General features: G+C 54.0%; 1 protein-coding gene, 1 long non-coding RNA gene and 1 pseudogene across 9 annotated transcripts; 2 read left to right on the forward strand and 1 right to left on the reverse strand.

The window, feature by feature from the left end:
• Positions 1–22,428: 22,428 nt before the first annotated feature.
• Positions 22,429–27,795, forward strand: LOC123803325 (sec1 family domain-containing protein 1-like; annotated as a pseudogene).
• A 10,283-nt stretch (positions 27,796–38,078) lies between these two features.
• LOC148107458 (uncharacterized) lies at positions 38,079–100,637 on the forward strand. 3 transcript variants are annotated; one of them, XM_087857443.1, is made up of 5 exons: positions 56,668–56,886; positions 82,760–82,879; positions 83,114–83,173; positions 94,194–94,288; positions 100,507–100,637. In XM_087857443.1, the coding sequence occupies exons 1-5, from the start codon at positions 56,733–56,735 to the stop codon at positions 100,519–100,521; spliced, it is 444 nt and encodes a 147-aa protein (XP_087713569.1). In that variant the 5' UTR covers positions 56,668–56,732; the 3' UTR covers positions 100,522–100,637. The 3 variants fall into 3 exon arrangements, 1 of the variants encoding a protein (XP_087713569.1); XR_015722344.1 differs by lacking the exons at positions 56,668–56,886; positions 94,194–94,288; positions 100,507–100,637 and adding exons at positions 38,079–38,218; positions 85,751–88,024; XR_015722343.1 differs by lacking the exons at positions 56,668–56,886; positions 94,194–94,288; positions 100,507–100,637 and adding an exon at positions 38,079–38,218 and having other exon boundaries at positions 83,114–88,024.
• Positions 88,771–101,991, reverse strand: LOC123803318 (uncharacterized). Of its 6 annotated transcripts, none has more exons than XR_015722348.1 (5): positions 101,907–101,991; positions 100,878–100,985; positions 100,484–100,575; positions 93,465–100,271; positions 88,771–93,004 (listed from the first exon to the last, which is right to left on the reverse strand). It is a non-coding gene; the product is annotated as an uncharacterized LOC123803318 (long non-coding RNA). The 6 variants fall into 6 exon arrangements; XR_006782843.2 differs by having other exon boundaries at positions 93,465–93,537; positions 99,418–100,575; XR_015722346.1 differs by having other exon boundaries at positions 88,771–91,280; positions 92,850–93,004; positions 93,465–100,575.
• Between the last annotated feature and the right edge of the window lie 39,921 nt (positions 101,992–141,912).

Here is a 141,912-nt window from a genome sequence, read left to right on the forward strand (position 1 = left end):
AGTGGCTGAATATACCCCCTCCAGAATGGGCAGTTCACCTGCTTTACAAAAAAGGAGCCCACGGCTCTGGCAGTGAGGACACCTCCAGGACCACACAGCTCTTGTGTCACCGCCAGTCTTGGGACCCCACCTGTCTGGCTGGGCTCTGACCCCTTGCCACACTGTCCCGGGGCATGCGTCAGGGCCTGAGCCCCACATCAGCTTGGGAGCAGCTTAGGGCACGAGGGACGCTCCCCAGGGCCCTCCCCATTCTGTTCTTTACCCAGAGCCAGACAAGGAGCCCAGTGCATCCAGAGGCCAGCAAGCAATGCTGTGAATTGATTCCCAGTCGCTAACCTTAAAAACAGAGCCATAAGGTCTTCAGGAAACTCATACCATATGTAACTAAAATGATGTTCTTCCCCAATCTCAAGGATGAGACACATAGTGAACAGTGAGGACTAATCCCCTTTTACAACAAGCTTCAATTGACTATTAAAAATTACCCCTTACCCCCCTCCCCCGTATAGGGTCGGGTCTTTCAGAGGCAGCTGCGTCACTTTCTGTGGCTGTAAGTACCAGCTAGTCCTGGCGTAAACCTCAGAGGAGGCCAGACGCCCACCTCGAAGCCTTGAGGCTGCTGGCACGGACACAGCGCATCGCTGGGCTCCTGTCCCACCACACACCTGGCTCAGAGTGGGTGTCCAGTCGTGCAGGCGGAAGTGGGGTCGGTGTGGACCCCTCCAGGTACCTCCGTCTCCTGACCCACCTTCCCGGGGTGGACGGATCCACAAGATTGTAGCACAAGGACAGAAGCTCCGCTGGACACACCGTTCTGTCTCTACTCAGTTCTTGAGAGATGACCTGATTGGCCTTGCTCCATTCTGACAGGCCCGCGCCCCCTTGAACACTGCCCCATACCAGCCACGTCATTAGCAGGGAAACCCGCCCCCGTCACCTCTCTGCACTCCATTCCCTCCTGGTTATTAGTTTCTGGTCAAGGATTCTGCACCCTTAAGTACGCTGTCTACCTGACTGTTTGGAGAAAAGTGAAGGAAGGATTGGGGAATCTGTGGAGGGTGGGTGAGGTCTGTGTTCATTTTAAATCCCAAAGTCTCCCTTAATTGACAGATTCTTCAGGGCCATCTGCATAAAGCACTCTCTCCTGGAAATGAATCTCCGGGCCTCCCCCAAGGCCTATTCTTTATTTTAAGTAAGGGCCATATCACTGCTACTGGAACATTCCTTCTGCTTTCAGCATCCAGCAAGAGAAGGCTGTCTGGTTCTGGAACCTACTATTGTTAAGATGGCAACAATCCCCAAAGCCATCTACAAATTCAATGCAATGCCTATCAAGCTTCCAGCTGCCTTCCTGCAGAAATAGATAAGCTGATTCTGACATTCATATGGAAATCCACATGGGTGAGTTGGGACGTTGGGATGGGGACTTCCTGGGGAGTCAGGTTCTGGTACCAGAGCAGATAGAGAAGAGCTCTGGGGTCACAGTGGGCCTGAGCCTGAGCAGGGGCTGTGGACAGGGCAGAGACATGCAGGTTGCTGGGCAGCACCATTGGGAGGAGCAGAAACTGCAGTGAATGAGTCCCGTGACTTGAGGTGGGGCAGGGGTCACCGTGAAAGGAGGCGGGGCCAAATGAGGGGGCGGGGCCACCCAGGAGGGGGCGGGGCCGGGCAAGGGTGGGTGAGGCCTCCCTCTCTGTCCCCGTGGAGAACACCAAGGGCTTCTCTCCTGCTGGCAGGTCCTCTCACGGTGTTCCCTGGCCCCATCACAGTGGCCCTAGCACCACCGGGAGCGGCATGTGGAGTGGCCGGCCACCTGTGCGTGAAATGACAGGTCCTGTACCTTCAGGATGGTCCAGGGGTTTATTTTGGGGAAGGGGAGCAGCAGGCAGAGGTCACCATGAAAGATTTACAGCACTTCCAGGGATGCGGATGTCCCCCAGGTGGTCATGCCCCAAGACAAAAGTGAGCCCACAGCCGCCCTCACCTCCACGTCCCCGCCTCCTTTCAGCTCCGGGTTTGCTCTGCGCTGCACGCGGGGTCCCGTCCGGCCTTCTTGGTGCCTTTTCCACTCAGAACTTCAGGACTCGGGGTCACCTGGGAGGTGGAAGGACGGGGAAGGACGGGGAAACTCGTTTTCAGAGTTGCACGAGCCCCACGTTCCCGCGGCCCCTGGTCCCCAGGGCTCAGTGGGCATCTCTGACCCTGGTCCCGAGTGGCCGTGGCCCGGGCTGACGTCCAGCTGTGCTCACCTGCAGGTGCAGGGAAGAGGCAGGTGGGGGGTTGGGTTGTCACCTGAAGATAAAATCGAGCTCATGTCGGCATCACGTGGGGGTCTACATCGTGTGGTCAGGATGTCCCTCGACAGGACAGACCAGAGTCCAGCTCCGTCCAGCTCAAAGGGGCCTCGTGGGCCTGGAAGGGCCCAGGCAGGAGGGGGTTCCAGCAGCATTTGGCAGGGGCGGCGGGTGGAGGGCCTGGGTCAGGGCCTTGGGGGTGTCCTCGGATGACCTGATTAACATTGAACGAGGGCACCTGTGGTCCCAACGCAGGCGTTGGGGTGAACTGTGAGCACAGCACGTGGGTGTGTCCTCAGTTTCCCCGCGTTGCCCACCTCTCGACCACTCACATACGGCACACACGTGGCTGTGTTCAATCTTGGGGATTTTCTGGGTTTCGTGTTTTAGAGCTGTGATGCTCCATTTAGTGGGTCAGATGTGGGGTTTTCTTGTCCCACCACTTGGGATCCGAGCCCCTGAGTGGGGATGGTCTGCCCAGTGTATGCAGGACTCGAGGGCTGAGACGAGCGTCCAGGCTGTGCTCCCTTCAAGGGCCCATTTATATTGGAAATAGGGACTCGTCCTAGAGGCTGTCCTCCATGGGCACTCCAGCAGGGAAGGAAGGAGGGGGCAGCGAGTGGTGCCGTGGCTTCATTCCTCCCCGGTTGTGCTGGAAGACCGCCTCCTGGTCTCCCTCCTAATGTCCCTGCTGCCCACCCAGCCTGGGAGGCTTCGTGGAGAGGAAAGAGGCTGGATAACGGTCTCCGACTCACACACACTCACACACACACACACACACACACACACACACACACCCCACCCACAGTTTCAGAGGCTAGAGTTGTTTTCAGCCGGCTCCCTGTCTGAGCATGGAGGTGGCCACGGGGAGACCCCGGAGTGCCGCTGGAGGAGTTCATGAGCAAGGACACTTCAAGCACGACCCAGGGTACCACCCTGCCCGGCACTGCAGGGGAGCTCTGCTTTCCCAGGGCCCTTGTGCGCTGTGTGGAGAAAGGCACGCACGGGGTTACACGGAACAGTGTTCGCCTCCCAGTTGCGCTGAGCATCCTGGGGCGTCCACGGCTCCTCCTGTGGTCCATGGCTGCGTCCTCACCAGCTGGTCAGGTCAGGACACAGGATGGAATGGGCCCCTGGTGGGGTGGGGGTCTTGTCCTCTGCTTTTCCAGGGCTCAGCTCTCCCCCCCCCATACACATGTTCTGCCCCCGTGTCCCCGTGAGGAGTCCCTCTGAATGATGTCTTTTCTAGGTTCGAGTGGAGCGGCCGCCCAGGCTCCAAGCAAAACCTCCCATCAGGAACAAATAAACAAATCATAATATGGGCAGAAGATATGAACAGACACTTTTCCAATGAAGACATACAAATGGCTAACAGACACATGAAAACATGTTCAACATCATTAGCCATCAGGGAAATTCAAATCAAAACCACACTGAGATACCACCTTACGCCAATTAGAATGGCAAAAATAGACAAGGCAAGAAACAATTGTTGGAGAGGATGTGGAGAAAGGGGATCCCTCTTACACTGTTGGTGGGAATGCAAGTTGGTACAACCACTCTGGAAAACAGCATGGAGGTCCCTTAAAAAGTTAAAAATTGAGCTACCCTATGACCCAGCCATTGCACTACTGGGTATTTACCCCAAAGATACAGACGTAGTGAAGAGAAGGACCATATGCACCCCAATGTTCATAGCAGCATTGTCCACAATAGCTAAATTGTGGAAGGAGCCGAGATGCCCTTCAACAGATGACTGGATTAAGAAGATGTGGTCCATATATACAATGGAATATTACTCAGCCATCAGAAAGAACGATTTCTCAACATTTGCTGCAACATGGACGGCACTGGAGGAGATAATGCTAAGTGAAATAAGTCAAGCAGAGAAAGAGAATTATCATATGGTTTCACTCATCTATGGAACATAAGAACTAGGAAGATCGGTAGGGGAAGAAAGGGATAAAGAAAGGGGGGGTGATCAGAAGGGGGAATGAAGCATGAGAGACTGTGGACTCTGAGAAACAAACTGAGGGCCTCAGAGGGGAGGGGGTGGGGGAATGGGATAGACCGGTGATGGGTAGTAAGGAGGGCACGTATTGCATGGTGCACTGGGTGTTATATGCAACTAATGAATCATGGAACTTTACATCAACAACCAGGGATGTACTGTATGGTGACTAACATAATATAATAAAAAATATTATTATAAAAAAAAAAGTGTTTTTGAGTCGCTGTGACTGGTGCGACCTCCCAGGCTGTTGGGGGATGGGTGGAACCAGGCCTGGGAGGGCTCAGGCAGGTCCACACAGGGGGCTGCTCTGGTAGTGACCGGACCGAGCCCAGCCCCCGGGGCCTCACTCTAGAAAAAGGCGTGAGGCTCCTCTGTCCTGTCCCTTGTGAGAGGGAAGCATGTAGGATGTGCCAGCCCAGGGTCTGAGTGCAGGTGAGGGCTCAGCACCAACACTGTGTCTGCAGACCGAGTCTCAGCTTAGGCTCCATAGCTGTTACTCTGGAACATTCTTGCTGCCCATCTGGAGTGCTGGGACTGCAGAATGTTCTGGGTCCCTCGTGTCTGCTGTCATTTACCTCCCGAACACACAAGTAGCATGATGTCCTTGTGTGACAGTGACCATGACCCTGGATGGCCTGCAAGCAGAGCTTCCTCCTGTGGCATAGGATGGTCTGCTGGGCAGCAGGCATGTGCAGAGGGGTCAAGGTTCAGCAGGCAGCTCAGTTTGTGGGTGTATGGGAGAGGGAAGAAGGGAGGCAGCTCAGTCCATCGTTTTAAAAAAACGAAGTCACGGAGGTATTTATGATTAAATATATCTTTTCCCCCAAATCTGTCACCACTCGGTGTCGAAGACACCAGATTTAGACAGTCTGTGGGTGTCTTTGTGGGAGCAAATCATATCTATTCGTTGCCAGGAAAGGTTGATTTGGAAATGGTTTGAAGTTACCCAAGCTAAAAACGAACATTTCATGAACAGTAATGTGACTGAGTGACAGCCTGAGCCACATGCCCACCTCTTGGCTTGCGGTGGGGACATGAAGAAAAAAAAGTACCTCGGGCTGTGTCCAGGGAGAACGGTCATTTCTCCCACAGGAAATCCAGGAGGAGGGGGAAGAAAAAGAAAAACAGAGAGGCAGTGTAGGAGCCAGTTATGAAAAATCCTTAAATGGGAAAGTCAGGGAAGATTCTAGAAAGGCTGAACTGCTGGTTGGTGTAGAGTCATTGAGCCGGAAAAGACAGAGCAATATGATGGTGCCTGAAGTCACCTTCAATAAGGGGCTCAGGAGTTAACTTGGAGGTCAAATGAAGGATCATTTCTGCAGCCACACTCCCACCCTCCTGTCCTCACCAGTGGGATTACATATATGGGAAACTCCGTGGGATGGCCTCATTCCTTCTTGAGAATTTCTCAGGACACAATTAGCAGGGAAGACGAGCTATGCCCAACAAGACGGGGTCGGAAGGGCCTGGATTCTGGTAAAATCAGGCTGCCCTGCACTCCTGCCTAATGGGAGTGGTGCTGAGGTGTCATGATTTCCTGGAGGCAGGGGTCTGGGAGCATCTCCCGCAGGGACGGGCCTCCTGGGGAGCTGGCCCAGGAAGCCCCAGTTCTGTGTCTCCTCTGCCTGCCCGTGGCACCATCCCTGTGGGTGCACACCTGTGACATGGACCCAGCGGGGTCCTCGGCCACCACCCGCCTGTCCTGGGGCTGCTGCCGAGGGAGAGAGCCACCCTCTTGGGCTGCAGGGTCCTCCCTCGCAGGTTTAGGGGCGCGGAGGGGCATCTAAAAAGCCCCGCATGTGCTGTGGAGGGACCAGGCATGTGCCAGCCTCCTTCTCCGGATGCGTCAGCCCTCCGGGTTTTCTTAGAACACAGGTTTGGGTTTGTGGCTCTGTGTGGGGCCTGGAATTCCAAATTTCGATCAGGCACTTGGGTGATGCGTATGATGCCTGTACGAGCTCCCCACGACCCCGCCAGAGAAGAGGCCCCTTCACGTGAAGGCCGCGGGAGGGGAAGCAGGTCTGCAGCAGCTCCCATCACCCTGGCGGGGACCCTGGGATCTCACGTGTCTGAAGCTCTGGGACAGGGCGCCGAGCGGTCCTGCTGGAGGGATGCGCCCGTGGGAGGATCCCCACGGCAGACGGAGAGTGACCCTGGAGGCCAGTCTTGTAGCGGCTGGTGGGCGGGTGGCTCCCCCAGGAAGGGGCCGCAGGGCCGCAGGGATGAGCGCTGTGCACATGACACCTGCCTCCAACGCGCACGTGGGGCTGATTAGGGAGCTCCAGCCGCACCTGGGAAACCAGGTGCCGGGGACTCGATGCTGTCCTGAGAATGAGCTGATATCTTGGGGGGGGGGGGGTCAGTGACAGCAGAGCTTGGGGTGCCCGACAGAAATCACGCCATCCCTGGGCTTCTGTCCTTAATTCTTTTATTTTTCCTCCTTTTTCTTAGTTTAATTTTTGAAGGTGGTATTTAAACGTATTATTATTTTTCCTCCGTCCCATCATTCCGCCCCCTTCCCAGCCCCATGTGGACAGGGGCACGGGACTGCCAGACGAGGCAGCCAGACTGGTCGCGAGTCCGGCTTAGGAACCTGCTCACAGCTGCGGGGCCCACGTGTTTGCGAAGCCCCAGGCTCACAGGCGGGCTCCCTGGCGGCTCCGCCCATTCCCCATAGCCCACCCCATTGGGCCAGCCTGCTCACGTGCCCAGCCCGAGCCAATCCTGATGCAGAGGACCCGACCCTTTACACTGATTGGCTGGGCCTGATTCCCGTACTCTTCTGAGCCAATCACTGTGCCGGAGTCACACGCCCCACCCAAACCGCGGGGACTAGAAAGGGAGCCAGGACCCTTCCCCTCTCCCTCCCCTCCCCTGGGAAATGAGGGCACGTGACCAGAGATGCTGGGCCCGCGGGAACCGCCCAGTGCTCGCACCCAGAGAGATGTCCCTTCTATGTCTCTGATCCCAGGTCCCCTGCCGGGTGATGGCCATGCTCCTGCACTACTTCTTCCTGAGAGCCTTTGCTTGGATGCTGGTGGAAGGGTTGCATCTCTACAGCATGGTGATCAAGGTCTTTGGCTCAGAGGACAGCAAGCACCGCTACTACTATGGGATAGGATGGGGTAGGTGGGGAGGGGATGGGCAGGTGAGGTATGAGATTGGGCAGGTGAGGAGGGGATGGGGCAGGTGGGGAGGGGATGGGGCAGGTGGGGGTGGGATGGGGTAGGTGAGGGTAGGGATGGGGCAGATGGGGGTGGGGGGATAGGATGGGGTACATGGGGATGGGATGGGGCAGGTGGGGAGGGGATGGGGCAAGTGGGGAGAGGATGGGACAAGTGAGGGATGAGATCGGGCAGGTGGGATGGGATGGGGCATGTGGGGAGGGGATGGGGCAGGTGGGGAAGGGATGGGGCAGGTGAGGGTAGGAGGGATGGGATGGGGTAGAAGGGGGTAGGTGGCTATGTCTTTATCCTCATCCTCTTGGCACTCTGGGGGAGGGTAGGAAGGGAAGGAGAGTCCCCTTGGACAACAATGGCAAAGACCTCTTGATTTGTTTAATTTTGCTCTTGTCCACACTGAGGAGTCCTGGTGAGTAAATGAGGCCCTATTTCCTGACGGAGGTTTAGGCTGCATAATGGACACCTGGAGTTCTTGGATTTGCCAGGAGGCATCTACCAGACACTAGAAGCTTGCTACTTGTTCCTGGTTTTCTCTAAATAGATTTAATTTTCACGGTTCTCATTGTACATGAAGATAATGTGTTTTGTGTTTAGAGCTGGCAAATTTCTTTGAAGAGGAAGTGGAGGTAAAATATACACCCCCACTTCTGGTTTTCTTGGTGTGCATGGCTTCATTAGTCCCCTGGAGGGTGGCAGAGGGAGACATTGGACTTCAAGGAGCAGCTAGAGAGTGGGGGTCCTGAAGGAGGGGCCACCACAGGGAGGGGCACCTCATGGCAAGAAGGAGGGGAGAGGGATGCTGGTAGACAGACCATCTGCCCCGCCCTGCAGTACGAACTGAACTTTTTATAGCTTTTATTGAAATGGGGAATGAGGTGATGGGGATTAAGAGTGTACTTATCCGGTGGTGCCAGGGTGGCTTGGTTGGTTAAAAGTCTGACTCTTGATTTCAGCTCAGGTCATGATCTCAGGGTGGTGAGATTGAGCCCCAGGTTGGGCTCTGTGCTCAGTGGGAGTCTGCTAGAGATTCTCTCTCCCTCTGCCCCTCTCCCCTGCATGCTCTACAAAAAATAAAATAAATAGAAGTACACTTATTGCGATGCACGCTGAGTAATGTATAGAGCAGTTGAATCATTGTACACCTGAAACTCACAACACTGCATGTTAATTATACTTGAATAAAAAAACAGGGCAAGGGGAAAAGCTGCTCAATTATTTGCAAAGTCAAAAAAATGTGAATCTTCCCTTTTGCAATAGATGTGCTCCTGACAAGGAAGGGACTGCAACAGTTTTTTAGCCGTTGTATGATAAGAGGATGCGGCCTAGTTATGAAAACGAGGGCTCTCTACGTCCCCTACCTGAATGGTTGCTTTACTCAAGGACTTTTAATTGTTGTTGCAAACCCACATGTCCTCCGAGACCAGACAGGACACGTACACCTGTGAAGTGGCTAGGTGTAAAATAGGCTGGGGGGGGGGCAACACGTGACCCACCTGAAAGCATGTGAATTAAAAAAAAGTTCAGACCCTGTTGAGTCCAAGTAAAGCAGTTTTGAGGTCTGGACTCAGCACCCCAGCAGTTTGATGACTGACTCCTGTGTGTATACAATGGCACCATGGTTTCCAAACCCAAACCCCGCAACTTAAATAGACATGCTTGGAGGAGATACTTTTTAAAAAAGATACATTTATTTTTTTTAGAGAGTGCGTGTGAACAAGTGGGGAGAGGGGCAGAGGGAGAGAATCTTCAAGCCGACTTCCTGCCGAGTGCGGAGCCTGAGGTGGGGCTTGATCTTACAACCCATGAGTTCATGACCTGAGTCGAAACCAAGAGCTGGATGCAGAACTGACTAATCCACCCAGGCGCCCCACAGAGAGGAGATATTCTGTTAACCCACACGCTCGCAGGGGGCATGCAGATAACCACCTCCGGCTTATTATGTAAATTCAGATTATTACTTTCTTGGTGAAGACCTCAGAAAACCCCTGTAATTCTGTCCGTCTAACCAAGGTCTGTGGAAAGCACTGGTGTTTATAGCAATGTGCTCACCACCTTTGCGCTTCCTACCGCTCCTTGCCCGTCCCCATCACCACCCTCCGCCCAGCCCATTTACTGCAGCTGCTGGAGTGACTGGAGCTCAGCTGCTGGGGGTGGGGGACGGGGATGGGAAATTGGATGATGCCACGTTGGCGCCACGCTCAGGAGGGAACTGGGGGATCATCAGAACATGCTGGAACTTCCAAGGGCGAGGACTGGAACTGGGAGAAGAGCTTCAATCTGCCCCAGGTGTGGACAGCACCGCGGGATGCAGGAACCTCTCCATCCTCTCTCCTTGCCTTCCCCTCCTCCCATACAGGGGAGCAGGTGCCAGCCATGCCCACTGGACACGACCTGCCAGAGCCCCCCAGGCCACCCCACCCCAGGCCTTCCTGGGGACAAACCAGCTCAAGCATCACTAGCTCCCCCAGCTGCCTCCAGAGGACGCTCTATTGCCCTCAGAGGCCACGGGGCTGGCCTCCAATCTGCCCAGCTGCCATCACCACTGGCTCCTCCCCTCCCTGGAGGCTGCAGCTGAGAAGCCATGCTCTGGAGTCAGGAGTGGGGGACAGGACCTGCTGGGGACACGCAGGACAGCTTTTTCCTCCCCCCCGCAGGCTTCTCCCCTGATTCATCAGGACACAGCCGGCATTCTCACAGTCTAACCTGAGACAGACAGAGTCTGATCCTGGGCCATCCTCCAGCGTCCATGTTGGCCGGAGGTCAGGCCCTTTAAGATGCCATTTACGTGAAGTTCAGCGTTGCACCCTTCCGTGCTGGGTCAAGGAGAGGTGTGAGCCGCTGTGAGGGAAAGACCCGCTGACGGAGCCGCGGGCTCAGTGGTCACACGCCGCCAATCTGTTAACAGACCAGACGGGTTTATCCCCAGGGTCCTTCTGGGAGGAGCCGTCGCCTGTTTGGAAGGTGCCGGGAGCATCGGGGGCGGGGATCTGCTGGGGTCCTGAGGTCTGGGTGAGTGACGACTTGTCCCGTCTCTGATGTTGTGTTGGAAGACGGAGGACAGTGGGCACCCACGTCTGCAGTGTGGTCAGCGCTCAGGGCCTGGCGTGGTGTCCTGGAATGGCAGGGTGGACGTGCCGGCTCAGGACGTGTCAGAGCCTCTCTGAGGGGGTGACGTGGGAGCTAGGCCTGGATGGAGCTGTGCGAGAGAATGTTCCAGAAACCGGGTGGGGCCGGGCCTGGTGTGCCGCGGTGGGGAGGGCACTGGGAGTGGTGGGGGCCGAGGGTGGCCCGCAGGTCCTGTCCCCAAGCTCGGGCTGTGGGAGAAGCCCGCGAGGACGAAGCCCAGCCCGCCTGTGTCCCAGCGGACCCGTCCCACGTGGACACGTCTCGGATGCTGAGTCACCATGAAGGGTGGAAACCACGCGTTGCTTTCCCAGCCTCCCTTGCAGCCAGGAGCCCCCCCCCCCCCCCACGCGACCCCGGCCCACCAATCAGAAGCCTCCCGTGAGCCTCTGCGCAGGAAGGGAACCGGGAGGAAGATGGCGCCGGTACCTTTGAGTGCAGGGCCCTGGAGGCCGCGCTGTCTTCAAGGAGCGGGCATGGACCAGCAGCTCGGGGGCTGGTTGAGTGTTCTTCCAAGGCACTGAGCCCGAGTCTCTGCCCACGACGGCTCCAGAGCGTCCCGACGTCCACACCCGCGGACCAGGGTTGTCGGACTCTCCCGGAGCGTGTTGGAAATGCGCGGCCTGGGACCCGCCCAGACCTGCTGCGTCGGAGTCCGCGTGTCAACCTGGCGCAGGTGCGGTGGGTGTGCGTTCACCTGAGGGGGCACCTGCCCTGTGCTGTGTCCACCCGTCCAGCCCCCCGGGGCCCCCTCAGTGCAGTTAGGACCCGGTTGACGGAGAGGCCGCGGGAAGGACTTTTGGGGGGGGCGGGGGTCCGTTGTGTCCTGTGAGGGTCCCTCCTGCCGCTGGACGCAGAGGGGCGGCGGGGAGGCCAGGCGGGCAGGAGCGATCCAGGGAAAACCCGTCAGGAGGTACGCCAGCACGCACACCCCTGCACGCTGGACCCCCGTGCACACACAGGACTCACATGTGCAAATCCAGAAACATTCATTCATACATGCACGCACACACACTCACACACACAATTACAAAGACACAGACCTGGGTGACTTGGCCCCCAAACTTCCCTCGCACTGCACAAATGAACCAAGCCTGCTGCACGAACCTGTTAACTGAACTGAACACACTCAAGCCCGTGGGGGCCGGGTTTGGGAGAAGGATGCAGTAATGAGCGGTCACAGCCCGGGCCAGATGGAATGCCCGACTCTCTGTCTGGGAGGGTCACTGGGCTCAGCGACTGGTGCTGCACAGCAGTAAGGATCAAGTGCTAGTGGGTTTATGGCTGGGGCTGGTGGTGACCAGCGTTGACCCCTGGGCACTGTGTACTAGCAGTGGGCACATTTGTCCTCAGGGCAGAGTGGGCTGCCATGTGCTGTGACCCTAGGTTTGTGATATGGCTGTGTTATTTGTGCACCAGCAGGGGGTTCTGACATAGAGCTAGTGGGGGCATTAGCTTTTGTCCATAATCAGCTGTAAATACTATTTATACCCAGGCAAATTTATCCCATGAATCAATTACAAGGGAAGGAAATCAGATTTGAGAGATAGTCGTTGTATAGTATATTGCACTTCAAATTGTAATTCTATGAAATCTCATTATTTATTTCTAGACTAAAAGAAATTGAATTTTGGTTATTGAACTACATTTCCTGCTGTTCTTAGGGGGAATATTGTTTTTATAAAGGCGTTCTCTCTTACTTATTGAGAGTGGTTTTGTTTTCTCATGTTGGAAGTGAGCAGTGCCGTCACGGCCTTCTAGGCTTCTCTGGGAGTCTTGGCTCTTGTTCCGGAGGGCGATTCTGGAAGGACATGACGTCTGTCGTGGACTGTTTGTTTTCATCATTGTTGTTGTCATATTGCTCTCATCGTCAGCATCACAGTCCCCACCGTTACTCTTATCATCGTCAGCATCACAGTCCCCGTCATTACTCTTACCACCGTCTGCATCATCTGTGTCGGCATCATCACCAGCACCGTCACAGCCGTCACTGAATTGGTGTTTGTTGTGGCCCAGGCACCGCTCTAAGTGCTTTCAGTGTATTTTTCCTTTGTCATCATCACTGGTCCATGAGGTAGTGTCATTGGCATCCCCATTCGAATGAAGAAGCTGAGGCACAGAGAGGTTCAGAGACACCCCTCATGATGTGCAGGTAGTGAGCTACAGAACCTGGACTCATGCCCAGGAGCTTGGCCCTAAGTCCTCATGCTCTGCCCTTCTCTGTAATGCACAGCACAGCCCTGCTCTCCATGGATAGCCCTGGTCCTCATCACTAGGGTTCTGTCCTCACCTGGCTATCCCCAGAATGCCACCTCCCACCCCCAGGCCTTTTTCAACCCACCCATCCTTCAGGCTCCCTTCTGGCTCACCTCCTCATAGCATCTCTCCCCAGCAGCTCACAGCACTTCTGTGGTCCCCTCCTAACACCAGCCACCTGAGGCACAGACCTGACAATCCCGGAGGCAGTCCTCCAGCTGGGTAGACTTTCCCAGCCGAGTGCCGTGAGTATTTCTCTAGGACATCTGGGAACAGCCTGTTTTTGGTCCTTCAGTGGCCCTGATGGTGGGCTTTAAGGGTCAGGAGGTGTTTATCACCTGAAATGCCTGGTCTCTCAGTGTCCACGTCATAGCCCACAGAAACCACATGGCTGTGGCGTCATTCTGGTTTGACACGCATCTGCCGCTCCTAGTATGGAGCCCCCAGGTCTGGATAGGGGTATATGATGTCTGGGCAACTGAGAGATACTGACTTTGAATGAATGGGATCAAAGCAGAGAGAGCCTGTCTTCCCCCACAAGGTGGCTGTGCTGACATCTCTTAACAGGGAACAGAGGGAGCTTTCCATCTGATCTCCTTGCTAAAGACACCTTTACCTTCTAGAGAATCCATCCTCTCTCCAAACCTACAGTTTTCCTGCTGTAGCAAGATCAGGATAAGGAATGAGAACCGTGTGTGTAATAGGCCTAGGCTGGGTTTCCCACTGACAGCTATAGGAGCAAAGCCAGCCTCCTTGGGAAGGAGCCTCCTAGGCAGCCTGGGAAGAAGTGACCTCTGCCATACCCCTTTTGAGACCCCAGTCCCTCGAAAAGGATCCCTGAGCGTCCCTGGCCAAGGTGTAGATAGGAAGAACTGGCATTAACAATGCTAACTCTGGGCTGGCCATGCTTGTGGATGCTTTAACTACAAGACTGGCTCCCTCGATCCTCATTCGAAGAGGTGGGGATTGTTTATTCTCAGTTTGCAGATGAGGAAACTGAGGCACAGCTCATTCACTTGTGCAGGGTCACACTAGTGAGCGATGGGACTAGGGCCATCCTCGCCATTATTGCAGCATAGCCATCATCATCGTCGTCATGGTCACCCCTCCTTCCCTTTTCACTTAAACAGTGTCTTTCTTATATGTCATTGGTTTCTTTGAGATGGTGGAATCCTTATTTTTCCTTGTGGTTTGGCTCGTTTATAAGACAACTTTTTATGTGTGCATTGTTTAGATCCTTAGAAAGTAACTATTCAGATATTGTGAAGTTGAAGCTGGTGGAATCAGACAATGTGTAATTCATGTTTAGTAGTATTTAGATGGTTCTCCCTTGTGTGTGTGTTTTTTTAGAAGATTTTATTTATTTATTTGACAGAGACAGCCAGCGAGAGAGGGAACACAGCAGGGGGAGTGGGAGAGGAAGAAGCAGGCTCCTAGCGGAGGAGCCTGATGTGGGACTCGATCCCGGAACGCCGGGATCACACCCTGAGCCGAAGGCAGACGCTTAACGACTGCGCTACCCAGGCGCCCCTCTCCCTTGTTTTTTCTGCAAAGGTATGTAAAACATTTTTTTTTGGCAAATGTAGGATAATACGGTACATGGTGTTTCATAACCAGCTTCTTCCACTGAATGATGCCATGCCAGTTCATGCTATGACCTTTCCATCTGTGCTTTGTGACACGGAGCTCTCACACCTGACCCCAGCCAGCCTTTCTACCTGTCCTCATCACTGCTTAGAGGGACAAGACCCTGCCCCGCCTCCCTCTTCCCATTTGAATCCTGCTATTTCTTGGTCATCATCTCCCGATCTGCCTCTTCTAGGAGACCTGCTCACAAGTTGTCTGAGGTCCCCCTCCTCAACCTGGGTCACAGCTCATAGGTGATCTGTGCACTCCCTTGTCATACCATTTCCTTAAAAACCACTCACTCTGGACCCTGCCCTGGGTATTAGGGACGCAGAGACAAGCCAAGCTGACCTTTCCTGAGAACACACAGGCACCAGCCATTTACCAGTCTGATCTCCTTAGTCCTGTAGCAGCCCTGTGAGGTCTGTTCTATTATAGTTCTGATTTAGACCGAGAACATGAGGTGGAGGTTGGGACGTGAGCAAGTGTGGAAGCCAGGTTTCACCCCAGGCCAGCTGGATCCAGGGCTGAGCCCCTAACCCTCATGCTGGTCCTCGGTCCTTGCCTGTGAGGAGGTCACCCTGAATCAGAGGATCCTTCACCTGCCTGTCCTGTGTCCTGAGACAGGCCAGGCAGAGCTCTGAGTGTTGGGTGCGGCCAGAACTCATTTGATTGCAAGTGACAGGAAACCCAACTCTGGTTGGCTTTACACAAAATAGAGGATTTCAAGATTCAAGCTACTCCACAGTCTAGGACTAGAATGGCCTCTCTGAGGCTGGATTCAGACCCAGTAGCGCTCTCGGGCCTGACCTCTCTCTCCGTGTCACTGTCTCGTTTCCTCTTTGGGGTCAGCTCCATTTGTCAGACAGACTCCCCTCAGGGCTGCAGAGCGGCTGCAGCACCTCCAGACCTCGCAGTCTGTCGGCTTCAGGCCCACAGGAGGTCTCCTGCCTCTGTCCTGGATGCGCACCGGTGAATGGTGAGTGTCCCCCGGAACAGAGGCTGCAGGAGCCAGTATGTCATTCGCCGCATTCTCCTGCGCAGCGAGCAGCAGTGTTGCAAGTAGACACGCCTCGCTAGCCTGGGCTGTGGAGTGGCGGTGGTGTGGGCCAGATCGACAGCCAAGAAGAGATGGACATGAAGCATGAGGAAGAAGCCTCTGTTTCTGTAAGCTGCTGAGCCCTGGGGGTTGTTTGTTACTGCTTTATTATAAACTAGCACTTACGGACTCTCCACCAGCCCAACCAACGCAACGTGCATCTGCCGAGGCTGTCGATCTGGGCGTCTCTCTGTTTTTCCCACAGAGCCGGGTCCACAGGGGCCCCACTAAATACGTGTTGACTGATGGGTGCCCGTCAGCTCTTCACGCCACTCCTGTTGGTCTCTCTCGGGCCTGGCTGCTTTCTCTATCATGTCCCTCCAGCTGCTTGTCTCTGGCTCCAGCCTGACGTGCCCGTGAGGCCCCAGCACATACCAGGGTCTCAGGAAGCTCCAGCTCATCCCACTGAAGGGTGGGGAGGAGTCGGGCTCCCATCCGCTCCCCTCGGGGCCTCTGAGCTTGGCGTGTGGTGAGAGGCGCCCTGGAGAACGTCACGGGGAGCTGGCCTCACATGGACGCAGCAAGGAAGCAGATGCCCCTCAGCAGTTTGCAGATTCTGTCTGCCTCTGCAATTCCGGAAGAAATCGGGCGCTGGCTGCTGGACGTTCCCGGCAGTCAGAAGGGGCCGGGGCCACAGTTTAGCCTCCGCTCAGCTGTGGACCCACCTGGAGTTCCATCGGGCAGGAGGCACATCCCTCAAGACCTGTGTCTCCTCCTCCTGTGGGATGCCGGCCTGAAGGAGGCCGGTGCCATCAGTGGGGGCACCGGGCGACCCACGCGGTCCCATTTCCGTCCACTCTCCGTTGCCGGGCCTTCGTTTCTGGGGACCAGGTCAATACATACATTTACACCTGCGCGGTATCTAGGTTTGGGTCTTTCTCGGGGGGGGGGGACCTGCGTGTCTCCAGGTCCAGCAGGGGTGGGGCCGATGGAGTGAGGCCTGGGAGGTGGGGGCGTCTTGGGGAAGCGCTTGCGGAGAAGGCTGCTCCTGCCCCGGAGCCTTCGTGTGGGAGGCGGAGGTGCCTGCACTGCCCTGTGGCTCTGAGTCTGTTTACTGAGAGTTAACGACCATAAACCACGCCTGCCACATCCCATACTCGCTGGGTTCGCTGGATTTGCGGCTGATTTCTGTGCTAGAAATTGCCGGGCCTCGGGAGAAGCCTGATAAGCAAAGTTCCTTAAGCGAGACAACTTCACACAAGCGACTGGAGTCCGTTCTGGGGCCAGCGTAGGTGTCTGTGATCTTACGAAGGCGATTTTGCCCTTTCAGGGCCCACAGGTGGAGGAAGGCATTGGCTCTCGGGGACAGAAGGAGGCAGCTCAGGGGGAAGGAGGGTGCGGTCTGGCCCAAACGTGGCACCGGGATGACTGTTGTCCCTGGCAAGGCCCCCTGCGCCTTCACAGGTGTGACCCTGAGGTCCAGCTCTCCCCCGCTCCTCCAGCCCCAGGATGAACGTGCTCCTTCCCACTCGGACTAGGCAGTGACAAAGCTCTGCCCGCCTCGTTCCCACGAGCACCTGGGCAGGGTCTTCCTAAACCTCATCTCGGTTGTCTGCACCCCCTTCAAGGTATTGACACTAGACCTCGTCTTCTTGAGTCCAGGATGGAGGTCAGTGTTTATCACCTGGAACGGAATGGACATTCACATGAGCAGCCTTGGACTCAGCTGGGCACAGCCTCTGACCAGACTCCACCTGAGCCCCAGTGTCTTCCTACCCTGGCCGGCACATCTGGCAGGTGTGGGGGGGCTTCCTGGTCACACCATTGTCGCCAACCTGATTTTAAGGAAGAACCAAGTGCAGGAGAAGGCAGAGCTGGGAAGAGGCTGCTCCCAGCTGGAGTCTGGGAGTCCGACTGTGTTGGAGATGCAGCCTGGGGCAACTGCCACGGGAGGAAATCGGGATGGTCCTCCCAGAAGTTCCGGGCTGCTGGGCATTGATGGAGGGTCACACTGCTGTGGGACACAGCCTGGGCAGAAGGGGCAGGGAACCCCCCACCCCCCACATCCCAGAAGGAAATCTGGGTCGGGGGACCTGGGCACCCTGTGCATATCATGTACGCCCACCTCTCACCTGTTGGCTCATCCCTGGTCGAAAAGCTGGCCTGGGTCTGTGATTCACTTCCACTGAGGGCTGTGAGACAGTGACGTCCAGTCGCCCCCCCCCCCCATCAGTGGCTTCCTTCTGCCACGTGGAGCCCTTGGGAGGGCAGGTGCAGGCTGAGTCCTGTCCCTTGAATCAGCACTGTTCACAGTTGCGGTGGTCCTGGCTGGACCCAGGTTATAACACCAACACAGAGAACATTTTGAGGCCGTTCTGGAAAATTAGAATGCAATCTGGATCAGGACGTTAAACGTTTTTTTAGGTGTGAGCATGTAATTTTGTCTGTAGGAGAAAATGTTGGTCTCTTTTTCTATATGCAGCCAAATAAAAACAAAAAAGCTTTCCTTCCCGCCGATGACCGCTGAGTGTCATTCGTCCATCAGAAGTAGAATGAAAGTACAGTTGGTTCAAACACAGGCTAACCGCGGGCATTTTACGTGCGCGCGCGCCACGCTGGCTCACAGACCGGGGTGAGCGGCACAGCTCGGAATGGCGTGGGATTTTCGTGTCCGTGGCGAACCTCCTGTGCTTCTGTCCTGTCCTTCCTGTGGCTGGGATTCCAGCTCATCTGGGGAGAAGATCGGAGGTATCGGGTCCGGCGCATGGTGGCTTGTGTGCTCTCCTCGTCTTGCTCCTGTGTCCTCACCTGCGCCCGGACTTCGGGTTGGAACAGCTGTGGCGCTTGGGCCGGTACACGGAGTCTGAAGGGATGCGGCCAGTTCCAGCTTCGGACTGAAGAGCCGCCAGTGTGGACCCCGTACACGCCTGCTCTTGTCTCGCGGAGGACATGCCCGGGCTCCCTCGCCCGCCCTGGGGGATACGAGACTCGAGGCACAGAGACTCCGGAGCAGTTCAGCCCAGACCAGGCCAGACAGCCCACCGCGGACCTGAGAGTGGGTGCCCCCAGACCCGGGGAGGCACCAGGGAGGACCCCACGGAGTAGCTGACCCTCAGCTGACCGGCAGACCCGTGAGGACACATGGCTGCGGTTTTAGGCCACTGTTTGAGGGTGATTCCTTGCACAACATTCTGTGGCAAGAGCTGACAGACACTGGGCACCCAGGAATACATGGGCGTCCCTGACCCACAAGTGCCGGGGTCCCTCATCCCACTGAAACAGCAACTCTGGAAAGCTGGGGAACCTCTTATCTGTTGCATTCACGAAGACATCAGGCATGCATGGACCCTGCTCTTCAGACACTTAACAGGAAGTTTAGAACTGGTGTACTAAACGCATCATTATCGCTTATGAAGGCTTTACGACTGCATTGCGGGAAAGATCTATTTCTGCTCAGGAATTAGCAGGAAAAGAAGTGCTATCCCCAACCAAGCCTCCTGTATAGTGACGTGTGATGTGTGTACTCACAGCGAGGGACCGGATTGTCATGAGCTTTCATGTTCAGACGCAGGGCGCGCTTGGAACCGTCCTCAGTGGGATGCACTGATCAAGCTGGTAACACATCAGACGTGTGAGAAGTCCTCCTGCACCCCGTGAAGAGGCTTGTAATCCTCACCACCAGGTCTGAGCTAATCTGGGGTCCCCGAGGCAGCAGAGCCTGTGGCAGGTTGTAAGGAACTGGCGAAAATGCTCTCTGCTTTTCGGATCGTCACAGGAGGGAAGCAACACAACTACCAAGTAGATCGGGAGTCATCACGTCCCGCGATGGGGCGGTGGGAGCCGGGACCTCCGGCCAGCAGAGGACACAGGCAGGTGCCTGGTGGCCCCAGGCCCACGCGTGCTGTTCTGGAGGAGGTGAGAGGACTTTTGGAGGTATTCAGAAGTATTCTGTCCCTACTGCCACCGGCGTGGGCAGAGTCGCGCCCTGCCGCCCCTGGTGTTGGGCAGAGCCACGTGATGTGTCTGGGCCCACTGCAGAAGGCCGTCACCGCGATGAGCCGTGAGAGGAGCCTGCCGGCCGGCCCACTAGTCCAGGAGGTCAGGAGACACACGGAGCCGACCCCAGGCCTGCAGGCCGAGGGGAGCTGCCCTGCTCCCCAGGAGCCTCACCTGGCTTAGCTGCTTTGGTCCCTCCTCACCTGGGCCAGCCCCACTGAGCTCCCCGAGAGCGCCAGCCTGGACCTTCCGGCTGTGTCTTCCCTGCGGCCACTGCCAGGGGCCACGGGCTCTCAGCTCAGAGCTGCTGCCTGCAGACTGGTGAGTTGTCAGAGCTGAGCCAGAAGCGGCCTGCTTTGGACGCCCGGACCAGCTGCCCCTGCCAAGGTGAGAGCCCTGCGTGACGGCTCTCCAGCATGAGACACACGAAGCCTCCCACAGAAAACGAGTCTCCTTCCACGGGCTTTTCTCCTGAGGGCGGCCACTTAGCAAAGTGTACGGTTTTCAGAATCGGTTTGTGAGCCGTGGGTCTGCTCATCTGCTTCCAGAAGCTCAGGCATGGCAGCTTCTCCCAGCCGCCCACACTGCGGAGCTGTGCTCCCAGCAGCCTCTTCCCAGGCAGAAGGTCCGCTCCCAGGGCAGCGCCCGCGCCCTGTGGCACCACTTGTGGGGGAAGCCGTGGCTCAGGCAGGGCCCTTCCATCCCCAAGGTCTTCCTTAGAGATGGCGGGTCAGAACGCCCAGGCCCACCGTGGGCTCGTTCAGGTCACGCGGGCTGGACGTGCGGGCGCTCGGCTTTTCTGAGAAATGCCCTGAATCTTCCACTTGCTCCCCTTCTCCGTTTTCAACAGCTCTGTTGAGTTACCGTGGACGTAAAACAGGTGCGTGCCGGTCAGTTCGGGCGTGTGTGTGTCCATGTGGAACCATCACCACAGTCACAGTGACGAGTGTATTCGCCACCCAACTCGCCCTGTTCCCTCTTCAACCCGCCTGCTGTTTGGCAACAAGCGCTCTGCGTGCTGTCACGATAACACATTTCCACTCTCTAGAATTTTTTATAAACAGAATCCTGGCATTTGTACTCACTGGGGCTTCTTTTCCTCAAAGTCATGGTTTGACCTCATCCGTGTAGTTGTGTCAGTGGTTCATTCAGCCTTCCTGTGGCTGAGCGGGTCGGCGTGTGGCCGGACCACAGCTTGTCCATCCGTTCAGCTGTGGATGGACGTTCAGTTATTTCCAGTTTGGCTCCTGACACACAAAGCTGCTGTGCACGTGTGTGGATGTGGTTTTATTTAGGCATTCGCTGTCATTTTCCTTGGGTGAGAATCTAGCTGTGAATTGTCTGGGTCACACGTATGTGTGTGACTGTTTGGGCCGCCGCCATATTGTTTTCTGGAATCCTGCCATCTCTCGGGATCAGTAGCAGGGCACAAGGGTTCTGGTCGGCCCACCCCCTGGGCCGCACTCTGTCATAGGTCTGAAATGTTGGCCATTCTAATAGGTGTGCAGTGGTATTTTTAACTTACCCCTTTTGGGTGTTTAAAAATACCACTGCACACCTTACGTACCATGCATTGACTTGTCGAAGCCTACAATTCAGTGATTTTTAGTCCATTCCATCACCACACCATCACCACAATCCAGTTTGGGAACATTGGATCTATATCTGTGGTCTGCTTTTGCTGTATTTTCATGCAAGGTACAAGGCTTCTGGTTGGTGTTTATTTTTTCGTGTGAATGTCCAATCTTTCCAACACCATTAATTATAAAGACTATACTTACTCCATTGACTTACTATTCAGCTTTGTGAAAAGTCAGTTTCCGTAGTATTATGGGTCTGTTTCTGAACTGTATATTTTGTTCCCTTATGTATGTTTCTACTTTTTGTCAACACCACACTCCCTTGATTACTGTAACTTTAACGAATTACTAAAATTGGGTAGAGCATTCCTCCAGCTCCTTTTCTTCCTTAAAATTGTTCTGACTCTTCTACTTGCTTTGCCCTTTTATATGAATTCTAGAATCCGCTTGTCGCTCCCTCCGCCTGGACCCCGCGAGAATTTTTTTGTACTGCGTTACATGAGTAGATTGTTGGGGAAAAGCTGTCGCTACTGCTGCATCCTCAAATCCATGAGTGCGGTATGTCCCCGCGTTTATTTAGACCTTCTTTTTTTTTTTTTTTTAAAGATTTTATTTATTTATTTATTCGACAGAGATAGAGACAGCCAGCGAGAGAGGGAACACAAGCAGGGGGAGTGGGAGAGGAAGAAGCAGGCTCATAGCAGAGGAGCCTGATGTGGGGCTCGATCCCATAACACCGGGATCACGCCCTGAGCCGAAGGCAGACGCTTAACCGCTGTGCCACCCAGGAGCCCCCCTATTTAGACCTTCTTGACTTGTCTCATCAGTGATTTGCAGTGTTCAGAATACAGACCCTGTACATGTTTTATGGCCTATTGTGACTGTATTTTGTGGTTCACGTTTTCACTTCTCATATATGTTGAGGTTCACGGATACCGGGGGGTGGGGGCGGCACAAAAGGAAACTTATTCTGGAATTGTTCATCCTTCAAGTTCTGGTTACCTTCCCCATCCATCCCGTGCTGTGGACCTTCCGGGGTTTTCAGACAGCCGTTCCATGTTTCAGGGTTTTCGGTGCATTTCCTGGGAGATGAGGTGGTGTGTGTTTGCACCATCTAGACTGGAGAGCAGAGTTTTGTAAGGAGCTGTGGCTGACCCCACCAGCTATGCACTGAAGTCCATCCCCCTCCCCTGGACGCACAGTGGGACTACATTTCCCAGCCTCCCTTGTGTTCACGTGTTCATGTGGCCCTGTTGTGTCCAGTGGTGCTGAAGGGATGGGCACCCTGTGCAGGGCTGGACCACAGAGTCCTGCCCACATGCCGAGTGAGGTGGTGATGCCCTTAGAAACCTCAAGCTGGTGCCGGACGTGCGGCCAGATCACAGGGTCCCTGCCGAGTGTGGAGGAGAATCATCCAGTCGAGCTAAACGTCTGTTACGTTGCGGAAGGTCACGGGTCGGTTGTCACTCCGTCCCAGCCCCACCTGGCTAATGCCTGGAGGATGGACGTATGTTTACCCACAGTGAAGAGAGCACTGGGTGCCTGGCCAGAGCGGGAGGGAGATGGGGCGGAGGTGAGAGGGAAGCGGGGATCTGCAGGGGTGAGGACAGGGGTCTGAGGCTGCCTCCCAGCATGCTCTGCAGAACCAACCTCCGAGCCCCTCACGGAGCGGGAAGAGAGCTCCTTTGGGGCTCGTTTGTCAGAGCAGTCTCTGATGTGTACTCCAGTCCCCTGTCCCTTCAAGCTCACACCCCACGTTGCCTGGATGGCTTGTATGAGATCGGGTGTGGCCCGGGACCTCAGCTGAGGCCGGGGCACAGCCAGGTTGGCTCAGTCAGTCAACGGGGTGCAGCCGTGGGGATCCGGCGGGAGGCCCGAGTGAGTCTGTCCCCACATTAACAGGCCTGATGGCTGACACATAAGGCCTCATGCCTCTTGTCCTTGGACGGAATTGTCCTCGTAGGCCCAACCCCACGAACAGGTGCTTCGGGACAAGGTCCTACTCTGGGAGCAGATGCACGGGGGTGTCCACGGGAAGCGTGTCTGGGGAAGGATAAAGGGAAACACGTGTGGCTCAGTTGATGGGAGAGCCACAGTGTGCCAGGCGGCCTGGATCCGTCCACAGACTCGGGTGCGCCCAGATGCACAGTCTCCATTTACCAGCACTGGACTCATCTTTTGTCGGAGCCCGTGTTCTGACCGATGCGAGAAACGTGGGTTAGTAAGGGAGTTCAGACCAGATCCAGGTAACTTGCAGGGGGATGTCATGGGAGCTTCGAGACACAGTCCCAGGCGTGACGTGCATGCAGCCGTGGCCCGGGTCGGGAGTCTGGTGCTCGGGCAGCAGCAGGTGCTGTGCCTCCACTGCTGGAGCCCAAGGAGGGGACAGGGTGCTGCCCAGGCGGGACCTCGTGCTGCCCCTGCTGAGAGGGGCGGAGACGGGGGACGGAGGGGTCTCATCCCTGCCACCTGAGAACCCTTCTTGGGCCCCCAGTCCCGACTCGGTCCTAAACGCAGCCGCTGTGTCAGGACATTCGTGGCAGGGAAGGTGTAGAGGGAACATTCCGGAGCCTCTCAGCCCCATGATGGAAACGGCGCAGCCCGGAGACAAGGTAGTAGGTGTTTGTGTGCAAGTGCACATCCCACTGCCAGGGTCATGCTGGGGGGCGAGCGCGTGCCCTGGGGTCACTCCCTGCGCCTCAGCGCGTGATAGCAAAACCCTGGGGAATCCCGAGGGACCGAAAGCGCACTGTCCCGTGCACTCTGGGTCGGCGCTCGATGGCACGCTCTGCAGAAGCCAGGTGGCCGTGCAGATCTGTGTTATTTCTGCGCAGTGGTCTCTGCTGTGTATGGAGTGATGCGGGGAGGAGGGGACGTGTCATTTGCAATATGGTTCCCTTTAGGCAGAAGGAAGGTCGCATGCATTCGTCGTACGTGTGCTCTTTTCTAGTGAAGCGTCATTCACACACATGTTGTATTAGTGTGACGCGTACGACGTAGCGGTTCGGCAGTTCTGTGCATGACCTCGTGCTCCCACGGTACGTGTCGTCACCCTCTGTCAGCACACAACGTGATTAGACTCTTACTGACCAGAGTCCTGCCTCTGTGCTTTCCATCTCCGTGACCCTTCCCGAATGTGCGTGTGTCATTGTGGAGCCTGGGCCGTGCTGGTCTTCTGGAATGTTCCAGGTTTGGTATCTGTGCTCTTTTCTAAGACCTAGTGGAAGTAAGGGCAAGGTGCAGCGTTAACTGGCAACGGTGATTGGTTTCTGATGGTGGGACTGTGGGCGGTTCTGCTACTTCTTCGACTCCCTGTATTTTCTGGGCTCCTCTCCCGCGCCATTAGTATGCATTGTTCATGCAGCTAAACTAACGGGAAGCTTTTAAAAATTGGCTTTGCCTGCTGGCTCCTTCCTCGCCGTGCACGCGTCTTGGTGAGAATGGCCCCTGCGTGTCCCCACCTTTGGGAAATGCATGTGCAGTATCTCCCTCCGGCACTGCAGACCCACGAAGATAATCCGAATAGTGGTCAGACTGGACAACAGACGTCCGAACAGGAGGTGAGCTGCAGAATGGGCCACTGGTCTTCTCTGTGAGGGGGCGGGGCTAGGCAGGAGGGGCGGGGCCGAAGGGGAGGGTGGGTGCAGGGTCAGGAAGCCTGGCCAGGCTGATGGTGGGGAGAGAGGGGGCAGGGTAGGACAGAGTGGTGGTGTAGACAGGAGGGTGCTGCCAGACAGGCAGGGGGGTTTGGAAGGTGAAAGGGGCCAAGCCAGGGGGTTTGGAGCAGAGGGGCCAGGGTAGACGACGCTGGGGCAAGAGGAGATGGGCGGGGCCGACCATTGGGTGTTGTTAGAGCCCTGGGGTCGGGCCAGATGTGGGTGGGGTAGATAGAAAGGCGGAGTTGGGTCATGGTCAAGGCCTGGGTGGAGGGGTTGTCCTGGGAAATGGGCGGGGCTGCAGCAGAGGGGCGGGGCCACAGGTGGGTGGGGTAGAGGTTAGGGCGGAGCTGGGTGGAAGGGGAGACAAGGCAGTTGGGCGGCCTGGCCAGAGAGGCGGAGGCCACAGTCCCTTCCTGGGGAGGCATAGGGGAAGTGAGGAGAACCTCCGAGGGTCTGGAGGGTCTCCTGACTTGCCTCCTGGCGTCAGCTTCCCTGGACCTCAAGGGTAAGGGGCGCAGGAATCACGCTGCAGCTTCTGCACATGCTCAGTCGCAGCCTGCAGGTGTATTCTATGAGCCTCCCTGTTTATTCCACTCACCCTTTTTGGAAACCATGATGCTGCATTTAATAGTATCTTTTTAATTTCTTTTGAACTTTTATCTTATTTGAGTGTGTTTGAGACTCTAAGATTTCCTTCCTAGGAAGTGCTTTGTGTTTAATGACTCTGTTCTTACCTGAAAGTGCTCTTGCGGAACGTCCGTTGCTGTTCGGTGGGCATTTATTTTCAATCCACATCGTCGGCCCTGTGTTCCATCTTTCATCCTGTTTATGAGACTTTCAGTTTTACGAGTGATTATGTTTGACACCCTTGCTCCCCTCGCTAAGTGTACAAGACCCCTGTCGTTCCAGCCCGCATCGTCCTTCAAGGCTCGTCCTCCCCACACTCCCTGTCCACTGTCCCAGGAGGCCGCTGACTCCCGGCCACCACAGCACGCTCCGGGAAGCCCCTGGTGCATGTCCCTGTGCGCCCGGGTCCGCATCTCTTTAGGCGCATGCTGAAGAACAGGACAGCGGGCCCCTGGCACCGGTCGCCCTCAGACCCCTTGGTCCCACACACCTGCCAACCAGACGCCCAGGGGGACACGGAGCGGTAGATCTCATTACAGAGACCTCTTCGTTATAGGGGAAACCCCACCCACACAGGTCAGGGTGCAAATTGCACATCCAAACAGGCAGCTGGTACTTCAGAGGAATGTGATAGGGACACACCCATGTCATTCCAGGGGGTTACGCAGAGAATAAAAATGCACGATGCAGTTACGTTTTGATTTCAGAGGAATGACAGATCATTTGTACTCGATGTAGGTCCCGTGCGGTGTGTTCCTAAACACATGGGGACGGTTAGGAGGCGATGGGCATGTGGACGGGGTCCACCACTTGTAGTGCTCCCTGAGCCCCTGAAAGCAGACCACCTGGGGTGGGGTGGGGGGCGACCACAGAGCGACAGGAGCCAGTGGGAGGGAAAAGCACTTAGATGATGCATGAAAACATTCTCCTGTGGCTCCGGTTTGTCTGGAAGATTCTCGGTGAGTGGGAACAGTGTAGCCTGCAGTTCAGGGGTGAGCGGGGCGGAGAAATCTAGTTTTCAGCACGGAAAGGCTAGAGGAGGCAGCAGGAGGAGAACAGGCAAGAGTCCCTGCAGGACAGCAGGGGAGAGGAGGGGAGTGTGAGTGGGTGGTTTTGGGGAGATGAAGAATTCTTCTGAATGGGAGGAAAAAGGTAAAGGTGGGTGGGTGCTTTTGGGTGGGTGAACAGGTGGAGATCTGAGAAGCATGTTGTGCCTGGAGAGGGCAGGGAAATCCGGTCTCTGCCTCCATACCCTGCCCTGTGCGTCTCTCCCAGCTGGCTGTTCCTGAGTTGTAGCCTTTGTAATAAACCAGTAATCTAGATCTTTGAAGTCAATTCTATGAGTCATGCTATTTCAATTTTATTTCTGCTATCTCAGAAGTAAACTGGAAGATATCGTACAAGCAGAAGTAGCAGCTTGTGCTGTAACACGAGTAACGGACATTTTTGATCCATCTCTCAATTTTATTACTTTGGAATGGGATATGCTTGTATTATGTAATCAAAATAAGGAGATGTTTGATGTTGCGGAATGAATAGTCCAGATATCACAGCCACAGACATGGAAACCGTTGTGGGTTTGTATTGCTGACGGCCTCTTCTGTGTTGTCCCACTGGGTCCTGTTCCTACAACCGCAGCATCAGGAGGAACAGCAGCCGAGGAGGTGGCCGTGAATGTCCGTAAGGAACTTCGGGCATGTGTAAGACGTACAAGGAACAGTGTCCTTGTAGACGACACCCCCGAGCTGGCCTCGTTCAGCCTCCAAAGGTCTTACTCGTCCTGTTGACAGAAGGACGGATTTGGCAGCTTCTTTATGCCATCCTTCGATGCGTGATGGACTGGGTTCCCACTTAACAGAGTTAATCTGGAAGAATCTCTTGGATTGGAAAATTTTCCAGCTGGTGCTAGACCAGAGAGAAAAAACAAGAAGTCTTGTGATTTAACTCTAATTGTTGAATTTTGGCAGTAATGCAAAGGAAGTCCATTCCCAAAATTGTGGAATCAGTTCAGCAGAAGTAGGACTCTCGCAGAGCTCAGGAAATGAGGTCAGATGACTTCAACGCCTTGTAGTGCTGGAGGGGACAACGGAGCAGCCATGAGAATGCTGAGAGTATGGCTGAGCTACCAGCAGCTGTTGGTTCTTTGCCAGACTCCTTGGAAAACAGGCTTCCTGATCTGCACACAGATATTGTCACTCTGTCTGAGAACACATAAAGGCAAGAAACCTGGGTGTGTGTTTTGAGTATGCAGAAGAAAATACTGAGCAAAGCTGCTCTGGATGAGTCTCCTGTGGATCCGTCAGACCCTGGCGCGGGAGCTCCCAGGACCAAAGACGCTGTTTCTCACCTATTATGTCAACGCACAGCAAGCAACTTCGGAGGCTGATCCAGAGCAATAGAAACACTTCCGCTGATAGAGCATGGAGACTTAATCCCCTCTGATGAGTCAGGAAGGTTCAGCTCCTGCCCGCGGTGGTAGCACTGCCATCTAGGTGACGGGCCTCTCATCACCAGTCATACAAACAGGTCCACCTGGGGAAGGAGGGGGTGAAAAGCAGCTGGAAGTGAAACAGCAGAATCCAGGGATCACTTGTATTTCACACGCGGATGAAGTCAAACCCTGAAACTAATGACTCGAGATATTTCATCCCCAAATGCCGCGTGGCAAGGGCAGCTCAGTTCCAAGAATGAAAATCCATTCCAAGAGGCTCTTGTTTTTGTGTTGGGAGGAGACCGCTCCATTGAATACCACAATCTTGTTGACTACATAAGGGGGAAACCAGGCAAACACATTCTGTATGACTGCAGTGAACATTCTAATGCTTTCATAAAATTTCACAAAACATCTGTCACAACTCAGACAAGTAAAAGTAGCCTGGAGTTTAACGGGCAGGGAGGGGCTCCCAGGTAGGCTGTGTGCTCCTCCTGGGCCCGGACCCCTCCCCAGCCTCGGCTGATCTGCAGCTCTGCGGAGGCAGCGTGGCCCCGTGCATGCCCCCTTCTAGGAGGTTCTTGCTTGCCCTCCTGGCAGCACCTCCTGATTCCTGTCCCACGTCCGTGAGTCCTCCCTAACAGTGTGCGGCAACATGTTGAAATTAATTTCTCCTCCTGCTCGGATGGTTTCATCTTCGATTCCTCCATATCCCCGGGACGCCTGCAGGCACGTTGGTGTCTTGATTCATCTGTGATTGAACAAAGGGGTCTTCCAGCGCCGGGGGCACCTCTGTGTCACACAGGGAACAGCGCAGGCCGCAGTCTGGCCAGGTAGGGCCAGAAAACTGCTTTCTAAGGAGCGGTCGTTAGGGACACCTAGGGGCAGGTGGTCTGGCAAGTGCGTTCTTCCTCAGGGACCTGTGGTCAAGGCCCGTCCACAGTCACACAGTAGTGGTGCCTTCACTCTGATGGCACATCTGCTGTCTCACTGTCTGTCATTCATTTCCTCTGCCTCCCAAAACCGGAGCCCGGCTTTGCTTTGGGAAAACAGCTCTTCCCTGCGTTAGTTCTCACAACAGCTTTGGAATCTTCTTGACCCAAGCATTTTACCCTCAGATCTTCACATTCTTCTGGAGAACGGGAGGAAGGGGCGATTTGGGGAGAAAAGGTTTCCTAAGTGACAGCATCCCGGGCGGTGATGTACAAGCCGCGTGTCCGTGCTGGGCTCTCGGGACAGGTAAGGCCAAGTATAAATAACTCCCCAAATCCAAACACAGTGCACGTGCCTGGGCTGGGGGAAGGCCACCGTCCCACCTCGGCTGCTCTTCTCTCAGGTGGAAGGCGAGAGGCAGGTGCACTCCGGAATCTCCCAGCTCAGGGCTGCTGGTCACCTGCCGAGGGGCCCCTTTCTCCCCGGGGCCGGGTGCTCTCTGCGGGGCTGCTGAGCAACCTCGTGCCTCAGGAGCCTGTGAGGCCTCACGAAGTGTCCGAGGAAGGTGATGCATATGGGGACGTTCACGGAGTTAAGCGCCCTCCCCCCGGAGGCAGACTTTCTCACGTTCACAGGGGCTCCAGGCTCCTCTCCGGAGAGACCCGTGTCGACAGCCCGAGTGGACCGGGGCACCGGCGGCCCAGTGGTGGGGACTGTGTCAGCAGCCTGACGTGGGAGCACACTGCACCCCCCTGCTCGGCCTCACTCTGCTCTTCCCCACCCCGTACACCTGCGTCTGCCGGGCTCCTGGCTGGGAGCCCCAGGAGGACCCCCCACAGCACTGGCTGAGCTGGCCCTGGCTGCACCCACACAGTCTGTGCTTGCAGGGGAGAGGCTGGGTGTGAGACGCTGCGGGAGCACCCTGGGATGGGGGCGGGGGCTCCCCGAGGCGGTCGGTGGAGGGACTCGAGGCACAGCCTCGTCTGCCGCGGGGTCTGCTGAGCCTCTGCCGGGACAGTCAGTCCACACACGTCTCCGCGTCCAGCTGGCATTCCATGCTGTGGCCTCAGCCCTCGTGGTGAGAGGCTCGTCCATTATCCAGTCAAGTGCTGTAAGTGTTTGACCCCGCACGACGAGCAGCAAGATGCCAGCTGTGGAGACGGTCCCGTGACAGGTCTGATTGTCATGCCTGGTGCACGAACGCTGCCCGTCCCCAGCCCGGCTCAGCTCCGGGCACTCAGCACGCTGTGAGGACATGGGAGATGGATGTGTCCTCAGGGACCACACGCTGGGCGGGAGGCTGCTTTCCTCAGTGAGGGACTCCTGCGGGGCCCGTCAGTGCAGCAGAACGTATGTCAGACACCGGAAAGGGAGTTGGGAAGGCGACGCATTTCAGCTCTACCTCCCTAGTGCGGAGCCGGCTTCCTCGGGGCTCCGAATCCCAGGCCCGTTGTCCACGGGTCGGCCTCCGCGTCGTCGCTGACCGTGAAGTCTACATTCCGAGGGTCAGACTGCGACGGTATTGACACACTGTGCACGTGGAATTCTAGAGCCTGTTGCACCGTCAGCTCCCCGATGCGTGTTTCTTGAGAAATGCCGGAATGCGACCTCTCCTTCCATTTACCTTTTTTTTTTTTTTAAAGATTTTATTTATTTATTCGACAGAGATAGAGACAGCCAGCGAGAGAGGGAACACAAGTAGGGGGAGTGGGAGAGGAAGAAGCAGGCTCCCAGTGGAGGAGCCTGATGTGGGGCTCGATCCCATAATGCCAGGATCACGCCCTGAGCCGAAGGCAGACGCTTAACCGCTGTGCCACCCAGGTGCCCCCTTCCATTTACCTTTTAATCCTTCCTTACTCCGCTTGTTTGTACGGGGTGTTTTTTCTCAGAGGAGGCTGGCAGGCACAGACCGTCACCATTGCGGTGTTCCTTAGCGCTGTTATCATCGGGACGTTTCTTCTGTGTTCTGGGTTTCAGATCGTGGTCCCGAAAGTCTTCACACGTTTCTGCTCGGCCACGTGCTTTGTCTGCATCCGCGTGCACCTTCCTGGGCTCCTCTGAGATACCCTCGTGCTCCCCGGGAGGGTCCGTCGCTCCGTGGACAGCTGTGCAGAGCCAGCCTGGGGGGTGGGGAGCCCCGCACTGCCCGGCCCCGGGTGTGTGGCCCTGGTGATGCCCCGTCTCGTCGTCTGTGAACTTGGAGTTAAGACAGCGCGTGCCACACAGAGGAGATGGGATGAGGTGGGTATTTATGGAGTCAGCACCGGGCCTGGATGATCGGCTGTCACTTTTACAACGATGTAACGTGTTTTTAGAGAGGGAGGGTGGGGAGGGGCAGAGAGAGAGGGAGAGAGCATCCCACGCACGCTCCACACTCAGTGCGGAGCTCGATTCAGGGCTCGATCTCACAACCCAGAGATCGCGACCTGAGCCTAAAGCCAGAGTCGGACACTTCACGGCCTGAGCCACCCAGTGGCTACAATTGTCTGACTTTCTTGCTTTATGTATTTCTTTGTTCCCTCGGGAGACATTGCTCCTCTACGAAATTTCCGCAGTGGCTCCTGGTTATTTGTCAGACTCTAAAATGACTGACATTTAGAATGGACCCAGAGGAAGACAGTCACCATATCTCTGGCAGCTACTATGTGCCAAACACCGTGATCTGTCACTCGATCCTCACAGTATCCCACTGACACATGTACTATGATTATCTCTGTTTCGCGGATGCAGGAAATGAGGGTCAGAAGGTTGAAATCACTTGTCCAAGGCCGATCGCCGGGAAGTGCCAGACCCGGTATTTGCATGGTAAAAGAAAATAGCGGAGACTTTTAACTTTAGTTCAGGGTTTGCTGAACACCAGCCTGGGTCAAAGATATTTCTTAGTTCCTTTTTTCCCTTTTCACTTTAATGTTTCTTGGCCTATTCATAATTACTTATTCTGTTACTGGCTGTGTGTCAAGTTACAGAGGAGTCTAAAAAGCATTCTGCATGTCTGTTACTATGATTAATTTTCTCTTACGTGAGCATTATAATTTCTGTCTCTCTCATCAGTTCATATGTATTCTCCATGTTTTCTGTTGGAGGCTTTAATGTATTAATCTGAGTTGTTTTAAATTCACTGACATATTTCCAGCACCTATGTCATATCTGAGTCTGGTTGTGTTGGTTGTTTTGTCTTCGACAGTGGACTTCCCCCCCTTGTCTTGTCTTGTGTCTTGTACTTCTTAGTTGAAAGCTGGACAAGGAACGGGCAGCAGAAACGGAGACAATAGTATTTATACCTGGACACGTGCTTGCCTCTTGTTTTACGAGGGGTGCTTTGGGGTGGGGTGAGGGAATCGAGCAGGAGTTGAGCCGGATCCGGATGTTGCTCTTTTACCGTCACTGTCCGTGTACCACAGCCTTCAGGTTCTTCCGGTGCTGCCTGGAGCCTGTGCTGGAGGCACAAGTTCCTGGAGGAGTTTTCTCAGTGTCCTTATTCTGCCCTCTAAATGTGAGCCTGAGCCTCGGAGAGGGTCTCTCTGTACACACTTGCCCCTCCCGGGGGTCCTCTGCTGTGACTTGAACTCAGTGCCTGCTAACGTCCTGATGGGGGAGTGGGGCCTCTCCGGCGTCCTCGTAATTGTCGGGATTAGGTAGACTCCATGGTACTAGGTCTCGGGTGAGGCTTTTGTGGCCAGTGCCACCCACACGCTGCCTCGTCATTTCGATGTGTCTTGTGTGGGAGTCTCCTGCCCTCCACCAGCTGAAGGCATCTCTTATGATCTGGGCCTAGGATGTTTTCACAGCTTTCCCCCGGGAGGGTGTTTCTCTGAGCCCTTCCTCTGGCCATGATGGGTCTCCACCTATGACACGAAGGTGGCAGGGTTTGCTGATCTCCCTGAGTTGTTGGAGGTTCTTGCTACACGAGTGAACAGGGACAAGGATCTGGGGAGGGCTTCCTTCCTTTCCCGCGGTGACAGCTGTGCCCCTCTCCCAGGCCAGCACAACAGAGGGTGGCTTTCGCCGTGTCCTGGCCTGCCTGCAGCCTTTCTCTTGAGTATGTAGCAAGATCCGTGGGGCATCCACACCTGGTTACACACTCACCACGTGTCTGTGGCTTCTAGGGTTCTATACGCACAGGCCAGCCCATATTGAGACTTTAGAAACCTCTGAAACACTTAGCAGAAATGCTGTTACTTGCGTTCATGGAAGGCCTGTGTGGCTGCCATTCTGACGCAGGGTATGTTACTTTTCCTCAGAGCCTGTTGGAGAGGAATTAATCATATGGGCCATGCACAGCTGAAGAGGACACTGGGAAATGCAGTTTCATTCTCCACAGCAGTGTGTCCAGATAAAGATCTTATGACCACGTAGGATGTGAAGTCTGGTTACTGACGGCGACTAGCAGGCTCGGCCACACCCTGTGTCTTCTCATTCTCTGTGTTATTTCCCCACTTGGCTAACAGGAATACTTGAGTTCAGGGAAGTGGCATCCTTTGTCCCAGTCACAAAGCCCCAGAGCATCTGTGCTCAGGCATAGACGCTCCATTCTGGGCACAAGCCCAGTCAGTGGGAACGCTGACAAAGACAGACCCAGGTGGAGCCCCACAGCTCCTCACAGGTTCCCCTCAGGGCCCATCATGCCTGTGTCTCCCTTCTGAGCTGCCATCTGGCTGGCATTTCTCCATCAGGCTTTACCGGTATTCAGAGATCTTGTCAACTTTCTGCAAATCCCGAGGTGTCGCAGAGAGCTTGGAATACTTCTGTAAAGTGTGTGGGCACCTTGAGTGGAGCAGCTGGTCTCAGAGAAAGGCCATTTTCCAGAGAAGGACAACTGAACCAGGAAGATGGAACGTACCAGGAGATGGTAGAGAACAGCTTCTAGGGGATGACTGTGGGGCGTGGGCCTGATGAAGGCCTGCGCCTCTCCCCTGCTGTGAGGAGAGTCTCCAGATTCTTCACCAGGACCTACAGAGTTGCACCCGACCTGGCCCACTGCCCTCTCCAACCTGACCTCATGTGGACGTGTCTGCCGCTCACACCATTCCAGCTGCACTCCCGTTCTTCTCCTTTGTTTTCTGTTGCATCTGTCGAACTTTGCAGTTGCCTTCTTTCTGCCTAGAATGTTTGTTCTGATGTTCCATCTTTCCTTTCCATCCTCAGAACAAAAGTCATTTCACAGAGAACTTCTCTGACGCTATGGAAGTGGCCTTCTGAAGTTATTCTTCATTTCTTCACTGTCTCTATTTCTGTTGTGGCAACTCTCACTGTCTAAAATCATCTGTTTTTTTGTTATATTTTGTTGTTTGTTGCGTGTTTCCTAACTTACCTTGTCAGCTCTGGTCACCATTTATCTGCGGTGCCTGGACATTGCCAGGAACACAGTACATGACCTGTAAAACTCTCCTGAGTGATGAAGGAACCGGGGAATTACGAAACGTTTTATAAACCTGTTGGGGAGGTGCTGCTGCTTTTTCCGCCTTCAGTCCCATGCCATCCTCCCCCTGCCAGACTGTACGGAGGCAGCCGCTCCCAAGTCATGGCGCCGAGGAAAGGCTTAGCTCCTCACCTGTGCTTCCCAACCAGCGCTGCTTCTCCAAGCCCAGCTGTCTCCTCCTTCTTGTCTCTCTTCTTCCTCTTTCCTCCGTCTGTCCCTACTTCTCCCACACGCTCCACAGCTCAGCCACTCCCTGACCTTGGGTGAGTAGCCCTGAGGCCCACCCTGAAGTCACTGAACGTCCCCCTGAACCCACCATACAGAGTCCAGATGGTGTCAGACCCAGACCAGCCTCCTCAGTCCTGGGCAGTCCTTACTTCCTGGTTAAGAAAAAATTGGTTTTGTTCCTCCTGGGCCTTAAAGCAAATTTGACATTTGTTAAGCTGAAAGTAACTTGTTTTCCCCAAAGTATGCTCAGAAGTATAGAGGCACAGATTTCCAAGCCATCAACTCAGGTGTGTAGAATAACTTGATTCCATTAAACCATAGTTTCTCTCTAGAGCCTTCACTGGGCCCAATGGCAGAAAAAAATAGATTCAATTCCAGGTGAATGGCATGGATTCAGGGTGGTAAGCTGCTTTTTCTAGACGGTTCAGGACCTTCTCCCTTCCCTCTTAGGTGGCTGGTTCACATGGGGTCAGGGTGGGACCCTCAGCCTTCACCTCCCGTGCTGACATCTGCTGACCGTGCACATCGCCATTCCGGGTGTGGTCCTAATGGTCCGTGTGCCTGTCCTGCTGTCCCATCCCCTGACCCAGCACATTTTCCCGCAGTCCCACTCCTTCCTGCACCATAGGAGTCCTCTGTGGGACCTGGGGTGCACCACACTGCCCCCGCCCTTGTCGGGATGTGAAAACCCAGGGGCTGTCTCCCGGGGCCCCATTGGGTCCCCTGTACCCTGAAGCCCCATCTGCCAGCTCCTCTCTCCCTGCCCTCACTCTGGCTTTTTGGGGTCCCCGTGGGGTTGCTGCTTCCAGGACCCCAGGAAGGAAGCAAACCCAAGTCCTCTGTGTGTTCAGCCCTCTGATTTATCAGGGGTGTCCACCGCTCTCCATTTAGGGAGGAGGGAGGTGGGGGAGGGCCTCCCACAGACCCTTCTCTGTGTCTCCTCTTTCTTTCAGATTTCACCTCCCCCAGGGATGACCTTTACGTGTTGGGGGAGGGAAACCTCAGACTCCCAATACAGGAGTGAGGGTGTCACAGCGAGGCCAGGTGCTCCTCGCCCACAGTGACACGGTGTCAAGTGGCCCCACGCAGCAGTCAGGAACTCACATGGCGACTTCGCGGATCAGGCAGAAGGTGGATTTCTGTCACGGTCCTGGGTGCACACAGAATGGTTGGGAGGACTGGCAATCGGGGCTGGCCATGGACCTCACCGGCCAGACAAGGTACCAGCCACCTTTGCTGCTGCTGTCCAGCACTGAGCCCACCGTGGATGCAGGGGGCAGGGAGGGGGCTTTGTTTTCTGAGTCAGGTCACTATATGCCTGGACATGTGACAGACAGATCCCAGCCCCACATCTCCCCTCCACCAGCCCTGGCCTGACCTCCGTCCTCCTCATGAGCCAAGATGGCGCACTCGGGTCCACTTCCGGCAGGGACATAACTGGAAGCAGATGCGTCACTTCCTCTTTCAGTCCATTGGTCAAGACTGTCATGTGACAAAACCTCGCTGCGAGGTTGGCTGGGAATGTAGTGTTTATTCTGGAAGAAAAGAGTTCAGCTAAACCCGGGGTGCTCTCTCGCTCAGCACATAGGATGGACCAAGGGGTGCTTCCAAGCCTTGAGGGCCTTTTCCATTTATCATGATAGTTCCAATGAAGGAGGCGGGTACTGAGACGGCGGTTTCAGCTGGGCATAGATGAGCACCAACAGTGTTAGGAAGAGGGATCAGACTGGTGGTTTCAAACAAGCTGTAGTTTTGGGTCCATGAAATCCGTGAGTCATCGGATGATACAAATCGAAATTTCAAAACAAAGAGACAACAGTTCCAAGTAGAAGGGAGGTGGAAATTGCTTCTTAAAACATTCGTGCCACGGCAGGCGGACGAGCCCACGGAATGCCGATGACACGTTAAAGTGGCTCCTGTGCTGCTTCCCTCTCTTGATTTTGTGATTTGTCAGTATGACAGCCGGTTAATGCGTTTCCTAGTATGCATGTGTCAACTATCCGCCCTCTGCAATGTACATCCACACACACCGTTCCCTCAGACAGCCCTTCCCTTCCACGGCCTCTGACACCGCCTGGTGCGTCTCCCCGTGGTGCAGGTGGGATGCTCTGTGCACCTGGCCGTGGGGATGCAACCAGACAGGCACCCCTTCTCCGTGTGCACACCAGAGCCCATCATCTGAAGGGGGAGTTGGAATGCATAGCCAGTCTTGCTGAGCCATTTGTGAGTGAGCGTCCCTCATATCTGCACACCCAGAAGTCAGTGCTGACTGGGGGGGAGGACCGAGCTGCTCTCTCTGTTTATGAGCGATTTTCCTGCACAGTAGCCTCTCACTTGCCTTTCACTTCTGGAAACAATTGTCCCCCTGAATGTCAGATAAAGATAGAATTGTCTCAAAGATGAAGTCCAGAAAGGCAGTAATGTGTTTCCAGCACTCAGACATCCACTTCATCTTCCTGAACGAGCATCAGCGTTTGTGTACCCAGACACCTAAGTGGCAGCCCCTGAAATGGTCCAGACACACACACACACCTGGGCCCAAACCTGCAGTGATGACCTAGAAACCAAAGGCCCAGGTCTGTTTCCAATTACACATTTCAGGAATGCTGCCTGCCTACTATATCTCTCTTTGATTTCATGAAGAGCGAAATTGGAGCCAGAGAGTCAGCAATTTCTGGTCTATTCTGGAAGGGTGAGAAGACCTCAGAGAAGCACCATTGTCAAGCTGACCCACAGATTAGCACTGGCAAGTGCTCAGTGATCTCCGAGAAGCATCAAGCCAGTCTTGTGGGGGTGTAGGATGGACCAAGCCAATCAGAATCCTTCCCTGAGATTTTCCAGGTGGAACAGATACAGTGTGTATTTCTCCAATGGCCACGACTCCACGACATGAGGCTCAGGGGCTGAGAATTCCCATGTTTTCCGCCTCCTGGAGAAGCTGGTTCCCCATGGCAGAGACTAAAGTCAGAGCAGGGAGTGACAAGGACACCATGCTGTTCCATCGTCTGCTGTCTGCGGCTCCTGAAGCTCCCACCTGTCTGCCTCCTGCAGTGTGCTGGCCCACCCGACCCAGGTAGGATCCAGGTGGGACCAGACGGCCCACCCAGTGCATGACCAAAGAGTCTAGGCTTGTCCTCAGAGGTGCAGGCCAGTGAGGGGGACCCACAGGAACACAGAAGCACCCCTGGCCTCGCAAGAGTGGGGAGTCTTCATCCCGGGCTTGTCTGAATGACAAGGGAGGAAGCAGGGTTTCTGGGAGCCAGGGAGAGCTGTAGCCTGGGGAGAGCGGCTGTGGGCAGGATCTGTGACCTTGGAGAAATGCAGCCTCCATCAGAGCCACAGGCCAGCCTCCCGCTTCTCCTGCCCTCCAGTCTCCTGCCAACTCCCCCACCGGCTGAAGCCAGCCAGGAGCTGAGGAACTGCTTCCAGGCAGGGTTGGGACCAGCCTCCCTGCACAGAGCAGGGCAGGGAAGAAGGGAGAGCGGGACAGGAGGGCGCAGAGGACAACCAGCTCAGAACCCTTCCTCGTGGTCCTCGACCAGCCAATGCCCCTTGACCTCTGGCATTTGGAATTGTGTTTCTGTCACCTGAAACCGGCAGTTGTGACTCCTCGGTCTATTTCCATGACTCTCTGCTGGACCGCAGTCTGATCCGGGACCGTACTAGCCCGGAGCCAGGTGCACAGTACGTGCGCAGGACCATCTGTGGGATGGCTCTTTGGGTGGACAGTAACATCTCGTGTAGATGCTGCAGGGGACGAGACTGACGGATGATCCCTGCCCGGGCTGATCACCTTCTACCCCGTCCTCAGGTGAGAAAAGCGTGTCTGCCATGTCGTGCTGTCCGAGAGCGAGGGAGAGGTCGGGTGAGCCGTCACAGAGCCTCTCTTTTGCAGAGACTACGGCGCAGCAGGGCGCTGAGCTCTTAGTGGTTAGTCGGTGACTGTCTTACATGACGGAAGAAAAGGGCGCAAGTGACCGCTTCCGTGTCAATTGGAAACCATGCGCGCCTCCTACAGAATGGCCCCTGACGCTAGGACGCCAGAAGGGAGCGTCCTGACACGGTGGCCCCTCATTCCATGATCCCACTCATCATGAACCACACTGGACCTCTAGACATGAGCCAGCCTGAGGCCCTGGTCCCCAGTCACCTGCTCGCACAGCGGACACACCTACGCCTCTGAGCACAGGCTCAGCCTGGCTGGGCTCCTCCTGACGCTACAGCGCTTGGTGCCCGGGTCCTGCTGCAGACGCACTGCTGGGAGCTGGAAAGGGAGAGGCAAGTGGATCTGGTTTCGGATAAGAGCTGGGAGAAACGCTGGGGTCCTGACAGGTGACCCTGAGTCTCTGAAGGGAGTGCTGATTGCTCTGATGGAGTCTGGGGTCTGGAGTGTGCGCTCAAGGTGGCAGAGCCTAGCCCAGTCTTCCCAGGCAGTTCCTGCCGCAGGGCGAGTGTGTTTGCTGTGGAAAGTTCTCCATGCCTGGACAGCGTGTGACCCAGTCTCCCGCCCCCACCCCCACCTCTGTGCAGGGCCAGCAGTGTCGTCGGCCCCTTCCCTCTCCCCTGTGCTCGTTGCATAGGAAGGATGCTTCTGCTGTGGGGAAGCCGCGGGATTCATCCCAGCGCACTTCAGCGGGAACCGGCCTGGCACGCTCTGTCCTTTGTGCATTAGGCAGGAGGGTTTGCGCTTCTCACAGAACTCAGAGCTGAGCTCGGCTCAGGACTGATTCCAAGAGCTGCTGGGGCAGCTCCCTGCGAGGCCATGTGGTCAGCCTGGCCGTGCTCCTGAAGCCACGGATCTTAGGAAGGCTCCCCCCACCGTCCTTTCCTCTGGACTATGGGCTGGCCCAGGCAGGGGGCTGTGGGTAGGACAGGGAGACATAGAGTAGTGCCTGGAGAACTCTGGAGTATTTCATTCCAGCCCCTGCAGGTGCAAGAGACAGAAAACCCAGTGCCACCAGCCTAAATAGGTGGACTGACTCCTCTAGCCGAGCAGAATGAACAAATCAGGAAAAGTTGGACCAGGACTTGAAAACACGATGTCAGATCCTGTCTTCTCCGACCATCTTGAGGCTTCATCTTCTTTGTGTTGGTTAATACGACGCCGGCTTCTCTCCGAAGGTGGCTGCTGTGTTACTAGTTTGACAACCACCCCTGGACTAGTTTACAGACCGACAGTCCTATACTAGTTTACAGAATGACAGTCCTATACTAGTTTACAGAACGACAGTCCTTTACTAGTTTACAGACCCACAGTCCTATACTAGTTTACAGAACGACAGTCCTTTACTAGTTTATGTAACGACGGTCCCTGTACTCGTTTACAGAACGACAGTCCTTTACTAGTTTATGTAACGACAGCCCCGTACTAGTTTATGTAATGACAGTCCCTGTACTAGTTAACATACACTCTGTACTAGGTTATAAAATGACAGCTCCTGTACTAGTTTACACAGACGGACACTGTAATAGGTTACTAACGACAGTCCCTGTACTAGTTTACATAAAGACAGTCCCTGTACTAGTTTATGTAATGACAGCCCCTGTACTAGTTTACAGACAGCCCCTGTACTAGTTTATGTAAGGACAGTCCCTATACTAGTTTATGTAATGACAGCCCCGTACTAGTTTATGTAACGACAGTCCCTGTGCTAGTTTACGTAAGGACAGCCCCTGTACTAGTTTACGTAACAACAGCCCCTGTACTAGTTTACGAAAGGACAGTCCCTGTACTAGTTTATGTAATGACAGCCCCGTACTAGTTTATGTAATGACAGTCCCTGTGCTAGTTTACGTAAGAACAGCCCCTGTACTAGTTTACACAGACAACCCCTGTACTAGTTTATGTAATGACAGCCCCCGTACTAGTTTACAGACAGCCCCTGTACTAGTTTACGTAAGGACAGTCCCTGTACTAGTTTACGTAAGGACAGTCCCTATACTAGTTTATGTAACAACAGCCCCTGTGCTAGTTTACGTAAGGACAGCCCCTGTACTAGTTTATGTAATGACAGCCCCTGTACTAGTTTACACAGATAGCCCCTGTACTAGTTTACGTAAGGACAGCCCTTGTACTAGTTTACAGACAGCCCCTGTACTAGTTTACAGACAGCCCCTGTACTAGTTTACGTAAGGACAGTCCCTATACTAGTTTACGTAATGACAGCCCCGTACTAGTTTACGTAATGACAGTCCCTGTGCTAGTTTACGTAAGGACAGCCCCTGTACTAGTTTACACAGACAGGCCCTGTACTAGTTTACATAACGACAGTCCCTGTGCTAGTTTACAGACAGCCCCTGTACTAGTGTACCTAACGACAGTCCCTGTACTACTTTACACAGTGCCTGTACTAGGTTATATAATGGCAACACCTGTATTACTTTACATAACGGATCACCCCCCCCCCCAGGTGGCAGCCCCATCTCCAGGCCACAGGCCCAGGTTCAGATCCTGCAGGAAAGGGGCTCGTTCTGGGACCATCCACACAGCTCCCAGGACTGTGATTGGTCGGACATGAGTCATGTGCACACTCTCAGCCAGTCACATGAGTCCTGGCACTCGGGGCTCTGATTGGCCAGGCCAGGCAGCAGGTGGGAGCTGGTCCCAGCAGGGACTGTTCATAGAGAGGGCTGGACACCCAGCACTGGGTCTTCCCACGTGCTCTCTCGGCTGTGTGAGCTCCTGTCCTGGGAAACCAGGAGCTCTCGGGGAAGCTGAGACCCCAACTTGCTACCCTCACAAGGAAACAGGGTAGCTTCCGGTTCCCCAGGCTGCGTGGACTCCCAGCGCTTACTATGGGACCAGGAGCCCCCAGGCCCCCGGGCCCCCAGTTGAGACCCCACCTAAGGTGAAGCCTGTGCAGAGGGACTGAGAGGGAATCAGGGCTCAGCCCCGGGGGGAAATGGGGTCTGGGACACCCCTGGTCACGGGCTCACAAGGATTCCCTCGGGTGTGAGCCACAGAACCGACTCGCTGCTGGCCGCTGCACAGGTCAGTGGTGTTCAGCGGCGTGCAGTGTCCCTACCCACCTGCCATCTCTGGGAGCCGCGGGCCGACTGCCTCAGGGGTGGTCAGGTGGCTGCGGCCCGAGACCAGGCCCTGCCAGGATCACTGCCTGCGTTCAGATGGACGCCCAGGACTCAGGAGCGTGAGGGTCTCAGGATGAGATGCCCCCCCCGGGGGGGCTGTGGACCAAGTCCAGGCTGCAGGAGGACCTGCGCCATGTGGGTCTGGGATGGGACGTGTGAACTACCGATCTGACAGACAACGTCCGACCGCTGATACAGGACTGGACGTGCAGAGCGCTTCTGAGGGAGGCTGCAATGAGCATTAGGAGCCCACTGCACAGCTCCACCTGCAACAAGGTGGAAAAGCGCCCCAGGAGCCTCTGAGAAGTGAGCTGCAGAGTGGCAGGCAGGGGCTGTGGATGGAAACCCAGCTCCTGTGACTGTGGCTCGGAATAGGGGCCACAGTAGAAGCTACTAGCCATTTCAAGTGTTGAGAGCAGAGGAGGCTTGAGGAAGAGCTTCAGCCGTGGAGGAGGGGAAAGCATTTGACCACCTGAAGGCAGGTGACGAGTGCGCCCCACCCCGGCCCGTGGAGTCAGAGGACTGAGTGACACAGCCTCTGGGAGTCTGGGACTCAGGGAGGGACACGGGCTCAAGGACGGAATAAGAAGACAACCAAAGATGACGGACACAGTTAGTGGTGCTCGAGAAAGGGGAGGAAGAGAAAAGTAGAACCTTCCAGAAAGCCAGGACACATTAACACAGGAAGGAGAAAGGGCGCAGAGGAAAATGGAATAGCAACAGGGACATGTATTTGAGGAACAGACGGAACAGAAATACCCGTGGGAAGAGTTAGGGAGAAAAGCATTGATGTGGAAGCAAAAGGAGGTGCAAGATGTCTCTAGTTGTGTTCCTCAAGAAAAAAAGGAAAAGAAGTAAAACACCCAGACTTGTAGTTTAAGAGAACTTTTCCGAAATCAAAGAGGCCGAATCCACAAATTGCGAGGATGGTGTGTATTTCGGATAAAATCCATATGGGCTTATCAACCCCAGGATATGTCCTAGTTTTATGAGACTTCACAGAGAAAGAAACATTTCTCCAAGTTTCAGGCAGCAATAACAGCAACAAACATCAAGGCACTTTTAGGGCAAAATTCAGAGTTGCTTTGACTTTCTGGAGCAGAATGAAACATTTGAAATGCAGCCATTGTGACTGGGGGAAGTGAGGGAAGGAGAGGGGGGTGTAGAATGAATTCAAAGGAGAGCAGGGCCCTGGTCATGTTACAGATTTTAAGTTGCAAGAAGAGATTTAGATTTTTTATGTTCAGCCCTTCGATGAGAAGGATTCAGGAGATGCTATTGCTGTGGTCCAGGCAGGAGGTGTTAGTGATGGGGACTAGGGTGACATCAAGGGAGATGGGGAGAAACGGGTGCATTCAGTGCGTATGTTGGAAGTCAATCCAGCTGGACCTGGTGACGTGCTGTGTGGGGGAGCAGGGTGGAGAGAGCACGGGAGTGAGCAGGATTTTGAATGGAGCAACTTGGTTGTGGGGGCACCATCTTGCTGAGAGGCAGGCTGGAAGAGGAACTGTCTTGAGGGCAAAGAGTTTGGTTTTGGGCGTGTTAAATTTGGGAATGTCAGGAGTGAGAGTAAAGTAATTAACAGGTAATACTCTCTAAGGAACCTGCTAATAAGGAGGAGCACTTTTCTGAGCAGGACACGTGTGATTCAGTATATGCGCCAGGGCTGGAGTGTCCTACTGGAAACCACAGTGTGACATTGAGTGGGCACTGTGTTGTGTTGGGGAAACTCAGGACAGAGATTAGCACTGAAACAAATGTGGGGGTCATTGGGATGTGGGTGGTGTTCACTGCCTAAAACTGGATGACATTCCTGGGCGTGTAGAAAGGAAAGTCAAGGATCCTAGGGCCAAGCCCTTGGGGGCACACTGACATTGAGAAATCAAGAAAGGAGAAATAGGAGTGAGCAAAGACTGAGCCCAAGGAGTAAGAAGAGAACTATTGTGAGTTAGTGTGGAAGCTAGGCAAGGGACATGTTCAGGGCAGGGTGGTCAGCTGAGTTGGGCTCTGTTAAGAGCAGTGGGATGGAGACAGAAGGAAACCATTGGTTTGGCAACATAGAGGTCCCAAGTGGCTTTGGCAAGAATAGTTTCAGTAGGAGTGGAAATTAGGCACTTGGCTGAAGAGGATAAAGGAATACAGGAGGTAAGGATGCAAAAACCGTCAGCATAGACACTTTGAGCAGGAAGCTGTAAGAAGTAGGGTGGGAGCCAGATAGGAGACATCAAGAGAAGGTTAAATTTTTAAGATGGCAGGTAAGGAGGCATGTTTGTCCACTGGCAGGACAGATCCAGAGTAGAGGGTGAAGCTGATGCTGGTGCAGTAGAGGGGAGAGTTACCGGAGCAGAACTTGTGAGGCGGTTGGAGGAGGAGTGGTCCAGGGCATGCACAAGGGATTGGATGCTGCGAGGGGAAGGCACACACCAAACATTGCGCCAAGAGAAGGCGGAAGGCATGGGTGCACAGGACGGTGAAACGAAGGTTTGGTGGTGAGAAGCTGGGGAAACAGCTGTCTAATTGTGTCTGTTTTCTCCGTGAACTATGAGCCCAGGTGATCAGCTGAGATTGGAGAAGAGAAGGCACGTGGGAAGCTCGAGGACAGAAGGGAAAGTGAAAGCATTGTTTTTGAGAATGGAAATGAACTTTGTCAGAGAAGTGCAGGGGTGCAATTTGAGATCCAAAGACTTGAATTGACAACGAGACTGGTTAGCACAGAATGTGAGGCAGGTCCAGGTGAAGTGGGGAGCTGGGTTTAAATAAAGTTCTGCTTTGCCTGTGAGCACAGTGGAGAGAGAGGGGGCAGGGCAGCTAATGGTGTCTGGTGAGTGCTGAATCGGAGGTGAGCTGGGCAGTGGGGCACAGGGAGACGTGGACAGTGAGAACTCAGTAGACCTGATGTTGTCACGGGGTCACCGCGGCCAGACCCTGGGCTGCAGGCACTACATCTGTGGAGTGAATGGTCAGAAGTGGAATAGTGGCTAACGAGACGCTGGGGGTGGAGAGGGTAGTCAAGACCGCAGGGTCACGGCAGGTGGCGCGAAGGTAAAGGTCGTTGGGCGGATGTCAAGGAATGAAGACCAACAAATGGAAAGGACTGTCCAAGGGTGGTCCGAGGATCGTCCCTTGTCATGTGTTTAAAACCAAGTGACTTGCACGCACAGTGTTAGCGGTCAGGACCTGGAGGACCTGGGGGAGGGGGGAGGCGTGGGGAGGGGCTGCTGAAGGTCTGTGTCTTGAGCCAATGCCGCTTGCCCAGGTGCGTTTGCTGTGTGAAAATTTCTCGAGCTGTTAACGTTCAACGTGTGCACTTTCCTATTTGTTATAATTCGATACGGAATTAAAAACACAAACAACAGAAAGTAAAGGAATACCAAGACCGGGTCACGCACCTTACGGTGCGGATTACTACCGCTGCTCCTTCCCCCTTCATCTCCTATCTGACTTCTTCGTACCCGCGCACACGTGCAGAGCTGCGGACCGCCTGAATTTTTTCTGAATATTTGTTGTTTCATTTCTTTTAATTAAGTCTTTAATCAGTTTTTCGTTAGTAGCATCCACAGGGGATTACATTTAACATTGAATATTTTTAGCGTCCCAATGTGCACTGGACTCTGTTCTGTTTGCAGGGTTATTTGAGAATTTATTGAATAAATCCATTTATAACCTGGCCAGGTGGCGCGTCCGGTCCAGGCATGCGGGTTTAAGGTCCTTTTCTTTCAGTCCTCTCTGTGTGACGGTCATTAAGTGTGAAACCTTACCTGGACATAATGTCAAGGATGTAAATTGCAGGCCGTTTGTGAAGGGGAGGTGGGCTCCCAGGGGTCCGGCACATGTTCCTCCTTCTGTCCTTGTCCAGGTGGCCCCAGAGTGGGGCCCCTGCTCTTCCCGCTGTGTCCGCGCTCAGGGTAGACACCAGGCCCCTTTGCTTTTCTTGGAGCCGCGGAGGTTGGGCTGGAATGGCTGCTCCGTGCCCAGCCTGGCGGGCACCAGTGCCTCAGGCGGCCCTGCTGATCTACACAAAACCTCACCCCTCCTCGGGACGGGAGATGGTCTGACGGCTGGCCCTGTTCAGAGCCGCAGCCGAGCTCCCTTTTCTGGAATCCAGAGTCTCCCCCAAGTCCCCTGAGAGCTGGAGGCCGTCCGTGCTCCCCAGCAAATGTGTGTGAGATGCACGGTCCCACTCAGTTGTGCAGAATATGATTACCTTCCTCTCTCGAACTGGATCGCGAGTGTCTCTAAAAGCCCCGGTTCCCCCCTTAATCTCATCATCATGATTTCTACCTTCATCAGTTTTCTCCAAGGTAACCCAATCACTTGGGTTTGAAACAGTCATTTTGGAGAAAATTTCCGATCAGTATTAAGGTTTACACTCAAGTTCAAGCTCCAGCTGAGGCTGTTCTCTCCCTGCTTCTCTTGGGGGTCACAGCCTGGGGAGCTACGGAGAGAGAGCAGATCCAGCACCGGACTCCCATTTACATTCTATTTCCAGGCAATTTACTTTTATTAAAAATATGTCCTAACAGTTTCACGTAGGGGGCGCCTGGGTGGCGCAGTCGTTGAGCGTCTGCCTTCGACTCAGGGCGTGATCCCAGCGTTCTGGGATCGAGCCCCACATCAGGCTCCTCCGCTGGGAGCCTGCTTCTTCCTCTCCCACTCCCCTGCTTGTGTTCCCTCTCTCGCTGGCTGTCTCTCTGTCAAATAAAATAAAATCTTTACAAAAAAATTTCACGTAATGTTTTTATACTAACAAATACATGTATTATTTGCCGAAAATGCAAATTTAACACCATATCCTTTATTCGCTGAATCAGGCCACCCTACCTGTCCCTCACCTCTCCCCTTCCTCACTGACATTGCTTCCAAACCTTCTGGCTGTGCGGGGTCGTCTCGGCCCCCTCAAGCGTGGACATCAAAGCCAGAATGATCTGAGCCAGCGTCCTCCCCTAACACAGGGAGCCTGCACCGCTGACCTGCTGGGACGGAGGAACACTCGGAGGGAGGAAGGGAGCAGCAGACATGGGTCAATAGGGCAGGACGTGTATCTCCCCGGCCCCGGGTCTGTTGAAGCCCCTTTGCTGGGCACCCCTGTGATTGCGTCCTCCTCCCCACAGGGGGCCGTGGCCATTGTCAGCTCAGCAGCACGTCTGGGTCTCTCTGCATGTCTGGGTGGTTGGTGTGGGGTTCGGGCGCCTCTCCCAGGAGCTGCAGGACACTGGCCTGGGGTGAGCAGGTCACTTCGAGAGCAGTGGTGGGTCCTGGAGGTCGCAGGGAGTGGCACACCCTCATGTTGACAGCCCTCCTCGAGACCAGTCTTTGGGAAGACTGTGCAGCCACTGCCCTTTGGGTTTCTCAGGAATCCGGTGGGGAGGCCCTCTGAGCCCGGGAGGCGTGTGGGGCACGGGAAGCCAAGTGCAGAACTACGTCGCCCATGGAGAGCAGAGACAAGGCAAGACGAGGGGTGTTGGGTGGAGACATGTCACCGCTGGGGCAGCCCAGGTCAGGACCCCAGGGCATGGCCAGAGGTCAAACCTGGCCGATTTCCCCTGGCCATTGTCAAAGCTTTGCCCCTTGGTGTCCCTTGATGTCTTTACGCTCAAAGCTGCCACCTTGGATGCGGGTGTCAACAGTCGACTGTGGAACTCTGAAGCTGGGGACGTTCACTGGGGATGCTCTCAGTGGGGATGGGTGGGGCTGAAGGAGGTGACCCGGGTCACACAGCACGAGCTTCTCAGGTGTGAGCGGCTCCGGCAGATGTTTGCACACCCATATGCACGGCAGCTTCACTCCCAATAGCTAGAAGTGCAAGCAGCCCAGCAAGCCCCGGCGGAAGAAAGTGGTGCATGCGCAGAGTGGAACACTATTCCGCCCGACGTCGGACGGACAGTCTGACGCCCGCTACAACCAACAAAAACACGGCTACGGTCTGATTGCGCTTGTGTGAGGTGCCGGAGAGTCAAACGCACAGACAGCGTGGGTGGCGGGGACCGGGGGCTGGGGCGTCAGTGCTCCTGTCCCGCAAGGCGACACCGTGTAGGCGGTGAGGTCGCGCAACGACGTGAGTAGGCTTCATGCCGCTGGACTGCGCGCTCAAAAACCGTTGAGGTGGCAGGTTTCATGTAATGGTACTTGGCCACAATCACAAACAACTTCAAGAAGAGCAAACACGTGTTCTCGCAGACCCCGTGGCATCAGCTCGTCTTACACAGATGTGCAGGGCTTTTAACCTCGTCCTGTCTCCACTTCCATCCATTTCCAAACATGGTACGATGACTCGCTGTATAAGCAGATAAAATGTAGGCGACATTGTGGGAGGTCACCTGGGAACGTTCTCTGTGCCTTTGCCTAAAAGGCTGCGTCACGTGCCTGCGAGAGCTGCCTTGGTCCGGAGAGAAGAGCCACGTGACTGCGAAGGTCCCATGGTCGCTCCTTGTGCCGCAGCTCAGGCGCTCCCTGACTGGCGCTGGCAGCCAGCGGGGACGGAAGGTGGGAGCAGGCGGGTGGCGGACCCCAGCTCTCCCCACCCCACCCCCATCTGCTGCAGGTGCAGCCTCCCTCATCCTTTGAAGCGGCGTTGCGCTGAGCTGTCGCTTCTGTCCCCTCCCAGACCCTGCAGGGGAGAGAGGGGCCTGGCTCCACTGTGCTGACCAGGATGGCACTGCTAGGGAGGGCGGTCCTCGAGCACACAGGCTCTCACCTGGTCCACCTGCTGACCAGACCCCGTGAGTGTCCCGCCGCCTCAGGCTGCCCCAGACATGGGCAGTCTGCTATGGGACGAGTGGGTCATCACGGCACCTGTGGGAGTGGCCAGATCCAGCACGCCTCTCGAAATGCAGTTCTCAAAGCCAAGCACCTGCGTAGGCCTCGCCTAAATTTAAATGAATAGTCAAAACCTTTGTCCTTGAGCTACTCTCCATCAACTGAGGGGAAGTGCAGTGACGGGGTTGGGGGGGTGGAATCTTCTTCTTCTTTTTTTTTTAAAGATTTTATTTATTTATTTGACAGAGAGAGAGACAGCCAGCGAGAGAGGGAACACAAGCAGGGGGAGTGGGAGAGGAAGAAGTAGGCTCCCAGCAGAGGAGTCTGATGTGGGGCTCGATCCCAGAACGCCGGGATCACGCCCTGAGCCAAAGGCACTCGCTTAACGACTGCGCCACCCAGGCGCCCCGGGGGGGGGGTGGAATCTTCTTAAGGAACCCCAGGTTTTATGTCCCCTTCCCAGTCCACAACCCACACGCCCTCCTGCACGGCATTTTGAAAATGCACACCTGTAACACACCCTACACCCCCCCCACACACGTGTGCACACACACCACTTTGAAAGAGTGAACATTCCTTCCTGCTAGTTGCTGTGTTTTAGCTAATTCTTTCCTTTTTTCAGTAACTGTACTGGTTTAGTAACTGTACTGGTTCTTTGCCACATGATTCAGTATCCAAACCGTGACAATTCCAAGACCAAAAGGGGCCACTCTTTCTACTTACACCATGTCCACAGATGGCCACCGGGACTGTCCTGGGAGTATGTCCTTCCACCAAGAGGGTCCTTCATGCTGTGGTTCCTTCCCTTTTCTCGACACCTTGTCACCTCCTCTCCTCTTGCATTCCAGCCACACTGGCCTCCTCCTGCTGCCTCAGGGCCTTTGCACATGTCTTCCTGTGAGCTGAGCCACCCTCTCCTGTCTTGGCTCATTTCTAGTCATCCTTTAGGTCTCAGCTGAAATATCACTGCCTGGGAAGTGCATTCACTGCCCCTCTGTGTCCGTCCTTCATTTTCCGCTGCCTTGAGGGCTGGTCGTATTTCTAGCACATACCGCAATTTGTACTGACATTGGTTTTATGTAATTATTTTTCAGTGTAGAACTTCTGTAGATTGTGAGCTCCGTGCAGAACAAATACTCCTTCTTACCCGGTGTCCAGCGCAATGCTGCCACTGGATGGATATGTGCTGAATGTTTGAATGAGCTTGTTCCCACTCCTTTCCTCTATGGGGACAGAAACTGAGGCCCATACAGAAGGGATTCATCAGGTCACATCCTAAGGATCAACAAGTCTCTCTCTTTTGACCCAAAGATCCCTGTGGGTCTTTCCGCCTAAGCCTGGCCCCCTCACAGACTGAGCGAGAATCTGGGCTCCTTCCCTGGAGAGCAGTAAATCGCATTGACTTGAGTAGAGCAGCCCCCATGCATTGCACTCTGCCCTCTGTCTGGTGTGTGTATGGGGGGGGTAGGAAACGTGGTCCCCCCTTGCACAGGACAGGTGGGGGGACAGCAGACCCTCCCCGAGGCCCGGTTCTGGTGATGGAATTGGGGCTCGGTCCCAGCCTGGCGTGCTGGGTGCTGGTGAGAGGCATATCTGAGTCCCTGGAGGGCCGACTGGAACGGCAGCATGGAGCCCCGATTCAGCGCACGCCTCCCCGAGGGCCCCTAAGCCGCAGGACATCCCATCCAATAACCCAGAACGGCAGGGGGTTAATGAGCCTGTGAATGAGAGTTTATCTTGGCAGAACAGGAAGTGCGCTGTGTGGATAAAGACCATTAGCGGGAATGCAGAGAGCAGAAAATCAGTGTCGCCCCTGCCCCCAACCCGCTAGATTGCCTGGAGTCCCCCAATCGCTGGTCCCCCGGGAGGCTGCAGGTGGTCCGGAGGGCACCCGCGAGATTCTCGGTGGGTGGCGGCAGCAGTGACCCACTCTGGATAAGAAGCCTTTTCTCTTCTCATCAACCACACCGAATCTGTCAGTTTGAAGGAGTGAACATTCCTTTCTGCTAGTTGCTGTGTTTTAGCTAATTCTTCCCTTTTTTCAGTAACTGTACTGGTTCAGGCCCATTTCAGCAGCAAGGGACAGAATTCTAACTCAGACTGGCTTAAGTGAAAAATAAAGCCTGCAAACGTGAGAGGAGTTTACTGTAGACCCCGGGAGTGTTGGGGCTTCCTATTCTCTCTCTCATCTCCGCTCTTCTCCTCTGAGTGGGGTTCTCCTGCAGGTGGCAGGAGCCGGGGAAGGGGATGTTTAGTCGCAGCTTTGCCCGTGATGGCAAAGCCCGCCCGCGTCTGCCTGCTGGTCCTGCCTGCATGGGTGTTGGCTGATTCAGGCCTCCAAGGAGCCTGGGACGATTCCGTGCGGGCAAAGCGTCCTGTTTATAAATTCTGCACAATGTCTCCCATGGACCTGGGAGGGGAACACGGCGTCTGTGGTGCCGTTGAGTCCCACATGGACAGAATTCTGCAGAAGCATGAACTGGATCTAATTTCCCAACCCTGGGCTTTCAGTAACCTACTCAAGTGAACACATTTTCCTTGATTTGCAAATTAGTGTGCCGGGACAGGTCAGGGAACGAGCTGTTGGAAATGGGTTGTTAAAAGTGATCTTTCAAAACATGATAACGGCAAACAAGGCTCTCGCTCACTGCACAGAGTTTATTTATAAATGCTGGAGAGCAGTGTCTGTGCCCCAGGACACCCCAGAGACCCCTACTTCCCTCCACGGTCCAGACTTGGCATGCCAGCCTGCACTGTAAAGGAATGAGTGAAGTATTTTCCTGCAAGGGCTCCGGCGGTCATCCACCTATGAAAGCACCACGCTGTGTCCCACGGCCTGCGGCCTGCGGGGCCCTGCACAGCATATCCCTGCCTGCCTCCTTGAGTCAGGGCCCGCCATCCCCTTGCGGATTCTGCTGAAGCCCCTCTGACTTTCCTGCTCGTCCTTGAACACGGCAAGCTCACTTCTGCCTCAGGGCCTTTGCACTTGCTGTTCTGCTTGCCTGAACACTGTTCCCACAAACCCCGTCCTTCCAGTTTCAACTCGTGTCACCTCCTCAGAGAGGCCTTCCCTGACCTCCTGTCTCATGCAGCCTCCACACACCAAGTCACAGTCACATCACTCTCTTTCACTTGCTTCACATATTTGCCACTGAGATTACTTGCCTATTTGTTGAGAGTATAGTTTCTGAGTCCACTAATTCCAGAACAGATGCCTTCTCTGAGTGTCAACATCACCACTTCCCATGTGACCTTGGAAAAGTGACTTGGCCTCACTGTGCCTCAGTTTTTCATTTGTCGGTTGGGGTAACGAGAGCACCTATCTCAGGCGTTAGGGCATCAGTTGGCTGATTTAACCCATGTGAGGTGTTTAGAATAGTGTCTGGTGCATATAAATGCTATGTAGGTGTTTACTTGTATGATAACTCCTCTGCTGCTTCCTCTGCTGCTGCTCCCACTGCCACCACCACCACCATCATCACCACCATTGTCACCACCATTGTCACCACCGCCACCATCACCATCACCACCATCACCATCACCACCATCATCACCATCACCACCGTCACTGTCACCATCGTCACCACCACTATCGTCACCGTCATCATCACCAGCACCGTCACCACCACCACCATCATCACCACCATCGTCACCATCACCACCATCACCACCATCACCACCATCATCACCATCACCACCGTCACTGTCACCATTGTCACCACCACCATCATCACCACCATCGTCACCATCACCACCACCATCATCACCATCACCACCATCACCACCATTATCACCATCACCACCGTCACTGTCACCATCGTCACCACCACCATCACCATCACCAGCACCACTATCGTCACCGTCATCATCACCACCACCGTCTCCTCCACCACCATCATCACCACCATCGTCACCATCACCACCACCATCACCACCATCACCACCATCATCACCATCACCACCGTCACTGTCACCATCGTCACCACCACCATCACCACCACCACTATCGTCATCGTCACCATCACCACCATCGTCACCATCACCATCACCACCACCATCACCATCACCACCACCATCACCATCACCACCATCATTATTTCATCATGAGAACGTAAACTCAGGCAGAGTGCTCTCCCCAGTATCTAGGACGTGCTTGGCACGTGGTAGGCACAGAAGTATTTAGGGAATGAATGTGGAGTTACTGAATGAGTACATGTGCGAATACTTCAGGTGCAGTGGGATCTTGCTGCAGTGCCAACATAAATGGAATAAACTGCTGATTGCTGGAGTCTGGATGGTTTAGGCTAAAAAATAAAAACCACCCTTCTGCCCACTCTGGAAGCTCTTCCAGCCTTGCCTGTGCTCCTGGCATCTCTGAGTCACACGGGGCTCCATGTTGCCTCATTGATTAAGTGTCCAGGCCCATTAAATGATGGATTTTACATCAATACCAGTCTGCCCTGGGAGCAGGCCCGGGCAGGAGAGCTCTCTAAATAAAGACATCTAATGATGGGTGTGTGACCCTGGGCGAAGGAGGTGGGGGAGGGAGCCTCCTTTTCATTAGCAGAGGCCGGAAGAGGCCTTGCAGCAGGAGTGGGGCTGGGGCTCGGAGTCAAAGGAGCCTGGCTCACAAGGCTGCCTGCGGGCTTTGCTGGGCAGCAGGTTTCTGAGTGGATTTGGGGTGAGTAGTCTGAGGCCACTCAGAGCTACAAAGGAGGGTGGGAATCTCAGGCCTTGACTTTCAGCATCTGCCTGGAGGCTGCTTTGGGGCCGCCCTCCCGCCGTTCCCAGCAAAGGGAGGGAATCAGATGGTTTGCTTATAAAATTCAGCACACCATGTTCCAGTAGGAATCTGGGTTCTAGAACATTAGTAATAATATTCTACTGATCCAGAAAAAAGAAAATAAGAGCAGTATCTCTCTTTCATGTTGCCATCAAAATCCATCACTTACGAAATGCTCCTTTTTATCCAGACGCTTACTTGTTAAGTTGCTAATACCCTTGCACATCTATGTGCCACAAACGGGGATGGATCCTTGCTTGGGCAGATCTCCTGTCATGCTGGAAACTGAATGTGCCGTCCAGAATCTCGTGTGTCCCCAGGGAGATGGTTTCCTCTCGCACAAACTCCCCTTCACCATGTAGATCTTCAAGCCGTACGTCCTGTTTCTATTTGCCCATAAAAGCCCAGAGTTGGGACTCAGTCTGAGCCCAGCTTTCCACGAAAGAAAGGAAGGGAGGGCGGAAAGAAGGGGCTTGCCCAAGATCCCGCAGCATGTCCCTGCAGCGACGGGACTCCCTACCCCACATCCTGCTGGTGGATCTTGCTAATTATCAGAAATGGCCCTACTTACACTTGAATGAATGAATGAATTAGAATGAATGAATGAATTAGTTCAAATGAATTAATGCATTAACCCGTATGACACCTCTTTCTCCACCCCACCAACACTGCCTTCCAGGGAGGAGCTGGTACTGTGGAACAGTTGAGTTGCACACAAGCGGGGCTGTGCGATGAGGACGCTGCTCACATCCCTGAGTATCAGTGACCCCAAAGGATCCTGGGCTGGGGGAGGTAGAGAAACACCTACGTGGGCATCCCAGTCAAGGTGGTGCGGCTGAAGCCGTTACCTGCATGGACCAGTGGTCAAGGTGAACCCAGAGCCGTGGGACCTTGATGATTATGAACGCATGGAGCCAGCACCAGCCCCACACCCCGCACCCACCCTCCCCTGTTTGCTTTGCACAATCCCGCAGCTCGAGGATGAAGCCTCGGAGGGACACCACCTGACCGAGCGGGCTGGTCGTCCTGCACGTGCTGGCCATACAGCTGCACTGCTCTCCGGCCTGGTAGCCGGACCCCTGGCACGCACCGTAGCCACCATTGACGGCTGCCTCCACTGGGGTTGGTTGAGGGGCAGCATGGCATCCCTCCAGGACCTCTGCCCTCCCTGGGCTCACCCTTCTCCTCCCTGACCCCTAGGCCTGCAGGCGGAGGGCTTCCTGTCCTTGCTCAGTCCCTGGTGTGTCAACGTTCCTGGCAGGTTCCCTGTACACTCCCCGCAGCCCTGAGACCAACGTCTCTAGTAAATGGTGCCTGAGAACCACCTGTCCTTACTCACTGCCCTCAGGAGCCCCAGAGAAAGTCTGAACCATCGGAGATGAGGCTTCTCACCATGGAGGAGCCGGGGCTCAAGGCAGGGCTCACAGACTCGCAGAGTTCCTTTGTGCACACCGGATATGTGGCCTGGCTTACACACGGCCCAGGTACCGAGCCCTCCTCTCCCTCCAAAACCACCCACTCCTCCCCCTAGAAGTGGCCTCAGAGGCCTCTGGACGTGCAAGCCGACTTCCGGGGGTAAAGCTGGACTGACGGGCACTCGCAGTAAAAACCGGCACGAGTTCTGGGGGGAGGAGCCCAGAGCGTCTGCAGAGACAGAGCAGACGCCAAGCTCCCCCCACCCCCCCTTCCCGTCCCAGAGCTAAGATCCCAGTAATGATGGGCAGAGCGGGAGGTCTTGGGGCTGTTAGGGCAGAGCCATCACCCGTGTGTTAGGAGAGGCGGCGTCCTTGGGTCATATTCATCTATAATGGTAAACATCCCGTGAATTTATAAGTGGCGAGGACGTCTATCATCGCAGGAATTGTCCTCGCGCCATCATATTAGCTCGGAGCGCTGAACAGCCTTGTAAAAGTCATAGCTATTTTTAGGAAGGACAGTGTCCTTGCACAAATGCAAGGATGGTTTAGAGTCAAAGCAAAACATGATCTACTGGTGAAGGCAGCCTGCGCTTCCCCTCTGTCACTAAATTACTTGGCCTGACAGCGTGTCCAAGCTTTGAATTGTTAAATACTGAAATGTTGGCCCCATTTAAGTGCAGTTCCTGTAAGCGCAGTGTTGGGAGGAAAGGTCACAAAGGAAACTCTCCGTAGAAAGATGAAAGGAAACGTAGCGCACAGACCCAAATGTGCGGGCGCTGCGGGAGGAGGGGGCGAGAGGGTCAAGGAGGAGAGAACAGCCCTCCAGGCGAAGGGCCCCGGGGCGGAGCAGAGAATGGCAGCTTGGACCTGGGCGCTCACGAGGAGGTTTGCAGGTGACAGACACCTGCTCCAGAGGGGGCATTCCAAGTGTGCACCAGCCGTAAGACCCCGGGGAGGTACGTGTGCGTGACCCCGGGAGATACATGCTCAGACATCATTGTCTACACTGACCGGGGGTGTCTCTCTCATGTTCGGCTGTGTCTGCACCAACCCGGGGATGTCGTCCTTGCACCCATGGTGTGTCTACACTAACCCCTTCCCTGCCTGCGAATCTGTTTCAGACAAACTCTTAGGTCAACAAGTTAACGAGCTCACACCTGGGCCCTCGGTCAGGTGCCGACCCTCCCGCTCTGAGCTCGCTTGTCTGCTTGTCCGCTGAGCACAAGGCCGCCTGGGACGGAGACGCCCAGCAGAGGCAGCGTTGCTGGGGGAGAAGAGTTCCCCTCCTGGGCCCCGAGGACGAGTCTGCAGCCCCGCCGGAACTGCAGTGCCCGAGGCCCCTGAGCTCCCACGCCGAGCCCGACAGAAGAGAAGTGAGTTGGGGTCAGTGGTCCCAGGAAGAGGCCTGCCCGAGTCCCAGACACCTCTTCCGGCATCTCAGGCCGCAGCCGGGAGACTTCAGGCCCTTCCCACAGTCCAGGCCTCTGAGAACCCCTGCAAGGATCCCCAGGTGAGGCCCTCTAAGTGTGGACCCCTCCTTAGATGTGGACCCCAGGTGAGGTTTCCCCTGAAACCACCAGGTGTGGTTTCCCCTGAGGTGAGGTCCCCCCTACCCGGGTGAGGTCTCCCCAAGTGTGGACTCCCAGGTGAGACCCCCTGTGAGGCTCCCTACAGGTGAGGTCTCCCCAGGTAAGGTTTCCCCAGGTGAGGCCCCTAAGCAAGGACCACACCCCCGTGAGGTCCCCCAGTGAGTTTCCAACCAGGAGAGGCTACCCCCCCCAGGTGAGGACCCAGGAGAGCTGCCCTCAGGGGTCTGAGCCCACGGACGTGATGGGGAGCAGGCCTGGGCCCCGGGGGCCCTGGGAGGGAGGCTGACGGCGTCCCCTGCTCTCACCTGCAGACTGTTTCTCTGCCTGCGGGAACGGGGCTCGCCTGTCTGCAGAGACCGGGGTTTGTAGCAGCTGTTTCTCCAACACGGGACACCTGGGTCCCCAAGCTCGTGTCCTCGTGCCCCCTGCTGAACTCAGGGCTGGCCGTGGGGCAGGAAGCCTGTCCCCGTGCATCGTTCTCACCTGCCTGGGTCCCCAGGTGAGTGGCTTTGCAGTCAATGCCCCGAGCGTGGGGCGGGGCCCTCCCAGGGGCAGCTCAGCCCAAGCATGAAGGGCAGGTGTGTTTGCTCTGTTCCGTGGCCTTAACTGCAGGTCTGAGCAGCAGGAGGAGGGGCTTGAATTAAGCTCCTTTGGAGAGAGAGAGGCTCAGAGGTTTCTGGAAGGCAGAGCATGGCTCCTGCCTCAGAGTCCAGCCTGAGATTGGAACCACAAGGTGACCTGCTTCCTAGCCCTCACCCCGGGGGGCTGCACGTGCGGGGGCAGCAGAGCCCGGACGCCAGGCTGAGGATTCAGTCCTTCCCTTGCATTATGAACATCGGTGCAGGTCAGAGGCAACGAACAGGCAGAAAGCAAGCCCAGCATCTGGCGGGACCCCTCTGGGCCTCGAAGGTTCCCTTCTGAGCTGTCAGATGGAACCCTGCCTGGTGCCTTGTGTGGGCAGTGGGGAGTTTGCTCCTGAGGCTGCAGGGGCGGGAGGGGGGGGTGTCTGTGGGCAGAGGGAGCACAGGACCAGGAGTCCTGGGACGCCTGCCTCTCTGGGGCCTGAGGGGATGTGGGGAGCTGTCTGGGAGCAGGGGTGGCTGGGGCAGGGGCTCAGGTGGAGACCAGACTCAGGAGAGCAGGAAGTGGGGGTGCAGGATGGAGCAGTGTTGTCTGCAGAGCTGGGCCAGCAGGAAGGCGTTTCCCACCATCCCATGGGAGGCTGCTTCACGGGTGGTGAGCTCCCCGTCCCCGGGAGGATCCAAGCAGACATGGGTGATGGATCTGCAGTCAGGGGCTCGGTCCTTGGGCAGCGGTTGGACCTGACCGGGTCCCCATGAGGCTTCCCTGGTGATAAATGTGTGCAGTGGCACTGGGGAAGCTTTAGGTCCTCCCTGCAGAGTCAGCCTCAGGGTCTGGGGTGGGGCCCGAGGACCTCCTGCCTCTGCAGCTGCTCCTGGGTCTGAGAGTGCCAGGCCCTGGACCCCACCCAATGCACCAGGGCTCCAGAGGGCGGAGTCTGTGCCCTGGACCCTCCACCCCATCGCTGGGGCAGGGACAGCACCCAGCTTGGGGCCGACCCTCACTTAGCGTGTGTGGACAGAGTGCACTAACGGGGAGGGAGGTGCCCCTTCCCTCTGCCGGCCCCTGGGCTGACCTCGGAGCCCTGATCGTGGGGCTGGAGTGTCCAGCCTGTGCAGATGAGCCTGGACGGGGACGCCCCAGCACAGGGGCCCCTGGGAGGAGGCAGCCCTCGGAGACGCCGGGCCCCAGCCCACGGTGGGGTCGCTCAGGAGGGTTCTCTTCTGTGACGACTCAGGACGTGCTGATGGAGTCCCCCCTCCCTGAGCAGTCGGCACAGGGTCCGTGTTTTGAGATCAGACTCAGACGGGAGCCTCTGTGGGCCTCAGGTGTGTGTGTGTGATGGACGGATTGTCAGGCACGAAGGCTTGTTTCTGGTTCGGGACCCCAGGACCGCCCCAGTCCCCCAGTCCCTCTGTGACACGTGGGGAAGGGCAGGGAGGAAGCCCAGGGAGCTCTGTCCGTGGGGCCGCCCGCTTGGCCTCACCCGGGTGTCAGGACGGGGACCTGGGGGCTAGGGTCTGGGTGGAGCAGGTGCTGGGGGGGGCAGAGCAGGTGCTTGGGTCGCTGACTCTGCTCGCTGGGGTGGCAGGTGGGCACATGCCAAGATGGCAGGACACAGTTCCGTTCTCAGGAGGTCCCCCGGCCTGCAGGCCCTGCTGGGAGCCACACCTGTTCCCTGCGGGACTGTCCATCTGCCGTTAGCTCTGCCTGGAGACTGTGGCGGGAGGGACCCCCAGGTTCCCCCAGGAAGTTACCCCAGCACCGGCTCCCGGCGGCTCACAGTGAGGCCAGGGCAGCACAGAGGCTGGCACGATGTGGGCTCTGTTGACCAGGCCAGGATATTTCCTGCTTGTAAGAGACCCCGCAGGGGTGGGGAGAGGGGGCCTGGGGAGGGTTCTCAGGTGAGGTTCCCAGAACACCCTTGGGTGCCTGACCTGCAGCCCTCACAGGGCACCTGAGCTTCATGCCCCAGGAACCGACTCTGCTCTTTCCCACCTGCCTCCTGCCCAGTGCTGCCCGCGAGAGCCTCACCCCAGGGGAGGGACCCCGGGGGCTGTACTTGTGGTTTGCAGAGGAGACCTCAGGTGGCCGAGGGTCTTAATGTAAGCAATTCAGCAGGAAGCATAAAAATCACGCTGGACATGTTTCTGCTTAAGGACAAAGCATGTGAAGACTTTGGATTATTTATTCCCTTGATTTCTCCTCAAATGCAACCATAAATCCATATTAGATTTTTAATGAATATTAATTCTCAAATGAAAGTCAGTTTCTGACTTTCTCTGAAAGGCCGAGGGAGGGAAGCAGACTGCGTTTCTCAGGCTCCAGAGACCCCGACTCCGGGGGGCAGGTCCTGGATGCTCCGAGCCCCCAGGCAGCATGAGCCCCCAGGCAGCATCACCAGCCGTGTGCGTCTGGGGGTCTTCGGAGGTGGGAGCGGCATATCCCCCAACCCTGAGAAGGAGAGGGAGGCAGGAGCCAGGCGCGGGGTTGGTGGCAGAGACGCCCCCACTGGTCCCCTTGGTTGCAAGGCTCACTGAAGCAGAGGCTGGAGTTCTGAGCCTTGGGGGCCGGGCTGGGCATCAGGGGTGCGGCAGGCTGGGGGCAGTTCACAGATGCAGGGGTGAGTCCGGCCTGGGGGAGGCCCGAATGCTGAGCGGGAGCACAGCGGGGACAGGGGCTTCGGAGAACACGGTGAGCACCCAGTTCCGTCCTCCGTCAGTCGGGCTCGGAGCTCCCTGGCCCTGGACCATGGGGCTGCTGGGGGCTTCTCCCACAGGCTGGCTGGCTGGCTGGGTAGCCTGGGGAGCGCCAGCGTGTCCTGCAGCCCCGTGATCATCGCGTGCGTAGGGACGAGGTCGAGGCAGTAACCGCGTGCCTGCCTCCCGCGGCGGGGTCTCCTGTCCAGCAGCGTCCTCAGCGGGGCCTGATCGTTCCCCCAGGAGAGGCCGCCCCGCCCTGGGAGTGTTGACTGAGCCCCCCCTTGGCCTGCAGGACACGGGTCTGAGGCTCCAGGCGGTTCCGGTGGGGGCTTTGGGCCCCCCAGAGGGATGAGCAGGTGGTCCCCATGCCCAGGCCTAGGTGCCCTCGCTGGGCAGGCAGCACCGGGTCACCAGCGGAGGCTGCTGAGGGGCAGAGGTCAGGGCCCCGGGCTTGACCCCAAGGCTGCCGCCCCCTGGAGGTGTGATTGGGGCCTGTCCTTGCACCTGTCTGCACCTCAGGGTTCCCGATTGCAAACTGGGGGTGATAACTCGTTCCCGAAGTGAGACCAGGCAGGGGCTGCACCTGGCACAAGGTGTGCTCCTTCAAACACACGGTGAAAGCCAAAATGAGGTCAGGCCCCGTCCCCGATCCGTCTGCTCAGCAGGTAGCTGAGCTCCTGACTGTAATGACCCCTCACCCCGCAGATGGACAGGCCGGCGCCGTCCACCTTGCCGAGGCGCGTGGGGTGGAAGCTTTAGCGCTTCCCTGAGGGCCACCGTCCAGCCTCCCATCGGGACGCGAGGGGTTAGCCAGCAGGGCTCCCAAGAGTTCCTTGGGCGTCTTTCAGACCAGTGCTTCTCCAATCCAGTGCCGTGTGGGGGTCACGGGGGGTGTTTGTTGAAATGGAGACTGAGTCAGGGGGGCGGGGAGGGCGGGACCTCAGATTTACCTTTCTCCAGAGGTCCCCCCACCCCGTCTTCAGTCCCCTGAACTCCTCAGTGGGTTTACTCCCGACCACAGCGCCAGGACTCCTGCCGGGCCTGTTCCCTGTGGAGAGTCCCTGGGCAGCCTGTGGACGGTCACCCCGAATTTGGCAGCCTGGCTCCCAGCTGTGTCATCAGGGGGGCTGTGCCAGCTCAGCCCCAGCCAGGGACGGGGGGCTGGGCCCCTGTGCCCGCAGCCGTCCCTGTGGAGGGAAGAGACTGGAGTTGAGTCTTGATCACGTTTCCTCTGGATTTCCAGGAGGTGACTTGCGGCGGCTCAGGGACGCCCACGTGAGCGGGTTCCCTGCTCACGTCTCCATCAGTCTCCCGATGGAATAGCAGTCTCCGCCGGGGCAGCCTGACCTCCGCCCCTCCTTGACCCCTGCCAGTCTGCCTCCTTCCCAGCCGGACTGGGGCCTGGGGCTCCGAGCCTTCGGCGGCTGCTGTGTTTGGGGAGCTTTTACTAACAGGGCTGCTTGGACCCATTTTCATGTGTTTAAGTAAAAAGTGAGTCATTATTTTAAAATTTTTAAAAAGCAGTTTTAGGTCTATCTACAACAAAACTGAGAGGAAGGTCCAGAGATTTCCCACCTGCTCCCTGCCCCGTGCATGGCCTCCCCATTATCAACACCCCCCAGATGGGGCATTTGTTAGCACTGAACCTACGTGGACAGGCCATCACCCCCCAGAGTCGACGGTGTGCTACTCGCGCGCTCCTGGTGTAGGACGTTCTGTGGGCCGCGGGTGCACAAGCGTGTGACAGAAGTGACCCGCCGGATGGGGTCACACAGAGCGCTCTCCCCGCCCTGGAAATCCTCTGTCCGGTTACGTTCCCTCCCGCCGGCCCGAACCGCGGGCAGCCCCGGTCCTTTCAGTGTCTTCTTAGCTCTGCCTTTTCCACAGTGTCCCGTGGTCGGATTCACGCAGCTGGTGGCCTTTCCCAAGGGGCTGCTCTCGCGCAGTGATGCCGCTTCAGGCTCCTCCTGTCTCTCTTCGTCTCCCGGCTGTTGACTTATAATTGACATTGTGCGAGTCCAAGGTGTTAATTTGCAACACGTACATAACGGAAAAGCTAACACCTGCGTCATAGCTCGTTATTACCATTTCTTTTGTGTGGCGAGAACATCTAAGATCTGTCTTAGCAACTTCCAAGTATATAATGAAGCGTTATTAACTCTAATCCCCGTGCTGAACCGTAGACCCCCAGAACTTAGCCACCGTAAAGCGGGAAGTTTGTGTCCTTTAAGCAGCATCTCCCTGTTTCCCCGACCACCGAGGCGCCAGTGACCACCACCCTACTCTCTGCCTACGAGTCTGGACCTTTTAGATTCTACGTACGTGTCTCTCTCTGTTTGCCTGTTTCCCTGGGCATAATGCCCTTCATCCAAGTTACTGCAAATGGCAGGGTTCCCTTCTGCTCGTGGCTGAATAATATCCCATTGTGTGTGGACCACATTTTCTTTATTCACCTGTGGATGGACGCTCAGGTCGTCTCCGTATCTTGGCGGTTGTGAAGGATGCTGCCGTGGACGTGGGAGTGCAGATGTCTCTAGCCCGTTTCACTTCCTTCGGAAATACGCCCCCAAATGGGGCTGCTGGATCATCGGACGTTTCCATTTTTGGACCCTCCACACTGTTTTCCAGAGCGGCTTCACCAGGTGCATTCCCACCAACAGTGTAGGAAGCTTCCCCTTCCTCCTCACCCTCGCCAACCTCAGTCGTTTCCTGACTTGTTGATTTTAGCCGTTCTGACTGGTGTGAGGTGGGATCTCAGAGGGGTTTTGATCTGTATTTCTCTGATGCCGAGTGACGTGGAGCATTTCTTCACGTGTCTGTTGGCCATTTGTATGTCTGCTCTGGAGACATGTCTGTTCATGTCTTCTGCCCGTTTTTAAGTCCGATTGTCTCTGTGGTGGTTGTTACTGAGTTCGACGCTCTTTATGTACTCTGGATACCAAGCCCTTATCCGAGACAAGTTTGCAGTATTTTCTCCCGTTCTCTAAATTACCTTTTCAGTTTGTGGATGGTTCCTTTTGACGTAGGCCCGCGTGTTTGTTTTTCGTGTCCTATCCGTGAAATCCTCAGCAAGACCACCGTCAAGGAGCTGTTCCCCTGTTTTGCTCTAGGAGTTTTATGGCTTCGGGTCTTCAAGGTAGTTTGGGAGTGGTGTGTGGTAGGGTCCGGTTTCAGGAAGCGGCCGTGTCGGCGCTCAGGACGTTGGCCAGTCTAGTAAGCGTGTGGCGGTATCTCACCTGCCCTGCATCTCCCCGGTGATGCGGGGCCCTTTCACGTGCTTATTTGGCAGCTGTGGCTCTCCCGTGGTGAGGGTCTGTTAAGGTCTTTGGCCCATTTTTAAATCGGGTTGTTCTCTTATTACGGTGTTCTAGGAGTCCTTCTGTTTTGGATGACCGCGCCCTATCGGACGTGGTTTGTCTGCTCAGTCTCTGGACTCAGCCTTTCACAGAACAGAGGTTTCTAAGTTTTATCAGGCCCAGATTATGAATTATTTCCTTCATGGGTTGTGTCTTTGGTGTCAGAGCTGAAAAGCCGTCACCTTGCCCCAGGTCACCTGGGTGTTCTGAGTTATCTTCTAGAAACCCTGGAGTTTTGCATTTCAGGCCTATGAGCCATCTTGAGTGAATTCTGTGTCTGGATTCAGTCTGTTTTTAGGTGAGGATGTCCAGTTGTTCCAGCACCATTTGTTGAAGGACTGTCTCTGCTCCATTGTTTGCTGTTTGTCAGCGATGAGTTGACGGTGTCAGTGTGGGTCTGTTGCTGGGCTCTGCACGTCGATCTAGGTGTCTGCTCTCACCAATGCCACGCTGTGTGCACGGCTTGAAGTCAGACCATCGGTCCTATAATTTTATTCTGTGCCTTTTTATAAAAGTTTTTTTTTTAATTTATTTGAGGGAGAGAGAGCGAGCGTGAGCAGGGGGAGGGGCGGAGCGAGAGAGAGAATCCCTGGCAGATTCCCCGGTGAGCACGGAGCCCAACGCGGGACTCAATCTCACGACCCTGAGATCATGACCTGCACTAAACCAGGAGTCGGACGCTTAACTGACTGAGCCCCCAGGTGCACCTTCCTCTGTTCCTCTGACATCAGGTTGACTCTCCTGGGTTTTTTGCTTCTCTCTATAACCTTTACAATCAGTTTGTTAATAGTCACAAAATAATTCGCTGGGATTTCACTGGGATTGCGTCGAATCCATAGATAGCTTGGGAGGAGCTGACATCTTGACGGTGTTGAGTCTCACTGTTCATGACACGGAATATCTGTCTGTTCTTTGATTTCATTTATCAGAGTTTTATAGTTTTTCTCCTATAGATCTCGTCATATTTTGTTAGATTTATACCTAGATATTCCATTTGGGGGTTGTAATGTAAATGGTATTGTTTCACATTCCGCTTGTTAAAAGTGATTTGTTAGATGAAAAGTGAAAAAAGAAAGTTAGCAAAGGCCGTCATACCGGTGCGGTGTGTGCAGTGGGAGGGTTGACCAGGAGGACGGTGCAGACATGGGGGCCTGCTCATCCCGACCTCCAGCCACTTGTCAAGTGTGGTCTGCACATCCCTACTCAGTTCCTCACCTCACTAACCTGCCCCTGCTTCCGACTCCCTCCCTCCCTCCCTGCCTCCCTGCCTCCCTCCCTCCCTCCCTCCCTCCCAGCTCTTCCTCAGGGCAGGAGCTCCAGGCCCACACTCTGCTGGCTCCAGCTCTGGCTCCCTTCTCCTCCTCCTCTTCCACCTCCTTCCACCTCCTTCCCCTCCTTCTTCTCCCCTTCCCCCTCCTCCTCCCCATTCCTCCTCCCCCTTCTTCTCTGTCTCCCCCTTTCCCCTCCTCCCTCCCCCTGCTCCCTCTTCCCACTACAAATCCTCTTTAACACACCCCAGTGCTGTGGTCTTGCCCCTCCAAGGCCCTTCCCCTCTGTCTCTTGCCCATGAGATGCCCTCCAGTAGCACAGGTAAGACACCACCAACCAAAGGCCTGGCAAGAGCAGGGAGGAAGGCGGGGGGGGGGGGGGGGCGGAGAAGCAGAGACAGAGGGAGGAAGGAGGGAGAGAAAGGGAGTGGGGAGGGCCTCTTAAAGCTTCTGGTCCGAGTGGCGCACAGAACTCCCTCCCACACGTATTTGGCCAAAGCGAGGTCACCGGGCATGTCTGAGCTGGGCAGGGCTGGGATACAGAACCCTGTCCCAGGAGGAGAAGCTGATGAAAACAGTGGGGCCTGTCACAGTCCTTCTCCTGAGTGCCCTCCGTTATCTCAGGGGAAGATCTGGTTTTCCCTTGTATTGAAGTTTAACTTAGGAATCGCAGGGGCACAGCCAGGTAGATTTCACAGGGGGCAGCTGGTAACCTGCGCTCAGGTGGGGAAACGAGGCTGTCAGAGCAGAGGACCCCGCTGCCCTCCCGTGGGGGACAGCTTCTCCCCTGAAATCCGCAGGCGCAGCCGTCCCCGCGGAAACACGCTCCGTGTGTCTGGCAACGGATTGAAAGCAAAGGGTTAGAAATGAGGAAGGGCCGCAGGAACGGGCGGTTCCAGAGAAGGGGGCCCGGATCCGTGCCTGGGGTGGGTCGGCTCCGGGGACAGATGCACCGAACTCTGCTTCCCTTTGCCGTCCTTGCTGGCGATTCTGGCTTTGTTTACGTGGCTTCACATCCCCCTGTTCCCGCGCAGTCAGTCCTCCCTAAAAACCAGTAGACACGAAGGAGATTAAAGGCATTCTCGGTTGCCCTGTGGGCATTTCAGAGGCACCTGGGCCAAGCCGCCCAGAGTCCACTCACATGAGCCCTGGGCAAGTAGGAGACACCCAGCGTCCTGGCCTCGGGGACCTGTGGAAGGACGCAGGCAGAGTGTGGTGCCTCCAAGTTCCCTGTTTCTCCCCCAGCTGTGGGTCCGTCCGCTCTCGTCCCAACACTGCTCCGGGGCGGGTCGTGCCTGGTGGAAGGGGCGTCATTTTAAAGCCCGTGTCCTGCTGGGAAGCAGATGGGCTTCGGGGCCTCCTGCGCTCAGGCTCTGGGGGAGCAGGGCCACGTGTCCCGAGGCTCCTGGGCTGTGTGGCTTCGCATCTTTGCGGTGAACGGAACAGACTTCTCAGTGGCCTGTCTCCGGGGAGTTCAGCGTCTGTGCCGGTTCTCGTCAGCCGGTAAGGCCCTCATTCCAGCGGAGGAGCGGAGCTCAGACAGGTGTGAGCAGGGACCAGGAAAAATGGAAACCACAGGCACCAGCCGAGGGAGCCTGGTTAAGGCCTCTGAACGTACCTCGCGCTCTGCGGGTGTCGGGGACAGGCCGTCTGCAGCGGCTGTAAGATGTGGGGGGACACTGTGGGGCCTGCGGGGCGCGGTCCTGGCCTCCCCAGCTCGTGTGAGTGGCGGAGGTCACCCCGCGGGCGGGAGGTGGCTCCGTACGTGCCTGCGACCATGACAGACTGGGTCCCTCAGCGGGAAGCTGGGGTGACTCCATAGCAACGTGCCCGACACGGAACAGAACCCGCTCTTCGCTGGTCCATCTCGGGCTCTGCGCGTCTCTCGGGGACGGTGCTGTGCTGAGCCTGCTGCGGCACATGGAGATCCACGTCCGTGCTGCCCCGTGGCCCTTCCGTGCCGGCCGCCCCCCGTCAGCTGCGGAAACAGGGACCTGGGCCGTGGCTGCACTGAGACGTGCCCCGTCCTCGCGCTGTGTCAGGAGCTTGGAGACCCGGGGACACAGCCACAGCGGTGTGACAGTTCCCGCCAAGGCACGGCGACGCGGACACGGAGTCAGGAGGAGGCGGGTTCCCGTCTCAGCCCCCCTGTGTTCACAACAACTGCTCTTCTCTGAAATCCTAGACCTTGAACCTGCCGCCTGCAGCTCCAGCCTCAGCGGGGCTGTGACAGGAGGCTCCTCGGGACCCGTCACGCGTCCAGAGGGAGCCGACGGCGTATGCAGGGGGCGAGCCTGAGGAGAGGACCCCTCCCCTCATCAGAGCCCACGGCGGGTGGGTCCCTGATGGCAGAGGGAACGCAAGGAACAAACGTCAGGGTCCCACACCACGTGGACGGCACGAACGGGAAACGCGTGGTCCTCTCGCCTGGGGCAGAGAAGGGGCTTTACAAACGCAGGCTTCTTTCACGATGAAAACTCCTGAACTTGGGGTGAGACCTCCGCACGTAGCGGAGGCCGTGTGTGGACCCCCGGCTGCCGCCCTCGCGGGGAGGGAGCGAGAGCTTCCGTCCAGGGTCAGGAGCTCGGGACCTGCTGCAGCGACGTCTCGTCCCCGTCGTCTCGCGGTTCTGGCCGGAGCAGCTGGACCAGAGGAAGAATAGCAGAGACCCCGGGAAGGAAGCACCAAGGTCCCCGTGTTCACAGCCACACGGGCTTACGTGCAGGAAACTCTAAAGACAGCGATGGAGGAGACAGCCGCTAGCGCTGACTCGGGAGGGTGGCAGGACACAAATCACCTGCGAAAGTCCCTCGTGGCTCGATACGCGGACGACAAGCTTTCCAAAAGGAAATAAAGAGAACACTTCCCTTTCAAATGGCACCAAAAAGAGTAAGGTCTTTGGAAATAAATATGAGCGAAGACCGTGAAGAAAGCATCAGTATGCTGACAGACGTCCTGTGCACACGGGCTGGTGACTTGGCATTGCCACGACGGCACCACGCCCGGAGCGGTCTCAGGTCAATGCCGTCACTACGCGAGTCCTAAAAACCCTGTTTTGTAGAGAGAAAAATACATTATGAATTCCAAATGGAATTTCAAGGGACCCAGAATAGTCAAAATAATTTCGACAAAGTTGGAGGACTCGTACTTTTTGATTTCAAAATTTACTGCAAAAATACGGCAATAGAAATGATGTTGTGGCATAAAACACAAGTATAGACCCATGGAAGGGAAGAGAAAACCCAGGAATTTCAAGCCCACATACACTTGGTCAAACAGCTTCCAACGAGGGTGCTAAGACCATTCGGGGAAAGACAGTTGTGTGCTTTGTAACGAGCGGCGTTGGGAAAACTGGGTTCCCGCAGAGCAGGAAGGGTCCTTACGTGACGCTGCAGACCCAGCTCAGCGGAAACCGGGCCAAACGCCTCCACGTGGGAGCGAAGACTGTGAAACTCTTAGAAGGACACGGGGGAGCAAGCATTCGTGGCGATGCACTTGTCGGGGATTTAGTGGAGAGAACGCCCAAGACACAGGCCCCTAGAACACAGCTATTTGGGCTTCCACAAGATGCGAAAGTGGGGGGCATCGAAGCGCTCCATCAAGGGAGTGAAAAGACCACCCACAGAATGGGAGACGGTAGCTTCATGTCCCGACGAGGGATTAATGCCCAGAACAGACAACTCGTGCAGCTCAGCCACGAAACAGTCCGGGGAAAGACGGGCGAAGGACTGGAACGGCCAGGCCTCCAAGGACGACACACAGCTGGGCAGTTAGCACGTGACAGGCTGTTCCACGGCGAACGCGAGTGCGGAGCGCTGCTGTCAGGAGGCAGGAGGCCGCGGGCGCACAGGATGGCGCGGCCGCCACGGACACAGCGGGGAAGTCACGGAGACTCCAGCGCGGAAATACCGTGTGACCCCGCGTGTCCCGTCCGGGGGTTTGCCCGCAGGCACCGAGAGCAGGGGGTTCGCGAGCTGCTTGTGCTCCGTGTGCAGGGTGGCCGCGAGGTGAAGGGACCCCCCTGTGGCCTCCCCAGCATCAGCTGCCCCGGGGGACACCACGGCCACGTGCGCCTGGGCCTGGGGGGGCGGGGAGCCTGCTCGTGGGGTCAGCTGTGCAGCGGGGTCCCTTCCCTGCCTCGTCTCTCCCTGGGGGGGCCCCCCCGCCCCTGGGAAGCGGCCAAGCCCCGGGTCTGGAGATCTGGACTTTCCACAGTTGAATTCCTCCGCAGACCAGAGGCTTTTCACTCCAACAGCGTCTCATGATTGCTCGTTTTGGGAGCTGAACAAATACTTCCTCCACAAAAGCCTGTGGATGTGATGTTAAGGGGAAAAAATTATTGCATTTCTGGGCTCTTTTTGCCAAAGGCGCTAAACCCATTTCTTATTTTTCTGCGGGCAGGTTTATTTTTCTTTCTCTCTTTATTGCTGGTCTCAGTGGAACCGGGCGGTGTGAGGAGAGAGCGAGATTCTGGTTTCCGGCCGTGTGGCGCGGAGCCTGGACCTGAGAGTCCCGCACTCAGACGGCACAGGGCCGTCGGGGGACACGGAGGAGGCATCCGGGTGGGGCCGTGGGGGCCGTCGCGTGTGTCCCCTCCAAGGGGCCGCTGACCGTGGCCTGGCGGACAGAGTCCGGCACTGCCGAGACTCCGACTGTGAGGAGCACCCGGGTACCCGCATTGCCAGGTGAGACCTCGGGGCGTCTCCAGGTCGCCCTCTGCCGCCCTCCAGATCCAGGCTGCACCGCGACCGCGTTCACCCCAGTCCCTCGCGGAACCAGGACCTGGGGGCGCTGTGGCCCGGCTCCCGGCCTCCTGCCTCATGTTCAGGCCCCAGCAGTGGGCACTCCCAGGAGACGGGGGCGGGTGGAGAGAGGCTGGGGTCCTCCCTGCTGGGGCTGCGCCCGGGGCGGGGGCGGTGATCGCCAGCTCAGGGCCTCAGCGCCTGGGAGCCCCCCTTCTCTCCAGGACCCAGCAGCACCGTCCCCTCCCTGCCCTGCAGGCGGGGGTTGGAAATGGCTCCCCCGGGCTCCTCTCTGGGTCTCCTGACTCCTGTGCTGGGTCCTCCCTAAGGAGACCTTCTTCCACGTGTCTGGTGTGAACCTCCGGGTGTGTTTCCTGCAGGACCCGGATGACAGGCCGTGGGTTAAACAAACAAAAGAAAGTGTCAGGAGCCCCTCCCTCGTCTGACAAGGAATCCACCTCCCCCTGGATTAAAGGAACCATGTGCGCGTCTGTGTCTGACTTTGCCCCTGACCTGGCATTCGGGACGGAGCACAAGGTCAGACCGTGCCCACCTCTCACGGCAGCGTGGCTATGGTGTGGCCCTTGTGGCCTTCCTGCAGGCTGGCCGCGGTCCGCTGAGGCTGGCCGCCTGCAGATGGTGAGGGCGGGGGCGTCTGGCCCAGAATTCCTGGGAGAGGGGGTCCTGGGGACGGGGCAGGAGGTGCACAGGCCTGGAGCTCCCAGCAGGGCTGCGAAGCTGGGGTTGGGCCGCAGCCGCCGTGTGCGGGGACTCCGGCAGGACAGGCCGCCAGGCCAGCAGCTTCTCAGGGCCTCCCGTGTGCGACGTGTCCCCACCAGCCACAGCCCCGGGCAACTCCTGGCTCTGCGGCCGTGTGAGACTCTGGTGGGTGCTCGGCAGGCTGCGGGCCCCTCCCGGGCTTGGTGTCGTCCTGGCGGTTCCAGACCCTCGTGCCGGGCCAGGGGGGCCAGGGCTCGGGCCTGCCGTCCGAAGCGGGAGCAGCTCTCCCTCCCCGACCTGGAACCCATGCAGCTTTGGGGCTCCTCCAAGGGCCAGACCCCCCTCGGGAGAAAAAGCAGAGCAGTGAAGGAGCATCGAGGGAAACAGGAAGGGCGCGTGGAGTCCCGGGCCGCCAGACCCCACCTGCGGGCCTCCTGCTGGTTCTTTCTCTGCGTGTGCAATTTCCCACGTATCGGGCCACACGCAGACTTGGAAACAAAATTGGGCCACGATACACTCAAAGTTCTCATTGTAATTTCACATGAGTCCACGGGCATTGTCCCAGTGACTATGGGTCCCCCGGTGTTTTGTTACAGTTTTCACCATGCAGAAGCCTCCAGGTGTGAAGTCTCGGTTCTCTTCCTGGAGCCTTGATATGTGGGCCGCGTGCTTCCCGCCCGGCGAGCCGTCGCCGCCCACCCCGGCACACGTCCTGGGCCCAGAGCAGGTGGGGAGGGTCGGGAGCCTCAGCGGGAAGTGGGGGGATGGGCAGCGCGGCCGCAGCATTGTGAAGCAAACCGCTTATGTCCGGTCATTTCTTTCTGAACCGTCCGCGTGCACCCCGATGAGCAATCTCACGTCCCCTGACCGCCGCGCTGTCACACTGCATTCAACAAACAGGAATTCCTTCATTTAGCGCCAGTGCACGTGTCAGCATCTGGTCGGGAGCTGCGTCCTGGCTGTCCAGCCCACTCCTTCTGATGCTGCGGCTGGTCGGTGATTTCAGGCGGTGACAATCTGCTCCCATGGTGGGATTCCCACCGCCCGTCTTCCACCTCATGGCGTCAACGTTCGCTGAAACGATCAGAACCGGTGTTTCTTGACAAGGCAAGAAATAACAATTGCTGGAGAAGATGTGGAGAAAGGGGATCCCTCCTACATTGTTGGTGGGAATGCAAGTTGGTACAGCCACTCTGGAAAACAGTGTGGAGGTCCCTTAAAAAGTTAAAAATTGAGCTACCCTATGATCCAGCCATTGCACTACTGGGTATTTACCCCAAAGATACAGACGTAGTGAAGAGAAGGACCATATGCACCCCAATGTTCATAGCAGCATTGTCCACAATAGCTAAATTGTGGAAGGAGCCGAGATGCCCTTCGACAGATGACTGGATTAAGAAGCTGTGGTCCATATATACAATGGAATATTACTCAGCTATCAGAAAGAACGAGTTCTCAACATTTGCTACAACATGGACGGCACTGGAGGAGATAATGCTAAGTGAAATAAGTCAAGCAGAGAAAGACAACTATCATAAGATTTCTCTCATCTATGGAACATAAGAACTAGGATGATCGGTAGGAGAAGAAAGGGATAAAGAAAGGGGGGGTAATCAGAAGGGGGAATGAAGCATGAGAGACTATGGACTATGAGAAACAAACTGAGGGCTTCAGAGGGGAGGGGGGTGGGGAATGGGATAGACCGGTGATGGGTAGTAAGGAGGGCACGTATTGCATGGTGCACTGGGTGTTATACGCAAGTAATGAATCATCGAGCCTTACATCGGAAACCGGGGATGTACTGTATGGTGACTAACATAATATAAAAACAAAAAACAAAACAAAAAAAAAAACGGTGTTTCAATCAGCTGCTGAAACTTCTAATTCTCTCGTTTTCTCGGGAATTGTTTCCTGAGCTCCTCTCTTCGGAACAGCGGCTGCACGTGCGCAAGGACCGTGGATTTACCAGGAGGCGCAGTTCGTGCTGTGAAGGCGGTCGATGCCTCGTTTTCTTCTCCATCAGTTTTCAGAGCGCGGAGCGGGCATCCTAGCAACCTGCGGGGAGCACAGACTTCTGCATGTTTTTCTCTCTCAGCCCTGCCTCCATCGTTTGCTCATGGTTTTTATTTTAATTGAGGTGAAATTCTATAACGTAAAATTAAGCAATTTAAGGTGTACAATTCAGAGGCACTTAGGACATTGACCGGGCTGTGCCCCTCCCTGGCAGTGACGGTCGGCTTTCCATCGCTCTACATTTCTGACTTCTTTCAGGATAACGTGTTCAAGTTTCATCCACGGCGTCGCGTGCCTTAGCGCTCGATTCACCGTCATGGCTGAGCAGTAAATACCCCATCGTGTGGACGGACCCCCTGTGACTCCAGTCATCGGCTGACAAGGTTCGGAGTTGTCTTCGGACTTGGGCTGTGGGGGGCGTGTTGCTGTGAATACTCACGTACAAGTATCAGAGTGGAATTGCTGGGTCGTTTGGCGACTCTGCGTTTATCTTCTTGGGGAACTGCGCGGCGTCTCCCACCGCGGCTGTGCCGTCCTCCGTTCCTGCCGGCAGCATCTGAGGTCCCCACTTGGTTCACACCTTCGCCCACGTGGTTATTTTCTGTTTTCAAGATGACTACCGTGGGCGTGTGCCCGGGCGCGCGCTGGGCCTTCGCTGTGCGTGGTTTGTCCTTCCTGAAGGCTCCGGGTGCCGAGGACCTCTGGCGCTTGTCGGCCATCGTGCAGCTTCTGTGGAGAAATGTCGACTCAAGTCATTTGCCCAGTTTTTAATTGGGTTGTTCATCTTTTGTTGTCGAGATGTAAGAGTTCTTAGTATACTCTGGACACTCGACCCTCACCAGACTTATGACGCGTGCGCACTACCGCCATCGTTCACCATCGTGTGTTTTCACGCGTAAGAGTTTTCAGTTTAGTTTTTTCTTTTGTCGCCTGTGCTTTTTGGTGTCGTATCAAAGAATTCATTTTCAAATCTGAGGTCACAAAGATTTACCCCTAGGTTTTCTCCAGAGGAATAGATGGTTTCGCTCTTAAAATTAGGTCTTTGATCCATTTTGGTTAATTTTTGTATGTCGGATAGCGTTCCAACTTCATTCCTGTTACATATGGCTATCCAGTTGTTCCTGCGCCATTTTTTTTTAAAGATTTTATTTATTTATTTGACAGAGATAGAGACAGCCAGCGAGAGAGGGAACACAAGCAGGGGGAGTGGGAGAGGAAGAAGCAGGCTTTCAGCTGAGGAGCCTGATGTGGGGCTCGATCCCATAACGCCGAGATCACGCCCTGAGCCGAAGGCAGACGCTTAACCGCTGTGCCACCCAGGCGCCCCTCCAGTGCCATTTGTTGAAGACGCTGTTGTTTTCCTGGAGAATGGACCCGGGACCTTTGTCCAAAACCTACTGCCCGCTGATGATACGGGTTCATTCAGGACTCTCAGTCCTGTCTCGTTTGTCCGTCGTTGTGCTAATACCACACTCTTGATTACCGCGGCTTTGTACAGGTTTCGAAAGAGCGAAGTGTGAGTCCTCCAACTTAGTTGTTTTTCAAGATTGTTTTCTGGTGTTTGGGATAACTTGCAATTCCACATGCATTTTAAGATGTGGTTTATTTTTGCCATAAAAGGCCTTTGGGCTTTTAGTAAAGATTGCATTAAATCCATAGATTGCTTTGGATAGTTTTGACTCAACAATGTTAAATCTTCAATGAACACAAGATGTATTTCCATTTATTTAGGTCTTTCAAAATTTCCTTCAGCCATGTTTTGTGTTTTCAGCATACAAATCTTGCACTTCCTCGATGAAATGTATTCCCATGTATTTTATTATTTTGATGGTATTATAAGTGGAATAATGTTCTTAATTTTTAAATAACTGATAACTAGGGTATGAAAATACAGCTGATTTTGGTGTTGGTCTAGCCTCCTGCAAGTGCTGCAGCTTTCATTAACTGACAGTTTGTGTGTGTGTGTTCTGTACGATTTTCTGTCTATAAGATCAGATCATCTGTAAGCAGAAAAAACTTTCCTTCTTCATTTCCAATTTGTATGTTTTTAATTGCTTTTTCTTCACTATTTTTTTTCCTGATTAGCAATTCCAGTAGAGCGTTGGATAGAAGTGGCCCAAACAGGCATCCTTGTCTTGTTCCTGAACTTAGTGGGGAAACTTCTAGTCTTTTTTATTTTTTTTAAAGATTTTATTTATTTATTCTACAGAGATAGAGACAGCCAGCGAGAGAGGGAACACAAGCAGGGGGAGTGGGAGAGGAAGAAGCAGGCTCATAGCAGAAGAGCCTGATGTGGGGCTCGATCCCAGAACGCCGGGATCACGCCCTGAGCCGAAGGCAGACGCTTAACGACTGAGCCACCCAGGCACCCCCAGACTTTTAGTCTTTAACCATTGAGTGTGACATTGAGTAGGATGTTAGCCATAGCATAAAAAAAATTGGTATTTTAAATTATGGTTAAATGCACATACCATAAAATTTACTGTTTTAGTAATTTTTAAAAAGATTTTAATTTATTGGGACACCTGGGTGGCTCAGTCAGTTAAGCATCTGCCTTCAGCTCAGGTCATGATCCTGGAGTCCTGGGATCAAGTCCCACATCGGGCTCCCTGCTTAGAGGGGAGCCTGCTTCTCCCTCTGCTGCTCCCCCTGCTTGTGCTCTCTCTCTCTGACAAATAAATAAAAATAAAATTTGTTCATTTATTTATTTGACAGCAAGAGAGCACAAGCAGGGGAGCAGCAGAGAAAGAGGGAGAAACAGGCTCCCCACTGAGCAGGGAGCCCAATGTGGGACTCGATCCCAGGACCCTGGGATCATGACCTGAGCTGAAGGTAAATGCTTAACCTACTGAGCCACCCAGGCACCCCCATCGTCATAATTTTAAGTATACAATTCAGTGATATTAAGTACATTCATATTGTTATTACCAGCATCCATCTGCAGACCTCTTTTCATCTTGCAAAACTGAATCTCTCTATAAACAACAACTCCCTATGACTCCTTCCCCAGCCCATGGCAGTCATCATTCTATTTTTTGTCTCTATGAGTATTACTACTCTAGTATCTGATATAAATGGAATAGTTGTTTTTTTAATGCCTTTGATCACATTGAGGATGTTTCCTTCCATTCATAGTTTCTTGAATTTTTTAATCATGAAAGGCAGTAGAATATGTCAAATGGGGGCGCCTGGGTGGCTCAGGTGCTTAAGCGCCTGCCTTCAGCTCAGGTCATGATCTCAGGGTCCTGGGATTGAGCCCCACATTGGGCTCCCTGCTTGGCGGGGAGCCTGCTTCTCCCCCTCTCGCTGCCCCTCTCCCACTGTGTGTGGTGCATGCTCTCTAGCTCAAATAAATAAGTAAAATCTTTACAAATAAAATAATATGCCAAATGATTCTCTGCTTTGATGGCTAGGATCATGATTTCTAAATTCCAATGAATATCTGTATTACATTGACTGATTTTTGTATGTTTAACCATCCTTGCATTCCTGTGATAAATACCACTTGGTCGTGGGGTCCTGTTTAGGCTTTATAGTATTTTTTGAGGATTTTTACATCTGTATTTGTAAGGGATTTTGGCCTGTAATCCCCCAGTTTAATTGAGCTTTAACTGACTATAACATTGTGTAAGTTCCAGGTGTACAGTGTGATCATGTGACATGCGTACGTGTCGAGAAAGGTTAGTTGTTTACACATCCTTCGCCTCTTTAGTTTTCCTTTTGCGACTGTTCTTATGGTGAGCACATTAAAGCTCTACCATCATAGCAACTTTCAAGTACACGACACAGCCTTGTTACCGTTAGTCACGTGCTGTACATTGGTTCTCAGGAATTTACTCTTCTTGCAATTGCAAGTTTGTGCCTTCTGGTCAGTGTCTTCCCAGTTCTCTCACTCTCAGACCCTGGCAACCACCGTTCTCCGTATTTGTGTATAGTATGAGTTTGATGTTTAAGATTCTGCAGATAAGTGAGATCACAGAATACTTGACCGACTTCACTGACCGTAATGCCCTCTGGGTCTGTCCATCTTGTCGCAAACGGCAAGATTTCCTTTTTTAGTGAATAATATTCCATTGTATGTTCCTACTACATTTTCTTCGTCCAGTCATCCATCCGTGGGCACTCAGGTTGTTTCCGTGACTTGGCTGTTGTGAGCAAGGCTGCAGTGAACAGGGGTTGCACATATCACTCCAAGATAGTGATTTCATGGTTTTCAAATACATGCCCAGAACTGGCATTGCTGGGACTATTATGTACTTGTATGTTTTAGTTTTTTGAGGAGCCTCTGTACTGTTTTCCATAGCGGTGGTTCCAATTTACATTCCCACCAACAGGACACAAGAAAGAGTTCCCTTTTCTCCCTATCTTTGCCATTTGTTCTCTCTTGTCTTTTTTTTTTTTTTTTTAAGATTTTATTTATTCACTTAACAGAGAGAGAGCACAAGCAGGGGGAGGAGCAGGCAGAGGAAGTGGGAGAGGGAGAGGAGAAGCTGGCTCTTCACTGCCAAGGAGCCCGAAGCCGGGGCTCGATCCCAGGACCCTGAGGTCATGACGTGAGCTGAAGCAGATGCTTAACCAACTGAGCCACCCAGGCACCCCCTCTCTTTTCTTTTTGATAATAGGTGATATTTCATTATAGTTTTGCTTAGTATCATTACTGATAATTCGTGCTATTGAACAACTTTTCATGTCCTTGTTACCTTTTTAGACGTCATCTTTGGAGGAATGTTCAAGTCCTCTGCCCATTTTAAAAATCATATTTATTTATTTTTTAGCTACTGAGATGTATGAGTTCCTTGTACATTTTGATACTAACTTATCAGATACATGGTTCACAATATTTTCTTCCACCCTATAGGTTGCCTTTTATTTTGTAGATGGTTCCGTTTGCTGTGCAGAAGCTTTTCAGTTTGGTGTAGTCCTACTCCTTGATCATTGCTTTTGTTGATTGTGCTGTTAGTATTATTCCAAAAAATCATGGCCAAGACCTGTGTCAAGGAGCTTTTCCCATGTTTTCTCTTAAGCGTTTTATGGTTTTAGATATTATATTTAAGTCCTAAGTCCATTTTAAGTTAATTTTTGTGAGAGTGGTAAGATAGGGGTCCAGTTTCATTCTTTCGTGTGTGGCTATTCTTTTCTAGTTCCTTGAGGTATATATTTATCTAAGATCTTTCTTTTTTCTTAATGCAGGGTTTTATATCTATAAATTCCTTCTTAGCATTGCTTTTGCTGTATCCCATACATTTTGATATGTTGTGTTTCCATTTTTGCTCCAGTATATTTTTTGATCTCCCTTTTGATTTCATTGTTGTTTCATTTCCACATATTTATAAATTTCCTGGTTTTCCTTTTGTTGTTGCTGTGCAGATCCACGTCCTGTGGTCAGGGAAGGTACTTGTTACAATTTCAGTCTTTTAAAACGTACTGAGACTTATTTTGTGACCTGACATATGATCTACCCTGGAGAACGTTCTGTGTATGTTTGAGGAGATGTGCATTCCGCTGTTGTTCTGAAGTATAGTTCAAGTCCAGTGTTTCCTTACTGATTGGCTCTCTGGATAATCTAGCCATTGTTGAAAGTGGTATATGAGCCCCTACTGTTATTATATTGTTTCTATTACTCCCTTCAGATCTGTGAGTACTTATGTAAATAGGCACTCGGGTATTTGGTGCATATATATTTATAATTGTTATATCCCCTTGATGAATTGACTCCTTTATCATTATTTAATGACCTTCTTTGTTTCTTGTTACTGTTTTGGACTTAAAATTTATTTTGTCTCATAAAAGTAGAGCCATCTCTGCTCTCGTTTGGTTTCCATTTGTGTGGACTGTATTTTCTATCCCTTTCATTTGAGCCTGTGTGTGTCCTGGAAGTTGAAGTGAGTCCCTTACAGGCAGCATAGTTGGGTATTTAAAAAAAAAAATCCATATAGTCACTCCGCACATTTTGATGAGAAAATTTAATCCATTTACTTTTTTAAAAAATATTTATTTGAGAGAGAACGAGCGGGGGGAGAGGGGCAGAGGGAGAGGGAGAAGCAGATCCCCGCTGAGCAGGGGGCCCGACTCGGGGCTCGGTCCCAGGACCCTTAGATCATGACCTGAGCCGAAGGCAGATGCTTGATGACTGAGCCCCCCAGGCGCCCGTCCCTTCTCTTTATCTTGTGTGTGGCTGCTCTCACGTGTGTGCGCTTTGTGGCCACCCTGGGGCCTGTGCGATACATCTTACAGATGTAGGTCTATTGTGTGTGGATGACAACATCGGCCGTGTACAAAAACTCTACCTTAGTACCCCTTCCCCTGCATTTTATGTTTCTGATGTCACGCTTTATCTTTTCATGTTGTGTATCTCCTAACACATCATTGTAGCTGTAGCTGTAGCTGTTTTTAATACTTGTGTTCTCGGCCCTCGTGCCAGAATTCGGTGGAAGCACGCAGCGCCACGTTGCTTCACTGGCGTATCCAGGTCTGACTAGCCTTGCCTCTGCCGCTGTGCGGTTCCTCTTTCCTATCTTCCACGTCACTGCTTAGCGTTGTTTTGTTCCGTCCGACAAGCTCCTTTCCGCATTTCTCGTCAGCAGCTTGTGAGGATGGCGCCCCAGAGCTTGTTTGTTGGGCAAGGTCTGTCTTGCCTTCCTTTCCGAAGGACGGCATTGCTGGGTGAGGTAGCCTGTTTCTGAGCTCACGGATGTTTTCTTCTGCTTGGTCCAGATGATTTCGAAGCTCCTTATTCTTCACTTCAGTCATGGTATTCTGCAGCTCCGAGTTTTCTGTTTGGTCCTTTTTATTAATGTTTTTTATTTCTTTGTTGAACTTCTTACTTCGACCTCGTGTTGGTTTCCTGATTTCATCGTATAACGTATCCGTCTTCTCTTGTAGCTCTCTGAGCATCTGCGGAACAATTACTGTGACTTTGTCGGGCAGTTTCTGGGTCTCTGCGTCTTCGGGGCAAGTTGCGTGTTCTCCGTCGGGAGCCGTGTTCCCTGCTCCCCCATCGCCGCCGTGGCCTCCCCGGCATCTCTGTTTCAAGAAGCCGTCAGTGCTCCAGACTTTACGACGGACTTCAGTGAGGGGAGACCGTCACGTGCAGACAGGAGCACGCGGGACGTGCCGTGACCCTGGGTCTCGGGCTGTCAGGCGCCAGTGCGGGAGTGTGGTGGCCCGGACTCCAGAGCGGCGTGTGCGTCACCGGGGTCCACAGCTCGACAGCTGCGCGATTCTCGGAGAGCATTGCTGGGGGGTGTCACCGATGCCATAAGGCCTGTAGGTCCTCAGCACCGCCTCGGGGTGCATCCGCTGGGCCCAGGGCGAAGGCGGTGCTGGCTGGAGCGGTGGTGTGGACGCCGGCCGTGGGCACAGCTGGGCGTGTGTGGTGTTGGGACCAGGTGCAGACGCGAACTACTGGCTGGGGGCCAAGTGTGCAGCAAGTGCCAGGAATTAACCGTGGGTGCGCCGGGAGCTGCGGGCCCCCGCCGTTGGTACGCGCCCCTGTGGCTGCACAGTCTCCCCGGAGGCCGGCGCAGGCCTCGGGTTGGCAGGTGCCCGTGCACGACGCGCAGGCTGCCCCGAGCGCACGCGCAGCCGCGGAGGCCGGGCCGGTTCCTGGGCTTTGGCGGAGGGAGGGGGGAGGCGGGGGTAAGAGACCGGGCGGCTGACGTCGGAAGTGCAGACACCCGTGCAGCAGGCGCCGGGCGCAGCTGCTAGGTCGTCCGTGAGCAGGTCAGCGGGCACCGCAGCCACTTCCTAACATGTCGTGTGTTCACAGGGAAGCCCTGTGGTCCTGAGCCTTTTCCCAGACGTATTCGTCGCGGATTCAGTCTCTTCCCTCGTTGCCGGTCTCGTCAGATTTCCTATTTCCTCTTGAGTCCGTGTGGTTTGCGTGTTCTAGAAAGTTGTCCCCTTCATGCAGGGTGTCTGGTTGTCGGGATGTAGCTGTTCGTGGTGCTGTCTCTCGGTCCTTTTGTCCCTGCAGGGAAGTAGCAAAGCCCACACATTCATTTCTGATTTTTAGGCTAGAATTTTATATGTGCAAAGACTTTTAGTCCATTAAAGTCATTATCCTTTTGATGTTTGAATTAACCCACCCTGTCCAGTGAGAGCCCCATCGCGCCGGTTCCTGTGTCCTGCTGACACGTTTCCCTGACCCTTCGTAGCTGCCCTGCCTTATAAAACCTCAAGATGGATGGAACTGGAGAGGATTGTGCTGAGTGAACTAAGTCAAGCAGAGAAAGACAATTATCCTATGGTTTCACTCATTTATGGAACATAAGAAATAGCAGGGAGATCGGTAGGGGGAGAAAGGGATAAAGAAGGGGGGGTAATCAGAAGGGGGAAGGAAGCATGAGAGACTATGGACTCTGAGAAACAAACTGAGGGCTTCAGAGGGGAGGGGGGTGGGGGAATGGGATGGGCTGGTGATGGGTAGTAAGGAGGGCACATATTGCATGGTGCACTGGGTGTTATACACAACTAATGAATCATCCAGCCTTACATCGAAAACCGGGGATGTACTGTATGGTGACTAACATAATATAATAAAAAATCATTATAAAAAAAAAAAAAAAAGAAGGGGGAATGAAGCATGAGAGACTATGGACGCTGGGAAAAAAACTGAGAGCTTCAGAGGGGAGGGGGGTGGGGGAATGGGATGGGCTGGTGATGGGTAGTAAGGAGGGCACGTATTGCATGGTGCACTGGGTGTTATACGCAACTAATGAATCATCGAACTTTACATCAGAAACCAGGGATGTACTGTATGGTGACTAACATAACATAATAAAAAAAAGGGCAGCCCCCCCAAACAAAACACAAAACACAAAACACACCGTCAAGGTGCCCCCGGCTTGCCCCGCACCTTCCCCGCCCAGACCTGCAGTCAGAGCCCCGTGCCCGAGCCCCGTGCCTGCAGCGCCCGCCTCTGTCGCTCTCCGGTTCAGCTGACGTTCAGTCTCCGTCTGGGATGAGACGTTACTTCCGCGGGGACGCCTGCCCCCCAGCCCGGATTTGGCCGAACGTCTCATGTGAGCGCTTTGTGGCATGTACCACGAGGGGACTGGGGACGGCTTGTTTGGAGAACTGGCCTGCTGTCCCTAACGGTGGTCTGAGTCTGGGCCTTTCGGTGCTGCTACATGAGCCCTGGCGAGGGCTGCGGCTGCGGAGGTGGAGCCCGGGGGCCTCGGGCGCTGCGGGGCCCTGACTGCGGCCGTGCTCGTGTCCGCGCTGTCCGCGCTCAGCCTTTCCAAGCGGTCAAGCCCAGGAAAAACAAAAAAAGAGCCCTGCTTTCCTAAGTCAGCAAGAATCAGGTACAGCCAAGAGTCCAAACTTATAAAATTATCTTCTCGAAGCTTTTCAGGACTTTTGTCCCCACCTGTTTCCATGACAAGCACACATCGTGCCGTGAATGAAGGAGGCGAAGAGGTATTTGTCTCCCCCAAGCTTTCGCTGTGTCAGTGTTTTGAGGTTAGATCCCCCGCCATTACAGACTTGCAGGTGTTTCCCTGAAAACCCGGCCTGAGGGGAACTTAAACCCTAAACTGCACAAGCAGCGGGGCAGGAAGGATCCAAACAAGGGTGTCTACACTGGCCTGGGGTATCTTCCTAACTTCCTAGGGGCGTTTCCTCTTGTCCCTGACTTGGGATGTCTAATTCCCTGGGTCTGTCCACACCGGCCGTGTAGATCTGCCCTGTCCCCTGCGCTGCTGCTCCGAGCTGGTCCCTGTAACGGCCAGAGGTTTCTGTCCTGATTTTGGATGTCTCCCTAATTCTCCACTTGTCTAAACTAACCGATGATGTCCCCCTGACTCCCCAGATGTGTCTACTCTGAGCAGGGGACACTCCCTGATACGTGGGTAGGTCTGCCATCTCCTGGGTGTCTCCTGGAGTCCTCAGGTGTGTCTCCCCTGGCCTGTCCCCCTGATTCCCCAGGGACGTCCGCCCTCGCCTAGGCTGTCGCCCAGTCCCCCGTGTACCTACCTGTACCCGGGAAGTCTCCCTGATTCCCCAGGTGTGTCTGCTCGGATCGGGAGGCCTCCCTCCCAGATGCCTTCGGCGTGTCTACACCGACACAGAACGCCTCCCTTATCCGCAGTGTGTCGTCGCCGACTGTGGTGTTTCCATAACACCCCAAGGACGTCTCCTCACACGTGGGACATTTCCAGCTTTACCTGGCATGTCTCCTCCAGGCCCAGGCCGCGTCTGCTCCCTCATTCCTCACAAGTGTCGTGTCCGGCCTGGGATGCTTCCCTAATCACGCTACGCTGGCCTGGGATTTTTGCCTTTATTTCCAAGGTGTGTGTACTTTGACCAGTGAGGTCTCCCCAAATCCCTAGGTACGACTCAGTGACCTGGATGTGTCCCTAAAAGCCCCGGCGTGTCACTTCCCTTGGGATGTCTTCCTCATTCCCTAGGTGTGTGGACTCTGGCGTCATACGTCTCCTCAAATCACCAGGGGCATCTTCTCACCTGGCATGACTTTGTTTCCCAGTTGTTGCATACACGGCCACGAGAGGTCTCTTTTCCCCAAAATGTGTCTACCGCGACCCGAACTGTTGGTGGAGAAGGCCACCAAGAGTATGTGACCGGCGCTGATGCGCGAGCTTGATCTGGGCGATCGGAGGCTCCTCGCCCTCTCCCGTCGTTGGAAGGTGCCTTCCACTTGCCTTCTGTGCTCTGCCCACAGAAGCTGCGTTGAGGACAGAGCCTTGGCCGGTGATGTGGTGTGGAGGCCATGTAGCTGCCGTGGGGGGCCGAACCCAGTCGGCCTCTGTGTAAACTTTCAGGGTTTGGCAAGTGGGTGCGGAGACCTACTTGTCTCCAGCTGCCTGAGAGCAGCCTTGACTGTCAGTTCCCTTGAACCCGCCAACCCGGAGGGTCTGCTGCTTTCTTCGGTCTCTCCCTGCCCGTCGTGTGGGCTACTGGCTCCCAGATTTATAGCCCTGACTCCCTAGGGGTGTCTGCTGTGTCTAACTCTGACCCTGGGTGTGTCCCTGGCTCTCCAGTGAGTCTAGTATGACCTGTGACGTCTCTTGGTTCCCCCACAAGCGTGTCCAGTGGTCTGGGTTGTCTCCACAACTCCCCAGTTGTGTCCGCTCTAGTGTGGGATGTGTACCTCGTTGCCCAGGTATTCTCTGACGTGGGCATTTCTCAAATTCCCCTGATGGAGAATGTCTCTCTAATTCCCCAGGAGTGTCTACCTTGACTTGGGGTGGTTCCTTGATTCTCTTGTGTGTCTAGACTGACCTGGGAGATTGCTTTAAACCCCCAGGTGTGTCAGTGACGACCTAGGGTTCCCAGAGATGTCTACACTGCTCAGAATGTCCCCTTGTTTTCTAGGCATGTCTACTCTGACGTGGTATATCTTCATAGATCCACAGTGTTCTTATCCTCGAGTCTGGTGTTGCCCTGTTCCCCAGCTGTGTTTCACGGACCTCAGATGGTTCCCTAAGTCCTCAGGTGAGCCTCTGCTGATGGGCCTGTTTTCTCTGGTGTGCTGTCTCGGACCCAAGATAGAACCCGGGTGTTTTTGTTCTAACCGTGGTGGTGGTGGTGGTGGTTTTCTCTGTTTGTAAAGGTGTGTCTGGCCTGATCTGGGATGGCTCCCCAGGATCTCAAGTGTGTCTACCCTGGCTTGGGTGTCTACTTTCCCAAGAGTGTCTACCCTGACCTGGGGTATCTCCTTATTCCCAGGTGTGTCTAAACTTACTGCGGTTGTCTACACCACATTGGGATGTCTCCCCAATTACCCAGGTATGTCTTCTCAAGAGGTATCTCCGTAATTCTAATGCTCTTTCCTACTCAAACCTCATGTGTGTCCCTAGCCCCCTGGGTTTTCTAATCTGACCTGAAATATCTCCCTAATACTCGAGCTGTGTCTAAGCTGGTGTGGGGTAGATCTAATATCTAACTCTTAGGTGTGCGGACCCTGTAACAGAGTCTGACCAGCTGAGGTCTCTAGATGCTCACGGGAGTCGACGCCGACGTGGGGTAAGTGCCAGTAGTGCCAGTGTATCTAAACCGAAATGGGTTCCCTTCGTAAGTCCCCGCGTGTGTCTCCACTACCTCAGATGTCTCCGTGATAAAGGAGGCTTGTCTACACTGGAACTACCCTCTAATCTCCCATGGATGTCTACTCTGACTTTGGTGTCTCCAGCATCTCCTAAGTGGGTTCATACTGTCCTTACATATCTCACTAATACCCCGGGGGTGTCTATTCGGGCATGGGGTCTTTCTTTGCCCTCCACAAGGGTCACTCTAACCTGGGATGTCTCCCTGATTGTGTCTACACGGAACTGAGACGCCTCCCTGCTTCTCAAGATATCACACTGACATGGGATGTCTTCTTCCCACAGTTCTGTATACACTGACATGGGTTGTGTCCCTAACACTTCAAGTCTGTCTACACTACCTGGGATATCTCTCTAATTGCCCAGGTGTCCCTTGCAAACCTGGAATAACTGCATATGCATCAGCTAGGTTTACTGTGACCTGGCATGTCTTCCTTACGCCCCAGTTGTGTCTGCACTACCTGGCATATCTCCCTAATTCCCTGGTGTGTCCACAGTGTCATTCAGTGTCTCATATCTCTGTCCGTTCAGCGTGATTTGGGATTCTCCTCAGCCCCCAGGTGTGTCTACTCCCAGCTGGAATGTTTCACAAATTCTGCTGGTGAGACTGCACTCAGAATTCTTATAATTTCCCAGATGCGTGTCCTGTGACCTAGGGCGTACGTCTGATTCCTGAGTGGACCTTCTTTGCTCCTATTCATCTTATTTCCCCAGGTCTGTGCACCTGGGACTTCTCCGTAAATTCCCAGGAGCATCTGCGGTGACCTTAGATGGCTCCTTAATCCCCCCGCGCTGTCTCCGTAGCCCGGTGTCGTCTCCCTGATTCCCAGTTGTGTCTGCAGACTTCATATGTCTTCCTTTGTAGGGCGCCTGGGTGGCACAGCGGTTGGGCATCTGCCTTCGGCTCAGGGCGTGATCCCGGCATTGTGGGATCGAGCCCCACATCAGGCTCCTCCACTGTGAGCCTGCTTCTTCCTCTCCCACTCCCCCTGCTGTGTTCCCTCTCTCGCTGGCTGTCTCTCTCTCTGTCGAATAAATAAATAAAATCTTAAAAAAAAATATGTCTTCCTTTGCCCCCAGGTGAGCCTGCACTGTCCTGGGGTGTCTAATTTCCCAGCTTTGCCTACACTGACCTGGGATGTGCCTAAGACTGCAGCTGCGACTACTCTGACCTGGGATGTCACTTTACTTCCTAGGTGTTTCTACTCTAACCTGTGATGTCTTCCTAATTCCCCAATTTTGTTGATCTTGACCTTGGTGGTCTCTTTAATTACACTAATATGTCTACTCTGACCTAATGATGTTTCCCTAATTCCATTGCTATGTCTACACTGAAAGATGATGTCTATTCTTACCTGGCCTGTCTCCTTAATTCCCCATATGTCTCTACTCAGGCCTTGGATGTCTCTTCACATCTCCAGGTGTGTCTCCACTGACCTGGAGTGTCTTCTAACTCCCCAGGACAGTCTGCACTGACCTGGAGTGTCTCCTAACTCCCCAGGACAGTCTGCACTGACCTGGGATTTTTTCCTGTTTCCCCTGGTGTGTCTTACATGACCAGAGATGTCTCCTTTAATCCACTGCTGTGTCTGTTGTAACCTGGGTCGTCTCTGTCATTCCCACGATGTATCTCCATTGACCTTGAAATACTCTTATTTCCCAAGGTATCTACCCCGACCTGGGATGTCTCCCTGTATCTAATGTGGGTCTATTATGAGTTGGCATGTCTTCTTGTCCCCAGGACTGTGTATCTTGACCTGGCCTATATCCATAATTCCGCAGATGTCTGCACCGACCTGTGATGTCCTCATAATTTCCTAGGTGTGTCTACTCTGGTCTGTGTCTTACTACTTCCGGGTAAACCCGTGCTCTTACATGGTTTGTCTCCTTACTCTGGCTTGGGTTGTCTCTCTTTTTCTTCCTGTTTGTCCGTCCTGACCTGGGACGTATCTCTAATACCCCAGGGGTGTCTTCCTCAGCCTAGGATGACTCCCTAATCCCCAGGTGTCTCTACTCTCACCTGGGATTTACCCTAAGAACTCAAGCGTATCTATACCGAAATGGAGTGACCTTCTAATTCCCCAGGTGTGCCCACTCTGAGTTAAGGTCTGATTCCCCAGGTGGGTCTGCTCTGGCCTGGTATGTACTCAGTTTCCCAGGTGGGTCTACACTGGCTCAGGAAGTCTCATTAATTCCCAGCTGTGTCATCTTTTCCGTGGTATGTCTCCCTAATTCTCCACGTGTGTTTACTCTGTCCTAGGAAGTCTGAACTTTCCCCAAGTGTTTTTACTCTGACTGGAATATCCCCCTACTTCCCCAGGAGAGTCTGTGCTAACCAGTGATGTCGCCCTGATTCCCCAGGTATGTCAAAACTTCCCTCAGTGTCTTACTAACTCCACAGGTGTGACTACCCTGATTGGTCTAATTCCCCAAATGTGTCTGCACTGACTTGGGACACCGTGTTTCTCTCCCAGGAATGTCTACCTGATTCCCTGCTGTGTGTCTACTTTGAACTCTGAATTCTCTGAGTCCTCAGGTGTCTTCTGTGACTTGGGCCGTCCCACCGATTCCCTAGGATTGTCCCCTGATTCCACAGGTGTGCTACTCTGGGGATGTCTCCGTTTCTTCAGGTGTGTCTTTACTACCTGATGCACCCTAATACCCAGGCTATGTCCACACTGACACCGTGGATCTGGGATGTGTCCTTAGTCCCCAGTGCGTCCAGCTTGTCCTGCAGTGTCGCTCTAAGTGCCCTGGTTTACTTCTCTTACGTGGCTCTCCCTCTCATTCTCCAGAGGTATCCACCCAGACCTGAGGAGCGTCTTCCCTGAGTTGGTCTTCTCAGCAGTGTCCCAGTTGTGGCACTGGGATATATACCTAATTCTCTAAGGAGTCTAAGCTGACCTGAGATGTGTCCCTGTCTCACCAGGTGTGACTATTTTACTCAGGATTTTACTCTATTTCTCCAGGAGTGTCTTCTATGAATTGTGATGTCTCCCTAATTCCTCACAGGAGATGTCTTTTGTCTCGCATAGGATGTCTATTTCCCTAGGTGTGTCTTCTTTGACCCTGGTGACCTCCATACTAACCTAGGTGTGTCTATATTCATTTTCCAGGTGGGTCTCCACTGGCCTTAGATGACCTCCAATTTCCTAGTCATGTCTTCACTGATTTTGCAAGCATACCTTTTTCTTCAGAGGTCTGCTGTGACCTGGCATACTACCTAATTGCCAGTGGTGTTTCCCTTGCCTGGTGGGTCTCCATGGACTCCTTAGGTGTGTCTACACTGACATGTAATGCCTCCATAATTTTCCAGGGTGTCTTCTCTGACTTTGAGGTGTCCCTATGTGTTTGTCTTATCTGGGATGTCTTTCTTATTCACCAGGTATCTCCCCTGTAATACGGAATGTCCCCTAATTCAACAAGTGTATCTACCCTCACAATTCCTCAGGTGTGTCTACCCTGACCTGGGACCTTTCCATGATTGCCTCAGTGCGTCTACTCACCTCGGATAGTTCCTTAATCCCTCAGGTGTGTTTACCCTGATTTTGGGTGTCTGCCAACTCCTGAGGTGTTCCTTCACGGGATGGGGACATTCCTCTAATTCCCCAGGCATGTCTCCTCTGACCCAGGATCTCTCTGTTCCCTGCACTTCATTGGGGCTCCTCCCTGATCCCCGTTTGTCTACTTGAACTTCATACATTTCCCAAGTTCCTCGGTGAGTCTACACTGATCTGGAGTGTCCCCCAATTCCCCATTTTTGAGAATTACGACCTGGAATGTCTCCCTAATTCACAAGGTGCTTCTTCTTTGACCTGGGATTGCCTCTAGTCACCACGTGTGTCTGTCCTAAACTTGGATTCTCTCTAGTTGCCCAGGTGTTTCCATAGTAACCTTGGATGTCTCCCGAATTCCTCAGGTGTGTCTAAACTGACTTGAGACGTTTCCTTAATACCCAAGGTGTGTCTGTCCTGGCTGGGGATGCTACTCTAATTTCCGGTACATCTTCCCCGGAATGACTCCCTATTTCCCCAGATATGTCAACCCTGATCTGGTTGTCTCTACCCTGGTATGTCTACACTCACCTGGGATGTTTAACTCCCTATTTGTATCTATTCTGACCTAGAATATTCTATTAATATCCCAGGTAGGTCTACACTGACAAAACTCCCTAATTCCCCAGGTGTCCCTACACTGACCTGAGATGTCTAATTCTCCAGGTATGTTTACTCTGAACTGGAACTTTTCACTGATTCCTCAGGTTTATCTGTCCTAATTTTGGATGTCTGCTTAATTATGCTGGTGTGTCGCAGCGACCGGTGAGTTCTCATTATCTTCCAAGTGTGTCTTTCCTGACAAGGACTGTCTTCTCTATTCCCCTGACATGTCAGCCATGATCAGGGGTGTCACCCTAAGTCCCCAGGTATATCTGTTCTGGGTTGGATTTTCTCCCTAACTCACGAATCGTGTCTGCCCTTACCTGGCATGTGCGCGTGTATAGATACATATTTCTTTCTTTTTTTGAGAGCGAGCACGAGAGCTGGTGGGGGGGGGTTGAGGGGCAGAGGGAGAGGGAGAATCTCAAGCAGGCTCCACACCCAGTGCAGAGCCTGATGCAGGGCTCGATCTCATGACCTGAGCCAAAATCAAGAGTCAAATGCTTAACTGACTGAGCCTCCCAGATGCTCCTGGCGTGTATCTTCATTTTCTCATATGCTTCTACTCTGACCCCATTGGTCTCTCTAAATTTCCAGCTGTGTCTACATTGACCTGGGAGGTCTGCTCTGACCAGAGAGGTCTCCGAGGTGGGTCTACACTGAACTGGCACATCTCCCTAGCGTCTCCATTGTTGTGGGCTCTCCCTTATTCCCTAGGAGTTTCTGTCTTGACCCGGGATGTCTGGCTTCCCAGGCGTGTGTACTCTGACCTTCGAGGTCTTGCTAAGTCTCCTGTCTTGTCAACCCTGACTTGGGATGGCTCCCTAACTCCCTAGCTGTGCCTGCCTTGACCGTGGGTGTCTCCCGACATCTCCAGGGATGTCGTCCTAATTCTCCATGTGTCAGCCTGCGTCTGTGCTGTCTCCCTGCTTCGTCCGGAGTGTCTACACTAAGCTGGGGTGTCCAATATCTACTTTTGTAGGTGTGCCTCCTAGAGAAGGGAAATTCAGAGAGCTTTACTTGAGACGAATATTCTATTGAGCAAGAAACAAGCATTTTGGGAACAGGTTTACACTGAAAGTGGCTAAGGAACTCCGCTCTAGGCTGTCACACATTCCTGCTCTGTCACCGTAAGTACGTCCGTTTCCATTGTGATTCTCATTACACCAGCTTTCTCGAGTTTAGCTGATGAGCTTGGAGTAGAAAGTCATGCTGACATGAAAAGTGAAGTTCTGTTTAAAATCAGAGTCCGTATTTTTGGGATCGGGACAGTTCTAAGATCGGGTTAAGTGACCACGAGTCCTTGGTCTAGGGCACATCCAAACTGTGGTCTCATTTCATTTTTAAAAAACAACCCCTTCCTTTGATCGTTCTCAGGTGAACTGAGAGCGGTGTTTAGCGTTACTCTTCGTTGTGGGTCTTTGGTGTCTGAAGATCGTGAATCAGAATCTCATTAGGTTCTTCTGATAATTCTTGTTCATGTGGCTTTGTTGTTCAGTTCCCTTGAGATCGTCTGCTTAGTCAGTGTTTCCTGAAAAGCACTGAGGGCTTGAGAAGATATAATACACAGGAATACATTATTATATATGTAATGTATATATAATAATTATTAACATGAGTAACAGGAGGATGATATCAGATGTTTGAAAAATACCCCAAATCCAAGGTGCCCATTTGCCCAAATTTAACCAATTAAAAAGATCAAATCAGTTATGAGATTTTTTTACTTTTATAAGCCAGTCTGCGTTGTTTTTCATAAGGCATAATTGAGTTTCAGTTTCTTCTGAGTTATTTGCATAAGCAAACATGTGCAGCAATGACATATTCTAACCGTAGCTGAAGATACTCTGCAGTAGACTGGATCACTTCTAAGGAGTTGCAAGTGTGTGTTAGACACTCCGGGGGACTCTGGAGAAATATCTTGTAAAGCTTGGCACTCCCGGGCAACTCGGTCAAACTCCCAGGTTAGAACAGATGCACTTTGGGGATTAGACATTCCTCAGTATAGACACACTGGGGAATGAGATATACGAGGTCAGAGGAGACCTCCCTGGTCAAGGTAGACAGATCAGGGGACTAAGGTCCACCTCCCAGGTAGGAGTACTAATCTAAGGGCTTAGAAATTCTAGGTCAGGGTAGACATATCTGGGATGTGGGGAGCATCCTGGGTGTCTCTGAGAATATATGAAGACATCCCATGTGAGTGTGGACATATTGGGGAATAAGAGCTACAACAAGGGTCAGCATAGACACACCTGGGAAATTAGGTAGACGTTCTCTAGTGTAGACAGTCCTGGGTAGAGAGACAGTTCAGATAAGAGTAGTCACACCTGGGGAAGGACATTCCAGGTACATTACCCACAACTGACTATTAAGGAAGCATCCAGGGTTAGGTTATATATGCCGGGGTAAGTAGGGCTAGATCCCCGATCAGAGTAGGTAAAGAATTAGGGAATGAAAGACATAAAAGTTAAGAGAACACACAGCTGGGTAAACAGACTTCTCAGGTTAGTATAGAAATACTTGAGGAATCAAGGTGACATCCTAGGTCATGTATCTTTCTCTTCTCTGGGGAAACAAGTCAGCAGAGACACAACCCAGGACATTAGGGAAAACCCCGGTCAAGAGAGATGCATCTATTTTAGACTAAAGCAGACATCTCCCATCTTAGATAAGAGACCTCTATGAAAAGAGGGAGAGATTCCAGATCGGGCTACACGCAGTAGTCAGTATCAGGGAAGACCCACGTGGGTAACTGGGGAGAGATCCCAAGTCAGGCTGACAATCTGGTGAATTAAACCGTCACCGCGATCAGGACAGACACACCTAGGGATTTAGACATCACAGATCAGAATAGACCTACCTGGAGAAACAGGGAGACCTCTCCGGTCATTGTGGACGCAGCTTTGGTCAAGGCAGATTACCCAGGGGGAAAAAAGAGCCATCACTGAACTAGAGAGACGCACCTTGGTAACTAGGGAGACATTCTAGATACACCTGGGAACGAGAAAGACAGTCCAAGGCAGGCACAGCTGGGGAACCAGGGAGACCTCCCCAGTCCGAGTACACACACTGGCGGTACTAGACGTTCCAGGTCATGGTGGACACACCTGGCATAGCAGGTCGACACAGCAGTCAGGTGTAGACGTCAGGGGAATGAGGGAAACCTCCCAGGTTAGTGTAGCCACACCTGCAGCATTAGAAAGACATGCAGTGTCGAGGGAGACACAGCTGGGAACCTACGGAATCAGGTTAGTGCGGACACGCTTGGGGCCCGAAGACGGCTCAGGTCAGTGCGGACGTAACTGGTGTCCCACTTCTGGTGGACACGTGGGTAAGTAGTAAACAGTCCAGGTTGGTGTAGACACATCTCAGGAATTAGACCCCAAAGGTCCGGATAGACACGCCTGCAGAGTTAGGGAGACGTGCCAAGTGAGGGTACAGATAAGCCCCTGTTTTAATGAGACCTCCCAGGTCAGAATTAGGGAGACAAACCAGGTCATAATAGAAACAACAGGGATTAGAGACTCACTGCTGCCCCTGTGGACACGACTGGGCCGTAAGTGCGTATACCAGTCAGAGAAGGTGCAGTCGCTGTGAAAACTCCTAGACGTAAGGTTCGGGTGGACATGCCTGGAGAATGAGGACGACACCTGAGGTTAGGGTAGGAGCACCTGGGGAGTTAGGGGACTATCCAAGGTCACCGAAGACACGTTTGGTGAATTAGGGATACATCCCAGATCAGAGTCACGATGATGATAAGGTAAGCGTCTCAGGTCAGCGAAGACACTTCTGGTTATTAAAGACATAAGATCAAGGTAGAAACAGCTGGGAATCAAACATTCCTGGTCAATAAAGATAAACCTGGGTGATCGGGGAGACATCCCCCCTTTCAGTGTTAACACACTGGATTAGGGATACATTTCTAAGTACGTATCAGAATACAGACACTTAGAGAACTAGAGAAACACCCCAGGTCGGTGTGTTTCAGAGACCTCAGGGGTCAGGGTATATACTCCTACAGAACGAGGGTCACATCCCAGGTCGGAGTAGACACACCCAGGGAATCAGAGGGGGTCCACATCACAGTAAACACATCTGGGGGTACGTGAAATGTCAAAGGTGTGATTAGGGAGACTTCCAAGTTCATGGTAGACACAACCTAGGGATTAGGAATAACTAACCTGCAATAACACACCTGGGGAAGGCAACATTCCAGGTCAGAAGGAGCAGCTGGGGAAACAGTGACAACCACATCAGTGTGGACTAACCTATGGACTGGGGGACAGGCCGCCTCCGCGCAGGGACACCTGTGGGATTAGACCCTCGGTGCGCGTGGGCATACATGGCAAATTCGTCATCCATGTGCAAGGCAGACCAGCTGGGGAATTAGGACATCCTAGGTCAGTGCAGAAAAACCTGCAAATAAGGTGACATCAAAGGCCACCGTACGCATGCTCGTGGGGTGAGGGAGCTGTCCAAGGTAAGAGTAAACACCACAGGTACTAGACACCACAGGTCAGAGGAGACCTCCTCTCAGTGTAGACACATCTGGGGAAATAGAGACAGCCCAAGTCAGTGTAGAAACACAGGGTCAGTTATGAAGACATCCAAGTTCAGGGTAGACACCTTGGAAATTACAGGGACAAACTAGGGTTCACACACTTGGAGAAACGGTGGGACAAATCATTTTAGAATTGACACACCTGGGAAATTAGGTGGATTTCCAGGTCAGTGTATCCACACTGGATAATCAGATAAATACCCCATAAGTGTAGACAGACATGGAGTTTAGCAGGACAGCCCAAGACAAAGCAAACACTAGGAATTAGAAAAATCCCAGTTTGTACTAGACATAGCTTTGGTGTTCGGGATTTCTCTCATGTCAGTGTAGACACACTTGGGGAATGAGGGAGATATCCTATTTAGGGTGGGAACACCTGTAGAATAAGGGAAACTTCCCAGATCCGGGGAATAAGGGATACACCCCAGTTTAGGGTAGATGCTTGCATTAGGGAGACATCCAGGGTAGGACACACACCTGGTAAGGAGGGAGATAATCCGGGTAAGTGTAAACACACTAGCAATTATGAGGACATCCCAAGTCAGACGAGACACAACTAGGGTACTAGGGAGCTATTCCAGCTCAGTGTAGAGACCTCTGCATATCCCACGAGACCTCCCATGTCAAAGCAGACACACCTGGAGAGCTAGGGGGTCTCAGGTCGGAGGAGATTACGTGAGGGATCAGAGAGACATCGATGTTCAGAGTTCACTCTTCTGGGCGAGTTAGATTCCAGGTCAGGACTAACACAGCTGTGGAACCATGGACACATCCCAGGTCAGAGTGGACATACCTGGAGATTTAGGGGAATATCCTTGATCAGTGTAGACCCACAGGGTCAGTGTAGACCCACCTGGAGACCCGGGACACACCCACTGTCAGAGTATACACACCCTAGGGGATGAGGGAAATACACCAGATCAGGTTGGACACAACTGGGGAACTTTGGAGAAAGCCCAGCTCAGGTACGCTTACGAGAGATCGGAGATACGATCTAGATCGGCGTTGGCACGCTTGGGGAAAAAGAACAATGGACAGAGCTTACATCGGTGTTGTTCAAGTCACCAGATTAGGTCCAAAATGGAGTTGCTAATGTTGACCCCATGTCAGCAAACCGAAACTTGTTTCTATGTTCTGTTCTCCCAGGAAGGGAGGGTCTAGGTCAACCACGCAGCACTTCCCTGCGCAGCACCAGTCACGTGACCTGCCCCAGGACTCCCTGTGCCCCACACAAGAAGAGTACCCATGCTTACCCGTCAGCAAACGCCAGCGTCCCGTCCTGCTCGCCTCTCTGGCCTTGTACAGGTCTTCGGTGCTGCTCTTTATCTGCGAGATTAAATAATGCCAGACTCATGAGGCATAAATACAAGCCAACTAGGTCCATCGACTGACGGGAAAACTGTATCAGCTTTGACGAGAGGGATGGCATCTAAGGAAGACGGCACGTGGCTCTGGGGACAAGAACAAACACAGGCCACGGGTGAGCTCCTCTGGTACGTGAGCTTTGCGCTTGGGCTGCCTGGTCTCGTGGGCTTCCTGGCCCAGTGTTTAGCAGGTCCCCTCGAGCTGGCAGGTGCCTGCATTCGGAGCCTGACGTCCTGCCCCTTGTTAGGCCACAGTCTTGATTTGCGGGGTGCTGCTGGTGTGACCCTCAAGTAGAAGTGACAGATCTCTGTCCAACAGAAACCAAGGAGACGTGGGCCCTGAGGTGCCGAAGAATCAGATGATCCCTCTCCTCGTACCGGGCTCTTCATATGCTTGGAAACCACGGTTCTGGAGGCCGTAACACTCGCAGAAATGGCCACGCCTCACAGGGGGCATCTTACAGGGCTCTGCAGATGTATCTAAGGGTAATTTCTACAGAATTCCAGCAGCCACAGTAGGAACATTTTAACTTAGATAAGCTCATCCATTTACAGGGTGCCTAGAGGGAAAGTGGTCTCAGCCAACAACTCACTATATTAATCTTTCCTTTTCGACAGTTTCTGCTGACCCAGATGGGACCCACGGGGACACCTCACTTGCTCTGGAGCCTCCAGACAGGAGACTGAGGAACCTGGCAGAGCTGGCAAAGAGAGTAAGCTAAAATGTCGTGTTGTCTCTTCCCTTCCAAACCCAGCCTCCTGTGAGTTTGGCTTCGGGTTACCCACTGGTTGTTGGTCCTTGCGCTCCCAGGGGCAGCTGTGGCTTTACTGTTTGTCCTGCTTTGTGTCCTGGGAATCTGGCTCGGCTTTGTGCCTGCCTGCCCGTCCCTGCGTGTGCAGGCAGTCCGAGCGTCAGGGTGGGGGCCCTTGAGAAGACGGCCGGACGGAGGTGTGGGCTGTGCCCCGTTTGTCGCTAACGTCCTACTGACTGTTGCCAGCTCTCAGGGGAGCTGTCTTCACGTTGCCTGTCCCTGGGGACGGTTCCGGATCGCGGGAAGACCGTGTCTTTCGCACCCTCTTCGGAGACGCGCTGTGAGCCCGTGGACAGGTCATGAGAGACTTACTGGTTTTGGCTGAGTGACTTGATAGATACACTTTTGGTTCAAAGGAAAAAGAAGTGCAACACCGCCAGGAATATTTACTATTTGTCTCAGCTAAAACCTGCAAATAAGACATTTGAAAGGACTTTTACAAGGAGCTCCAGGTTAGAAGCTGGCCAAACTGGAAGCCGCGGCAGTCAGACAAGGGGAAGGAATCGGAGGCGTCCGAGTTGGTAAGGAGGAAGTAAACCTTCCACTGCACAGATGGCATGATACTATGTAGAGAAAACCTTAAAGACTCCACGAAAAAACTATTAGAACTGATGAATGAATTCGGTAAGGGTACAGGATACAAAATCCATGGCATTTCTCTATACTAACAAGCAACAGCAAGAGAAATTAAGAAAGAAATCCCAGTTACAATTGTACCAAAGATAATACGCAGGAATAAACTTAAGGAGGTGAAAACGCCGCACTCTGAAAACTAAAGCACGCTGATGAAAGATACTGAACAGAACACAAGGGGACAGACAGTCCGTGCTCAGGGGTGGGAAGACTATTGTTTAAATGTCCATCTTACCCAAAGCAATCTGCAGATTCAGTGCAATCGCTGTCAAAATAACACAATTTTTCACAGAACTAGAGCAAACAATCCTGAAGTTTGTATGGAACCACAGAGGACCCTGACTAGCTGAAACAATCTCGAAAAACAAAGCTGAAGCTATCAGATTTCCAGATTTGAAGTTATACTACAAAGCTGGTGTATAGTGGGGGACTTGCACAAAAATAGGCTTATACACCAATGGGACAGCATAAAGGCCCAGAAATAAACCCACGTTTATATGGTCAATTAATCTTTGTCAAAGGAGGAAAGAATATGCAATAGGAAAAAGCCTCTTCAACAAATGGTGTTGGGGAAACTGGACAGCTGCGTGAGAAAGAATGAGGCTGGGCCACTTTCTGACACCACACACAAAGATAAACTGAAAATGGATGAAAGACCTCAATGTGAGACCTGAAACCATAAAAATCCTAGAAGGGAACACAGGCAGCGATTTCTCCAGGGTCAGCCATAGCAACTTTTTTCTAGGTGTATCTCCTGGGGCAAAGGAAATGAGAGCAAAAACAAATACCAGGACTTCATCAAATAAAAAGCTTCTGCAGCGAAGGAAACTGAAAGGCGGCCTACAGAATGGGAGGTGTTTGCAAGTGACATAATGAAGGGCGAGTATCCAAAATACGTAAAGAACGGATACAACTCAACAACCAAAAGACAAATTCCAATTTAAAAACGCGCAGAAGACAGGAACAGACGTTTCTCCAAAGACGACATCCGGATGGCCAACAGACCATGAAAAGATGCTCAACGTCACTCAGCATCAGGGAAACGGAGATCAAACCACAATGACATAGCACCTCTCACCTGTCCGAACGGCTCACATCATCAAGACAAGAAACAGCAGGTGTTGGTGAGGGTGTGCAGAAAGGGGAGCCCTCGTGCACTGCTGGTGGGAGTGCAAGCTGCTGCAGCCGCTCTGGAAAACTGTGGAGGGCCCTCACAAAGTTGAAAATACAACGACCCTACGATCTAGTAATCACACTACTGGGTATTTACCCCAAAGATACAAACACACTAATTCCCAGGGCTATATGTACCCAGTGTTATAACAGCATTATTTACAAGAGTCACATTATGGCAGCAGCGCTAGTGTCCATCAGGAGAGGAAGGGGTAACGACGTGCTTACGCACACATGGCATATTAGCCATAAAAGGATGAAATCTTGCCATTTACAACACCATGGATGGAGCTGGAGAGTAAGACGCTAAGTGAAATACGGCAGAGAACAACCGATACCATATGATTCCCTCAGACGTGGAATTTAAGAAACAAACGAAAGGACAATAAAGAGGCAAACCAAGACCCAGTCTCTCAACAGAGAACTCACTGACGGTCACCAGGAGGTGGGGGTTAACAGCTGATGCGCAGTGGGAAATGTGTAGAATTGCTGGGTCACTATTTCCACACCGGAAACTAATACGACACTGTATGGTAAGGATACCGGAATTCAAAAAAATTTTTTTAAAAAGCCCAATAGAGGGTCTTAAAAAAAAACAAAGTCCCTAACTAAAATGAAACTGTCCCCAGAGGGAAAGAAAAACATCGTGAAACCTGTGGAAGGATTTACTAAAATATTCAAAAGACACACAGCTCTAAATCCAGAACATAAAAATCTTCTGATTTTCATCCAAGTTGAAAATCTTCCTGATATAAAGAAGCAAACTGAAGATAATACAATTGATGAGTGGGTCAGCCCCTTGATATCATTCATGTTGCAACTCAATTCTCTGAGGAATTAAAAATAACTATCCTTGTTTTATAAGTGGAGTCTTGACAGGCACAGAAACGCAGGTCTAGAGGTAGTTTGAAGCCCACCCACCCTTTTTACCAATCCTGAAACCTCCCCTGTTCATCTCAGAAAGCTTGCAGATATTATCAAAGATCCGGACTTAGGAAACCAAAGTCCTTCATGGAGAAATTTGCATTCTGTGTGATTAGACAGTAAATATTCTATGCCAGAGGAAGGAACTAAGAGCCATCTTTTTGAAATGCAAACTTCAGGCAAATAATTCCTATCAGAATGACAGAAAAGAAAAGAAAGGCTATTTGGAAACTAGGAAATATCTTAAAATCTTCTCCATGATTACTAGTGAAAAAAAGCTTAACTCATCTCAGTAGGTAATCCTGATTTGTTGTGTGTCAGAAACACAGTTGTATTCAACTGTCCTTTTATGAACTAGTGGGTTTTTCATTATTGAACTTGTCTCATGGCTAAAATTCTAAAACCAAATTTAAGCATGTAATTTTACATGTGTCTATGTTTATGTATTCCTGTACACATGCGTGTAATCAATGTATGAAATTTGTCTATTTCTAGATGGTATTGCCAACATTTATTTGTAAAGAGCTCTAAGTGGCTTAAAGAAAAATAAGCACTTATATAACACGTATACTGTCAGAAAGATAGGAACTAACCCAAATGTTTTTCAAATTCACATGCGCTAGGATAGCCCAAACCTCGGGGTGCGTATTTCACATCTGTGTCCTGTGCTAACTCGGAGACCGCAAAACCCCAGTGACCCGGAGGAGAAGCTGCGAACAGCACGAGGTAGACTGTTTCCTCCAGAGACGCTGAATCAAGGAGGCTTCTTTCTATGGGGTATCCACAGGTGAAAGAATGAAAACTGACCCCTGTCTTACAGCACTCACAAAAATTAACTTGAAGTGGATTAAAGACTTAATGTAAGACCTGAAGTCATGAAAGTCCTAGAAAAAAGAATAGGAAAAAAGCTCCTTGACGTGGTCTAGGTGAGGGTTTTATGGACGTCACACCTTAAAGCACTAGCAACAAAATAAAAAAACCTCCTGGGACTACATCAACCCAAAAAGCTTCTGCGTGGCCAAAAAACCATCAACAAAGTGAAAAGAAACCTACGGAATGGGAAAAAATATTTGCAAAGCATACATCTGATGGGGGTTAATCTCCAAAATATATAAAGAATACAACTCCGTAGCAAACAACAAATCGTCCAGTTTTAAGAATGTGCAAAACAACTGACATTTTTCCAAAGAAGATACGCAAATGGCCTATAGCGACATGAAGAATGTTCGACATCGCAAGTCAAAACCAAAAGGAGCTATCCCCTCACGCCTGTTAGAATGGCCGTCACCAAAATGAGAGGAGGGAACAAGTGGTGGCATGGGTGTGGACAAGAGGGAAGGGAGCCTTGGGCACTGTTGGGGGGATTATAAATTGGTACAGCTGCTATGGGACACAGTCAAAAACTAAAACCAGAACTACCCTATGATCCAGCCATCCCACTTCGGAGAATATATCCAAAGGAAAAGAAAATACGCAGAAAGCTACCTGCACCCCCATGTTTATAGCAGTATTTACACTAGTCGAGTCCTGGAGCGAACCTGTGTCCATCGGTGGGTGACTGGGTGTAGAAGTTGTGGTTTACGTTTACGTTGGGATATTACTCAGCCACCAAACACAAGGACCTGTGTGATGGGTGGGCTTGAAGACACTGTGCCGAGTGAGTCAGAGAAAGACAAACACCGCATGATCTCATTCAGATGTGGAATTAAACACCCCAGACTCATAAAAAAGAGACCAGATTTGCGGTTACCAGAGGTGGGGAGACGGCGCCTTGGAGGAAGGGGGTCGAGAAGGACACACCTGCCATTGTAAGATGAAGAAGGACTAGCGCCGTCCCTGCAACAAGAGGACACAGCTGTAACCCTGCTGTGATAACGGGATAGTTGTTATGAGAACAGATCCTAGGAGTTCTCATCTCAAGGAGGAATGTTTCTTTTTGTGGCGTCTGGGTGCAACGGTGGATGGTAGCCGAGCCTGTGCGGTAGTCATTTCACGACGCGTCAGACCATGCTGACCACCTCAAAGCCACAGAGCAACGCACGTCAGTGATTTCTCATTAAAGCCGGAAAAACAAAGTTTCTCTCCATTCTTCCTCGTGTTTTTCCTAATTCTTAATTTTTACATTAGGTGAAGGTCTGTATGATTCTTTTGTCCACCTTTGCCTTGCTCTGTTCTAGAAAGACGATGCCACTGTTCACATCTCTCGGCATCACAGAGGTAACCCTGCTTTCCAGAGAAACGGCCTCCCTCACCCCGGGGGCCATTCCCGTCTCTGGTTAACAAACCCCGGGGGACCTTACCTCCAGACTCTGTACAAAGGAAGGGAGACGACACTACCGGTGAGGTCTCCAGGCCTTTAAGTCTGTTGACCTCCAGGACCATCTCCTTCCCAGCGCAGAGCCGTTCCGACAGCTTCCGCCGCGGGAACACCTCTTCGGGCAGCGCGGGCTGTGCCTCCCCCGAGTACACACGTCTCTGCAGGGGCGGGTCTCTGCCCACGCGCCGGCAGCTCGGTGTCTAGACGGAGGAGGGGAAGCGGTGGTCTGCGCCCTCTGGCCACGCCTCTGCCACAGCGGAGCTGAGGCTTCACGCTGCGCCTCTAACAGGGACGGCCAGCGGCTACGGAGGACTCCGGTTTTGCCTCCTTTGGCGGATCGTTTCTACCGTGGTTGGAAGGCGGTGCCAACACAGCCAGGATCAGCAATCTGGTGCTTCCGCTCGGGAAGTGGCAGCGCTCACGGCCAGGACTGCAGCTGCCCCGCGGACCGCTCCGCCTCCGCTCGCCAGAGCGGTCTTAGGTAACAGGGTGACTGTGACTGTCTCCTCCTGAGCATGACGGTATCTGTGCTGTAGCCGATGCCTCCTGTACTGGGATAAATACTTCAGAAGAAGTCAACACACAACTGCACGAAATAGTTAAGCCACTTGGCTCAACCAGGTTAAACCTAACCTTGGGTCATTCTGTGGCTGCTTTCAGCTGGTTTGGGACATGGGACCTTGGCTTCAGGGTACGCTGTAAGGTTCAGCTGCTTTTCTTTCCACAGTCGTCATCAGTCTTCCCGGTGCACTGCATTCTCTGAAAATCTTCAGTACACGTTCACAACCACTGGCCAGCTGACGCACTCCGAGCAGAGCACCGGAAGAAAGTGGCCATCTATGAGAAAACGAGCCTAGCCTCATGACCTGCAAACACTACAGACCCCAACAGAGGCCACAAAAGCAGTGACCGAAAGTAAAAGTAGTGCCTTAAATCTGGTCACACCTCTCAGTGAGCGGAGTCTGCTCAAAAGGGAGAATTTGTTAAAGTAGCTGGATTAGCTCAAAATAGTCTCTAATATTAATCCCCATTAGCAAACCAAACCTTACCTGTCTCTGCTCCGCTCTCCCAGAAAAGGTCCGGGTGAACCAATCAGCATGTCCCTGCTCAGCACAAGTTACGTGACCTGCTCCACGACTTCCTGTGCCCCATATAAGAAGAGTAACCACGCTTACCCATCAGCAAATGCCCAGCGTCACTTCCTGTTTCTGCTCGCTTGGTCTATAAAATCTCTTGCGTTGTACAGACCTTCAGTGCTCCTTAGCTGCTAGATTAGATGATGCCGGATTTGTGAAATCATTAAATAAAAACAACTAGATCTGTAACTGGTGGGCATTTTTCCTTTAGCAGTATGAGTAAGCCTGAGTTATTAGGGAAACATCCCAGATCAGGAAACACACCCTCAGGATTAGGGAGACATCCAAAATCAGGGTAGATACATACCAGCCATTAGACGTCCCAGGTCAATAAGGAGACGCCTAGTTGCTTAGGAAGACCCACTGGTCAGGGCAGGTGCGTCTGGTAAAACAGAATCCCGCAGAGCAGAGAGTCCTGTGGGGTTAGGGAGACATCTTTATTATAGTACACGGACCTGAAAAATAACGGAGCCCTCCCAGGTCAGGGTAAAACAAACCTGTTGATAAGGGAGCTTTCCAAGGTCAGGGCAGGACACCAAGGGAATTAGGTTTAGATAGCTGGGAATTACGAAGACATCTAACGTCCATGTGGACACACGTGGAGAACTACACAAACGTCTCAGGTTGGAGTAGAGCAGGGAAATTAGACATCACAGGGAAAGGCAGACCTATCTGGCGATTTAGGAGGAAATCCCAGGTAAGGACAGACAGACCTAAGCACTTAGGGAGCCCTCCCAGGTCAAGGAGGACACACGTAGGGAATAAAGAAGATACCCTAAGTCAGATTAGACACAGCTGGGGAATAAGGGAGAGATCCTAGGTCAGTGTAGACACAACTGGGGAATATGAGGTCATTCAATGTCAGAGTAGACAGAAGTGAGCCTTTAAGGAGACATTCCCGGTCAGAGCAGACAACTTGGGGAACTAGGGAGACATCCCTGGTCAGAGATGACACTTCTGGGTAATTAGGGAGACATCCCAGGTCAATATAGACACAACTGGGAATTAAGGAAATAACACTGGCCAAGGTAGACACACCGAGGTAAGTAAGGAATATTCCAGGTATGATTAGACACATCCGATGAATTAAAAATTGCATATCCGAGTTGACATACCAAGGGTACAACTCAGATCAGAATAGACATGCCTTGGATAGTAGAAGTCCCTGACCAGTAGAGACAAACGTGGGAAATTAGACCTCTAACATCAAGGTAGAAAACCTAGGCTAATTAGTGAGACATTCCAGGTCAAACATCTGGGGATCTAGGGAGACATCCTGTATCAGCGTAGAAACAACTGGAGAATTTGAAGTCATCCCAGGTCAGAGGAGACATACCTACTGAATTAAGATGATAGCCTAGTCTGGAGTGGAGGCACCTGGGGAAATGGAAGATATTCAGCACCCTGTAGACACAGCTGAGAATATCCAGACAACCCAGGTCACCGTAGGCAAACCTGTGGAATTAGTGAGACATCCTAGGTCAGAGGATGTTACCTGGGAATTATGGAGGAAACCCAGGAAGTTATGGAGAAAACCTCGACACACCTGGGTAATTAATGAGACACTCCAGCCATAGACACTCAGATTATTAGACATGCTAGGTCAGGATAAACACACATGGAGGCCAGGGAGACACCCCAGGTCAGGGTAGACACACTGGGGAACAAGGGAATCATCGAAGGTCAGTATAAAGTCAAATGGGTAAAAAGGTACATATCCCAGGTCCATTTAGATTCCCTGAGATATTAGGGAGACACCCTATCCAAGTAGACAAAACCTGGGTAATTAGGAAGTCATCTCAAGCCAGGTCAACAGTTGGTAATTAGTTAGATCTCAGGTCAGAGTAGACACACACGGAAATTGGGAGAAACCCAGTGTCATAGTAGACATACCTGGGCAACTAGGAGACCTATCAGGTCAGGGTCAACACACCTTGGCAATTAGGGAGACATCCCATGTTAGAGAGAATACACATTGGTCTGTGTAGACCCTCCTGGGGAATTAAGAGATACCCCGAATCAGGGTATACAGTCTTAGTAATAAGGGAAACATCACAGTTCAGTGTGTACCCATTCAGAGTAGGAAGACAACTTAGGATAGGCTGGTCTCACGTGGACTAGGAGAGAAAATCCCCGGTCAGAGGAGACACATGGGTGACGCAGGGAGACCTCACAGAAGAGAAAATCCTGTGAAACTAGGGAAATGTCCATAGCAGGGTAAAGTCACAATATATACACCAGGGGAACTAGGGAACTGTCCTAGGTCAGAATCCGATAGAAACTCCGTGTCAGTGTAGACAAAGCTAGGGAATTAGGGGCATAGCTCATGTAAACTCTCCTGGGCAAACAGGGAGACATCCCAGGTCACTGCAGATACACCTGAGGAATAAGAGACGTTCCCAGCTCAGGGCAGACAGAACTGGGGAATGAGGAATACGTCTCATGTACTGTTACACTCATCTTGGGGATTAGTTCTAGCTCAGTGTAGATACACTTGGCACATGCAGAGCCATCCCAGATTATGCTCTCCTACCTTGGTAATTAGGAAGACTTCCCAAGTCACTGTACACACATCTGGGGATTACAGAAATATCCCAGGTCAGCGTAGACACATCTAGGAAACAGTGAGACATGCCAGGCCAGTGTAGACCACACGGGGAATAAGGGAGATTCGGTATGCCAGAGTAGCACATGGGGTGGGGTGGGTGGGGAGACATCCATGTTCAGTGTAGATGTATCTGAGAATGAGGGAGACATTCCAGGAATGAGTAGACATACGTGGATATTTAGTGAGACATCCCAAGATTGATCAGACACACCTGGAGAATTAGAGGGCCATCCCGGGTTAGTGTAAACACAGGAATTAGGGAAAATGCCAGTCCAGTGTCAACACTTCGGGGAATCATGGAGACATTTAACATCAGAGCCGACACACCTGGAGAGCTAGGGAGACATCTCAGGTTAGTGAGACACAAGGGAACTGGGAGGACCTCGCCCACGTGCTTTGGGTAATAGGCAGGCAGACCACGAGATAGGCTTTGTAACCGGCAGGCCCCTGTGAACCGGCTCCAGCGCCTCTTGGCCGTGGCCTGGGGACACCTGGAGAATGTGGAGTTGGGCAGACACCCACGGGTAAGATGGCCTTTGTAGAAACCCAGGTTTCCAGAGGAGAAATTTAACACTCTGTTGGGAAAAGATATCTATCTACCATCTATCTGAGTTTGATATATGATCTATGTACACACACACGTTTGGACACACTGCAGTGGTAAAAGGAACTCTGCAAACACCACCCCTCCCCCCAAGGTGGCACAGCTCAAAGACACAGGAGACGGCATCTCTGCTGCAGGGGAAGGGGACAGCGGTGAGCGCCTGACTTCCTCAGCCGGGGATGCTGCTAAAGAAACCCACTTGGCTCTTGCCGGGCGCAGAGTATGAAAGAGGCTCCATGACTAGGGGAAGGAGGTCATCAGGAAAGAGGCAGTAAGAACATGAGAGAGCGCTAGAGCGATGACTTCCTATTGACCGCAGCAGGAAGCCTGATCACAGCCACCGAGAAGACCTCTTCTAAGGATCCCTCCACTGGACCACTCCCGCCCCCACCCTATGGCCACCTGCTTACGCACACTCCCGGGGCAGCAGGGGAGCAAGCTTGGGAGGACAGGGAAAACCCACAGAAAACCGGCCAGGGTGTGGGAGAAACCACAGTCCCGAGCTGCAGCAACAGCTTCAGGAAAGCAAAAGAGAGGTTTCCAGCAGCTGGTCTGATGCGTTGTAAGATCAAGAGAAGACCTACAAGCTTAAGAATTCTGCCACAAGAGGGAGCAGGAACTGTGGAACAGGAGTATCCACACAAGGCTGGAGAAAGCCACAGAATAAATACATGGCAGGGCCGACCAAAGGCACCTCCCCCTGAAGGCAGCCGGTAGAGACTGGAGGGGAGACTGCTACAGCAGAGGTGAAAGCAGCAAAACCAAACTCAATGGAAGACAAAGAACCAAGAAAACATGACATCACCAAAAGATCCCAATTATCTCCCAGTAAGTGACCCCAAAGACATGGAGATTGAGGATTTACAAGATAAGGAATTCCAAATAGCTCTCTGAGGAGGCCAATGAGTTACAAGTAAACACAGAAAGACAATTCAATGAAACCAGGGAAAGAATACATAAACAAAAAGAAATTTAACAGAGATAGAATCATGAGAATGAACTGAACAGAAATTCTGGAGCTGAAGGAGTCAGTGAAAGAAATGAGGGATGCAGTGGAGGGCATTAACACCAGAACAGACCAGAAAGCAGAAAGACATCAGTGGGCTATAGGACAGGAGTTTTGAAACAGCCCAGTTAGAGAACAAAGAAAAAAGAATGAAAACAGCTAAGACAGCTTATGTGATCTGTGGGACACCATCAAAGAGCCACCAGAGTCAGTGGGGTTCCAGAAGGACAAGAGAGGAAGAAGGGGGCAGGCAGTCTTTTTGGAGATACGATGGCTGGGAACTTCCCAGACTGGTGGAGAGACCTGGACATCCAGATTCATGAAGTGAATAGATCACGTCATTATTTCAAGCCAAAGCAATCTCTCCCAAAACACATTATAATGAAACTGTCAGAAGTGAATGAGTCCTGAAAGCACAAGAAAAAAAAGAAAAGACAGTAATCTACAAAGGAACCCACACTGATGATCAGTGGATTTCTCAGCAGAAACCTGACAGGCCAGTAGAGGGTGAGATGACACATTCAAAGTGTTGAAAAGGGGGGGAGCCAGTCAAGAACATACGATCCAGAGAAGTTGTCCTTCAGAAACGAAGGCAAAATAAAGACTTCCCAGACATACAAAAGCTTGGCAGGGTTCATCACACTAGACCTGCCTTGTAAGAAACGCGGAAAAGAGTTCTTCCAGCTGAAGTGAAAGGATGCTAACCAGGGACATGAAAACACGAGAACATCTCTAATACACCAGAAATGGTAAATACATAGTCAGATGAAAAAACCTCTAATTCTGTAATAGTATAGTGTGTTAACCTGTTAACTGCAGCATAAAGACTAAAGGATAAAAGTATTAAAAATAAGCACACCTACTGGGGCGCCTGGGGGGCTCAGTCGGGTAAGCGTCTGCCTTTGGATCAGGTCACGATCTCGGGGTCCTGGGATCGAGCCCCACGTCAGGCTCCCTGCTCAGTGAGGAGTCTGCTTCTCCCTCTCACTCTCCCTCTGTGCTCTCCCTCTCTTTCTCTCTCTTGAATAAATAAATACAAATAAAAAATAACCCTACCTACTATAATTTGTTAATGAATACACAATATAAAAAGAGGTAAATTGTGGCATTAAAACCATAAAAAGAGGGAGCAAAAGGGTAGAGTTAAGTTACTACCGGTGTGAAGTGGACCGCTAGGCCTGAGGCCCTAGGAAGCACAAAGCAGAAACGCAGGGCGCAGACACGGAAGATACGGTGACGGGACCTGGAGCGACACTGCCACAGACTACCGTCAGTCCACACAGGTGGGGAAGAAGAATGGAAGGAACAAGGGAACCCCAAACAGCCAGAAAGCAATGAATCAGATGGCACTAGGAAGTCCTTACCTATCAGTGAGGACTCTAAATGTAAATGGGTCGAACTCTTCAAGGAATATGCACAGAGCGGCTGAATTAAAAACAAAGACCCGCCTTCACGCTGCTCCTGAGAGACTCGCTTTAACTTCAAGGACACACATAAGCTCAGAGTGAAGGGAGGGAGGAAGATGGTCTGTGCAAGTGGAAACCCAAAGACAACAGGAGTAGCTCTACTTACGTCAGACAAAATGAACTTTAAGCTAAAAACAGTAAGACACAACAAACATCATTACATAACGGTAACAGGGCCGACTCATCAAGACGTAACACTGACATACGCGCTCATTACTGGGGCGCCTACGTGTATTAAGCAAAGCAAATACTAACAGATCTGAAGGGGGAAAAAAAGACAACACAATAACAATAGAGGACTCTAACAGCACGTTCAGCGATGGATAGATCATCCAGACAGAAAATCAACAAGGAGACACTGGAGTTGAACCATACGTTAGACCAAATGGGCCAAACAGACATTTATAGAGCATTCTATCTCCAGCAGCAGAATGCACATTCTTCTCAAATGCACACGGAACATTCTCCAGGACAGACCATACGACAGGCTGCAGAACAAGGCTTAGCAAATTTAAGAAGACTGAGTTCATACCAACTCTGTTTTCCAACCACAGTGTTATGGAACTAAAAATCAATAACAGGAGGAAAGGGGAAATATTTACAAACATGTGAAAACCAACCAAACAAAACATTCCTGAACAACCAATGGGTCAAATAAGAAATCAAAAGGAAATAACAAAATATCGTGAAACAACTGAAAATTGAACACAACACACTAAGTCCTATGGGATGCTGTCAAAGCTGTTCTGAGATGGAGGGACACCTGGTGACTCAGTCAGTTCGACGGCTGCCTTCGGCTCAGGTCATGATCTCAGGGTCCTGGGACTGAGCCCCACCTCCTTGCGCTGGGCTCCCTGCTCAGTGGGGAGTCTGTTTCTCCTTCTCCCTCTGACTCCTCCCTCTCCTTCCCTCTGCCCTCCCCTTGCTTGTGCTCTCTCAAATAAATAAAATCTTTAAAAAAAACTGTTCTGAGAGAAAAGGTTTAGTGATGAATGCATATATTTAAAAAAAATAGATCTCAAATGAACAACCTAATTTTATACGTCAAGGAATTAGGCAAAGAAGGAAAAACAAAGCCAAATTTAGCAGAAGGAAGGAAATAGCAAAGGTTGGAGTGGAAATTAAAAAAAAATTGAGGGGTGCCTGGGTGGCACAGCGGTTGAGCGTCTGCCTTCGGCTCAGGGCGTGATCCCGGCGTTGTGGGATCGAGCCCCACATCAGGCTCCTCCGCTACGAGCCTGCTTCTTCCTCTCCCACTCCCCCTGCTCGTGTTCCCTCTCTCGCTGGCTGTCTCTCTCTATCAAATAAATAAAATCTTAAAAAGAAAGAAAGAAAGAAAGAAAGAAAGAAAGAAAGAAAGAAAGAAAGAAGAAACATGTTTAAAATGTCCCAAAGCCAGTACAGATTCAATACAATCCCTACCAAAATTCCAATGGCATTGTTCACAGAAATAGAAAAAAAAAATCCTAAAATTCGTATGGAACCACAAAAGACCCTGGATGGTTGAAGTAACACTGAAAACGAAGAAAGCCGGAGGCCTCGTACGTCCCGATGTGAAGTTGTATTAAAGTTACAGTAATCAAACCAGCATGGGACTGGCTTAGAAACAGATGCAGACCAGCGGAGCAGGACCGAAAGCCCGGGAAGGAACCCACGCAGACAGCACTGCAGCAAACTAACAAACCGCTACACTGCAAAGGAACATGGAAAGACACCCAGAAAGTGCCGGTCAAAGCGCCAACGAGACGTCACCTCACACCCGTTAGAACGGCTATCATCCAAAGGTGCTGGCGAGGCTGAGGAGAAAAGGGCCTCCCGCACGGCCGGCAGGAGCGCGCACCGCTGCAGCCGCCGCGGGAAACAGCATGCAGCCCCCGAACGGCCCCAAATGGGAAAGTACCTCCTGCAGCCCGCCTGCGTCTGTTATCTAATGGAAACGAAACCAGGGCCTTGAAGCTCAGCTCACCATTACTCACACCAGCCCAGACGTGGGAACGACGCACACGTCCGTCTACGAAGGCGGCTACGGAAGTTGTACACGTGCACGCACTCACATCCATGCACACGCCTGTGCACTCACATCATTCAGCCACGAGAAAGGAGGAAATGTGTCCATCTGAGACAGCTTGGATGCAACTTGAGGGCCTGACGCTCGGTGAAATAAGCCAGATGGAGGAAAAGAAACCCTGGATGATCTCAGCATCACGGGATCTAAAAAAGCCAAACCACAGGGCGGGACGGTGCTGGGCTGGGGCCGGGGGGACATGGGGGCTGTGGTTCCAAGGGCGCAAACCTCCAGTTACAGGACGAGTACGTTCTGGGGAGCCCCCGTAGCAGGACTGCTGTGCACCTGACAGCTGCTAACACAGCAGATCCTGATGCTAGAAAAAAAGAACTGGTCATTCTGTGACGTGACGGAGCGCGAACTAACCCGACTGTAACGGCTTTGCATTACATGCTTGTGTCAAATCACCGCTTGTACATCTTACACGTACGCGCTGTTCCATGTCAATTATACCTCAAACCTGGGGGGAGATCAGAACACCTGTGTATTTCCTTGAAAAAATTAATATTCATTCAAAATCAAATAATATGGATTTATGGTTGCATTTGAAGAGAAATTAAGGGAACTAATAACCCACAAGGCTTTAAATATACTGTCCTTAAGGAGGAATGTCTAGTTTGATTTCCAGGCTTCCTACTGAATTATTTAAGTTAACTTTACTGGGTTGTTAGGAAATATTCTTAATTTTAACAATCCTAGCAACCTTTTTATTAATATTAAATTTTTTTTAAAGATTTTATTTATTTATTCGACAGAGATAGAGACAGCCAGCGAGAGAGGGAACACAGCAGGGGGAGTGGGAGAGGAAGAAGCAGGCTCATAGTGGAAGAGCCTGATGTGGGGCTCGATCCCATAATGCCGGGATCACGCCCTGAGCCGAAGGCAGATGCTTAACCGCTGTGCCACCCAGGCACCCCTATTAATATTAAATTTTTATGCAAAATATAAGCATTTAATGTTCTGCTGAACATTTTTTTTCATATTTTTAAGCAACTTTTGAATGACTGAGCAAAGCTCTGACATAAATCACCAAATCTGACAGAGGGCAGAACAAATACTCCTTCCCCAGCTGGCGGGTCCCTGGGACCCGCAGGTCGCCTGGCCCGGGTCGTGGGGGCGGGTGGGGGGGGGTGGATTGTCCGCTTGGAGCACCTGAGGAGTTTTACTGAAGTACCAGAGGGGATGTCTGGGGCCGAATCCTGGGTTCCTAGTGGGATCAGAGTAGCCACTTGGGGTCTCCTCTGCAAACCAAAAGTATGGCCCCACCCCCAGGTCCCTCCCTGGGGTGGGGCTCTCGCGGGCAGCACTGGGCAGGAGGCAGGTGAGAAACAGCAGAGTCGGTTCCTGGGGCATGAAGCTCAAGTGCCCTGTGAGGGCTGCAGGTCAGGCACCCAAGGGTGTTCTGGGAACCTCACCTGAGAACCCTCCCCAGGCCCCCTCTCCCCATCCCTGCGGGGTCTCTTACAAGCAGGAAATATCCTGGCCTGGTCAACAGAGCCCACATCGTGCCAGCCTCTGTGCTGCCCTGGCCTCACTGTGAGCCGCCGGGAGCCGGTGCTGGGGTCACTTCCTGGGGGAACCTGGGGGTCCCTCCCGCCACAGCCTCCAGGCAGAGCTAACGGCAGATGGACGGTCCCGCAGGGAACAGGTGTGGCTCCCAGCAGGGCCTGCAGGCCGGGGGCCCTCCTGAGAACGGAACTGTGTCCTGCCATCTCGGCATGTGCCCACCTGCCACCCCAGTGAGCAGAGTCAGTGACCCAAGCACCTGCCCTGCCCCCCCCCCAGCACCTGCTCCGCCCAGCCCCCATGTCCCTGTCCTGACGCCCGGGTGAGGCCAAGCTGGCGGCCCCGTGGACAGGGCTCCCTGGGCTTCCTCCCTGCCCTTCCCCACGTGTCAGAGGGACTGGGGGGCTGGGGCGGACCTGGGGTCCTGAACCAGAAACAAGCCTTTGTGCCTGACAATCCGTCCATCACACACACACCTGAGGCCCACGGAGGCTCCCGTCTGAGTCTGATCTCAAAACACGGACCCTGTGCCGACTGCTCAGGGAGGGGGGACTCCATCACCATGTCCTGAGTAGTCACAGAGGAGACCCCTCCTGAGCGACCCCACCGTGGGCTGGGGCCCAGCGTCTCCGAGGGCTGCCTCCTCCCAGGGGCCCCTGTGCTGGGGCGTCCCCGTCCAGGCTCGTCTGCACAGGCTGGACGCTCCAGCCCCGAGATCAGGGCTCCGAGGTCAGCCCAGGGGCCGGCAGAGGGAAGGGGCACCTCCCTCCCCGTTCGTTCAGTCTGTCCACACGCGCTAGTGAGGGTCGGCCCCGAGCTGGGCACTGTCCCTGCCCCAGCGATGGGGTGGAGGGTCCAGGGCACAGACTCCGCCCTCTGGAGCCCTGGTGCACTGGGGGGGGGGGGGTCCAGGGCCTGGCACTCTCAGACCCAGGAGCAGCTGCAGAGGCAGGGGGTCCTCGGGCCCCACCCCAGACCCTGAAGCTGACTCTGCAGGGAGGGCCTAAAGCTTCCCCAGTGCCACTGCACACATTTATCACCAGGGAAGCCTCATGGGGTCCTGGTCAGGTCCAACCGCTGCCCAAGGACCGAGCCCCTGACTGCAGATCCATCACCCATGTCTGCTTGGATCCTCCCGGGGACGGGGAGCTCACCACCCGTGAAGCAGCCTCCCATGGGATGGTGGGAAACGCCTCCCTGCTGGCCCAGCTCTGCAGACAACACTGCTCCATCCTGCACCCCCACTTCCTGCTCTCCTGAGTCTGGTCTCCACCTGAGCCCCTGCCCCAGCCACCCCTGCTCCCAGACAGCTCCCCACAGCCCCTCAGGCCCCAGAGCAGGCAGGTGTCCCAGGACTCCTGGTCCTGTGCTCCCTCTCCCCACAGACCCCCCCCCCCCCGCCCCTGCAGCCTCAGGGGCAAACTCCCCACTGCCCACACAAGGCACCAGGCAGGGTTCCATCTGACAGCTCAGAGGGGAACCTTTGGGGCCCAGAGGGGTCCCGCCAGATGCTGGGCTTGCTTTCTGCCTGCTCGTTGCCTCTGACCTGCACCGACGTTCATAATGCAAGGGAAGGACTGAATCCTCAGCCTGGGGTCCGGGCTCTGCTGCCCCCGCACGTGCAGCCCCCCGGGGTGAGGGCTAGGAAGCAGGTCACCTTGTGGTTCCAATCTCAGGCTGGACTCTGAGGCAGGAGGCCCACTCTGCCTTCCAGAAACCTCTGAGCCTCTCTCTCTACAAAGGAGCTTAATTCAAACCCCTCCTCCTGCAGCTCAGACCTGCAGTTAAGGCCAGGAACAGAGCAAACACACCTGCCCTTCATGCTTGGGCTGAGCGGCCCCTGGGAGGGCCCCACCCCATGCTCGGGGCATTGACTGCAAAGCCACTCACCTGGGGACGCAGGCAGGTGAGAACGATGCATGGGGACAGGCTTCCTGCCCCACGGCCAGCCCTGAGTTCAGCAGGGGGCACGAGGACACGAGCTTGGGGACCCGGGTGTCCCGTGTTGGAGAAACAGCTGCTACAAACCCCGGTCTCTGCAGACAGGCGAGCCCCGTTCCCGCAGGCAGAGAAACAGTCTGCAGGTGAGAGCAGGGGACGCCGTCAGCCTCCCTCCCAGGGCCCCCGGGGCCCAGGCCTGCTCCTCATCACGTCCGTGGGCTCAGACCCCTGAGGGCAGCTCTCCTGGGTCCTCACCTGGGGGAGGGTAGCCTCTCCTGGATGGAAACTCACTGGGGGACCTCACGGGGGTGTGGTCCTTGCTTAGGGGCCTCACCTGGGGAAACCTTACCTGGGGAGACCTCACCTGTAGGGAGCCTCACAGGGGGTCTCACCTGGGAGTCCACACTTTGGGGATACCTCACCCGGGGTGGGGGAACCTCACCTCGGGGGAAACCGCACCTGGTGGGAACCTCACTGGGGGACCTCACCTGGGGTCCACATCTAAGGAGGGGTCCACACTTAGGGGGCCTCACCTGCGGATCCTTGCAGGGGTTCTCAGAGGCCTGGACTGTGGGAAGGGCCTGAAGTCTCCCGGCTGCGGCCTGAGATGCCGGGAGAGGCGTCTGGGACTCGGGCAGGCCTCTTCCTGGGACCACTGACCCCAACTCACTTCTCTTCCGTCGGGCTCGGCGTGGGAGCTCAGGGGCCTCGGGCACTGCAGCTCCCCCGGGGCAGGACACTCATCCTCGGGGCCCAGGAGGGGAACTCTTCTCCCCCAGCAACGCTGCCTCTGCTGGGCGTCTCCGTCCCAGGCAGCCTTGCGCTCAGCGGACAAGCGAGCTCAGAGCGGGAGGGTTTGCACCTGACCGAGGGCCCAGGTGTGAGCTCGTTAACTTGTTGACCTAAGAGTTTGTCTGAAACAGATTCGCAGGCAGGGAAGGGGTCTTGAACTGCTCAACCAGACTGAAGCTCGTGCTCCTGGCTGAGAACCATGGGACTGTGGGCAGGGAGGGGCCCGAGCACCTGCTCCAGGCGGGTTTACTAGCAACCCTCCATCGAGCTCATGTGGCCAGTGCAGGCCCAAGGGATTCGGGAGCCACAGCAGACTCAGTGCAGACAGAGCTGGGGAGACGGGGAGACCACCGGGTCAGTGTAGACAGAGCGGGGGAGGTGGAGAAATTACCAGGTCAGTGCAGACACAGGGGAGCAGGTGGGGAGACCACGGGGTCAGTGTAGACACAGCGGGCACGGTAGGGAGATAATGGGGTCAGTGAAGACACAGGAGGTGTGGTGGGGAGATAACCGGGTCTGTGTAGACACAGGGGGACAGGTGGAGAGACCACCGGGACAGTATAAATAAAACAGGGTTCGAAGGGAGATAACTAGGGTTGGTGTAGACACAGGATAGAGAACAGGACATCCAAGGCCAGTGTAGACCCAACAGGAGGACTCAGGAGACACCCAGAGAAGTCCAGCATGGAAAGGGACTTTCAGAAAAATCTGAGGTCCATGTTTGCACAAGAGGAACAGAGAAAACCACCCTGTTCAGTGTGAACACAGGAGGGAGACAGAGGGATCCGCCAGGACGGAGCAGACACTCGTGGGGAAGTCGGGAGCCGTCCGGTGTGGACACAACAGGGGGATCATCAGGACTTCTCTGTTGGGTGTGGACACACCTAAGGAGCCAGGGAGACACCCCGAGTAAGAATGGACATGTCTGGGCAGCTGTGGAGACATTCTAGTTCACCAAAGACACCTGGGTAAGACACCTGCAGGTCAGTATGGACACAGCAGGGGAGACCTGGGAGACAACCAGGCCAGTGTAGACACACCTTAGGGTGTAGGGCAAACGCCCGGGTCATCGTCAACATACCACGTAACTCGGGAGACCTTCTTGGTCCCTGCAGATATCCCAGGGGAGCTAGGGTGTGCTCCTGCCCCCTGTCCTGGCTACACAGAGTGACATCCTTGGTCCGTACAGACAAATCGTGGGTCTCGGGTGATAATCCAAGTAGGGGAAACTACACAGACAGCCTCGGTCAGTGTAAACACCCCGGGGTAACTAGAGTGATATCCCAGGCCAGTGTAGACACAGCAGAGCAACTAAAGAGGCATCGCTGATCAGTGTAGAAACTGCAGAGAGTTAAGAGACAACGTGTCAATGTAGACACATCGGGGAAGTAAGGAGACGTCTCAGGGCGCCTGCGCTGTTCCCTGTGTGACACGGAGATGCCCCCGGCGCTGGGAGACCCCTTTGTTCAATCACAGATGAATCAAGACACCAACGTGCCTGCAGGCATCCCGGGGATACAGAGGAATCGAAGATGAAACCATCCGAGCAGGAGGGGAAATTAATTTCAATATGTTGCCGCACACTGTTAGGAGGACTCACGGACATGGGACAGGAATCAGGAGGTGCTGCCAGGAGGGCAAGCAAGAACCTCCTAGAAGGGGGCACGCACGGGGCCACGCTGCCTCCGCAGAGCTGCAGACCAGCCGAGGCTGGAGAGGGGTCCGGGTCCAGGAGGAGCACACAGCCTACCTGGGAGCCCCTCTCCGCCCGTTAAACTCCAGGCCACTCCGTCTGTGCCCGTCCCTGACTCAAGTATCTCTTGGTCCAGGACAGACCAACTTCCCAAAGAGTTGTGGCTAAAACCGTCAGTGGTTCCTAATCCCCCAGAGCTCTGGGGTCCGAGTTCAGGTGGGGCCCAGCTGAGGGCTCCCTGCTGCACCTGGCCTGGCTGGGTCACTCCCGCCGCTGCATGCAGCTGCTGGCTGGGCTGAGCTGGAAGGTTCAGGAAGGCCCTTCTGCACCTGACGCCTTCTTAGCACTGTTTCAAGTAGCCCAGTAATCACCGTCAAGGTGCCAAAGCAGTTTCCATGGAGACACGTTCAGGACCCAGAGGAGAATTCCTGAGGAGAACCTATCAAGAGAGTGAAAGCTGGCGAGTGTGGATTCCTTCCCATCTGAAGGTGTTTCTGATTCACGGGACTTGGGGCAGTTTCTCCTTGAAGTCTGGATAGCCAGGACCTCAGGTGATGGATCACTCTGACCTTGACCTTGACACGAATTAACCTTGTCAAAACTCCAGCCCTGGCTCCCTCCCTCCTTCCCTGGTCTTGATTTCAGCTGGGAAGAAGGGAGACCCGAGACATTCTGAAACATACAGTGTTGGATTCACGAATTCCCAAGAAGAGCCAGAAAAAATCCTCTTTAAGGAGTTTGGCACGTGTGCACCCGATGAAGTGACAGGTCTTCCCATGGAGTGTCCGGACTAGCTGCCCGGGGCCCTCCCCTCCCCTGCTGCCCTGCAGGGACTCCTGCCTGTTCTCCTCCTGCTGCCTCCTCTAGCCTTTTCGTGCTGAAAACCGGATTTCTCCGCCCCGCTCACCCCTGAACTGCAGGCTACACTGTTCTCACTCACCGAGAATCTTCCAGACAAACCGGAGCCACAGGAGAATGTTTTCATGCATCATCTAAGTGCTTTTCCCTCCCACTGGCTCCTGTCGCTCTGTGGTCGCCCCCCACCTCACCCCAGGTGGTCTGCTTTCAGGGGCTCAGGGAGCACTACAAGTGGTGGACCCCGTCCACATGCCCATCGCCTCCTAACAGACCCCATGTGTTTAGGAACACACCGCACGGGACCTACATCGAGTACAAATGATCTGTCATTCCTCTGAAATCAAAACGTAATGCATCGTGTATTTTTATTCTCTGCGTAACCCCCTGGAATGACATGGGTGTGTCCCTATCACGTTCCTCTGAAGTACCAGCTGCCTGTTCGGATGTGCAATTTGCACCCTGACCTGTGTGGGTGGGGTTTCCCCTATAACGAAGAGGTCTCTGTAATGAGATCTACCGCTCCGTGTCCCCCTGGGCGTCTGGTTGGCAGGTGTGTGGGACCCTGGGGTCTGTGGGCGAGCAGGTGGTGGCAGTAGCACGGTGAGCCCAGGGCTGGAGCACGGCCGGATCCCTGGAAGGTGGAGGCAGAGCCAGGTCACTCATTTCTTCCCTGCTCTTGCCCTGTGACCAGTGCCAGCTCCAGGAAGAAGAGCCCACCACCTCGGCCTCAGTGAGCCGCCTTCCCCACGTGCTCCCCTGCCCATCTCACGCCTGCGTCTCAGCAGCCTGGACCCTGAGTTCTGGGTTTGGCAAGGCTGCTTCAGACCCAGAGAGGTCTGGGCTCTGGTCCCGATGGTCCCTGTGAACACGGGCTGTCTCTCCACCTGTCTCCAGAATGCAGGGCTCTGGCTGCCACATCTAGTAACCATGACGGGACGGGTGTCGGCAGCAGACACGTGTAAGTGCGGCTTTCTGGCACTGAGCCAGGAGCTTGGTTCTGTACTCTCATCTGATCCCTCTGGGTCCCCTGGCACAGGGGCCAGCCCCCTTCCTCATGTAGGGAAGAGGACACGGAGGCTCAGGAAGGCGGAGCAGTAGCCATGTGCTGGGGCCGTGTGACAAGCAGCTCTCCGGAGACACACCTGACTTGTAGAGCTGCCAACTCCCCCGGTGTAGCTGTTCCAACACAGCGGACTGCAAGCTGCCGGCAGCTTGAGAATGGCTCACAGACCCGCCCATGAACAGTCTGCTCTCAGAAGCTGGTGTGACAGCCCCAAGGGCACAGCAGCGGGAGGAGCTGGGACTACCCTGTTCCCACACGCCCTCCTGGCTGTGTCCTCCGTCGCAGGCCAGCCTCTGCACACCTTGGCATGACGGCTTTGGGGCCACGGAGCCAGCTGTCCCACATCACGGGGAGCCGGAAAGGCCTGGGGCCAGTGGGGCGCTGGAGCCGGCCCCTATCAACTTGTCAGAGCTGACTTTTACACTGGGAATGTTTAGGAAGTCTGTGAGCCAGCTGGTAGCTTAAAATTAGTCATGGTAAAAATATGTACACCACAGAAAATGGGCAAATGCTACGAAATGCCACCCCCACACTCCCTGCCCAGAGCCCGCTGTTAAATGCTCACAGCCAGACTCTGCTGGCCACGCTCCGCTCCTTAACCGACGCTGCTATGATAGGCGTGCGGTCTGCCCCAGGCCCTGAGTTTCCGTTCAGGACAACCCTGAGCCACAAGGCCACTGATGGAGGACACCCTGCTTGGCTGGATGGCTCCCTGTCCCTCCCCAGGGTCCCCGAGAGTGCCTCCTGAGCACATCACCTGCTGCTGGGGCCTCCCCGCAGTACCTGCGTCTGGGCACCAGGTGTGAGGCGGCCAGCCTGCGGGGCGTCACACCAGGTGCTGCTGCAGTCGGAGCGTGGCCGCCCGTGTCACTGCTGCTGCCGAGCGTAGCTTCGGTCTGTCTTCCTTGAAGGGAGCACAGTCAACAAAAACGAAACATTTCAGCAAAGCCAGCGAAGTAGCGTGTTCACATGACTGCTGTAGAGACAAGGACGGCGCTGGCCTCGCACACAGCAGACGGAGGAGGGGTTGAATAAAAGTGTGTGGGCGGGCTTGCGGTCTGCACTGAGGAAAGCAAGCGTGGGTCCCTCCCCAGGCCCACACAGGCGAGCTCCACGTGGACTCATGCCTACAGAGGACAGCAAAGAAAATAGGAGAATATATAGGGTATTTGTGAACTGGTGGCTAGGAACTATTTTTTAAACAAATTTAAAAAGTATGAACCAGATCATAAGAATGATTAAATTTATTACATCAAAGACAAGGATGTCTGTTTAATGAAGATCACGGACAAAATCAACAGACAACTGACAGATTGGAGAATACAGTCATGTTGGAAACTGGCAAATAACACCTAGAATATAAAATGTAATTTTGTAAATTGAAAAGAAAAAGAATCTCCATAAATGGATAACAGAATACAAACAGATCATCTTCAGGGAAGGAAATGTCAAAACACGAACAAGCCTGTGCCATGATGCTCGAATCACCAGTAAACAAGAAGACACCTGCTTACACCTAACAGCCTGGCTGTGATTCAACAGCTGCTCAGCTGGCCTTGTGTTGCCAGCGACGCGGGGACCAGGGACAGCGGTGCCCACGGGGGTCGGGACCTGGAGCGGGCACCCCGGACAGGAATGCAGCACACTCTCCTACCCAGCGGCCACCCCCAGCACGCGCCTAGAGAGATGCGGACCCGGGCGCACAGGGACATGCACCAGGGGCTTCCCTGAGCGTGCTGTGGTGGCCGGAACTCAGTGCCTCCTGGGACAGTGGACAGGGAGCGTGCGGAGGACGAGCCTCGGAGGATGATGCGGGCTGGAACGACAGGGGTCCTGTACACTTAGCGAGGGGAGCACGGGTGTCAAACATAATCACTCGTAAAACTGAAAGTCTCATAAACAGGATGAAAGATGGAACACAGGGCCGACGATGTGGATTGAAAATAAATGCCCACCGAACAGCAACGGACGTTCCGCAAGAGCACTTTCAGGTAAGAAGAGAGTCATTAAACACAAAGCACTTCCTAAGAAGGAAATCTTAGAGTCTCAAACACACTCAAATAAATACGATACAAATTCAATAAAAATTTAAAAAGACACTGGGAAACACAGTTTTATGGCTTCCTAAGAGCGGGAGTAGAAGGGAATTAGAGGGAGTAAGGAAACAGCAAGGCCAGTGGAAGGCACCTGCAGGCAGTGACTAGGCATGTGCAGTGCTAGCCCCGCCCTTACCTGGCCACGCCCCATTCCAGCCCCGCCCACCGGCCTGGCTCCGCCCTCAACCAGACTCCACCCTTCTCTAGCCCCATCCTTGTGGGGCGCTGTCCTCAGCCTCACCCATTGGCCTGGTCTGCTCACTGGCCCCGCCCACCGCCCTGACTCTGCCCTCCTTTTGGGTCCCGCCCCACGACCTGCCTACCTCCTCTAGCCCCACCCCTACCCGGCCCCGCCTCCTGTTCCAGCCCCGCCCACCGGTCTGGTCCCACCCCAGGCTCCCACCTGGGCTCCCCACTTTGGTACACAGCACACCTGCCTGGAGCACAGATGGTCTGACAATGGGTTGATGGCCTTTCCTGTTTGTTGGAGCCCAGAGCTCCCGAAGTCCCTGTATCTGCACAACTGAGGGAGGGGGTCTGAACTCCCTATGGAGGCAAACCCCCACCCTCCGGAGCTGGGTAGGTGCCCAGCTCTGTGACCCCAGGCATTTGGTCCTGATTTCTGCCTCCCCCTGCTGGCCTGGCTCCTGTACACCTGTAGGGAACCCCAGGAAGGGCAGCATCCTCCTGTCCCCCTGGGGAGGAGGCTGCAGGAAGGGGGTCCCTGGAGTCCCCTCCCCCAGGCGCCCCAACCCCTGCCGGGGCCTGGTGCAGGGAAGCTTTCCTGAATCAGGACATTGGCATTCTGTGCACAGACAAGTCTAGGGAAACAGTGAAAGTGATGGATGGTGGTTGAAGCTATTTTGTCCTCTGCAATTTTTCTCTGCACTTCCCATTTTAGTTTCATTTGGCCTCAAACAGGAAGAGTCAAGACAACAAGGCAGCACCTGCAGAGGTGGCCCTTGACAGAGGGCTCGGGGCCAGCAGGTGCGGTTCCCTCTTCCGGTTACCAAGGCAGGTGGAGGAGGAGGGAGTGATGGCGATTCTCTGAGCCTCAGTTTCTCCTTCTGTGTAACGGGCTTGATGGAGTCCCCGTAGGGCTCTGGGTTTCCCGTCCTAACCTTCATTCAAAGTGTCCACCTTTATCCTCTGCACTGCTGCCCTCGCCATCCACCCTCACCTCTGCCGGGTTAACTGCATGGAATCTCCGGCTAATGCGCTGACCTGAGGCCACTGGCGGCGGGGCCAGCTCCAGCACATTCTGTTGTGTCTGCCCCCCAGACCTGTGTGCAGGGGGCTGGCCCTCCTGGGTCCTCTGGGGTCGGCTGGCTCCTGGCCGGGTCTGGTCAAGGCAGGCAGAGGCTGGAGACAGGAGGACAGAAGGAAGGACAGTGGGGCACTTCCCCTCTGGGGCTCCAGCCCCCAGGCTGTGCGGCATCACCTCCTCCCGGGCGTCAGCCCCGGGGCCACTGTGGGCTCTTGCTGTTGCTCGTCTCTGATGACACTCTGGCCCCGTGGGCCACACAGTACCTCTGTGCCCTGTTTCCGAGTCCCTGCGGGGAGGTCCCTGGTGGCTGACAGCTGGGAGGGCCTGCTCTTCTCGGACTCACACCCCAAAGGTCAGAGCCCAGCTCTGCAGGGGCCTGGCTCTGGTGGGTGCGGGCTCATGGAGGCACCTGCCAGTTTATACCACAGGTCAGCAGGGGTCACAAGACAACTGGGAACGTGGAGCCCAGAGTGAGGCTGGTCCATGGTCACCTAGGCTGGGTCAGGGTCCCCTGGGACACCATAGCCATCTAGCCTCAGGCTCCCAAGGGCAGGCCTGGGGTTTCCCTGCTCACAGGTCAGCCTCAGCTGGGCTCAGCTGGGCCCAGGCAGGATTTAATGCAGGTGCCGCTGCACTGAGGGGTCTGTCCTGGGCTAGCGGAGGCCACAGGGCCAGGCCCCGATCCGTGGGCTATGTGTTCTTTCTTCCTACGAGTGGGTGGCCCCTGGCCTTCCTGCACAATTTGGTGGTATGTCAGAATGCCAGTTTTTCTGGCAAATCTGTCTGCAGGGTGGCATGTCCTTCCTGGTACTGGGGCAGTCGGCCTTGAGCACTGGCACGGGGAGGGGGGGCACACCGGGGCCTTCCCCACAGAGGTAATTCAGCACAAGTGGAGCCCCCCTGGCCCCTGTGGGGAGAGGAGGTCCCTGGGGTCCTGGGGCAGGAAGAGCTCACAGAGGACGTGGTGCCTCTGCACTGGCAGGTCCTAATCTCATCTCGGAGCTGAAACCTCAGAACTCGGGGAAAAAGAACAACATTCATTGAACAGAAGTCGGATCGATGTCTCTACGATAGCTCGACAGCTCGGAGCCCGAGGTAAGGTGAAGAGTATTAGCTTTTTTCTTGCTAAACTTTAAAGTTCAGATATTATGTTCCCAAATAATTTGTCAGAAAATCTGTGTATCTTAGGTCAACAGCCTCTTAAGGCCGTTCTTCACTTTTGGAAAGACGACACATCAGGTGAGGCTGACGGAAGGTGTGGTCTGAGCACAGACTCAGCGTACGCCCCTTTCCTAACAAACCTGGGAGCTGCAGGAGGCCAATTACAGCAGTCAGTTAACTAAGGCTTCCGGTCCCTCAGAAAAATAAACACGGTACTTTACGCTAGATGTGGAAACCTGCAGCCAGAATAAGCCAGCTGCCAGCGGTCAGGCACTAAAGCAGCAATAGTGTGCGGCTGGCGATCAGGACTAAAGACACTGAGGACAGAACATTCCAGAAGGTTCTGGTGTCTGCACAGGGTTGGCTACATCTGCCTTCCATGTGCCTCTGCTGTGCAGAGGTGGGTCCCAGCGAGGGGCACAAGGCAGAGCTCCCCAGATGTCCTGCTTAGGAACGGGTGGGGAGGGGGATGGGTGGGTCTGAGCAGGTCAACCCCTCCTGAGGCCTGTCCCCTCCCACCCACGTCTCATCAGAGCCGCAGGCTGGGAGGCTCAGAAGTGGAAGGGGCAGAGCTCCAGGAGTGACATGGAGGGCACTGTCGTGTCTCCAGTCTCTCCCCTCTGGGGCTTCTGCAGTCAGGACAACAGCTCCCAAAGCCCGCGGAATCCTGCCTTGAGGGCACAGGGTGGAAGCTTTACGTGAAAAACCATCATTTCCTCCTACACTAGAATTACTTTAATTTTTGAAGTGTGGCCTCTGCTTGAAATATACGCCTAATTAGATCCCTGTAATGATGTGTTCTAAGCCACAGGATGATAACAGTGATTCCTAATCTGTCCTTTGCTCCCATATAAACGCTCCCATACCTTTTGTAACTCTGTGGTAAACTGTGTATTTATGGTAGTGGGTGAAACTTTCCCAGGTACACCATCTCCAGGGAACGTTTGTAGGGCCCGGGGCTCTGCTAGGTGCCAAGACACCAAGGACAAGGAAGGGAGTTCCTGCCTCCAAGGGGCCCAGGTGCAGCCAGAAGAGGTGGGTCCTACGTTGGGGAGAAGGCGGGGAGTGGGCACAGATGGCAGAAGGCTGGAGTGGCGGGGAAGGGTTAGATCAGGAAAGGCAGAGATGTGGAGGGCTCATGGCTCATCAGAGCAGGACAGAAGCTCTGGGGAGTGGTCTCCAGGTCACGGGGGCAGTGGGCAACAGGATGCTATAGAGGCTTCCATGGAAATGGCCTTCCCAAAACGCCAGTCCATGGCGTGGTGGGAAGGGGCAACGATGGCCATGGTGCTCAGAAACCAGCTCTGCAGCCCACTTATTTCTCTGTCCTAAATGTTCTCATGCTCAGCAGACTAAAGCTGGGGTGGGAGGGACGGAGATGGGTCCTCATTTAGGACTCTGTTTGTCAGTGACAGAACCAATTTCTAACTGGTTTTAAAGAGGGGTAGTGTTATTGGTCCACTTAAGTGAAAAGTGCAGGATGTTACCTTCAGGCATGGCTGGATCCAGGTGCTCAGGCGATGCAGCTGGGATCTTCTGTCTCCTTCATGGTGCAGTGAAACAGGACTCCCCTGAAAAGCCAGCTCTGGGGGATGAGAACAGGCCTTCTCTAAAACAGGATGGCACAGCATCCCCATCATGGACAAGAGGTCCCTCCCTGCCCTGGAAACAGAGAACGGGGAATATAAGCAGCAGTGAGAACGTGACGACCTCAGAGCAGCTTGAGTCCCCAGTATCCCCAAGCAGCAAGGCCCCTGACTACCTCGAGTCAGGTCCTCCAATCATGGTCCCAGTGTTTCGGGCTGTGGGAGGTGCTGACTGACCGGGTGTCAGGCAGAGGGACCGAGCGGGTGTAGGCCGTGGGTGCCAGCACTGAGCAGGCATTTCCCAGCCTGGTGGAGCCAAGGAGAGAATGTTCCTCCCTAGAAATGCGGGGTCAGGACAATCGCATTCTATGCAATCCTGACCCGGAGGCCAGAGACCCAGAGGCCCAGCCAAGGGCACAGGCAGGGTCCCACCCGTCCCCAGCCTGTGGCCTCCTGCTTTCTCCAGACTTCCTTGTCTTTCATGAGTCACCCCGACTCCCCGGCTTCCTGCCCATGCAGCTGGGCGGTCAGGATTTCAAACCCGCTCCTGCTGCAGACGTGTCCAAGCACACACCCAGCTCCACAAAGGGGGACCACTGCGTGAGCTACGTGTACATTCCCCTAACGTGGTGTAGCTTTAACTAAAGGAGCCTCTCACACGCACACCCACAACTGTTTATAAAATGCTTAGAAAAAAATCCCAACCCGTCTTTAAAGAACACCAGAGTGTTTTACAATTGCTTTAAAAACTAGTGATTTTGAAACACTCAACAACAAAGGAGCGGTTTGTAGAGTGGATTCAAAACGACTGTTTATTTAAGTGGATGGCTTTGATAACTTGAAGATCCCACCAGGCCTCCAAGCTTCCTTTTGCTCCTGAAATGACAGTCAGCGCCCCGTCTGCTGAGGGCACCGTCATCAACCGTGAGCCATGGCCCGTTCAGCACGTCGCAGAGCGTTGTGTAAGGTTCGCTGTCATGAATTAAGGCTCAAATTACAAACAGGGCCTCTCTAATAAATTATCTCAGGTTCTAAGTATACAATTACGGTGTTTTTCCTACTTACATACTCAAGACAGGTAATCACATCACTAAAGTATGACATCTAACCTGCTCCCCAGTAGCTGTGCGGTCGGTCATGAACTCTGTGGGCCTGTGGCACGGGCAGGGCTCTGCCTGGATAACCTGGGCACCTGGCTCTTTCCCCCGAACTGCTGGATGCGCTAGCTGGTATGGGGAGGAGACGTTCCCGGAGAGTTCATAGCACACATGCCCCTTCTCTTGGGAGCATTAGGACAAACAACCCTTTGTACTCTACAGCTTGAATTCTCCAGCCGAAGCCACGCGTCATCTTGTCGAACACTGATAACCACCTCAGTGCCAGCACAGGGCGGCCCATGCACTTGGGCCACCACGGTGGGGTCTCTCTGGGAGCTGCCCGTCTGGCCCTGCTTGCTAACCCGGCTCTGGCATCTGAGACCCGGAGGGGACGTGGGCTCAGGCCAGCTTCTCTGTAAGGGAGTCACAGACTGCATGCAGAGCGAGGGGCCGCCCCCTTTGCGGTTCCTGATCTTCTCCACATCCGACTTCAGCCAAGGGGACACGCCAACACAGTCCCTTCCTTGTCCTGGACACCAGCCCGGCTCTCTGAGCCTGAAATCCTGCCTAAGAGAGTTCATCCTTCTCCGTTTCACACACCTTGGAAGCTGGTGCGCCACTGGGTCAGCTGTCCTGGGGCCAGTGCCCGTGCAGCGGTGAAGCTGAGAGCCCAGCGTGGGTCCCTCAGCCAGTGCTGAGCCTGCGGGCTTGCTTCTCTCCTGCCCCCCGGCCCCCAGGGCGGATCTTCTGCCGCACACACCTGTCCTGAGGCCCGCAGCTGTCCTCCAGATATTCCCTACAGCTTCCCAGTTTCGGAAGGACAAGAAGCTTTAGGAGATTAAATGCGACGTTGCGGGCTTGCATCACTTCTCCTTCTCTATTTCGCACCATGAAAAGGTAATTGCATCCTTCGTGGGAAATCTCACCTGTTTTAATAGCTGTCACCCAGTCACAACAGAAAAGTCACATGTTTCTGCTTGCATGTGTCCTTTCAGTGTGTTTTTGCAGAAAAAACCCTGTGTATGTGTTAAGGCCCATTTCGCATTGACAGGATGTGAAGACTGGTGCATGAAAGGGTCCGGGGCAGAGAGGGCACCCAGGCTCTCACAAGACGGCAACGCACGGACGCTGCCCCCACCTGCCCCCTAGCAGCAGCCAGGCTTGGGCAGGCTGGAGGGGTGATGGTGGGGACGAGAGGAAGTGATGGGCAGTTGCCCACCCTCATTCCCAGCAGCACAGGTGCAGGGAGGAAAGGTTCCAATGAAATCATGTTAATGGACAAATACAAGTGACTCATTTATCAAGAAAAGAAATTTCCTCTAAGACTCTTCTACACCAGAAATTTCCCTTTAGTGATGACAACAGATCATTAAATTAGATTCGTTTCTGTCCAGGTTTCTCTTTAGTCCACGAGGGTGATACTTTCTGGGTCCCTGCCTGGGCCTGTGGTTCAGGGACAGCCCACGGGGATGAGCCACGTGGGCTGCTCTGGGGATGCTCCTGCTTGAGGGGGTTTCGTGGGCAGCGAAGGGGGCAGGTGGCCATTGAATTCACACTCCTGGACAGGCTGCCTCCACTCGTCGCTGCCCCTCGGTCAGTCGGTGACAATCAGGAACGTGACCTGAGTATTTGCGCACTTCAGCTGTAATGCCTTCCTCTGCGATGCAATCATGACACAAAGGGGACTGATTTACTCACAGGTAAGTATAAATTCCCTGGGAAGGTTCGTTCAGAGAATTTTGGTCCACGGATGAAACCGTGAGACAAACTGAACTCTGTGCACAGACAAGACCAGTGGCCCATTCTGCAGCTCACATAGTGTGTAGACGTCTGCTGTCCAGTCTGACCGCTATTCGGATTATCTTCGTGGGTCTGCAGTGCCGGAGGGAGATACTGCACATGCATTTCCCAAACGTGGGGACACGCAGGGGCCATTCTCACCAAGACGCGTGCACGGCGAGGAAGGAGCCAGCAGGCAAAGCCAATTTTTGAAAGCTTCCCGTTAGTTTAGCTGCATGAACAATGCATACTAATGGCGCGGGAGAGGAGCCCAGAAAATACAGGGAGTCGAAGAAGTAGCAGAACCGCCCACAGTCCCACCATCAGAAACCAATCACCATTGCCAGTTAACGCTGCACCTTGCCCTTACTTCCACTAGGTCTTAGAAAAGAGCACAGATACCAAACCTGGAACATTCCAGAAGACCAGCACGGCCCAGGCTCCACAATGACACACGCACATTCGGGAAGGGTCACGGAGATGGAAAGCACAGAGGCAGGACTCTGGTCAGTAAGAGTCTAATCACGTTGTGTGCTGACAGAGGGTGACGACACGTACCGTGGGAGCACGAGGTCATGCACAGAACTGCCGAACCGCTACGTCGTACGCGTCACACTAATACAACATGTGTGTGAATGACGCTTCACTAGAAAAGAGCACACGTACGACGAATGCATGCGACCTTCCTTCTGCCTAAAGGGAACCATATTGCAAATGACACGTCCCCTCCTCCCCGCATCACTCCATACACAGCAGAGACCACTGCGCAGAAATAACACAGATCTGCACGGCCACCTGGCTTCTGCAGAGCGTGCCATCGAGCGCCGACCCAGAGTGCACGGGACAGTGCGCTTTCGGTCCCTCGGGATTCCCCAGGGTTTTGCTATCACGCGCTGAGGCGCAGGGAGTGACCCCAGGGCACGCGCTCGCCCCCCAGCATGACCCTGGCAGTGGGATGTGCACTTGCACACAAACACCTACTACCTTGTCTCCGGGCTGCGCCGTTTCCATCATGGGGCTGAGAGGCTCCGGAATGTTCCCTCTACACCTTCCCTGCCACGAACGTCCTGACACAGCGGCTGCGTTTAGGACCGAGTCGGGACTGGGGGCCCAAGAAGGGTTCTCAGGTGGCAGGGATGAGACCCCTCCGTCCCCCGTCTCCGCCCCTCTCAGCAGGGGCAGCACGAGGTCCCGCCTGGGCAGCACCCTGTCCCCTCCTTGGGCTCCAGCAGTGGAGGCACAGCACCTGCTGCTGCCCGAGCACCAGACTCCCGACCCGGGCCACGGCTGCATGCACGTCACGCCTGGGACTGCGTCTCGAAGCTCCCACGACATCCCCCTGCACGTTACCTGGATCTGGTCTGAACTCCCTTAGAATTTACTAACCCACGTTTCCCGCATCGGTCCGAACATGGGCTGGTAAATGGAGACTGTGCATCTGGGCGCACCCGAGTCTGTGGACGGATCCAGGCCACCTGACACACTGTGGCCCTCCTATCAACTGAGCCACACCTGTTTCCCTTCATCCTTCCCCAGACACGCTTCCCACGGACACCCCTGTGCATCTGTTCCGAGTAGGACCTTGTCCCGAAGCACCTGTTTGTGGGGTTGGGCCTACGAGGACAATTCTGTCCAAGGACAAGAGGCATGAGGCCTTATGTGTCAGCCATCAGGCCTGTTAATGTGGGGACAGACTCACTCGGGCCTCCCGCCGGATCCCCAGGGCTGCACCCCGTTGACTGACTGAACCAGCCTGGCTGTGCCCCGGCCTCAGCTGAGGTCCCGGGCCACACCCGATATCATCCAAGCCATCCAGGAAATGTGGGGTGTGAGCTTGAAGGGACAGGGGACTGGGGTACACATCAGAGACTGCTCTGACAAACGAGCCCCAAAGGAGCTCTCTTCCCGCTCCGTGAGGGGCTCGGAGGTTGGTTCTGCAGAGCATGCTGGGAGGCAGCCTCAGACCCCTGTCCTCACCCCTGCAGATCCCCGCTTCCCTCTCACCTCCGCCCCATCTCCCTCCCGCTCTGGCCAGGCACCCAGTGCTCTCTTCACTGTGGGTAAACATACGTCCATCCTCCAGGCATTAGCCAGGTGGGGCTGGGACGGAGTGACAACCGACCCGTGACCTTCCGCAACGTAACAGACGTTTAGCTCGACTGGATGATTCTCCTCCACACTCAGCAGGGACCCTGTGATCTGGCCGCCCGTCCGGCACCAGCTTGAGGTTTCTAAGGGCATCACCACCTCACTCGGCATGTGGGAAGGAGACTCTGTGGTCCAGCCCTGCACAGGGTGCCCATCCCTTCAGCACCACTGGACACAACAGGGCCACATGAACACGTGAACACAAGGGAGGCTGGGAAATGTAGTCCCACTGTGCGTCCAGGGGAGGGGGATGGACTTCAGTGCATAGCTGGTGGGGTCAGCCACAGCTCCTTACAAAACTCTGCTCTCCAGTCTAGATGGTGCAAACACACACCACCTCATCTCCCAGGAAATGCACCGAAAACCCTGAAACATGGAACGGCTGTCTGAAAACCCCGGAAGGTCCACAGCACGGGATGGATGGGGAAGGTAACCAGAACTTGAAGGATGAACAATTCCAGAATAAGTTTCCTTTTGTGCCGCCCCCACCCCCCGGTATCCGTGAACCTCAACATATATGAGAAGTGAAAACGTGAACCACAAAATACAGTCACAATAGGCCATAAAACATGTACAGGGTCTGTATTCTGAACACTGCAAATCACTGATGAGACAAGTCAAGAAGGTCTAAATAAACGCAGGGACATACCGCGCTCATGGATTTGAGGATGCAGCAGTAGCGACAGCTTTTCCCCAACAATCTACTCATGTAACGCAGTACAAAAAAATTCTCGCGGGGTCCAGGCGGAGGGAGCGACAAGCGGATTCTAGAATTCATATAAAAGGGCAAAGCAAGTAGAACAGTCAGAACAATTTTAAGGAAGAAAAGGAGCTGGAGGAATGCTCTACCCAATTTTAGTAATTCGTTAAAGTTACAGTAATCAAGGGAGTGTGGTGTTGACAAAAAGTAGAAACATACATAAGGGAACAAAATATACAGTTCAGAAACAGACCCATAATACTACGGAAACTGACTTTTCACAAAGCTGAATAGTAAGTCAATGGAGTAAGTATAGTCTTTATAATTAATGGTGTTGGAAAGATTGGACATTCACACGAAAAAATAAACACCAACCAGAAGCCTTGTACCTTGCATGAAAATACAGCAAAAGCAGACCACAGATATAGATCCAATGTTCCCAAACTGGATTGTGGTGATGGTGTGGTGATGGAATGGACTAAAAATCACTGAATTGTAGGCTTCGACAAGTCAATGCATGGTACGTAAGGTGTGCAGTGGTATTTTTAAACACCCAAAAGGGGTATAACTTATGTACAATACCCCTTTTGGGTGTTTAAAAATACCACTGCACACCTATTAGAATGGCCAACATTTCAGACCTATGACAGAGTGCGGCCCAGGGGGTGGGCCGACCAGAACCCTTGTGCCCTGCTACTGATCCCGAGAGATGGCAGGATTCCAGAAAACAATATGGCGGCGGCCCAAACAGTCACACACATACGTGTGACCCAGACAATTCACTGCTAGATTCTCACCCAAGGAAAATGACAGCGAATGCCTAAATAAAACCACGTCCACACACGTGCACAGCAGCTTTGTGTGTCAGGAGCCAAACTGGAAATAACTGAATGTCCATCCACAGCTGAACGGATGGACAAGCTGTGGTCCGGCCACACGCCGACCCGCTCAGCCACAGGAAGGCTGAATGAACCACTGACACAACTACACGGATGAGGTCAAACCATGACTTTGAGGAAAAGAAGCCCCAGTGAGTACAAATGCCAGGATTCTGTTTATAAAAATTTCTAGAGAGTGGAAATGTGTTATCGTGACAGCACGCAGAGCGCTTGTTGCCAAACAGCAGGCGGGTTGAAGAGGGAACAGGGCGAGTTGGGTGACGAATACACTCGTCACTGTGACTGTGGTGATGGTTCCACATGGACACACACACGCCCGAACTGACCAGCACGCGCCTGCTGTTTTACGTCCCCGGTAACTCAACAGAGCTGTTGAAAACGGAGAAGGGGAGCAAGTGGAAGATTCAGGGCATTTCTCAGAAAAGCCGAGCGCCCGCACGTCCAGCCCGCGTGACCTGAACGAGCCCACGGTGGGCCTGGGCGTTCTGACCCGCCATCTCTAAGGAAGACCTTGGGGATGGAAGGGCCCTGCCTGAGCCACGGCTTCCCCCACAAGTGGTGCCACAGGGCGCGGGCGCTGCCCTGGGAGCGGACCTTCTGCCTGGGAAGAGGCTGCTGGGAGCACAGCTCCGCAGTGTGGGCGGCTGGGAGAAGCTGCCGTGCCTGAGCTTCTGGAAGCAGATGAGCAGACCCACGGCTCACAAACCGATTCTGAAAACTGTACACTTTGCTAAGTGCCCACCCTCAGGAGAAAAGCCTGTGGAAGGAGACTCGTTTTTTGTGCGAGGCTTCGTGTGTCTCATGCTGGAGAGCCGTCACGCAGGGCTCTCACCTTGGCAGGGGCAGCTGGTCCGGGCGTCCAAAGGAGGCCGCTTCCGGCTCAGCTCTGACAGCTCACCAGTCTGCAGGCAGCAGCTCTGAGCTGAGAGCCCGTGGCCCCTGGCAGTGGCCGCAGGGAAGACACAGCTGGAAGGTCCAGGCTGGCGCTCTCGGGGAGCTCAGTGGGGCTGGCCCAGGTGAGGGGGGACCGAAGCAGCTAAGCCAGGTGAGGCTCCTGGGGAGCAGGGCAGCCCCCCTCGGTCTGCAGGCCTGGGGTCGGCTCCGTGTGTCTCCTGACCTCCTGGACTAGTGGGCCGGCCGGCAGGCTCCTCTCACGGCTCATCGCGGTGACGGACTTCTGCAGTGGGCCCAGACACATCACGTGGCTCTGCCCAACACCAGGGGCGGCAGGGCGCGACTCTGCCCACGCCGGTGGCAGTAGGGACAGAATACTTCTGAGTACCTCCAAAAGTCCTCTCACCTCCTCCAGAACAGCACACGTGGGCCTGGGGCCACCAGGCACCTGCCTGTGTCCTCTGCTGGCCGGAGGTCCCGGCTCCCACCGCCCCATCGCGGGACGTGATGACTCCTGATCTACTTGGTAGTTGTGTTGCTTCCCTCCTGTGACGATCCGATAAGCATAGAGCATTTTCGCCAGTTCCTTACAACCTGCCACAGGCTCTGCTGCCCCGGGGACCCCAGATTAGCTCAGAGCTGGTGGTGAGGATTACAAGCCTCTTCACGAGGAGCAGGACTTCTCACACGTCTGATGTGTTACCAGCTTGATCAGTGCATCCCACTGAGGACGGTTCCAAGCGCGCCCTGTGTCTGAACGTGAAAGCTCATGACAATCCGATCCCTCGCTGTGAGTACACACATCACACGTCACTATACAGGAGGCTTGGTTGGGGATAGCACTTCTTTTCCTGCTAATTCCTGAGCAGAAATAGATCTTTCCCGCAATGCAGTCGTAAAGCCTTCATAAGCGATAATGATGCGTTTAGTACACCAGTTCTAAACTTCCTGTTAAGTGTCTGAAGAGCAGGGTCCATGCGTGCCTGATGTCTTTGTGAATGCAACAGACAAGAGGTTCCCCAGCTTTCCAGAGTTGCTGTTTCAGTGGGATGAGGGACCCCGGCACTTGTGGGTCAGGGACGCCCATGTGTTCCTGGGTGCCCAGTGTCTGTCAGCTGTTGCCACAGAATGTTGTGCAAGGAATCACCCTCAAACAGTGGCCTAAAACCGCAGCCATGTGTCCTCACGGGTCTGCCGGTCGGCTGAGGGTCAGCTACTCCGTGGGGTCCTCCCTGGTGCTTCCCCGGCTCTGGGGGGACCCACTCTCAGGTCCGCGGTGGGCTGTCTGGCCTGGTCTGGGCTGAACTGCTCCGGAGTCTCTGTGCCTCGAGTCTCGTATCCCCCAGGGCTGGCGGGGGAGCCCGGGCATGTCCTCCGCGAGACAAGAGCAGGCGTGTACGGGGTCCAAGGAACACTGGCGGCTCTTCAGTCCGAAGCTGGAACTGGCCCCATCCCTTCAGACTCCGTGTACCGGCCCAAGCGCCACAGCTGTTCCAACCCGAAGTCCGGGCGCAGGTGAGGACACAGGAGCAAGACGAGGAGAGCACACAAGCCACCATGCGCCGGACCCGACACCTTCCATCTTCTCCCCAGATGAGCTGGAATCCCAGCCACAGGAAGGACAGGACAGAAGCACAGGAGGTTCGCCACGGACACGAAAATCCCACGCCATTCTGAGCTGTGCCGCTCACCCCGGTCTGTGAGCCAGCGTGGCGCGCGCGCACGTAAAATGCCCGCGGTTAGCCTGTGTTTGAACCAACTGTACTTTCATTCTACTTCTGATGGATGAATGACACTCAGCGGTCATCGGCGGGAAGGAAAGCTTTTTTGTTTTTATTTGGCTGCATGTAGAAAAAAAGACCAACATTTTCTCCTACAGACAAAATTACATGCTCACACCTAAAAAAACGTTTAACGTCCTGATCCAGATTGCATTCTAATTTTCCAGAACGGCCTCAAAATGTTCTCTGTGTTGGTGTTATAACCTGGGTCCAGCCAGGACCACCGCAACTGTGAACAGTGCTGATTCAAGGGACAGGACTCAGCCTGCACCTGCCCTCCCAAGGGCTCCACGTGGCAGAAGGAAGCCACTGATGGGGGGTGGGGGCGCGACTGGACGTCACTGTCTCACAGCCCTCAGTGGAAGTGAATCACTGACCCAGGTCAGCTTTTCGACCAGGTGGTCCTGAAAGGGCAAAATCGCCTTCGTAAGATCACAGACACCTACGCTGGCCCCAGAACGGACTCCAGTCGCTTGTGTGAAGTTGTCTCACTGAAGAAACTTTGCTTATCAGGCTTCTCCCGAGACCCGGCAATTTCTGTCACAGAAATCAGCCGCAAATCCAGCGAACCCAGCGAGTATGGGATGTGGCAGGCGTGGTTTATGGTCGTTAACTCTCAGTAAACAGACTCAGAGCCACAGGGCAGTTCAGGCACCTCCGCCTCCCACACGAAGGCTCCGGGGCAGGAGCAGCCTTCTCCGCAAGCGCTTCCCCAAGACGCCCCCACCTCCCAGGCCTCACTCCATCGGCCCCACCCCTGCCAGGCCTGGAGAAGTCTGGGGAACTGTGCACAGCGTCTCCCTGCATTACAACAGCACACACCTACAACTATCTCAAGACCGAACGCTTCACTGAACAGACACATACAGACTCCTTCCTTGTTGCCTCAACTCTGTGCCTTGTCTCCTTGGACCTGTGTCTCCTGCACACAATTCACAATGCTACACATGCCTGGTAACAAGCCTTGGTTCGAGGATGGACATGTGACTCAAGCCAGACCATGGAGAGACCGGGACACTGATTTCTGAACCTAGCGGCAGGTCAAGCATTTCTCCACTGGGGTTCCTGAGCGCAGACACAAGCCTCATGACGTTAGGAGGCATCCTGACACCACAATGAGGGACGAATGTCTGAGAGTGCGCAAACCCAGAGGAAAGCAGAGGACTACGTGAGGAGAGAGGATCCCTGCAGAATCTGGGAGATCCACCCATGCCTGAAGCTAACGACCCCCGGACGGTACAGTTACCTGCATCAACAGACATTTCTGCGTTTAAGCCAATTCTAGGTAGAGCTGCGGTCACTAATAACCGAAAATAAATTCTCATCCCACGTTGTACCTCCACCACCCACATGGAGGAGAGTAGAGCCAGGACGGGGGAAGAGACAGCATCCTGATGATGTAAGCTGGTCTCCTACTCAGCATCAATGAAATCTTGATGGATAATTAATGAATGAAAGAATGAAACTGAACATGTGTGACAATCCCACAATGTGCCCTTGCTGAGCACCCCAGAGGAGACAAGCAGGGGCTCTGGGAGGACCCAGAAAATCTCATCACTGCAGATGGGAGGCTCAAGACTGGCCACCTTGAGCTGGGATGTCAAAGAGAGGCTGGGTTTGCAGTGAGGACTCCCAACAACAGGCAGCATGAGCGAAGGTCCTGGGGCCTGCCTGGAAGGTGATGGGAGTCTGTAGGTGCTGGGGTGGAGGGTGCATGGGGGTGGGGGTGATGAGGGAGGAGGATGTAGAGGCTTGAGTCCTGGTCAGGAGCACACACAGCAGGGTCCAACCAGGTAAACAGGAATCACTGCAGGTGCTCCCCCCCGGGAAGGATTAATACAGGCGTTGGTGTGGAAAGGGTGAGAAGGCAGACAGTGGCCGTGAGGCAAAGCTCAGGCAGCCCAGCAACCTGCCACCAAGCCAGGGTTAGAGAGACCAAGAGAGGGGTGGGGTTCCCACACTCCAGGAACAGGGGGAAGGAGAGGCCTGGCGGAGATGAAGCCACCACAGACACAGGTCCGGGCAGAGAGATACTCCGGGTTCTTCCTTCCTTACCCTCCACCACTGCCTCCTATGGACTAATCCAGGCAGAGACCAGTCCATGCTAGGGTCTGGGAAATGTAGTGGGGCAGGTCTGAGGGCAAAGAGGCCCAGAACGGGCATGTCCTTCAGAATGACCCACCAGGCCAAACCCTGAGACTCCCAGACTTCCTAGAAGCCCCCAAGGGTGCTGCTCTGAAAACATCACTCTTAATGAACAAGGCAGACAGCTGTTAGAAAAACAGCCATCCTCCTGAGAGCAATAGGAAATGTAGTTAAATAATCAAAATTCAATTCCTTTTAGTCTAGACATGAGATTTCATACAATTATAATTTCAAGTGCAATATATGCATAAAGGCTCTCTCTCAAATGTGATTTTCTTCCCCAGAAAAGGATTACTGGGACAAACAGCCAGGGCACAAATCCTGTTTACACTTGATTGGGAACAGGTGAGGTCCACACCTCTCTATGCTGAGGGCCCTGCTGATACATAAACGGGACATGCCCAGTCACCTACCTGGGGTCCTGGCAAGTGGTACCCCGCTCTGCCCCGTGGAGGGCAGTGGAACACCGCCCCCCCCGCCCGCCGCCGGTCCAGCTAAAAACCCACTAGCACTTGATCCTTACTGCTGTGCAGCACCAGTCGCTGAGACCAGTGACCCTCTCAGAGTGAGGGTCAGACATTCCATCTGGCCCGGGCTGTGACCGCTCATTACTGCATCCTTCTCCCAAACCCGGCCACCACAGGCTTGAGTGTGTTCAGTTCAGTTAACAGCTTCGTGCAGCAGGCTTGGTTCATTTGTGCAGTGCCAGGGAAGTTTGGGGGCCAAGTCACCCAGGTCTGTGTCTTTGTAATTGTGTGTGTGAGTGTGTGTGCGTGTGTGTATGAATGAAAGTTTCTGGATTTGCACATGTGAGTCCTGTGTGTGCACGGGGTCCAGCGTGCAGGGGTGTGCGTGCGGGCGTACCTCCTGACGGGTTTTCCCTGGATTGCTCCTGCCCGCCTGGCCTCCCCGCCGCCCCTCTGCGTCCAGCGGCAGGAGGGACCCTCACAGGACACAACGGACCCCCGCCCCCCCCAAAAGTCCTTCCCGCGGCCTCTCCGTCAACCGGGTCCTAACTGCACTGAGGGGGCCCCGGGGCGCTGGACGGGGTGGACACAGCACAGGGCAGGTGCCCCCTCAGGCGAACGCGCACCCACCGCACCTGCGCCAGGTTGACACGCGGACTCCGACGCAGCAGGTCTGGGCGGGTCCCAGGCCGCGCATTTCCAACACGCTCCGGGAGAGTCCGACGACCCTGGTCCGCGGGTGTGGACGTCGGGACGCTCTGGAGCCGTCGTGGGCAGAGACTCGGGCTCAGTGCCTTGGAAGAACACTCAACCAGACCCCGAGCTGCCGGTCCATGCCCGCTCCTTGAAGACAGCGCGGCCTCCAGGGCCCTGCACTCAAAGGTACCGGCGCCATCTTCCTCCCGGTTCCCTTCCTGCGCAGAGGCTCACGGGAGGCTTCTGATTGGTGGGCCGGGGTCGCGTGGGGGGGGGGGTGCTCCTGGCTGCAAGGGAGGCTGGGAAAGCAACGCGTGGTTTCCACCCTTCATGGTGACTCAGCATCCGAGACGTGTCCACGTGGGAAGGGTCCGCTGGGACACAGGCGGGCTGGGCTTCGTCCTCGCGGGCTTCTCCCACAGCCCGAGCTTGGGGACAGGACCTGCGGGCCACCCTCGGCCCCCACCACTCCCAGTGCCCTCCCCACCGCGGCACACCAGGCCCGGCCCCACCCGGTTTCTGGAACATTCTCTCGCACAGCTCCATCCAGGCCTAGCTCCCACGTCACCCCCTCAGAGAGGCTCTGACACGTCCTGAGCCGGCACGTCCACCCTGCCATTCCAGGACACCACGCCAGGCCCTGAGCGCTGACCACACTGCAGACGTGGGTGCCCACTGTCCTCCGTCTTCCAACACAACATCAGAGACGGGACAAGTCGTCACTCACCCAGACCTCAGGACCCCAGCAGATCCCCGCCCCCGATGCTCCCGGCACCTTCCAAACAGGCGACGGCTCCTCCCAGAAGGACCCTGGGGATGAACCCGTCCGGTCTGTTAACAGATTGGCGGCGTGTGACCACTGAGCCCGCGGCTCCTTCAGCGGGTCTTTCCCTCACAGCGGCTCACACCTCTCCTTGACCCAGCACGGAAGGGTGCAACGCTGAACTTCACGTAAATGGCATCTTAAAGGGCCTGACCTCTGGCCAACATGGACGCTGGAGGATGGCCCAGGATCAGACTCTGTCTGTCTCAGGTTAGACTGTGAGAATGCCGGCTGTGTCCTGATGAATCAGGGGAGAAGCCTGCGGGGGGGAGGGAAAAGCTGTCCTGCGTGTCCCCAGCAGGTCCTGTCCCCCACTCCTGACTCCAGAGCATGGCTTCTCAGCTGCAGCCTCCAGGGAGGGGAGGAGCCAGTGGTGATGGCAGCTGGGCAGATTGGAGGCCAGCCCCGTGGCCTCTGAGGGCAATAGAGCGTCCTCTGGAGGCAGCTGGGGGAGCTAGTGATGCTTGTGCTGGTTTGTCCCCAGGAAGGCCTGGGGTGGGGTGGCCTGGGGGGCTCTGGCAGGTCGTGTCCAGTGGGCATGGCTGGCACCTGCTCCCCTGTATGAGAGGAGGGGACAGCAAGGAGAGAGGATGGAGAGGTGCCTGCATCCCGCGGTGCTGTCAACACCTGGGGCAGGGCCACTGTGCTGGGCCTCAATGCCCACCGACTCACCTATCCCTCAGACACAGGCTCTGCCTCATCCCAGGAATAGGCCAGGAGTCTTTAGAGGAAGCTGTCACCTGCCTCAGGCCACAGAGGACGTTCTGGGATCAGTACCAAAGCTGGTACAGCTGGTGATGACCAGAAAGCTGCGAGAGGGTCTCAGGCCAAAAGATAAATACTGGCATGTGGCTCAGACTTGCTAGTAGAGAAAAAATGGGTCCTCCCTGAGAACCTTTCTAAAATGTGTGAAAACCACGGAACATAAAGACTAGGTTCTTCAGGCAACTCAATCTTCACATGTATCATTTTCACAGTCAGGACACAAAAATCACAAAGGGGACAACCTTTTAGAAAATAAAGTAATTTGAGCACATCACACATTTTCCAAGTCTGTTTCCTTTGTCACCATTTCTAGGGGGTGATCTGTGGATCCTTTGTCCCGTTTGCTAAGCAGAGGGCCGCGTGGGCTCTCAGAGAGTGTGTCATCAACAGTGGAGCCTGTTCACGGTGGTGGTCTGGGCTGACCCAGCCTGCCCCACCTTTCAGTAGCTGGGGGAAGCTGCAGACTGTCCCTCCTGGGCAGTGCACCTGTCCTTCTTACCACCTGTTCGGTCTGTCTCCTGTCCCTAAGTCACAGCCACCCCGGTACCGTGTGCACACACCTGGCCTCAGTCTGTGCCCGCTGAAGGTGGGTTCTGCTCCTTCCAGACCCAGAATCATCTCTCTTGCTCCCTATTGCTGACCTAAGGAATTCCCACAAAGTCAGCGGCGTGGACGAGAATTTCATCTCTCACAGCCGTGCAGGTGACAGGTCTGACGTGGGGCTCGGGGCTAGAGCTCTGCACCACCTGGCTGCCTTTCTTCCTGACGCTCTAGGGCAGGATCTGCGTCCTTGTTCATTCAGGTCGTTGGCAGAATTCCTGTGGTTGTAGGACTGCTTCCCTGTTTCCTTCGGGCTGTCAGCCCAGGGCCCTTCCACCTTGAGGGGCCGTGGGAGTGTCTTGGCTCTGGGCCCCCTGCTTCGACTTCAGGCGACAGAGACCCGCAGCTTCCCCAGCTCGGCTATGATAGGACGGGGACCCCTCCACCCTTTGCACCCAGACCCCAGATCCCCCAGGGCTGCCCACCCTGGGACAGGCTTGGAAGCTGGACCATCTCATTAGGATAGTTCTGCCCGAGCTCACCCTCAGCCCTGCTCCCACTGTCGCTGGTCCCCGTGCACCTGGCAGAGCAGAGAGAGCTGAGAAAGAAGGCTCCGTGTGAATTCAGATTGTATGAAGGCTTTGAGGAGACTTCAAAGTGCATTCCGGTTTTCAAGGACAAAATGTGCGTCTGGGAACATCCCTGCAGTGACCTGGTGTTATCAGCACTAAGCTGTCCTAGCGATGCCTGCATCCTCTCCTTTCTCACGCGAGGTCTTAGCGCAGACTGGCACCTGCCTTAGTTTTAATTAAAAGCTCTAATAATGTCCGAAGCACACCGTTCTCTCCTCCGAGGATAATATGCGCTTGTTAGAGCCCATTTACTGCAGCCCAGGGAGTGTGTGACAGCCCACACGTCCCCAGTGGACCTTGCTGGAGCTTTGTCACTGGCTGCAGGGGCCAAACGGGTCCACAGGCGAGTGCTCTCCTTGTCACGTGATCAAGAATATGGACTGTCCCCAGCCCCCAGCCTGCTGCGGTGGAGGTGTAGCGCCCGGCTCCCTACTGCAGCCCCGAGTGCTGGGACTGCTCCTCACAGCCTGCGCCCCGGGGTGACCCTCGGCCCCGGAATCTCTGAGGTGTCAGCCACAGTCAGGCACATTTTCCCAGGGAAGAAACTGCCCCTGAGTGGCCAGACCGTCCCATTCATTCATTCATTCATTCAGAATGTGTTTTCTCAGGGAGCAGTTTCTTTTTTTTTTTTTTAATGATTTTTTATTATATTATGTTAGTCACCATACAGTACATCCCCGGTTTCCGATGTAAGGCTCGATGATTCATTAGTTGCGTAGAACACCCAGTGCACCATGCAATACGTGCCCTCCTTACTACCCATCACCGGTCTATCCCATTCCCCCACCCCACCCCCCTCTGAGGCCCTCAGTTTGTTTCTCAGAGTCCATAGTCTCTCATGCTTCATTCCCCCTTCTGATTACCGCCCTTTCTTTATCCCTTTCTTCCCCTACCGATCATCCTAGTTCTTATGTTCCATAGATGAGAGAAATCATATGATAATTGTCTTTCTCTGCTTGACTTATTTCACTTAGCATTATCTCCTCCAGTGCCGTCCATGTTGTAGCAAATGTTGAGAACTCGTTCTTTCTGATAGCTGAGTAATATTCCATTGTATATATGGACCACATCTTCTTAATCCAGTCATCTGTTGAAGGGCATCTCGGCTCAGGCAGCAGTTGCTGTGCTTGGCCCTGAAGATAGAAATCATAGCGGAACAGATTTGTTCCCTGCTTTCAAACATACAAAGAGGGATGCGGAATTACAAACTGTAATGGATATCGTGGTAGAAAATTACAGGGATCCTTGGGAGCATGTGACAGATCCTTGGGCAGCTGACATCTGAAAGAGCTGCAGTGACAGTAGGTGGCGTTCCAGGCAGAGTGACCAGCAGGGGTAAGGGCCCCAAGGTGGGAGCATCAGACCGCTTGGACACAAACGTCATCATAACCACAGCTGACATCGACACAGGGCTCCCTGCTGCACGTACACCTCGCGTTCTCATTCTCAGTGCAGCCTCAGGAGTGAAGACAGCTCACTGAGCACAGGGACACCAACAGCCTCATCCCATAAATGTGGGAGCACGTGTGGAGAAATGACTTGCCTGAGTTTCCACAGATACGAGGAGATTTGAGTCAGACCAGCTGGCTGCCTGTGCTGAGCTGCTGTAAGATCTCCGAGTGTTTCTTGAGCTTCAGGCGGAGATGGCGTATGGCGTGCCCGGACACCGGGAGTGGGCAGGGCCAGATCACGAGGACCTGCAGGCTGCTGCATATGTCAGGGTCCTTTCTGCAACAAAAGCAAACCAACACCAAACCAGCTGAAGTGAAAAGAGAGAATATTGGTGCCCTTATCTGAAATATCTGGGGTAGGTTTCAGTTCGGGCCTGATTCAGGGGCTCGAGTGTTGTCAGCAGGGCCCATTTTATCTCCTCCTTTACGTTGGCCTTGTTCTCAGAGCATTTCTGTCCAACAACTCAAAAGTAAACATCCTCCCAATTCAAGATTCAAAAGCGGCAAGAAAGATTGACTACTACTGCCCAGCCATTCAAGCATAACATCAGGGTTTCCTCTGTTTGGGCTGAGAGTCCTGGCTTGGGTCACGTGCCTGTCATTTATCCTATCACCGTGACCCTGATGGAAGCTCTAATTGCCCCAGGCCAGGATGCGTGACCTATCCCTGGACACACCAGGAGCGAGGCCACTTCTGAAGTCCTGGGTCATGGGAATGGCCCAGGAGGGAAATGGAGACCTGGTTATGAAACAGGAAATAACGGCTGAAAGTCCAACAGAGAAATGTCACTCTTTGGACTCATTTAGGACTTCGGGCAGAGATGAGGCCTTGACCCAAAGAGGGCATGTATTCTGGGCTCACTGGCCCTTGGAGACCATGGCTCTGGGGAGGAAGGAGAAAGGAAGGTGAGCTCTGAGAGGAGAGGATGAGACTGCCCAGGACCTCTGCTCACTCCTCACTGCTCCCCATGGTTAGGCTTGGCTGGGAAAGAAACATCCAGAGTACAAGGGGGACAGAGGGGCTCTAATAGTTCTCAAAGTAGCTGCCCCTTGCGATCACCAGAGAGGCTTTGGAATGACTGCATCCCGGCGCCTATCTTCAGAGAGCCGGGAGCACTTGGTCTGAGCACACCCGGGAAGTTAGGGTTGTCAAATATCCACAGGAGACTCGTAAGTGGCAGAGACTGTGATCCACAGATTAAGTCATTCTCTATGTGAACCTACACTGTCTCCGTTCCCCAGACACCACCTGAGGATCATACTTTATTTTAGTTTGTCGCATTTTTATCCATCCTGTAAACAAAACAAAACAAAACAAAACAAAAAAAACCTGTTGATTCCATGACTCATCTTAAGTACCTATTGATTTTTCACATCCTCCTTGGGAGAAATTGATGTCTGACCTGGACTGCCCCTTTTTCCTTTTGCTGTGATTTTCTCAAGATATTTTTGGTGATGGTGAGGCTGTGGCTGAAGCCACGTAAGTCCTCACTTTTCTAAGGCTGGCCAGAGGAAGTGAGGGAGAGCTGGTCACTGAGTCCCAAAGAGGGGTGTGGCAGAGAGGGTTCCAAGTGCATCATACATAACTGTTCAGAGCTGTCTCCTCTCCATCCGCCCATCCACCATCTGTCAGTCCGTCCATCCCTGCATCCCTCCCTCTGGCCGCCCACAAGGACTGGCTTCTGATGGACATCTCTGCAGGAGTCTGCGCGGGGGGAGCCTATGGTGCTGGAACCAGAAGCATCCAGATCCGCAGCTCCCAGGAAGGAGACAGAGGTCCAGTCTGACCGAGTCTGACCATGACCCAACACGTTTACGCAGAACTGATCAGGACTGGGTGTTGTGCAGTCAGTGAATCTGGATGCAGAAAGTCAGATGAAGGTGAATTCAAATAATAAATAAAACAAAATAAAATAAAATAAAATAAAATAAATAAAATAAAATAATAAAATAAATAAAAATAAAAATAATTAAAATAAATATAAAATAAATAAAATAAAATAAAAATGAAATGAATAAAATAAAAATAAAATAAAATACAATTTTTTCATGGCTCCAAATTTCCTCAAGTCAATACAGTCCAACGCCCGAATCTGGGAAACCAACCATCACGGACTGCGTAGTCTCACCTCTACATCTCGGAAACCCACATGTGAAAAGATCAGTCTCAAGAAATGGGTCTCAAATTGTGCCGTTTTTTCTTAAAAATTGAAGCATCGAAACAAGATCTTGGGGGAGACGTGTGCAGCTGGAGCTCTCTGAGGCCTCTTGTTAATGGGGCCAGACTGGCGGGGTCCCCTCGTCACACACAGAAGGAGCAGCTCCCTGCCCTGGGGGAGGGCCCGGCAGGTGGACACAGCGCCCACACACACCCTTGTCCCGCTGCTCTCCAGGACAGCCCTGCGTGGGGCTCAGTCCACGTGAGCCCCCTCCTCCCATGGCTCGTGGGTGCATCCTCGTGGTCCACAGCCTCACCCCTGCCCCCGGGAGCCTGGACCTCCCTTGTGAAAACGGAATGTTCTCTGCTCCTCTCTGGGAGTCTGGAATCCCCCAGCAAACAGACGAAGGAGGGCGTGGAAGCCCCTCCAGGCTCCTGAGGAAGCACGTCGTCCTGTGAGTCACTGAGTGAGGAGCTTCTCCACACGGAGGAAACCCCCAGATTGAAACCAAGGGCCGGGGAGGAGGAAGGAGCCACAGTCGCTGTCCAAGGATGCTGCAGTTGCCGTCCCCCTGCCTGGTCTGCAGCCCGGGGGCACACGCCACACAGAGACCCCAGAAGACAGTGAGGGGCCCTGCGGAGCCAGGCTCGGCCA

This window comes from Ursus americanus, chromosome 30, assembly GCF_024610735.1.
Source record: "Ursus americanus isolate L20-20 chromosome 30, mUrsAme1.1.p, whole genome shotgun sequence".
In the NCBI taxonomy this organism is placed as follows: Eukaryota; Metazoa; Chordata; class Mammalia; order Carnivora; family Ursidae; genus Ursus; species Ursus americanus.

Coding starts and splice junctions, on each gene's coding strand:
- LOC148107458 (XM_087857443.1), top strand. CDS start 56,733: ATGGCTCCTGCCTCAGAGTCCAGCCTGAGATTGGAACCACAAGGTGAC. Junction 82,880..83,113: donor ATGGTTCCCTAAGTCCTCAG/GTGAGCCTCTGC, acceptor CCTTATTCCCAG/GTGTGTCTAAACTTACTGCG. Junction 83,174..94,193: donor ATGTCTCCCCAATTACCCAG/GTATGTCTTCTC, acceptor CCTTTTCGACAG/TTTCTGCTGACCCAGATGGG.